This window comes from Thalia democratica, chromosome 1 (genome assembly GCF_965202585.1).
Source record: "Thalia democratica chromosome 1, ktThaDemo2.hap1.1, whole genome shotgun sequence".
NCBI classification, from domain to species: Eukaryota; Metazoa; Chordata; class Thaliacea; order Salpida; family Salpidae; genus Thalia; species Thalia democratica.
Genome location: NC_139165.1, coordinates 114,271,432 through 114,415,610, shown reverse-complemented (window position 1 = coordinate 114,415,610; position 144,179 = coordinate 114,271,432). Strand labels below are relative to the sequence as shown.

General features: G+C 25.9%; 2 protein-coding genes across 2 annotated transcripts in view; both read left to right on the top strand.

Moving 5' to 3' along the window:
* The first annotated feature begins 42,431 nt into the window (after nucleotides 1-42,431).
* LOC145842341 (laminin subunit alpha-1-like) lies at nucleotides 42,432-122,101 on the top strand. Its single transcript, XM_082949770.1, has 63 exons — nucleotides 42,432-42,528; nucleotides 66,314-66,447; nucleotides 67,906-68,046; nucleotides 70,784-70,908; nucleotides 71,610-71,730; nucleotides 72,419-72,589; nucleotides 79,185-79,274; nucleotides 80,632-80,743; nucleotides 81,514-81,655; nucleotides 82,069-82,293; nucleotides 83,422-83,524; nucleotides 84,259-84,392; nucleotides 84,680-84,846; nucleotides 85,101-85,294; nucleotides 85,869-86,062; nucleotides 86,564-86,713; nucleotides 86,981-87,056; nucleotides 87,179-87,270; nucleotides 87,483-87,605; nucleotides 87,660-87,695; nucleotides 88,445-88,602; nucleotides 89,175-89,320; nucleotides 90,008-90,200; nucleotides 90,581-90,717; nucleotides 91,002-91,105; nucleotides 91,300-91,471; nucleotides 91,797-91,940; nucleotides 93,415-93,552; nucleotides 93,834-94,025; nucleotides 94,285-94,406; nucleotides 94,761-94,890; nucleotides 95,124-95,237; nucleotides 95,487-95,686; nucleotides 96,503-96,690; nucleotides 97,312-97,454; nucleotides 97,632-97,733; nucleotides 98,800-99,066; nucleotides 99,345-99,473; nucleotides 99,838-99,989; nucleotides 100,482-100,717; nucleotides 101,108-101,224; nucleotides 101,329-101,508; nucleotides 102,021-102,175; nucleotides 102,549-102,692; nucleotides 103,005-103,147; nucleotides 103,393-103,543; nucleotides 104,153-104,283; nucleotides 104,681-104,840; nucleotides 105,273-105,429; nucleotides 110,749-110,884; nucleotides 111,956-112,097; nucleotides 112,365-112,610; nucleotides 112,947-113,092; nucleotides 113,345-113,527; nucleotides 113,848-114,040; nucleotides 114,239-114,357; nucleotides 114,459-114,648; nucleotides 115,014-115,163; nucleotides 115,465-115,621; nucleotides 115,968-116,098; nucleotides 116,327-116,549; nucleotides 116,803-116,980; nucleotides 121,843-122,101. The coding sequence occupies exons 1-62, from the start codon at nucleotides 42,432-42,434 to the stop codon at nucleotides 116,958-116,960; spliced, it is 9,306 nt and encodes a 3,101-aa protein (XP_082805896.1). The 3' UTR covers nucleotides 116,961-116,980; nucleotides 121,843-122,101.
* An 18,434-nt stretch (nucleotides 122,102-140,535) lies between these two features.
* The window catches only part of LOC145842331 (laminin subunit alpha-1-like), a 6,280-nt gene continuing 2,636 nt past the window's right edge, over nucleotides 140,536-144,179 (top strand). The window contains exons 1-5 of the mRNA XM_082949759.1: nucleotides 140,536-140,727; nucleotides 140,949-141,067; nucleotides 141,156-141,345; nucleotides 141,697-141,846; nucleotides 142,161-142,317. Coding sequence (XP_082805885.1) covers nucleotides 140,536-140,727; nucleotides 140,949-141,067; nucleotides 141,156-141,345; nucleotides 141,697-141,846; nucleotides 142,161-142,317 — 808 coding nt within the window. The remainder of the gene's footprint in view (nucleotides 140,728-140,948; nucleotides 141,068-141,155; nucleotides 141,346-141,696; nucleotides 141,847-142,160; nucleotides 142,318-144,179) is intronic.

Below are 144,179 nucleotides of genomic sequence, written 5' to 3'. Positions count from 1 at the left end.
GGCCTTCTTTATTCCTTTTCTCCCTATTCAGCACTCTTCTTTCAAACTCTTCTCTCGTTTAAGTTCCTTTCTGTCAACACCTACTAATGTCATGGCGTTGGCGGATCTCGTCTGAAAACTGACCACTAGAGAGCGATGTAGAGTCAGATCTATGGGTTGCAACTCTCAAAATAAAACTCTCAAAATCCTACATTGTTTACCTGGTAGAAATTTGATTGTTATATATAGTGTTAGTCTAGTTGTTTACCTAAACAAGATAATAAATGTAACTAAAATTTATGCGTTAAGAACAGATAGAATAAATGACTTTTACTAACAGTATTTATCTGAAAGCTATAAACAAAAGAAGTAAATATTTTGCTTTTTCTTAATGAGGATAAAATGATGTATTCGGCTCGGTATAAGTTTAGTTTTATTAATGAAATTTTGTATGCAAAGTATAGCTCTAAACGAATTATATTATGCTCTTACAACAAAAATTTAATGTAACTAGTTAATTTGCGTTTAAATTTCAAAATATTTAAAATCTCTAAAGTAGTAAATTCCTACTCTTTAAAATTTTTTTCATCTATTTAAATTATGTGAAATACATACTTTAATTAAGATTATCCCTTCCGAAATAAAACAGAAAGAAGTTCTTTGATGCGGAACGGAAGCTGATTGTGACACATGTGTTAATTATGACGTCATTATACAATTCACACATCATCGCATCAATGGTTTTTCAATAATTTCAATGAATTATACATATAAACGTTTTCATAAATTAAATTCGTAATAAACTCTGTAAGTAAAATTATTATAGTTACAAATCATTACAAAATTAAAAAGCAAGTATTTACAATCAATTCAACAAAGCTTAACAATGCATTAAGTTGGTGTAAAATAAGAATTTTTGTAGTAACATAACAAGCAAAAAAACCATTCTTTCTTTGTAAAACATTTATAAACTATACTACATTTTTTACCATATAGTTAACAAGATTCGAAATTCAAAAATGTTTTCTGCTTTAAAAACTATTGCAGCACAGTACAATTCAAAATCAAGCAATTTAAAAATTATTTGCTTATGAAGTACATAAAATGCATGAAAAAAAGCATTAGAATAACAATAATGAAAAAAAGGTTATAAAAGAATAAATTCTCTCATTTGTTTCACAAACTCTAAAAGACATTGTTGTAAGATTGTTTTCAAGATAAAAGTTTTAACTATTAAACAATTATAAATTACAAATTTACTTTTAGAAAAATGTGAAAATACAGAACTGTTTTACAAAAATTAAAACGAAGTTTAAAATACTGATATGTAAAAAAGTTATGGACTGTTTGTTAAGCAATCAGTTCAAAGTGTCGAATAAAAATGTTTATGAAGTACTTCTTCACTAAATCCCACTATACCTTAATCATCATAGAGAGCCTTATTTTTTAGTTGAACATTTTACAACCAGTTTTGTTACTATAGCATTTGGATTAATTGTTTTCTTTTTAGGTTCAAAGTGTTTTATCTAAAAGTTCATGAAACAAAAAACTTATTTTATACAACCATATGCAACGGACCAATATCTACCTCATACAACGAAGTTAATTTTCGAGATGTTTCATAGCTGTATTTCAACGGCAAAAAACTTTACGATTAGTTTTTGTTAAATTAAAGCCAGATATGTTATATGATTTTTATATCGAGTGACGTCACGGATACAGTTTATATCTTGATCAGGAAAACAATATGGCACTTCTTTTTAAAAGGCGTCAAAAGCGAATGTAAGAGTGAATGCTAAAGTGAATGGTTTTCCAATAACGGTGGATATAAGATTGTTCATTATCGAAAGTTATCATAAGTACTTTTTTTAAATACTTTTTTAATGTTTTTCACCCAACAGTGTAAGACGTGGCATCAGGTACTTATATAACTTTCGAAAAATAATATATTAACAATAGTTAAACCGATCTGGCATAAATTTCGATTTATTTTGACTTTTTTTCAATGTTTTATATTAATGTAAGACGTGTTAATTCTACTTTTTGAGGAAAGTAATTTAACCTACTAATGATTAATTAACCTGGCTTTAAATTTTTTTTTCATCAACTTGAAAAGAGTTCGTCAGCTGTTTACATTCAAAAGAACATGTAGAGTAGACATATTAAGTTTGGAGTTACAAAACAGCAACAGGTTGTTGAAATCGTCAAAGTTTTATAACCACAGCTGAAATTAGGTTTGTTGATTTTTTTAGTTTTATACATTTCTGTCCTTGAATGAATACACGCGATTTTTTAGGGCAAGTTTAAACTTTTCATTTATATTTGTATTATAAAATACGTTTAACATATGACCTTTGTAGTGTATTGTTGTGAAACAGCCCAAACAAGAGAAATCAAAAGAAAGCAATAAAACTAATTGAATAAGCTTCACACAAAATATTGCAAAGAAGCTCACTAAAACAACATACAAGTTTAGAATGAGGTTCACAAAAATTTTCAAACGACATGAGCTGTAAAAGCAAAACTTTTTTCAAACGGAAGGCGTTTACCTTCTTCAACCGTCTCAAGATCTAGATTAAATATTTCCACTGATGTTGTTTTTACAAGTTCTGCAGGTTCTTTTGAATAAGCGTGACCTCCCATAATATAAGACAAATGGCCGTATCTTGAAATTGCAAAACTACATCTCGCCACCCGAAGTTTCGCCTGAATGACTTTTATTTCACCTGTTCTTGTGTTGAACTTCTCAATACAGTTTGTCATCTCATTATGTTGTTCGCTACCGCCAAATATAAATATGAAATTTTTGTATGCAACAGCCTGAGGTCGAAATATTCCAAAAATCAACTTGGTAGTTAGTACTGTCCAAGTTTGTGATCTCTTGCCAAACTTTTCGATTGAATTTAAAACTTTAAATTGTTTGTCTATACCTCCTAACGCAAATATTCCGCCATCTTCACTTCTAATTAGAACATGACCACATCTTTTAGTACTTAAACTACCAACTTGTTTGAACGAGTTTGTAATCACATTGTACAGATAACAAGTGTTAACTAAATTATCAAACTTGCTCCATTCATTGCTATTACTACCACCTCCAAATATAAAATTATTTTCATCGTACTGACAACTTCCAAAGTCTTTACGGACTTCGTTTAATGAGTTAACAGTACTGAAAGTTCTTGTCTTGAGATCAAATCTGTCAATACTACTATTCTCTATGCCTCCAAAAATATACAAACTATCTTTCATTTTTACTGAACTGTGAAGACATCTATTACTGGGTAAATCTTCTAATCGTGTCCATTGCTCACTCAAAAATGAAAAAGAATAGAAATTAATTTCATTGTTAAATCCCCCAATTAGCAATAATTCTGTAATTTACAATGTAATCAAATTGTTATTTTGTCAACTACAAAACTTGTTGAATTTAGAATAAATCAAACTATTGTTTAAAAGTTAGTTTTTGACTTAAGAGTTTCTTATATTATTGTTAAGTTCAACAATAAGTAATATTTAATAACATTAATGCAAAATTTTATTGTTTGTAATTTTCATTAAGAACTATCAGTTTTTTCATTTTTTAAATATATTCAATAGCATCAAAAATATAAAAATCTAATATTTCGTGACGTACCTTTATGTCTTAATTTAACAAATAAAGATACGCCACTTGTACTAGTATAACTTTATCTAATGTTTTATTTTTAAACTCAATTCTAACGTTTTAAGTAAATCCACTTTTAATCAATTTTAAAGATTTAAGTACTTCCAGTTTACTGTTTATTCATAAAATTAAAAATGCTATAACTTAAAATAATGTTTTTTTGAGTTGTTTTAAATATTCTTTTAATATTGTTAGTTTTTATGTATCATTAAATTAGTTCAAACATTATATTTAACTTTTTTGTACAAATATTGCAAAAATTAATAAAAAATTTATTAATTAAACGTTAGTAGGTGTCTAGTTTTCGTAACAGTATGTACCAAAATGTTTGGTTGTTTAATTTATAAAAACTTCTAATGAATACTTTCTTTGAAAAATATTTTCTTAAGTTATTCGAATCTATGGTTCTCGAGATGTTTGGATTATTGTATATCAAATTATATTAAACTAAAGTTATATACTTTATGTATAAATGGTGTTTTTGTTTATAAAAAAAGCTAATTATGATAAAATTGGCACGTTATTTACAAAAAACTCATGAAATTAAAGAAAATATTAAAATATTTCCGCTTTAATAGTCTATTATCAGAAAATTCAGATGCATTTTACTATGCACATTTATTTTATAATTTAAGTATCACTGTTATATACTGATCTGCTTGTTCAGAATATTAAAATGTTGTTGAAGCGATCTAGACGAAACTATCTAAACAATTTGACATTAAATTAAAGTGAAACTTAGCAAACCTTTTTGTTGAAAAGGTTGTAAAAAGGTTCTAACTTAAAAAAATTATGATTTCAAAAGAATATTTTTATAACTTATAATGTCTTATTCTAAAAGAAAAGCAACTAACATATAAAGATTTATATGTAAATAAGAAACATTGTGAAACTTCTAGCATTTTAATGAACCTGAGTTACAACTTCAAACCGGTATAAGGTTGTTATCAATATTCAATTAGCTACCTAGATACTTTATGTTTTTACTTTAACAATAGATTTTCATCAGTTTTTTATTTTGAGAAAGATGAAAAATACCTTCAAACGTTTATTAGTTGGCAGAAGTTAGAAACTAACCTGTATTTTTAATTTCATCTCTGTTAAAATTACCAATTTGAGTTTCTTTTACTAAACTGAACTTCACACTCGAAATTTCTTCCAAAGTTTTTTTTGAAACAAATTCAGAGGCATTAGACAGATTCGCATCAGATTTTGCATCTAAGACGTTTGAATGTTTTCTTACAAACTTCTTTTCCTCTTCTATGAATATAATTAGTTTTTTTTATAAGTGACGCACTACAAGTCACTTACATTTTATTATAAACTCCAGTATCTATATATTTTTAGTTTTAAATCGGTGTCTAAAGCTTTTGAGGAAATGTAGTTGTTTTTATAACTTTTACAGCAGTAAAAAATAAATAAACAAAACTTGTGCATTTATCAAAGTTAAGTAGATTTTTAATAATAGTTTTTCTTTTAAAATAATAAATGTTTTTATATTTTCTACTACTCTAAAACTAAAAATTTTTTGAAAGTTGTTAAGTTATGAAATACTTCAAATAAAGACGGTTAAAAGCTGTTTGTAAAAATATTTAAAATAAATTTTGAAACCATGTTGTTTTGTTTAAATTGTTTATAAATATATGGAGTTCTTTATATAAAAGTATATTTCAAGTTTTAATTTAGTCTCTTTGTAAACATAAAACTAACATATGTATTATTTACTTAAATTGTTTGTTAGGATATATTTTTCACTACCTTTTTCTGCTAACTGTTGAAACATGTTTTTGATATTTTTGAAGTTAAAATTATTTTCTTCTTCTGAAGGTTTTTCTAAAGCTACAAATAAAAAAGCTAAATAAATATTTATAAATGATTATGAGTAAAAACACCAAGATAATTTAATATCATTGACAACTATTCAAAACTAATCATCTTAAAACTTTAAAAAAATTCAACTAACATGACTTTTCGTTTTTCTTTGTTACCGGAGCTATTTCATCGATGTTTTTTTGAAAAGTGTTTTTGTTTTGTGTATCCGACTTGCTATTTTTATTTTCTAATAAATCTTTGATTTGCTTAACAATGCTTAAAGGGTCTTCAAAGTTTTTACGCTTTGCTCGATTATTTGTAATTACTGCATCTTTGTTAAATTGACTTGAATTTTTTTCTTTTTTGGACTTTCTACTAGCTTTTGGTGACACCTTATTTCTTGTTAATGCTTCTAATTGAATTAGTAAATTTGCATTCTCCTTTTCAAGTTTGACTGAATATTTGTCTTTTATATCTAACTGTGTCTTTAAATTTTTGTTCTCTTTTTCTTTTATTGATAAATTTTCTTTCTGTTTTGCTAAATCTTTTTCTTTATTTGCAATCTCTTTTAACAGTTCTATTTTTTCTTTGGATATTTCTTCTCTAATTACTGCAACTTCTTGGACATATTTTTTGACATCATCATCTAATTGTTTCAATATTCTTAAAACTTCATCACTAAAATTGTTCATCTGTGTGATTCTAGCTTTGTTTTCGAAAATTTGTTCTTTCAGTCTGTCTTTCTTACTTTTAATAGACGAGATTTTATCTTGAAAATGCTTTTTCATAATTTCATCTTTCTGGTAAAATGATTCCGTTTCTTTCAATGACTGATCAGCCTCTTCGAGTTCTATTTTTAGTTTGCTTATTTTAATTTTGCATTCCTTTACAACGTCTTGAACCAATTTGCTAACTTCTGATTTAACTCTTTCATTCTGTTTAACAACTAGTTTTCCTAAAACAAGTTGAAAACAATGTAAGTATTTTAGACATTTTTCATGTAATTTTATTTTTGTCACTTTTTAGTATAAACCGTAGTTAAATACAATCGTAAACATAAACATGATACTACAAGTAAATACAATTTTTTATTTCTTATTAAATTTAAAATTAGTTTTAAAAGTTGATGTTAATATTTCTCCAAACTAGAATGTATTTTAGTTATAAAATTCGGCACTCATACTTTATAAATCATAACCTATCATGTGTTGTATTTTGCACAATATGTACAAAAGTTTTTATAATATAACCACAATTACTGCAGCTAATACGATCTCATTATAAGAATACTTATAGGTAATAGAAAGGGTATAAGAGAAGACATTTAGGATTTATATAGAAATCAAGTGAAAACTTATCTTTTATTTACGTGAACTGAAAAATAGAACGATAATAACACTAATAAATATCTTAGGGCTTAAATAAAGGAAGAACTTAATTCTTAAATCTAACAACATACTAGCACACTAATTGCTGCGAGATGCCCAAAAATCTTTGAAAAACGCGTGTTTTTTTAATTATTTTCTTAAGTATTTATTAGAAAGAAATTAACTTCTTCGAGAAAATTGTTTATTTTTGAAATTGAGAAAGTTGATTGAGAAAGTTTAGAAAATGTTTTTTTAGTTTTTACGTAAATTCCTTTATTTTTGCATAAAAGAAATGCTTTAAGATTATAAAATGAAATGTTGACCTTGACACAGTTTTCCAAACTTTATAGTATAAACTAAGCTAAATTAACGACACTGAAAAAGTAAAAACGAAAAAGAAACTTTGTAAATTACATTAAGAATATGAAAAAAAACATTTAAAAGACTTGTTTGATAGATCTTTAGTTTTTTCATTTTATGATTAGCAGCTTTTATAAAATGAAAAATAGAAAATTGTGTATGATCAGTTTTTAAAAAAACATTAAAATAAATAAAATAATGGACAATTTTGAAAAATGTTTTGAAAAATCTTTGAAAAATTGGAAAATTTAACAAAGTTTAGTAAACATTTATTTTATCCTAATTTTTGTGTTTTGAAAAAAGTTCATATATATATATCAGTACATTTAATCCTTTTACTTTAAACTTATATAGACTTAATAATTGTTCACTTAATTGGTTTCACATCTTTCGTAACGTTACTATTTGTGTGAGTATATATAACCAACAACTTCCTTTTTTCAAAACACAACTGTAAGCTATATGAAATGAACTCAAGGTGCTTTATGGACTCAAGAATGACTCTTTATCTAGGTTAGCGACAAAAGTATTTGCTTAACTTTGTTATTGACCGAAAGTTTTAAACTTTAAATATTACTTATTCATTGATTCAAAAATGACAAATTTGGTTTTTGTTGTTTTTGTTATTAGGTAAAATCAAACATTATAGCTTAAACTTTAGTAACTACAAATAGTATTTTAATAAAATTAATAAAACTAAAAATAAACAAACCGTTATCGTTGGAAAATGAAATTTCGTTCACGCCACTGCTCTCATTTAGAACTGACTGGTAATTTACTGTATCAGCATAAACAACTGTGTCGGGACCTCTGTTTTTTAATATAAGTGTTAATGTTAACATGTATAAAGATTGCTACCTCATAAACAGTTGTTGCATAAACATTTTAAACTTTTTGTAACTTATATCTAGGCTGCTACTATGAGTGAAAATATTTCACAAAAATAGTTTTGAGCTAAGATATTTTAGTTTAATAAAAATAAAATTAAAAAAAAAAAATTTGTAACATTTAGTTACCATTTTATTGCAAAATGCAAGAATCTTTAAAGGGAGTGAAACTGAATACTTAATAAAAAAAATAATTAAAAAGACAAGTAATTAACCAAAATAGAATTTTTTTAACAAAAAAACAATTAAAACAAAATATATGATATAAGTATATTAATAGTTACTCTTAATCCTTTATCGGGACCAAGATGATTACTAAAATTTGATTTAAGTTACTTAGTTAGTAAGGCTTCTGTAGGTAATAGATCATTATAAGAACTGCACTTTTTAATGATAACAGAGGAATTATAAATGTTGTTATAATTTGGACAATTTGCACATTTATCGATATGTTCAACTACTAGTTTAAAGTACAGTATATAATACATTTAATTGATATTAAAATAAATCATTTATCCAAAAAAGTTATTTAATAAAGTTCTACATAGATAAACTTTTTTCTTTCATCATTTTGAACTTAAACATAAATATTAAAAGCAGTAAACAAATGTAATGATATTTTTTATTTTGATTGATAATTATTTTAGGGTTTAAAAAATATAAAATTCAATAAGCATTTATCTAAAAACAGCAAATCATAAACTTACGATTATTGTAAAATAACATTTACTTTACAACCATTCAAAAATATTTAGCGTTTAGTAATATTATATATAATTTAGTTAGAACAGTATACATTTGAAAACTTTTTTAACCTAACAAAACTTGTTTATTGTTGAAGGCTATTGAAAATAATTTAATAAATAGCATATAATATTACAAAAAAATGTATATTACTTTTCAATCTTATTGGTATCTTATCAGGCTATACTTAATACTTTTAGAATTTGATGTTATGATTAGTTTCTTTATTGTCCATAACAAAGTTTAGTAAAACGTTTCTATTTAACAAGTAAATCTTATAGTCCATTACAACTAACAAAGTATAAGATTCAATAGTTTTTTATACCTTTACTTTTTAACAGTAAACTTTTCATCTAAAACTTAATAAAGAAAAGTATAATAAACACTGACTCTAAAAATATTTTTCAAAATAAAGTGTCTGTTACGTTAAAAAAAATTAAAACATTGCGATACATTATCAAAAACACTTTAACGTTAGGTAATAATCATTCGAATTAAAACGCAACACAATACAAAAGTAAACATTTTAAAGCACATAGCGCACTTTATTTGTTTAGTTATTAACTTAAGGTAAATTTTACTACCGATATATTTCAAAAACACCAACGGTGAATTTTCGATATCGATTGGTGTAGACAAATATGGGTTTTATAGCATTAAAATCTTTTTTAGAGTAGTTCATTAATGTTTCAAAAAGAAAATATAGTATAGTTAAATTTATTTAGCAAACTATGATCCACAGTATAGTTCTAAATATAGATTTCCATGGTTGTTTATTATTTGACTTTGATTATTAAGAAAAGTGCTTTATCACATACACGCTCAATGTACTTTATTTTAATAAATTGTCTAAAAGTAGACTTTTAAAGTTTTTAAAAATTCATTTATTGACTAATATTAATTTATTAATATATAAAGAACAGTTTTCAATATTAATTATTGTTTTAAAACGCAAAGATAACTTAGTTAAAATCTGCTAAAAAACTTTAGAAACATTTTTATTTTAAATAAATTAATTTATCAATTTTATGTAGCAATGCTTTATTTAAATAATTTTTAGTTTAACAAATTTAGTTTTAAATACTAGGGAATATATAAAGCTACAAGTCTGAGTATTATACTGTTACAGTTAATAAAAACTCATTAAAGTATATTAAATTAAACTTACAATTTTTTAGTTTTAAAACAGTTTTACCTTTTTCTTCCTTATTAAACAACTACAGTTTTCAGCTTAAAAATTTTCTAAATAAAAGCAGAAAAGTATAAATCATATTTTATCGAATCAATTATAATACAAAACTTTGGCTAATTTATATAAGTTTTTGTTGAAATAGAATCATTTAGATCAAATTTTGTTTAAATAAAATTTGTTTTGTTAATGACGAAAAAATTTTTGTTTTTAAAAATGTAAAAACTCTTCGTTCTTGATTTTATATTGTCTATTCAGTCTGTTTCTGAATCTGTTTTTACTCAATCAACAACTTAAAGCGACATTGTTATATTTAATCAATAACCCTATTATTTACACAAGCAATGCACTTACTCTTTATTAAAATGTTGAATAACTGTTCATTTTTATCTGAAAACATTTAAAGTATCTCATAATACTATAGTATGGTATTAATAATTTCAATTTTTTTTATAATTTTCTTATATGCTCTATAGTTCTTTAAAACAAGTTCAAAGAAAAATATTCAATCATTAAGTTTTCTCAAACAATTAAAAAATAAAAACTTCAATTTAAGCAATAATGTTTTTAATACCAATATTTTCTTAGGATTCAAAAAAAAAAAAAATCAATAACCTGTAAAACTAACGTTTTTACGACTGAAAAGCGTAATTTATATTCTAACTTTTTCTCGTAAGTATTTAAAAACACAAGAGTTTATTAAAAACGCAAACTTATTGAATAATAATTTCAATTTATCGTTTTAAAGTTTAGTTAACTTTCAAAAGTCGCAAAAAACTTCTTATTAAGTCTTAAATTTTCATTAATGTATAGGCTGTTTTTCTATAAATTGTTATTGTATTTTCAAAATAGGTACTTTTATAATTTATTTTATTTTATTGAGCTGTTTTTAAATAGATTATCAAAGTTTTGTTAAGTTGTGGAATATAAGTTACGTTTTACTATAAAAATAAAAGTTTTGATAAAAAATACTACCTAATTAGTTAGTAAGTAATCTAAAAATTTTTATATTTTAGTTATTATATCTGTTTAGTTATATATGTATTTCTTTTAATATTGACATTATAATAAACTAAAAGTTATGTAATCTAACTAAAAACTCACTAAAAGCGGCCACGAACCTACTTTAGTCTAAATAATTTTTGTTTAGGTTTGTTTTGTTATAGTTTTCAGTAAAAATTGCCAAAAATTACATACTTAGAAAATACTATATTCTAAAAACTTAACACAACTACAAAAAATAGTTTAAACACATTGTTAAAAATACTTTTTTAAGTGTTTACATCTCAAAAAATTATAAAGAAAACTAAAACAGTATTTATATAAAGTAAAACTATTAGATACAAGCATACAATTTAAGTTATTTTTAGCAATCTTTACAAAGAATGATAAGTTTGTTATTTTCTTATTTTGTTGAACAACAAAAATCACTTAAAATAAAGTTTAACAAAAACCTGGTGTATGAAAAATGTTTCGTTTATCGAGGCATAAGTTACTTGGGTACCGTTTTAATGCTTATAAATAACAATATTGAACATTAAAAATATTAAATTTTTCAAATTGTTTTGAAAAAATACATAATCTTTTTTTGTTAAATTGTTAAAAAATACCATAACTTCAAACATTTGTTTTAACTATAAAATTGACAAAGTTCAAACTTAGCAGTTTTTGATTAGTCTATTTAAAAAACTGTTTTAGTTTTTTAAACAGTTAAATAATCAACAATAGTAAAATATTCATCTAAACTACAATAAACTTATTTTATTGTTTTAAGCCTTATTACTTATATTATTTCATTATTATTCAGACTTACTTTTGATCCGCACTGGTAGCGTATGTTTCATCTGACATTTATTTTTTAAATACTTTTAAACGCTCTGAAAAACTGTTGTAATTAGAGATTAGTAAAAACTGATCTTTACTGTTTCAAATTTTTAATTATGATTTATTGTTTTGTTTTTATTTGTTTTGATGTCAAAAATTTTAGTTTTTTTTTAAGTTAAGTATATTTTACTAAAGTAAACTAAAAAGCAAAAAAAAAAAAGAACTAATTTATTTTAAATGAAGTTCCTTTTCTTGATAGTTGCTGGGCTTTGAAAACAGAACAAGTAACTTATAATTTTATGATAGAAAAAAACTACTTTATACAAATTAAAAATATTAAACTTAGAAAAAAACTGTAGGTTTAGTACAAAAAACTTATTTTAAACTTTTTTCACATTGTAAAACACTTTTTACTCAGTTTTTATCTTTAGTTAAAATAAAATCTATTTTATTACTATGATAAAAACAAAATGTTTTGCTTATCAAACAAAAAACTCTATAGAATATAACAAATATACAATTATTACAAAAGCGTTGTACAATGTAAGTTACGATTAATATAATTAACAAAAAAATCAAACATATTATAAATGATGATTAATCATAATAAATTAGTAAAAATTTGTTTGATTAAATTTCAACAACTTAAAAATAACTTAAGTAAATATAATTTAAATTTTTTGGTCAAAAGTATTTTTTGTAAACTTATGTTTTGTATTAAGTTGCCTTTTCGTATTGAAAATAGTTCACTAGTTTCAAAAACAAAGTCATGTTGATTAAGTGATTATAGTATAAGACTAATGAAAAATAAAACTATTTATTTGAACTTGAAAAAAAGTTATAGTTTTTTTTAAGAGATACTAAAAGTAATTATTTAATTTTTTTATCAATACATACGTTAAATAAGCTTAATAATGATTAATAATTTTGTAGATAAACGTACTTATCAATACAATAATAATAACAAGATTGTTTATATTTATTATTTTACATACACTTGTTATTGTTAACCTTTAATAAACTAAAGTATAGTATTAGTTTAAAAGGTTGATTAAAGTTTATTTTTTCCTTTGAAACCTTGAAAATTTATTATTATTTAACTAAAATTATTTCTTAAAAGATAAGGCACGTTTGCTATTTTTAAGAATGAGCTATCGTAACAAATATTTTGAACAGCAATTATGTATAGTGTTACAATGATTACTACAAAAAAACTTATATAAACCTTACTAGTGTTTTTTAAAAACTAAGTTTGATAAAAGTCAAAATAATAAAATAGAACTGCAAAATTTGAAAAAACGATACTCAATAAATATAATCGTTAAGATAATTTATAAAGAAGTGCCATCATTGTATTTAAAGAAGTTTTTTAAGTACAACTAAAAATACAATAAGCTCAACTTGAAGATTTGGTTAGTTAACAAATATTAAAGAAAAATTTGATTTACTTTTATTATCTACGCTCAAAGTATTCATTTAAAAAATGATTTTTCAAAATGATATGACACATCATATTAACAAACAATAAGAACATAATAGTACAAGACAGTGTTTTAACTATTTTTCTAAACTAAATAATTTTGAAACTTTTTTTTAATTGTTTGTTTAATATCCGCATAAAGTATTTAAATTGTTCTGATGAATAAGTTTTCAATGCGCAAAGAGCAAAATTATTTTGTTTTTTATTAACAAAACTAACAAGGTTTGAACACATTAGTTTATCTTAAACAACAGAAAATAAAAGCAAATAAAATAAACTTTAAACTTTAAAACCAACTTTTTTTCCAAACTAAAGTATTGAGATAAAAAAAAAACAAAAACGTTGGTTTAGTTAAAAATAACTAAATGAGGCTGGACTTCCAGAAAAAAAAAATCAGAAGTTTTAAGATTGAACTGTTTGAATTAACAATCTTAAAAATTAAAACAAAGACAAAACTCAATATTTAAAAAAATCTAAAAATACTTTGTAAAACTAAATGACTGTTTAATCACTAGTAATTTTTAATGTTTTATAAAACTTATGTCACAAAATACTTATATAAAGTAATTAAAAGTTTTAGTTTTGCTTAATTTTAAATATAACATTCTACTCAAATGTAAGTGAATTTGATAGACTAATACTTAACTTAGAGTTCTAAACCAATTAAAAACAAAGTAGAACAAATAACCAATTATAGTGTTATTGCCTTATTTTTTATTAAAAAATGAAAGTTAGAATAATATTTGTTTGCACAATTTATGCGCAAGAGCTTTAATATTTAAATGTTTGTTGAGATTAATTGTAAGCATCAGTTTAACTAAATAAAAATCAAAGTTTTAAACTACTTATAGAAACATAAAAACAAAACATTAGCTACATGCATTAGAGATTATTAATTAACAAAATGCTCAAATTTATTTATTTGATGATTGAACGTGACAACTATTGAAAATATTTCAAAACTACTTTCAGTTTAGTTTATGTTAAAGAATTTATTTAAACTTGTTTTCTAATAAATCTAAACAGTTATATATTAAATAAAAAAAACAAAGGCGTTTTCAAACATTCTAATGAAAACAATAAAATATATTTATTATAGCTATAAAATGTTTACCTTAGTAAATCGTAAGACTTAAAAATATAATTTCAACCAGTTTTCAAAGTTGTGATAAAATATTTAGCTCGAGTTACACTCAAAAGTATCCAAAAAAATAAATTGACAATAATAAAAAGTTACCGACAATTCAATTATTAAAACAACTATAGCATAAAATAAGTACAGAAAAACAAATTCTTATTTGGACTTAAGTATTCAGTTTACAAAAATAAATTCAACTAGCAATATATGTAAAACTTACTTGGTTTTTTCAGCTACAAATACTTTTAGAAAATAGCTCAGAAGTAACAAAAAGAGGATTTAGCTGGTTTGTTCAATAAGTAAATGTGTAAACACATTAAACAAAGAAATAAGTTGATGACATTACGCTCAAAACAAACACTTTGATTAAATCTTACGCTTAAAAAAATTTTAAAGTTCTTAAAACTGTAAATTATTATGTTTATAAATTAATTTTATACTGTTACTAAACAAATTTTTTATTAATCAAAATGTTTACTACCTTAGCAAACTAATTTTACAAAATTTATCAGAAATTTTATTTTTAATATTTAAGTATTTAATTTATATATAAAATATATGAGTTAAAAAGAATAAGCAAAAATAATTTATTTACGTTTAAAAATTCTTAAGTATTATGAATTTCAAATTAAATTTGTTCAAAATTAAGTGATCAAACACTTACTATAAATATTTTAGAAAATAAAACTATACAACACAAAATATTTTATTTACAAAACTTTTAAGACTAAATAGGTTAACAAACACTAAACAGTTACTATTTACCGTAATGGAAACTTAAAACTTTTACCTAATAATGTCCACAAACCGGATGGTTACGTCATATAGAGTACTTTGACACGTCATAAAGTAGTGTTTGATACGTCATGAACACCAAAATTAATGTGTAAAAATTTAAATTAACCTGGAATTTCAAAAGAAATCTAAAAACTTAAGATAATTAAAAAAATTAAACAAGTTATAAAATAACTTAAAAACTAGATAATATATATATATACTTAATTGCTTTTTAATATGAGCTAAATCAATAAAATATGTTTAATTGTTCTGTTAAGTTAATATCATTTAAATTTGTTACAGTCATTCATACTAACTTAATAAAATCAGTAAGAAAAAAATAGAGTGGAAGTTATTTAGTTTAAGTCAAAAATAGATTTAAAACTATTAACATTTTATCAAAACATCTTTAAAATAAAAAAAACATACAAAAATATAAGAATTCTATGATTAACTAAATTTGTTTATCTTTTTTAAATTAATTAATGTTTAGAACTCAATAAAAATATGGCTCTTTTAGAAGATTTATCTTATCAAGTAAAATAATTTTTATTGCTTAATGTTTATCATTAATCCATACCATAACTTCATTTATTTTGTAGTTTGATTTCTTAAAGATCATTGTTGCGTAATCAGATACTAAAAATTACATAAAAAATTTGTAAATAAAAAAATACAGGATGTATATAAAAGAGGAACAGGTTTGTTTTGAAATGTTTTCCGATAAGTTTTATTTGCTTAACAGTTTTAGACATATTTCTTAACAAGTTTAAACATAGTTTATGCAAAAACTTAATTTAAAACGGTTATTTAACGTAGATAAATAATAACTAAATATTAATTAAATTTTAAATAAACAATGTATTTCTTTCAAAGTAACTTTTGTTATTACAAAAAACTTGAATGTTTAAAATTAGTCTAAGAACAAAATGAAACCATTATCAACTTAAAATCTTTCTTAGCCAAACGCTTTGAAATAAAAAAGTTTGTTTTAGGATTAACAAAAATATTTACAGTATATATTGGGTTTAATTTCTAAAAAATAACTAGGTTTAAGTTATTTTTTACAGTTGAGCAGTCACTTTTCTGGTCGTTTCAACACTCTGATGATTTTCGAAATTGAAATTAAGCAAAAGTTTAAAAAGTTCAAAAGAGGTTTTACATCAAGTAACTGTTATTGTTTATATAACACCTATTTAAACTTTAAAATTGTTATAATCTTTATTAAGCAATAACAACTTGATGGACTAGAAAAAAACCTTTTAAGTTTTTCTTATAACAAGAAATGAAAACTTTATCTATAAAGTGAAAATGTAAAAATAAAATTTAACCACTAAATCTAAACTTATAAAAAAAGTATTAAAAAAACTATTTTAAATTATTTAAAAATGCTCTAACTACAGGTAAAAAAACTTTCTAATTAAAACGCATCATACTATACAAAAGTAAAGAAGCTATCGAAGAGCTCAACATACATTATTTGTTTAATTATTAACTTAATCGTACACGAATGTGTGTTTTTTAACATTTGAGTTTTATCGCAGTTTTTTTTATTATTTAAAACTTAATTTATTTAACATGTAAAAATTAAACTGTTATACGTTATACAACTATCTCAATTATTTTGATACTTAGTACAATTATTAATTTAATACTATCTAATAATATAACATTGTTTATGAAAATAACTTAATGTGAAAAACCTTTTACCAATAAAATAAAATATTTTTTTAACTATTTCATAACCCTTATTTTAATTGAAAGTATGATGAGAAAAAAATATTTTCTTCAAAAATGATCAGTTATTTATAATTTTATCAAATTTATTTAAGTCAAGATGTCGTCAGTTTAACAATAAAAATAAATACTTTTATCAATTAAGTTTTTGGAATTGAAATTTCGTTAAAGTAAATCAATTAAGTGTCAAAGTTTGTTTTTACATCAGTTCATAAATAACTATTTCTTAAAGTTGAGAACTTCTTTGTTAAATATGTTTATATCAGAAAAAGTTAAATAGTAGTTTTGAAAGTAAATATAAAACTAAGTTTTTCATATCATATGTTTGTTATTATGCCTCGTTTAATACGGTCTTGTATAAAAAAATAAATATAACTTCAGCTTTTTAAATCTAATAAAAAAACAAATACAATAATAAAGTTAGTTTCTTATGTTAAAGTTAGTTTTGTTTTGATAAATCTTAAACTAGCAACTAATATAAAATTAATAATAAATCTCAAAATTACAAAGTATTTCAAGTTGTAATCTTTAATTGTTTAAAATAAAATCTTTTTAAAGCAGTTGTTTTGAATGTGAATTAAAATTTTAGAAAATCTCAAATATATTTCTAAATCTAAACTAGTACTTAATGTTAATTTGGGTATCAAAGTGTTTTGTATTTTAATACTCAGTTCCAGTATGTAAAAGCTTTTTATTTATAACTACCTAAATTATTCAATTATAGAAAGTAGTTTATAAATAATGAATATTATGCTTCTATTCTAAATATTTTATTCCCTATAGTATAGATAATTAATTTTTCTAGTCTGTAGGAAAGTTATGTCAGAAAAAATCTAACACAGACATTGTTGCAATTGTTCTCAGCTTTTTTTTTATTGTAGTTCATATAAAATTAGCTAAAGACAGCAATCAGATATTATGATTAAAGAAGTGAGAACCTAAAAAGAAACTATATAAATTTTAACTTTTTTTTAATATAACAACAAAATAAAACTTCAGTACACTAACATGCAAAAGGGTTGGGAGACGTTCGCCATTTAAAGTGATTACGACCGACCAACAAAATTTAAGTGAAATCTGGCTTTTAAAATTTAAAAATACAGATATCAAGCATGTAAATCTGACCCGCTAAACTAGTTTTCAAAACTTTTACTAGATATTGTGAGGTTTTAATGAAATAGCAAAAAAATTAAAGGTCTTTGGTACAGTTTACGGGATATTCAAAGTACAATCTAGATATAGTTATTAAAAAGGTGACGTAGGATGAATAATTAATTAAAATAAAATTGATAATTGAGTAATTTTTGTGAAATAAATAAAGCTTTAATTTTTTTTTGCAGGGGCCTACTTTTTCACATTTTGTCGCCGACTAAAGTGTTAACAGTTACGATATATCTATACAGCGTAAAAAACCAATAAAAGGATTATCTGTATAAATTATTTATAATAAATTTATAAAAACAATTACGCGCAAAATAAGTATATATTTTTAATAACAATCTGATGTTATTTTATTTTGATATAATTTAACTTTATTAGCTATATTTGTATTTCTAAATATAAATTAGAGGAATGTAAAATCGTAATGTTTGATTTTTATTTATGAACTTTTTTATACTCATTACTCTTTAGTGTTAGCAAACAACTTATTTAAAAAAATTAGAGTTATAGCTTTAAGTGAATACAGCAAACCTAGTTAAACCACTGAAGAACATAAGGCATAAACATTTTCGTTCTAGTTGTTTTTACAAAATTAAAACAGAAATCTTAAAACATACATACTTTCAGACATTATTTTGTTTCATAAAAGAAACAAATTTGTAGTTATTTAATACAATTAATTAAAAAGACATTTTTTTTTTATAGTACAAAGTTTAATTAAAACAGTACGAACCATAAAATCTAATTGCTGAATGATGAAAATTAATAAATAAAACAAAATAAAAAAGCAAAAGCAACAAAATGGAATCAAAAAAACATACAAGTTGAAAAAGCACTTAACAAAACACGCTAAAAAATTCTAAACTCGATCAAATAAAATTTTGCTAAGTTAAAAATTGAAAAAAATCAAAAAAAAAGAAGAAAAGAAGAAAAAAAAAAGAAAAGCGTGTAAAACGAGTATACAATATTTATATGAAGTATGCTGAAAAAGTATTAAAAAGTAGTACAAAAAAAGGTTGGCTAAAGAAAATATCTATCTACAACAATATACTGTTGATTAACACAAAACTATTGTGTGTTATATCGACAGTCACAGAACTAAATAAATTACTTTTATTTTTAATTTTACAAATTATGTACAAATTTTTCGTCGAAACTTTCAAAGAGGTAGCGTCAATTTCGTTATGCTGAATTTCCCGCGAAAAAACGATTGAACCGTGAAAATTATTCCCGCCAAATTTGTTGGTGCATGAATCATTTCTCGCAATTTTCCTTGTTTTGTTTGTTTACCACATGTGATACATTTGAGAAGCTATCATCTATTAATAAGTATACAGTAAAGTCTATCTAAAATTTACATCGATATAATCATACAAAGTATAACTTACAAAAACAAATTAGTTGAATTAATTAAAATTTTAATAAGTTTATATTTTACACAAATAAGCCTTTATTTGTAAGTTACTAAACTAATCTAACAAAAACTTTTATACTTCATTATTTAGACATAAACTAAATAAACATAAATATATATATATATACAAACTGTTAGTTTACGGGTTGTAAGAGTTAATAATTAAGTACATTACCAAAGTTTTACAGTTCCAACAAATACCTTAGTGCATTTGTAACATTTTAAATTTAATATGTTATATAATAACCAACCTATTTTCAAACCACTTCACACACTGTTTGCATTAGAGGGACACGAGTTAGGTATGATTCCTTTAACTTTAACAGCATCTTCTATTTCTATTTTTTCACCTTTTACCACAATCATTCGCATGCACCCAATAAAATTGTTTGTTGTTTTCAAGTGGGGTGGTTTCCCTACAGACACTGAAAATTTACAATTTTTAATTTAGCACTTTTTGTACACAATAATAGAAAAACGAAAAACTAATGAACTGGTTTAAAATTTTTTTTGATAGAATAAATATAACATTACTCAACTCGGTTACACCAGTAAACTCATTTGTATCAAACAAAGAATATACCAAATAAAGAAACAGTAAATGCTAACGTTAAAATATAGAAACTTACAAGAACATAGAAACATGGTATTTAGACGGGATAATAATTAAGTCTACTGAAAAATAAGTCAGAAACCGAAAGTGAGACGAAACATTAATGCAAAAGAAAAATATGTATATTAAGAACTTAAACTAAAATAGTATACCAATATGCATAATTCAATATACTACTAATAAAATAAGTATTTATGTATTTGAACGAAAATTATATTCCCTCAATGCAAAGAGGCCCTATGTGTCAGCTATCTTGATAAACATAATGACAATTTAATATTAGTATATAAATTAAAACAAACATGGTATTCCCCCAATGTAAAGAGGTCTTCCCTCTGTGTCTGCTGAAGTTTGTGTGTATGGAGAATGTGCGGTTATGACGTCATAATCGTGAATTCGTATGCTCAATGATTTCAGGTGTTTTTGAACAACCGCTAGGTGCCACTTTCCGTCGCAATGAAGGTGATGATGTCACTGAAAAAATTACCCCGCGGTTGTTCGCTTGGAAAACAAGCTGTTGGTCAAAATATGTATAGGCTAATTTATCAAAATTAAATTATTTGTGTTTATAATAATAAAGTTTAACTTAGAAAATTCTCCTTCCGCCAAAATCTTGGAGTTTAAGATGTTTGAGAAAAAAGTTAATTTTTTTTTTAACTTATATATAGTAACAAAATTATTTAACTAAAAATTTTTTACTGCTGTTGTTCCCTTTAAACACTAACTGTTAAAGTTAATACAGTAAATAAACATTTGAAAATAATACTATTCAAGCTAATATTTTTGTTTATTATATTTAATTTAAAATGTTCCATCTCCATTGTTCGCTTGAAACAAAAGGCGTATGAGTGAACTATTGTAATCTTTAGTTTGATAATTCACTTTTTAAAAAAGTATGTAAATATAAACTGTCTATAGGATTATACTCAACACAAAAGTCTTTTAACTTACAAGTTTGTAAATACACTGTTAATCCTTATGAAAAACTAAATGTATTTTTATTTTTAGAATTTTTTAAACTCAAATAAGTTTAGAAGTATGCAAACTTAAAACAAATATAACCATTGTAAAACATCATTTTTAGTTTTGATCATAATACTACTTCAATACCGAATTTTTTTTTAAATACTTACTTTTCCTTTAATCATCTGTAAGATAAAATATCTTTTCTAGGATCACTGAAACTTAAAAGTATGGAATTACGATAAAAAATTTTAATTTTCTTTCTTATTTTGGTTTTTGTACCTACTCTAAATGAGTTTCCAGTATATTGAAGTAGTTGACTTTAATTTAGTACTATTTTTTTTTTGTATATTCTGCTTTGTTTACAAATATTTAAGCAATCTAGTTTTGATTAAATTAAATTCATTTTTTTTTTTTCGACTCTTTTCTTAAATATTGTAAAACAAAATAGATAGAGTACTGTTTATATCTGTTATTATCATATATAATACAAACTCACTATGTTTAATATAACTTCCAGATCCACTGAAGAAACTTCCGTATTCAACATACTTGTGACAAGGTACAACACCTCTGTTCTGAATGCGTTTCTGAAGTGTTTCTTTTGTTCATTTATCATCAAGTTGCCTACACATGCATCCATACGGTTCGATATCTGTTTGAATAAAATAACTTTAGCTTACATTGTTTTAAAAAGCTATATATGTAAATAAAACTATATAATTTTTATAAATTTAATTTAGTTTGTATTGCTATTTTGCATGAAATATAATAAGGTTTAATGTTTTAAATCTTCATTATAGTTGACTCTACTTAAATTAACTTACTTAACCTGTGTCAATTCTTTTAACTTATTACATGGAACTAATTTAAACTAACAGATCTAACTGTATGCTTGAATTCCGCAGCGACACCTCCAACATACAACAGTCTTTCAAGATGCATCTTTGTGTCTGCTTTTGCTTCAGATCTCACTCTTCTTCTATCAACTTGAAGCATCCCTCTTCGTTTTCTCTATCTTATTTTGATCTGTACAAAATAAAGTTAAGTTAAATTGGATAGAGTTATTTGTTCTTATAGTTTATTTGTTATTATAGATACTGAAGAAATGTAGTCAAACGATTACACTTTTAAAAGGTTCACGAAACATTTATACAATCTAAATCTGTTTTAATTTATTTAAGACAAGTTTTGAGTAGCAGCTGAATTAAGTGATAGTTTTATTGTAAGTTTAAATTTCAAACTCCGTAACTAAATCCTACCTAATATTCTTTAAACGTTTATATTTGTTTGCTTAGTATCTTGCAATCGTAACACTAAATATATTTAAATGAAGTAATTCATTTCTTTAATTTTCAAAAAAAAAAAAAATTTCAATCTTGAAATCTCTACAAAATAAAACCTTATGCCACATTCCATCATCTATAGATTTTTTAGAAAAGAGTTTCAGAACCCATTGAAGTTTGAAATTTGAAGATTAGTTTTCCTTCTTTGATCTTCAACGAGAAGAAATCGTTTCCCTGGAACGCTCCAGAGTACAAGATCAACATACAAGTGTTTTGGAGTATGTTCTTATACCAGTGAAATTGTGTATCTGTAGGAAAAGTAAGTTTTCTAGTTTTTTTGATATTTAAAGTTTTGTAAATATTTTTCTTCCGAATTCTAAAAATATTGTAAATTTATCATTACAAACATGTTTTGATGTATAACTTTATATTTTTGGTTAAATATATATAATTTAAAAAAGTATTTCAAGCTTTGTTAGAATGCTTCAATTGTTTTCTATCAGAAAGCACATATTTGAAAAATTTAAGCTAACGTACGTTTTAAAAACTATAACGTATGTAAAATGCTTGTTAAAGAAGTACTATTCCTAAATATTTACTAGCATTTTCGACTAACTTTCTTAAAAAAGGTTTATCGAAGTTATAAGCAAGATGACTATTATTATTTCTCCAAGATAAACGGCGAATAGTTCAGAACTCCAAATTGGTTGTTCATTTTCTGTTCATAAAGTTTTAGCCGAATAATATTTTTTCTATAAATTATCTTGACTTAGCTGTAATGCTAATCGTACATTACGGAATGAAGTGGTTCTAAAAAGTAAATTTAAAAAACAAATGTAAATGGTTACATGATTTATAGTTTTCAAGCTTAAATAAGTTTCATTACTTAACGATGTATTCTAATTTTTTGCTTGAGTTTAAAATTACTAAAATCAGTTTTCATCAAAGTTTAGCCTGGATAAAGATTAAAAAAAAAACTTCTTTTATGATTCATGAACAAAATCAAAGACAAAAAAAACTAACTTATTTATTATTTAGTAAAAAAATTATTTAAAAAACAAAAAAAAACAACTTATATGATAACAAAGATTTAACACCAATTTTTTTGAGGCCTTGGTTCGAATTCCCTGTCCCTTATCTCTGATGACGTCGTTTCTTGTCGTCGTGACAACCGGTGGTGACGTAGCTGGTCTATCGGTTGGTGGGGGTTCAGTTTGATCTCCATAGCAACCGCCCATATGAACGTTGCTGTGACGTAAAAATTCCTTGTCGTTCCATTGTGACGTCATTCTATAAAGAAAAATAAACTTAAGCTTTGTATGAAAACAAAGTTATATTTTTCTAAAAAAAATTGAATCATTTTATATTATAAATGTTTTACTGTTTATGTATTTTTAAACAGTAAAGTACATAGAATGTTTATTATCAGTTTTGTTTTATTGGACAACCTACAAAAATAGTACAAATCATTGAGATATCATTTTCAAAACATTTTTAAAATTACTCAGTTAAATAATACTTATGATGAGTTTAAATAAACCAACATCTTAGTTAAAAACCTGAAAAAAAAACTTATTGACTTCAAATTTATAAAATTCAATACATAACAATAACCAAAACTAACTTTCCAACCATAAAGTCAACAAGGTAACAATTCAAAGATGTTGAGTTTTTTTTCAGCTATGGATCCGATCACAAAACCCTTGGGAACCCCTCCTATGTAAACCCTCTGTGTTTTAAGGGTCACATTAGGGTTGAGGTAAGAAAGGCTTGTTTTGTCGTCTTTATCACTTATCTTTGTTGTTATACTGTCAGAAACTTAAATCTTTTAGTCAATTTAGAGTCAATACAACTATTTATTATTTATTTATAGTGTTATATATTTAATTGTAAAACAGAATCATCACTTACAACATGTTTCTGTTTCTTCTCAACGAGACAAGCCACATATTACCGTCATTCTTATGATTATCTTTTAATTCTAAATTTTACACGGAACCACCATCCTTATGGATACGGGTTGTCAGGTATCTATCGCAGAGGAATATTGAAGAGAAGTCCTGCAAGTTTGATTAGAAGTTCAAAAGTTGACATATTATCAAGTAAGTATGTACTACATATGTTTAGTACCATTAAGTATATATAATTAAAAAAAAAACCTACAAGTTTTTAAACTATTTTCTTCGTATTTTAATTACTTTTATTACCTACCTATACGAGGTATTAAAACTAACATAGAGTAAACCAACATACAAACAAATATACGGAAGATACACAAAAATAAGTATATCAATAAAAAGGTTTAATGTAAATACAATACACATATTTTGAAAGGTAGACTAAGGTACATCCTTATAAACTCATAAATTACCCAGAATCTCACCTTTCTTGTGTGTGGATGTCTTTTCTTAATGATTGGCCTTCTTCTATTCCTCCTCTTTCTTTTCTCCCTTTTCAGCTCTCTTCTTTTCAAGTTCTTCTCTCGTTTGAACTCCTTCCTGTCAACACCGACCAGTATGATGGCGTTGGCTGATCTCGTTTGAAAACTGACCACTAGGGAGCAGTGTGGAGTCAGATCTACGGGTTGAACTTCAATAAAACTCTCGATATACTACATTGTTTACTGGGTAGAAATTTGATTGTTATGTATAGTGTTAGTCTAGTTGTTTACCTGAAACAGATGATAAAATGTAACTTAAATGATTTTCTCGAGAATAAATATAAGTAAGTAAAAATCAATAATTTTTACTAACAGTATTTATCTGTTTATTGTTAACAAAAGAAGTAAATATGTTGCTTTTTCTTCAAGAGGATAAAACGACGTATTTGTCTTGGTTTAATTTAAGTTTTATTTATGAAATTTTGTAAGTAAAATATAGCTCTAAACTAATTATATTATCCTCTAACATCAAAAATTTTAATGTTACTAGTTAATTTGCGCTTAAATTTCAAACTATTTAAAATCTCTAAAGTAGTAAATCTCTACTCGTAAAAATTTATTCATCAATTAAAATTAAGTCAAATACAAATTAACATTATCCTTTCCAATATAAAACCGAAGGTTGTTCTTTGATGCGGAACGGAATCTGATTGTGACGCAAGTTTTAATTGTGACGTCATATGCAGTTCATATATGATTGCATCAACGGTCGTTCAATAATTTCAGTTAATAAATTATGCATATAAATGTTTTCATAACTTAAGTTCGTAATAAACTCTGTAAGTAAAATTATTGTAGTTACAAATCATTATAAAATTAGATAGAAAAAATTTACAATCAGTTCAACAAAGCATAACAATGCATTAAGTTAAAATAAGCATTTTTGTAGTAACATAACAAGCAGAAAAAACATTTTTTCTTCAAAAACATCAATAAACTATACTACTTTTTTACCATATAGTTGAAAAGGTTAGAAATTTCAAAATGTTTTCTGCTTTAAAAACTTACAATTGCAGCACCTTACAATCAATATTAGGCAATTTAAAATTTATCTGCTTGTGAAGTACATAAAACGTATGAAAAAAAGCATTAGAATAACAATAATGAAAAGAAGGTTATAGAAAAAAATTAATTCTATTATTTGTTTCACAAACTGAAAATACATTGTTGTAAGATTGTTTTCAAGACAAAAGTTTTAACTATAAAAATACTAACAAATCACAGATTTATTTTCAGAAAAATATGAAACTACAGAGTTATTTTCATAGAATGAATTGAAGTTTAAGATACTGATATGTAAAACAGTTATTCACTTTTTGTTAAGCAATAAGTTCAAAGTGTCGAACGAAAATGTTTGTTACTTAATCCAACAATACATTCATCATCATAGAGAGCCTTACTTTTTAGTTGAACATTTTACAACCAGTTTTGTTACAAATGGATTTAAATTAATTGTATTCTTTTTCAGGTTCAAAGTGCTTTATATAAAATTTTATAGCAAAGAACTTATTTTATAGAAGCATATGCAACAAACCCATATCTTTTTTACACAACGAAATTCATTTTACACAACGAAAGGTGTCTTTACGATTAGTTTTTGTTTTGTTAAAGCCAGATATTTGGAAATTTTATTGTTTTGTATATCGAGTCATACACCACGTCACGGATACTGTTTATATCAGGATAAAAATCTGGCTTCTATTTTTAAGAGACGTCAAAAGTAAAAGTAACAGTGATTGCCATAGTAAATGATTTTTCAAAAACTGTGGATATAGGATTGTTCGTTATCAAAACTTCTTACCAAAAAGTCAGTCAAAAGCTGTTAAGGAAGCGGTTGCAATATAAGGCATAAAATACAAATTGAAATGACGAAAGTCATTTAACCTTATTCAAAAGTTCTAAAAGGTCACATTCCAAACTCATAAAACAAACGGTATTCTAGCTAAAAGGGCTAGATATTCCAAAAATATTTCTTTTATTTTTTAAAAGTTATTAAGCCATGAGCTGAAGTGGCTATACACTGTTTCCAAGTAAAAAAGGTTAATTCGTTTAATATTAAAGTCAAGTAAGTATATTTATTTATTGCTTTTCACCAAACGTGGCATCAGGTACTTCTATTATTTTTGAAAAATCATACATTAAAAGAAGTTAAACCGATCTGGCATAAATTTCGATTGTTTTTGACTTTTTTTCAATGTTTCATACCAATGTAAGACGTGTTAATTCTACTCTTGAGGAAAGTCATTTAATCTACTAATGATTAATTAACCTGGCTTTAAATTTACTTTTTACAACTTGAAAAATGTTCGTCTGCTGATTACATTCAAAAGAACATGTAGAGTAGATATATCAAATTTAGAGTTATAAAACTGGAAGAGGTTGTTGAAATCGTCAAAGTTTTATAAACAACAGCTAGAATTAAGCTTGTTGAGTTTTTGAGTTTTATACATTTTTGTCTTCGAATGAATACACGTGACTTTTAATGCAAGTTTAAACTTTTCATTTATATTTGTACTACAAAACACGTTTAACATATGACCTTTGTAGTGTATTGTTATAGGATAGCCCAAACAAGAAATATCAACAGAAAGTAACAAAACTAATTGAATAAGTTTTACAAAAACTGTTGCAAATAAGCTCACTGAAACAGTATACAAGTTAAGAAAGAGGTTTACAAACATTTTCAAACAACATAAGCTGTAAAAGCATAAATATTATTAAACGGGAGACTTTTACCTTCTTCAACCGTCTCAAGATCAAGATTAAAAACTTCCACTGATGTTGTGTTTACAAGCTCTTTAGGTTCTTTTGAATAATCAAAAACCAAACCTCCCATAATATACGCAAACTGACCGTATTTTGCAATTGCAAATTCACATCTCGCCACCCGAAGTTTTGCCTGAATAACTTTTATTTCACCTGTTCTTGTGTTTAACTTCTCAATACAATTTACCATCTCACGATTTCCTTTTATGCCGCCGATAACAAATATGAAACTTTTGTATGCAACAGCCTGAGGGGAAAATCTTCCAAAAATCAACTTGGTAGTTAGTACTGTCGAAATTTGTAAACTATTATTAAACTTTTCGATTGTATCTAATACTTCGCCTCGTTCGTTGACACCACCTAACGCAAATATTCCGCCATCTTCACTTCTAATTAGAACATGACCACATTTTTTAATATTTAAATTACTAGCTTGTTTGAATGAGTCCGTAGTCACATTGTACAGATAACAAGTGTTAATTAAATTATCAAGCCTGTTCAATTCATTGATATTATTACCACCTCCAAATATTAGATTATTTTCATCATACTGACAACTTCCAAAGTCATCACGGGCTTCGTTTAGTGAGTTAACAGTACTGAAAGTTCTTGTCTTCAGATCAAATCTGTCAATACTACTATTCGCTATGCCTCCAAAAATATACAAACTATCTTTCATTTTTACTGAACTGTGAAGAATTCTCTCACTAGGTAAATCTTCTAATTGTGTCCATTGCTCAGTCAACAATGAAAAAAAATAGAAACTATTTTCATTGTTAAATCCCCCAATTAACAATAATTCTGTAATTTACAATGTAATCAAATTGTTATTTTGTCAACTACAAAACTTGTTGAATTTAGAATAAATCAAACTATTGTTTAAAAGTTTGTTTTTGACTTAAGAGTTTCTTATATTATTGTTAAGTTCAACAATGAGTAATATATAATAACATTAATGCAAAATTTTATTGTTTGTAATTTTCATTAAGAACTATCAGTTTTTTCATTTTTTAAATATGTTCAATAGCATCAAAAATATAAAAATCTAATATTTCGTAACGTACCTTTATGTCTTAATTTAACAAATAAAGATACGCCACTTGTACTAGTATAACCTTATCTAATGTTTTATTTTTAAACTCAATTCTAACGTTTTAAGTAAATCCACTTTTAATCAATTTTAAAGATTTAAGTACTTCCAGTTTACTGTTTATTCATAAAATTAAAAATGCTATAACTTAAAATAATGTTTTTTTGAGTAGTCTTAAATATTCTTCTAACATTAGTAGTTTTTATAAATCATTCAATTAGTTCAAACATTATATTTAACTTTGTTGTACAAATACTGCAAAAACTAATAAAAAATATATTAGTTAAACGTTAGTAGGTGTCTAGTTTTCGTAACAGTATGTACCAAAATGTTTGGTTGTTTAATTTACAAAAACTTCTAATCAATACTTTCTTTGAAAAAATATTTTACTAAGTTATTCGAATCTATAGTTCTCGAGATGTTTGGATTATTGTATATAAAAATTATATTAAACTAGAGTTATATACTTTACTTTATGTATAAATGGTGTTTTTGTATATTAAAAAAGCTAATTATGAGAAAATCGGCACGTTATTTACAAAAAATTCATGATATTAAAGAAAATATTAAAATATTTCCGCTTTAATAGTCTATTATCAGAAAATTATTTCAGAGCATTTTACTATGCACATTTATTTATAATTTGAGTATCACTGTTATATACTGATCTGCTTGTTCAGAATATTAAAATGTTTCAAAAGAATGTTTTTATAACTTATAATTTCTCGTTCTAAAAGAAAAGCAACTATCATATAAAGATTTATATATAAATAAGAATTGTGAAACTTCTAGCATTTTAATGAACCTGAGTTACTACTTCAAGCCGGTATAAGGTTGTTATCAATATTTAATTAACTACCTAGATACTTTATGCTTTTACTTTAACAATAGATTTTCATCAGTTTTTTTTTTTTTTGAGAAAAGTAAAAAATACTTTCAAACGTTAATTAATAGGCAGAAGTTAGAAACTAACCTGCGTTTTTAGTTCTATATTTGTTAGAATTGACAGTTTGAGTTTCTTTTACTAAACTGAACTTCTCACTCGAAATTTTTCCCAAAGTTTTGTTTGAAATATTTTCAGATGCATTAGACGGATTTGCATCAGATTTTGCATCTAAGATGTTTGAATGTTTTCCAACAAACTTCTTTTCCTCTTCTATGAGTATAATTAGTATTTTATATAAGTTGTGCACTACAAGTCAAATAGTTTGTTAGAACCTTTACTTATAAGCTCTAGTATCTATATAGTTTTAGTTTTAAATCGGTGTCAAAAAATTTTGAGGATAAATAGTTTTTTTTATAAGTTAACAGCATACATAAAAACATACATAAACAAAACTTGTGCATTTATCACAGTTAAATAAGTTTTCAATAATAGTAATTCTTTTAAAATAATAATTGTTGTTATATTTTCTACTACTCTAAAACTAAAAACTTTTTAAAAACGGTTAAGCTATGAAGTATAAAAAATACTAAGAGTAAAATAAATATAAAGACCTTTAAAAGTCGTTTATAAAAATTTTTAAAATAAATGAACTTTAAAATCTAATTGTTTTTGTTTAGATTATTATAAAACATATCGAGTTCTTTATATAAAAGTAGATTTCAGGTTTTAATTTAGTTTCTTTGTGAACATAAAACTAACATACGTATTATTTACTTAAATTATTTGTTAAAATCTATGCTTCACTACCTTTTTCTGCTAACTGATGAAACATGTTTTTGATATTATTGAAGTTAAAATTATTTTCTTCTTCCGAAAGTTTTTCTAAAGCTACAAATTAAAAATTAAGTAAAGACTTAAGTAAATTAACATGAGTACAAGCATTAAAATAGTTTAGTATCGTTGATAATTATTCAAAACTAAACATTTTAAAAGTAAAAAAAAAAGTTTTCCAACTAACATAACTTTTCATTTTTCTTTTTTACCGGAGCTATTTCATCGATAGTTGTTCGAAAAGTGATTTTTTTTTGTGTATCAGACTTTCTATTTTTATTTTCTAATGTATCTTTGATCTGCTTAACTATGCTTAAAGGGTCTTCAATGTTTTTAGGCTTAGCTCTATTATTTGTAATTACTGCATCTTTGTTAAATGGACTTGAACATTTTTCTTTTTTTAACGTACTACTAGCTTTTGGTGACACCTTACCTCTTTTTAATGCTTCTAATTGAATTAGTAAATTTGCATTCTCCTTTTCAAGATTAGCTGAATATGTCCTTAAACTTTCGTTCTCATTTTCTTTTATTGATAAATTTTCTTTCTGTTTCGCTAAATCTTTATCTTTATTTGCAATCTCTTTTAACAGTTCTATTTTTTCTTTGGCAATTTCTTCTCTGATAACTGCAACTTCTTGGACATATTTTTTGACATCATCATCTAATTGTTTCAATATTCTTAATACTTCATCACTAAAATTGTTCATCTGTGTGATTCTAGCTTTGTTTTCGAAAATTTGTTCTTTCAGTTTGTCTTTCTTACTTTTAATAGACGCGATTTTATCTTGAAAATATTTTTTCATAACTTCATCTTTCTCATAAAATGATTCCGTTTCTTTTAATGACTGATCAGCATTTTCGAGATCTATTTTTAGTGTGCTTATTTTAATTTTGCATTCCTTTACAACGTCTTGTACCAGTTTGCTTACTTCTGATTTTACCCTTTCATTCTGTTTAACAACCAGTCTTCCTAAAATAAAATAATTGCGTTTGAATCATATTTATTTAAACATTTACATCATTTTTAAAGATTTTAAAACTAATACTTATTTGTAATAATGTAAGTTTGATAGAGATTAGAATATATACAGTTAATGTATGTAGTTAAATTTATGTATTATTTACTTATTTAATTAGCTAAAGGTTAGTTGATTAAACTATTTGAAATAAACTTTACTCAAATTACTATTAGATTTTTATTTTTATACTGATACTAAACCAAAAGAGAAATAGTTAAACTTTAGTTGTATCTGTTATGACTTAAACTAACGAACATAACTTGAATTTAAAGCTACTCATCATTTTTAACTTTACTTTGTTTGTTGTAATATAAACTGACATTACGTTTAGCTTACTGACAAAAGAATAGCCAAACGTTTCTAACGAAAGTCAATTTCGAAGTAAAAACTATTAAAACTTTTTAAATATTTTGTATTTTATATTTCAAAACCGAAAACAAAATCATTTTTTAGTTTTAAAAAGAAATAATGAAGATTGTTTAGAAAAATTAAACTCATTCACGTGACATCTAAATACTTAAAGTTTTATTGATATTGAAGTTATGATTTTTCTAAATACAGACTATTTTAAACTTCATAACTAACATCTGCATGCTGTAAAATCTATTAAGTAATAAAAGGGTTAATTATAAGTTTTGATAAACTTTACTAAATTTCTTGACAGCTCTTTAGTTTTATTTTGTTTTTAGTTTGAAAGGCAATAAAACGCATAAAATAAAATGCCTTGAAAACTAGTAAAACATAAAGACAATATGTACTACAAAGTAACTAAAGTTTTTGTCAAGTTGTGCCCATTTAATTATTATTAATTGTTTTGTGATATCAAATACAACTATAATAAATTCATAAAACATAATATATTTTCAAGTATTCATATCTGTTTTATTCTTAAAATATTAAATTAATGCACAAAAAAGAATAATTAGTTTGTTAAATTCAACAAATATATTTTGGTTTTTATTTTACTTATATTAAACATGTTAAGTGTAAGTATGAATACTTTTCTATTGGACTAAAATAAATAAACAAATAAATACAAAAAGGCTCATTCATGTTCTGTTTGCTTGTTTTTGAAACAAAAAAAACAACTTTTTTAAACTTCATGAAAATTAAAATCTCAGTTTAATTACGTATAAAGAACAAAAAAAAAATTAAAATGTCCATAATTTTTTTAATTAAGGTGAGTATTTATATGGAGAGAAAAATCAAGATTGACAATATCTATAAATATAATTTGCGTTTAAAATATATTAGTTATTTATTTTTGTATAAAGCTAACAAAATCCGTTCATTTTTCAAATTAAAAACAAAACTCAAACTTAAAGTAATACAAATAAAATACTAAATAAAGATTTATTATAGTACTATAGTGTTTCACTTAGTTAATCATTCAGATTAATGAGATCTTTTGATTCAAATTGATAACCTGAATAAAGGTTATTAAGTATTCAGTTGAGCTAAAAGTACTCAATGCGTAAATGTTTAGATTTATTTTAATTAACTTTTTTAAGCTGATAAAACTAACCAGTGTTTCCATTTTCTATTGACAATTCCTTGATATTGCTACCTTCATTTTGGATTACAGATGAGTGTATGAACATATCTGTATACACTACTGGTCCCCTGTAGCTAGTGTTACATTTTTATTTAATGTTGGTGAAACAAAAGACTTGTAAAGGCAAGCCTTAGCCATTTTTATGTAAGTTATTGATCTAAATCACATTAAATAATTTGTAACATTAAATTTTTATGGACTTTTCTTTAAAAATAAGCTTTATTAAATTTCATACCGTTTTGCTTGTCTGTTATCTATACTGTCCTGGACATGACATTAAACTGTTCTGGTTTACGATTCGATAAACAAAAGTTATTTTCGTACACCAAGTCCATGGATCAAACTTATTTAGCTTATTTTTTGTCGTTTAATAAACCATACTTAATATTATCAGAAAACGATTTATTACTCCGGTTTTTAAAAGTTGCATTATGAGTATTAGTTTTGCACAATAAATGAGCTACTGAAAAAAAACTTTATTTTAAATTTTTAATTTCTATCTTTTACGAAGTTATTTAAATATTTTAAGATTCTAAAAGTATATTTAATTCTATAAAAATCTTATCGATGTGTTATATAAAAGTATAACAGCATGAAACAACATGAACATATTACTTATTTATAAGAAAAGGAATATAATATTACGTCATATAACAAAAATGTTCAGAGTGAATATTTAAAAATAAAAAATAAACCTAATTACTAAATATTGCCTATTTTGATGAAATGTAGTTGAATTATGGAAAACTTAAATTTTTAAACTGCTTATTAAATGAATAAAAAAAAAATGAATATGAATAAACTTGGCTGTTTAATCAGCTGTGTCACAAATATTTCTCTAACAAGGCTGAATAATAAAACTATATATTAAGTTTTGCATAATTAATTAAAACAAAATAAACCACAAAGCTAGAAAAAATTAACAATGCTAAATAAAAATTAAATAATAAGCAAAAGCTATGATTATAAAATTAAACATAAGAACAACAAATAGCTTAAACACATTATTAAAAATAGTTCTGAAATATCTACATCCTTAAAACTCATTAAAAAAACTAAAATAATATTGATAAAAGTTAAAGCTGTTAGGTATAACTTTACAGTTTAGGTTATTTCAAGCTAACCTTGTTAAGTTTATAAGTTTTCTATTTTTAAATAACGAAAAAAAAAATCTTGAATTAAAATTTTCACAAAGACCTAGTGTACGAAAAATTCTTTTGGTTATTGAAGCGTACTAACTTGATTAAATAATTTTAAGTAATGATGTTAACAATTAAAACTTATTTTTTTAAAGTTTTGTATTTCGTTTTAAAATATAAAACAATAGAGTTTTTGTTAAAGACTAAGCTTTTTTATTTTGTTCAATTATTCATTTTAAACATAAAATCAATAAGCTCTCACTCATTATATTTTTTACTAGTTTATTGAAATATATTCTAATTTTTGAAAACTGTTTGTAAATAAACAGTAGTAATATATATATAACTATGCTACAATTTATTGTTTTAAACCTCATACCTGTTAATATGTTTTTTTTATTTTTCAAGTTAAATAAATTCAGACTTACTTTTGATCCGTACTTGTAGAATTTGTTTCATTTGACATTTATTTTTTAAATACTTTTAAACTCTCTGAAAAACTGTTGTAAAATAGAGATTAGTAAAAACTGATCTCTACTGCATCAAATTTTAAAATATGACTAAATATTTGTACTTTAAATTATATTATTTGTTTCGATGTCAAATATTTTAGTTTAAAAATTAATTAGGTTTTACTAAAGTGAATTATAAAGTAAAACAAAATAAAAATTTTAACTAGTTGAATTTAAATGAATTTCTTTTCTTGACAGATGCTAAGCTTTGAAAACAGAACGAGTAAGTTTTAGTTCTATGACAAGAAAAAACTACTTTATAGGATTTTAAAAACTCAAACTTTAAAAAGAAAAAAATATATAAAATTTTATACAAAAACATGTTCTACACTTTTATGTTACAATACAAAACTTTTTATTACTATGATAAGAATAAAAAGCTTTGCTTATAAAACAAAAAAAAACAAAGAATATAAGAAATTTACAAGTAATACTAAAATGTTCTACAGTTATACCGTAAGCTACAAATGAAACATTTAACTTAATTACTATAAAATAATCTGACATTAATAATGATCATTATAAATGAATTTAAAAAAATTTGTTTAATTAAACTTAAAATCATAAAAAATGATTACACTAAACAATTTAAATTTTTTGCTAAAAAACATTTTTTTGTTAACTTATGTTTTGTATTAAGTTGTCTTTTTGTATTAAAAAGTAGTTAACAAGATTTCAAAAACAAAGTTATGTTGAATTATTGATTATATTATAAGACTAAAAAAACTGTTTATTTGAACTTGAAAATAAGTAATATTTTCTTTTTACTTTAAAAGATACTACAAATAGTTATTTTATTTTTCATTTCAATACTTACGTTAATTAAGCTTAATAAAGAGTAATAATTTTGTAGTAAAATGAAGTCATTGATACAAAACAACAGCAAGATTGTATTTACTTTTTATTAATTTACAAAAACGAGTTATTAGTAACCTTACATTAACTATAGTATAGTATTAGTTTAAAAGGTTGATTAAAAATTTATTCTCCCATTTAATGCCTTAAAGATTTATTATTATTTATACATAATTATTTCTTTAAAAATAAAGCACGTTTGCTATTTTTAAGAGTGACTTATTGTAACAAATACTTTGTACGTCAATTATGTGTAGTGTTTCAGCGATTACTACAGAAAAACTTATGTACAATTGACAAAAAAAAACCTTACTAGTGTTTTTTATAAAGTTATGTTTGATAAAAGTAAAAATAGTAAAATAAAACTGAAAAATTTATATAAACGGTACTTAATAAACATAATTGTTAATATGAAGTATAAAGCAATGCCTAAATACATTGTTTTTAAATAAAAGTTTATTTAGTACAACTAAAAATACAATAAGCTTAACTTGAAATTTTGCTTAGTTTACAAAAATTGAATAGAAAGTTGATTAACTTTTATTTTCTACGCTCAAAATACTTTTAAAATAAATGTTTTTAAAAATGATGTAAATCATCATTATAACAAACTGTTAGAACACAACAGTACAGGAAAGTTTTCTAATATTTTTTTACAGAACAAAATAACTTTGAATCTTTCTCTAAAAAAGTTTGTTTTACAAGTTATTAATTTTGTTGTGATAAATGAATTCACAAACTGTTAGTTTTTTATTAACAAATGTTTATACTAGTTAAGGTTATAGTAGTTTGGTTTATCTTAAAAGTATTGAATTTAGAAGATTTTGAAAAAAGAAAGCAGATAATAAGCAAAATAACTTGAATCTTTAAAATAATTTTTAAGACAAAAGTTGTTTTTCCAATCAAAAAAGTTTAAATTAAGATTTTAAAAAATGTTCTATAAAACTGTTGTCATAAAATACCTCAAAAACTTGAATATAAGAATTATTTTTACTATTATAAAATATAAAATTCTCCGTAAGTGAATTTGACGGTAAACACTTAATTTAGAATACTAAACCAAATTAAACATAGTAGAACAAATATATATTACCGTGGTATTTTCTTACTTTTTATAAAAAAATAAAAGTTAGAATAATAATTTTTTACATAATTTATACCAAAAAAACCTCAATTATTTAAACGTTTGTTGATACTGATTAAAAAACAAATTTAATTTAACAAAAATTAAAGTTTGGAACTACTTTTAGAAAACTAAAAACAAAAAATTAGTTAATATACATTAAAAATAATTAACTAACATAATGTTCAAAACTATTTAGTTGAAAATTGAACGTGAAAACAATTGAAAAACTTTCAAAACTACTTTTATGTTAGTTTATGTTACAGAATTTAAATCAACTTATTTTCTAATAATTATAAATGATAACATATTAAGTTTTTTAAATCAAAGATTTTTTTAACTCTCTAATGAAAATAGTCAGCATTTTTTAACTATAAACTGTAAATCATACTAGTTAAAAATAAAATTTTATTTAGTTTTTAAAGTTGTCATTAAAAATTTAGTCCGAGTTACACTCAAAAGTGTTTAAAAATAATAATTTTTCAGTAATAATAGTTACCAACAACTAAACTATTAAAATAACTGTTACTTTATATATCGATAAGAAAACCCTTAAACATGCCACCAACAGTAATTGAAATCTGCTTTGTTTAATTTTGGAGAGTATGCTTATAATTGTTTTAACACTTAGATAAATTAAAGAATTGATATAAATAAACTACAGGAAAACAAGTTATTATTTAGACTTAAGTGTTCAGTTAACAAAAAAAAAATCAATGAGCAATATATGTAAAACGAACTTAGTTTTTTAAACTAAAAATACTTAGTAAAGATAGATTAAATTCACGAAAAAAAGGATTCAGCTTTTTTTTCTATATTTGATTATTTAAACAAACAAATAAGTTGATGATATTACACTAAAAACAAACATTATGATTACTTCTTACATTTAAAAGTTCTTAAAATTGTTACTTGTTACGTTTAATAACTAATTTTTTATTCTTGCTAATGAACTTTAAAATAAATAAAATGCTTATTATCTCAATAGGTTGCAAACTTATTTTACAAACTTTATTATAAATTCATGTTTAAGCTTAAAGTACATACTTTATACATAAGTTATATGAGTTAAAAAAAATAACTAAAGAAACATTTAAAAACGATATGTTATTAACATTCATGAGAAATTAAAAGATTAAATGCTTTAGATAAATGTCTATAAAATAAAATTATTTAATACAATATATTTTATTTACAAAATTTTTAAGACTAATTTTTTTAATAAACACTAAACAGTTACTACTCACCGTAATAGAAACTTAAAATTTTAAACCTGATAATGTCCATAAATCATGGGGAATATTTTGCTACGTCATAAAGAAGTATTTGAAACGTCATGAACACCATAATTGATGCATAAAAATTTAATCTAATCTGTAAATTCAAATAAAATCTAAAAAATTATGATGATCAAAATTATACAAGTTTTTTTAATAAAATAAAGACGAAATAAACTCAAATACTTGGTCTTAGAATGAATTCAACGAATACAGAATTTTTTGTTTTTGTTTAAAACTATTATTACTAACATTTTGTTGCAGTTACACATATTAATTTTATAGATCAGTAGGAAATAATAAAGTGAAAGTTATTTAAATTTATTTAAAAACTGATTTTAAACTATTGACATTTTCTAAAATACACTTTACCGATTAAGAAAGGTTAAACTAAAAAACATACAAACAATATAAGAAATATATAATAGTTAATTAAATATGTTTATATTTTCTTAAATATTTAGTGATTAGAATTCTTTAATTTATTTATATAGATCACAATAAAAGTTCTCAACTTAATGATATGTAGAATGATCAATTCAAGTTTTTAATTTTTAAACAAAACAATGTTTCGTCGTTTGAACTAAATCAAACAAGATCTTCGGTTGTTCGATCTGTATTTTTTTTTTTACAATAACATGCAAGATGAAATTAGGCTAAACATGAAATAAAACTGACATTTATGTTTAAAGAAAAAACAAATAAAAACTTATAGTTTAAAACTACCAATTTAAGATTTCTTAATTATTTTTAGACTATCAGTAAATTGGGTAAACAGGACTCATTACTTTTAAAAACAAATTTTCTAACTGAACATAGCAAATTGTAAAAATATAAAGAACTGACTTTAAACGTATATTTCGTACATAAACTTAATAAATGAAATACTAAAACAGTAGTTTAAATTAGTCGAACTACTTTAACAAAAGATTAATAATTTATGCAATCGAAAGCATCACACTACACTAGAACAAACAAACTTTTGAAGCACTCAACATACATTGTTGTTTAATCATTAATTTGAAGGGTAATTTTTTTCGTTCGATGTTTTCAATTTGTAAACAAATATGGCTTTTTAAGCATTTAAAATATAACGCAATTTTATTTAATGTTTAAATGGGTCAGTTATTGAAGTACTTAAAATAATTTTAAATTTTATACAACTAGGTTTATTATTTTAACAATCACTTTAGCTATTTATTACTGCAAAACACTTTTATGACAAAACTCAATAATTTAAAGCTTTTTTTTTGTATATTAATAAAAGTTTATTTAAAAGTATGATGCAAAAAGGCTTTTATTTTAGAAAACGAGTACCTATTTTTATTTTTACCAAATCTTAATATATATCAACAATCTTAAAACCTATAAAACAGATAATTATAGTTATACAAACTATCAATTATAAATCAATAAATTCTTAGATTGCCGAAGTTTTTAAGCTTTTTTTTCTTACTGAATTTTGTCGTTAAACATGTTAGTTTAAAGTTATTAAAATTTAGTTTTGATAATTATTATAAAAGTAAGTTTTTCATAATGTTTTATTTTTATTTTGTTCCTAGACGTCTTGTATATAAAATAATTGAAAATTCATTCAACTCAAAAATTTATACTAAAAGCAGAATCATTAATGTAAAGTTTTTTTTTTGTTAGTTACTTTTAATTTGACACTTGTTAAGCATAAAAACTATTATAAAACTAATTTTATTCTCAAAATTACCGTAAATTTGCTTTTGTTTTGTTTTTAGTTATTTTATTAATTTATTTTATTATTAATATTTTATCAGTTATTTTTTTAAGCTATCACTGTCACTCCTAACACTTATCTTTGGTCTACAATATTTTTTTCTTTTTTGTATTTTAATAATTAGTAACTTTTCTTGTTATTTTGCCAGTAAACTTTTTTTTTGAATATTAGTGTAACCTCTAAACCTTACCCTAGGGCGGTAACTTATTTTTTGTTCTATTTTTTTTTTTTTACTTTTGTGCATAAGTGACCTACCGTAGAAAAATGTCATCGTGCATGAATGTCCTTATGTGCATATTTGACCCGTTACCACTAAATATACCTGAAAAACAACCAATTATAGTAACTATTAAAAAACTTAAGATCAACAATCTAGGCCAAATAGCCTTAAACGTGTTTAAATACTAATGAAGTGTTTAGCAAAAAAATTGTTCACGATTTCGGTTAAAAAGATTTTAATGTCTTTAGAAATGGTTTTCTCTTATTTTTTTTTTTGTTTGGAGAAAACAAACATACATACCAAATTAGGTCTAGTTGTTAGATAAGCTTTTAGTTCATCACTAAAACAGTTTGTAAAATTATAATACTACTTACACTAAAAAGAAACACTGCAAATATTATTTATTACTTGACCAAAAAGTTTGTTACTATTATAATCAAAGATAATCTCATTTTAAACCTTAAACTTATATTTCAATCGTCGTTATATCGTAGTCATTAGATTTTTCATTTGTTTTTGTACTAGTTTTTTAACTATTAAAGAAGTTTCTTTACGTATTTATATCATTGTTTAATGTTTTTATGTTTATTTGTCTTTTGCAGCTTTATTAAAGCAAATACCATTAAATATTTATAACATTTTTTATCTAAACATCTGTATCGGTTTAAAATATTTAGTCTGAGTTAAAATGTTATATTTATTATTTTATATTTATTTCGCTTTATTTTCAATTGAGCACATTTTAGCTATGAGTATTTTTATAAAAAACTTTCAGAAACAAATTATAAACTACTTATAATACTTTTTTGAGTGTATAAAGTGAGTTAAATTCAACATTTTTATGAAAGTCACTATTTCATTTTTTAACTGCAGTTTATCTCGTTTAGTGACGTCATAAACAAATTATCCAAAATTTGCTTTCAGTTTTGACTTATATATAGACCAAAAACAAATGAAACTCACATGTAGTCCCTTACAATCATCTCGTCTATGACTTTAACTTTGACAGTTGTTAAAAAACAACTAAAATGAACTTTTTGTGAGAAAATAGTTATACTTAAATTCAAATTGTTTTAATCCTGAGCTTGTCTCACGTCATGCACACGGAAGCCGAGTATTTTGCTGATGTTGTCATTGATAATTTTTGTTCTAAATGATAAAACATTTTTGAAACCTATTCCAGAGTAGTGATCTATTGGGTTTAGGTCCCGTAAATTGATTATCCTTGATAAAAAAAACAGATTTAGCCTAATCTAAACATAAAAAATATAATGAAGTCTAAATAATTTAAGAAGTCAGTTGATTTTTATAAAATATTTTAAACTATAAATATTTATGAAACTAGGCTTAGACAAGTAATTTTTGCTACACAAAAATTATACATACATAATAAAATGTCTTAAAAAAAAACCAAATTAAAAAAATATTTGTTTGTTAAAAGACATTTAGTGATTGCGGGCCTAATTTATAAAATAAAACTATCTGTAGTTTCATTTTCAACTCTTCCAAAACTAAAAAAAAAGAATAATATTCTACTTAAATTTTGTCTAATTATCAACTATGGTACGTTAACAAACAAAACCCATTTACTTTTATTTTGGTAACCCTACAACTAATATAAAATTAACTTAAAATCTCAAAAAGAAGAAAAGTTACAGTGTGTTTCAAGTTTTAAATTATCATATTTCGTCAATAAAAAGTTTTTCAAAGCTGTTGTTTTCACAGTAAATCAAAATTCAAGCGAGTCTCAAATTTATCTTTAGTTCGAAACTGTTATTTAACGTTTGTTTTGGTACCAAAATATTTAGTGTTTTAATATTTAGTTTTAGTATGAAAGTATTTTAGTTAGAGAAAGTAGTTGATAACTAATGTATATATTTGCTTGTATTTTAAGTATTTTATGTGTACAGATCGGTAAGTTTTATAGTCAGTAGGAAAATTAAATCAAAATAAAGTTTAATGTAACAATAGTTTTCAGCTCAATTCACACTTATTCTGTCCTATTGTACTTGATACAAAAAACAGCATCAGAAATTTCTGATAAAAGTAGCATCCAAAAAGAAAACGGCAAAAAGAGTTTTAAAAAATTTTTAACGAAAAATAAAACTTAAATAAAATAACACAAAAAAAGGGTAGGAAACCAACGGCATGTAGAGTGACCGGCTTTAACAAAACTTAGTGTTAATCTTGTCTTCAAAATTAAAAAAATTAGAATCCGGCCTGGAATTTGACCAGCAAGCATGTAAAGTTATTACGACCGCCGATAAAACTTAAGCGGATTCTAAAAAGTAAAAGTACGACCAAAGGAATGTAAGTCTCACCAGCTAAATATTTTGTTTTACTAATTACTATGGGATTTCAATTAAAAAGTAGAAAACAAATTAAGGTGCAGTTTACTGAATTTTCAAAGCTTAATCTAGATATCGTTGATGAAAAACGACCGTGTTTGGTATTCTGCTTGTGCCTTTATTAGCAGTGTATTTTTCTTGGGCGCTAACTACGCAGCAAAAGCTTTAACTAATTTCTGACTAAAATTTGACACAAAACGAAAAAATGAAAATAAGTTTCTAGCGATGGAAGAGGTAACTCAGCCAGCGTGGTTTTTCAAGGTTGTTTCAGGTCGACTGGATAATGATTGTAACGATTTGAACAAATGGAATCATATGACGTGTTTGCCGATAAATGGACACAAATACCTAACATGATAGAGAGTAAAAGTGAATTGGTTTAGTAACCGTGAGCATTAAATTGTTTGTTATCTCACGATATACCAATTGTAAAACATTTAGTAACCTTTCTTAAAGATTTGTTGCTTTCAGGGAACTAGATTTACGTTTCTCTTATTTTGATTCAGTTTTTCAGATCCAGGGAAGTAGGCTCATACTTTTTGAATTAAGAAGAGCCTAAGTTGTTATTTACGACTACTAGAAAATGAATGGTCTAAAAAAAATACTTTTTTAAAGAAGGGTTTTTAAATATTTTTATGTACAAGTATCGTGGTTTTAAACTTTAAAGAAGTTTGTGTAAATATTAATGAGTAACAAAATTATTTTCAGAAATACTATAATTACCTTTATTGGATTATTTAGTTTCGAATGTACTTTAAAATTTAAATAGTTAAAAAGAAAAATTGCAACTACTTTACCTCCGCACTCATTTGAATGTTTTATATGTTTAAATAAGGGTTTCCCAATGTGGGCACTGACAGATATTTAGGGGGCCATGGAAATTAAAGGAGCCACAAGAGTTCATAACTTGAAACTTACTTTAGATAAATTGGATTTGATGATGAAGAGCAAAAAATAAGATCTAATATACTATTGTATTAGTTCTTAGTTATATTCTCTCTTTTTTTTCTATTTTAAGACAAAAAAGTTGCACTTAAATAGTTTATGTTAAGAACCTGTGAACAAAAAATTCTTTAGGCCATACTTCAAGAGCTGGTAGGTGTCAGAAAACCATAGTATCATTTTCCACAGGGTGACACTTTAAACATAGTTACACTTAAGCACAGAATGAGAGTTTGGCACAGAGTAAAACTTTAACACAGAGTGACACTTTAGCACGAAGTGACACATTAGCGTACAATGTCATTTTAACACGGCGTAACTTTTTCACGGAGTAAAACTTTAGCACAGAGTAACACTTTAGTACGTCGTCACTTTGCACTGAGTGAAACTTTAGCACGTAGTTTAAATTTTATGACACATCGAAGCATGACCAATACTTATAAGCTAAAAAGTTTATTCATAATCAGAAAAATATCAACAGTATGTTTAAAAATGATTTGAACGCAATCAGCATTTATTTCAGGCATTTTAAACTGTGATTTAATGAGAAAAACATATCAAAGTTATTTTTGTTTTAAATCATAGTCACATACCGAGTAAATCGTTAGACGGATCGGGGCAGTCAACTTAGTAAATTATTACTTTTACTAGAAGAAATCTTTCGCAGGTAATAACATTAAATCAGAGAGCATCCTTTTAGAGAAATATACTTATAGCAAAACTATGTACTTGAAAGCAATAAGTTTGATAGTTATATGGTGATTAAACTAATAAATAGTTAATTAATTGATCATAAAGTTTTTTTTAAATGCTTTAAGAAACCTAGAGTTCGTTTATATGCTTGGTTTATAAATATAGTTTTGTGTTAAAATACATAAGTAAAATTATTAAAATACCTTCGTTGAAATTTTATAGTAAAGTAAATTAAAAGATTTTGTAGACATACATTTATTATATAAGTAAAAAGTTAAGGTCTGATCTGAAATATCTTGTACTACAATTAAAACACGAAGTTTAAGTTGAAACACAAAATTGCAACACATCTGAAATTTGTTAATTTTTTAAATGTTGCAGAGTTGAACTTTAGATCTCAAACAAAATAGTACAATTGCTGCTGTTTAACCATATAAAAAAGAATAGTGTAAAAAGACTCCCGTGCTTAAGTTGCTTCTTATGCTAAAGTTCTTATGCTAACTTGTTGTGCTAAAGTTCCACTCTGTGCTAAAGTGTCACTCCGTGCTTAAGTGCTACTTTATTCTAAAGTGTCACTCTATGCTAAAGTGCTACTATGTGCTATAGTGTCACTTTAAGCTAAATTGACGCTTTCATTTTGACCAAACAACGGTACACTTTTAACTCTTATGAATTGTTGATAAATAAATATAGTTTTCATATAATTTGTCACATGATGCTAAGGTCCGTGATAAAGCTTTACTCATTTCAAAAGTGTCGCTCTAGTTAAAGCTTCACTCTGTGCTAAATTGTTACTTCGTGCTAAAGTGACGATCTGTGACAAAGCGTCACTCTATGCTCAAATGTCACTTTGTGCTAAAAAAAAAACCTCTGCGCCAAAGTTTCACTCCTTGATAAAATAATGATCCGTGATAAAAAGTCACTTCAAGTTAAGGTGAAGCTTTGCGCTAAAATGTCACTTAGTGCTAAAATTTCACTTTGTGCCAAAGTTTCACTCTGTGTTAAAGTTGCACTTTGTGCTAAATTTTCACTCTGTAATTAATTAAACTTTTTTATTTAGACCTAACAAAGGTACAGTTTAAATTGTTTTACAACGTTAATAAAAATTTAGATATAATAATCTAATACCATTGAGATTACATTTAAATCAGTATCGCGTTGCTGAATTTAAGAAAATTTTGTTTTTAAGGTTAAAACTTATACTTTTTAAACTGCCTTTTATTATATTACAATATATGTCAAACAAAATAGTGTTTTACAACTTAAAAATAGTTTCTTAAAATATATACGTTGTTACACATTATGCTTAATACACTAAGTGTGTCACTAATAAAGTGTGGCCTTATTAGCTATAAGTTCTAATTTATTTAGAACAGGTATTGTAAAAAATGTTTACACATCTGAAATACTTAAAAATAAACTTTAGCATTATAGTTTAGCATTTCAGTAAATGAAACAAGACTTTTTAAAAGCATATATGTTTTAAAACTAATCATAAACAAGAAAGATTGTGATTGATGTTACTAACTAACATTTTGGTTTAAATTAGCTTTTTTTTCTAATTTTTTGCTAACAGACTCTAAAATAACTTATTAAGTAAATGTAAAATTTATTTTCAATAAAAAACACAAACTTGTTAAGTACTATTACTAACTTTATTAAATAAACATACTAAAGTTGCAAGGTAATTTTTACAACTAATTTAAGAAGTTCAATTTTTTTTCTGTATAGTTATTTACTTTTCTAAACTTTTTATCAGACTTTTGAAGTTATGGCAACCTTAAAAACAGACTTTTATGTCTTTAGATTTAATTAGAAATTCTAAAATTAAACCTTGATGTTTTGTATACAAAAACAGTGTTAGCGGATATTTAAATTCTTTTTTTTGTTGTTTTACTGTTCTTGCTTGTTTCGATATTTCGATCGACTACCTACGGTTTCTACCCGCACAATACCTTTGTTTTAATTTTAGTTATTAATTAATTTTTAATCTTTTTTTTGATTAACTTTTAGTTTAGTTTCACCTTTACTTTTAAACCATACCCTTGGTTGATAAACAGTGCCAGGGTTTGATTTGGGTGGGATATGACCGCTTGTTGGTACTGAGCGGCTTCCAACATTAACGATACAATGCTTTAGTTTTAATAACAACATAAAATTTTGTTAACTTATATGTGTGCACATCCACTTCTACTTTTAATAACTCCACAGTACACATAATATAAATAAAGACTTTTTTGTAAAAATTATTGATTTTTAATAAGTAAATAATTTTCAAATTAACAAACATTCACAAGTTTGTGTAAATTAAATACAGTATTGGGACAACATAAGCCCCATTAAACAGGTTATGTGTTTTAACTAAATTTCAAGTCTAAACTGTTACAATAACCAGCCTTACTTAGATACTATAACAAAAAAACAAAAATAGAACTAATGAGAATGTTTTGTAGCATAAAGTACTAAATTTTTATTAGTTTATTGCACAAAAAAATGCTCAAAATGTTTAGTAGTAGTTGCATAAAAACCTTTCGCTTATCGAGTCGTACAGCACGGGTAATTTTTACGTCTTGTGAAGCACAGATATACTACCTACAAAGAGTTTACTTTTTACTTGTATTTTTTTATTCAAAACAATCATTATTAGTCGTGTTTATATTATATATTTCGTTGTTTAACAAAACAAAAAACAATCCAAAGTATCTACTTATATAAAAAGTAAGCACTACTTAATTTTATCACGAAAATTATTGTTAATATACAATAATAAATCTAATAATTAAAACAAAAGTTTATCTAGCTTTAATTAATTAATAATAATCTTTTTAAATTAAGGTATTTCTAAGATGCAATTATTATCAAGCATACGTTTTTGAAGGGTTTTAGAACAACAATTGACAAATAAAATATATAAATATAAAGAGTGTACTTAATTTTTAATTATTTTTACTTTATCTAGCAACTTGTTTAGAAAAAATATTTAATCTTTCAGTTTTATGTTAAAAAAATATACTGAACTTATTTCTTAAGTTGTAAGTATTTTAGCGATAAAACTGTTTGGTATAAGTTCAAATTAGTCTCTTACTAGTAAAACGAATAACCATTCTTGAAACTAAACTTTTAACTATAAAATATTTTAAACTCTTTATACTAGTTTACCGCTTTAAAGCAAATACTGACTTCAAGCTATATTATATACTTTCAAAACCTTGATTAAGGAGTAATAAATATAATTATGAAAAAAAAACTGTTTTAAGTTACTGATATAGATTTTTTTTTAAATTTTTTTTTAACGAAATTGCTAAAATATATTTCACGTAACGGTGTTTAACTAAACGGTAGCAAAAAAAGTAAGAATAAATATAAAGTGTACCTGGTAAACGGACATAGCTTTAAAAATAATTAAACCAAGTTTGTAGAAATATTTTAAAACATTTCAATTAGAACTATTCATTACTTATAAGTGTTTTTATTAAATTTAAATTTTAGTCCAGGGACGTCGCGTATAATGTAGCAATGCAACAATAAGAAAAAAGATGTATGAAATGTTTTATAAACATACTTTTATTCACAACCGATCTGTTGTGAATGCAGTAATTTTAACTTGTTTAAAAAATGTTTTAAAATGAACGGTTTTTAAATACCTGCAAGTTATTCACGATTTTTTGTAAATGTAGTAGTTTTAACTTGTTTAAAAAATATTTCTAACTAAATCTTTCTTTTGAATACCTGCAAGTTTTCCTAAACAAAAATATCACTGTCATCGTCGTTCAAACAAATAAAAATACTTGTTGTTGAAAATAAGTTTTAATATTTAAATGACATCACAAAACTGTTAGCATGTGATAAATATAAGTTTACAATTTACACGTAAAACAGTTTAATATTAAACAATAACGATTGATTTCTGTAGAAACTAACTTATACAGGTACTTATGTTTTTATTTTTGTTCAACTTTCTTAGTTTAAGTATATTATATTTACCAAATTTCTTATAATAATATTTAAAGTTGAATATTTGAAATGTTTTTATACAACTACGAACTTTTAAAGTGCTTAATATTGATTAAGTGTTTTATAAAGATTAATTTTAGCATTAATGATGTAAATAAAAGAATTAAAAGAACTAAAACTATAACATAAAACAAATTTTAGTACTAAAATATAATTTCGAAACTGAAAATTTTGTAAAGCTTTATGCATGGTTAATTATTTATTTTTGCTTTGAATATTTTTTTTAATATGATGTTCAAAAAGTATAAACTTTCGATAAACAAATCAAAAGAAACTGGGTTCAGCCGATTCTTTTAGATTTCGTATTTAATGGTGTTTTGTATTAAATTATTACTTTCTACTATAGTTGATTATGTACTAAAAATACCTGTCTTATTGTTATAAGTGTAACATATTTATCTTTAAAATAAACAAAAAAAACTAATTAGTGATTCTAAATAAATTATTAAAGTTTTATTTAGGATAAACATTATAAGCTTTTTTAATTGCTGCAAAATCAACATATTTATGTTTAGTTAAATAGTAAAGCTAGTTTAATTTTAGTTTTACAAAAGTCCAAAACCTGTAATAATCTATAATTAAGTGTTTATAAATGCTTAATGAATGAAAACATAATATTAGTAGTAAAAAACAAAGCAGAGTTTTCTTCTTATTATTTTTTACGGTACACAATTTTAATACTTATATAGTTATTGAAGGACTTAATGTTTTGCAAATTAAGTATTAAAGCTTCTCAAACAAATAAAGTTTAAGATAGCTTAACTTTAACTAAATGTATTTTTAGTTCGTACATTCTAGCTTTAACAATTTAAAACTTTTCAGTTAAGTACGACGCGTTTTAAATTGTGAATTTTTATAATTAATAAAACTTGTACTGTTTATACTTCTAAACACATTCAACGTTTGAAGTGATTTGTTCTGATAATTTTTTTTTGTTAAATTAACTTTAATCAAAATAAATAGACGTAGAGTTTCAATAAACTCAGTTTAAATATAATTAAATAAAAAACTATTCAAAATGTATATCTAATATATATTAACTTATTAATAAAGTTTTTAAATAGTTTTAAGTTATTATAAAGAAAAAAAACTAAACATTAAAAATAAGAAATTTACCATTTTTGTTTATAACTAGTATCCAATTAAATTACTGCGCGCATTTTAACTAATCAATAACAAATGCTGACGCAGACCCGTTTGATTGTTATTATAAAATTTGTTAATATTTAACCGATGTGCTTTGTACAAACACTAACAACTTTTACTAAAATCATTTTGCACTTTACGTTGCTGCAGTTTAAGTAAGATTAAATTTCAACAAAATCTTTTCTTATTTAGGTTTTTTTTTATTATAAGATACTATTTAAAGATTGACTTTAAGGCTGTTTATTTTAATTTATATTTGTTTTAATATTTCATAGGTTAAACTAAATAATATTTAAGCAAAAAATTGTTTAAGATGTTACACGTAAACAATTTGTAATAGTGTTACTTGAGACTTCAATATAAAAAAATCAATTTTAGCCTGTGATTTTTCTTTTTAAACTTTGTTATTCTGAAAACACGTTGTACAAATTAAAAGTTCTGTTAAATTATGAAAATTATTAACTAAGTTACAATAATTTTAAGTAAAAGGTTAACTAGGGTTTAATTCAGGCGTGCATATTTACACTAATTTAAAAAAACTTAACAAAGAATGTTTCTGAAGTGTTTACTTTACCTTATAATGCTAACATTTACACAAAATGTGTTAAATATTGCGTATTAGTAGTTAACATCAGTGTTTAGTGAATTGAAGTGGATTAATAAGCAGCTTTTGTTTTGTTTTGATAAGTTTTATTACTTTTACAGCTGGGTTAATTATTTGTTATCTTAAATTAAAAAAATTGTTTGTTTAACTGATCAGTTTAGTTATGTTTTCAAAAAAAGTTTTTCAAACGCAACATTTATTTATCTTTGTTTCATTTTAAATATAAAACATGTAAAGTTTCCTTTTTACGTTTATAAAACAACACCAGTTTCTTATATGGTAAGTTATAAATTTTGATTAGTTTAAAAAATATTTTCAGGTCTTTAGGAATTTTTTTTTCACCTTAAGATAGTCTACATGCATTTAAGTTTAGTTGAAAGTTATAAACATTAAGAAAAAACAAACTTTATGTTTTTGAGAATGCTTCGATAATTAATTAAACTTTGATAAAGTTTAGTGGTTAACAATTTTTAAATTTAAAAAGTATATATAAATCGTAAATTAAATTTTGCACAATGTACCTAAGCCTTAAAACAAGTTTAGAAAATTAAAATTACCTCTACTTTTAAATTATAACAAGTGAAAATGCATATTTGAAACTAAATATCATGCTAAAAACTTAGTAAAACATGTTTTGTTTTTAAAAGCACTGTTCCCATAGATTACAATTTTAATTACCCTTAATTTGTACACGTACTGTTAATTACCTGCAAAAGTTTCAAATTTAAAACATATTCTTTTTTTAATTCGTATCTTCTTTCAAAAAAAAATTAATACCTAACAAAAATGAGCAGTAAAAAATTTCCAAATATGTTTTTAAGAGTTAATTATCTCTCGTGATGGAACTCTTATTAGGCAGTAAATTTTACATTAGTAATAAAATATGCATACAGCTGCTAAGATAAAAGTGTCATTTGGAATGAAGTAGATAAACAATTTGTAATGAAGTTGATAAACACACCAGACATCTTTGTTATCATAACATAAAGTGCACATACTGTATAGGTTGTTAATTTATTTGAAGTCACTTAGTTTAGTTTAAGTTCTTTTTGATCGACTCCTTATTATTTATTATTATCTATTTATTTAATGTATTATTTATTTAATGATAGTTTGCTTAAACTTTTTATACTAGTCTGTGTTGTAGACAAAAATTTCTAGTTTATTTCACGATTTAATTAGGTAGAAGTGCAGATTAGGAAAAAACAAAGTATTTTGTTTAATTTATCGAATGTTTTATTCAAATAAAAAGCTTAGCAAAAAATGCACATAAAGAGTCTGTTTGTGTATATAAATCTAGTAAAAACTTTACTTTTTTTTTAACTGATTTCATAGTTATACTAGTAAAAACTTGATAAATATTATACTCTAACCAAAAAATAACCAAAATATAGTTTAGATAAATTAGGTTTGTCTAAGTTTAGTTTATTACTTTTTAATTTTTTTTGTAAGTAGCAAACATACGAATGTAAGTTACAATAGACTATTGATTAGAAAAATAGCTAAGAGTTTTCAGAAATTATTGGTTTTATATTCAAGCACTAAACTTTAGATTAACTAATGATCTATATAGTTAATATCATTAATATTTATTTCTGTTTTGGTCATATTCTATGTTAAATTGTATTTTACTTAATTTATAACTCCAAATCAGCTAATATGTACCTAAAGAATTTTGGTAAATGCGCATGTTAAGTATAAAAATTGATGCCTTTTCTACACTTAGGAGTTAAGAGTAGCATAAAATAGTATGATGAATCATATCTCCAGAAAACTTGAATGACAACTAGCAAAACTAAATATGACGTCACTTAAACAAATAATTAGGAGATGCAGTGGTGTGCAAATGAACAAGAAGATAAGACTAAATGCTTTATTTATTTACTTTTTGGCTTTGACGTTTGGTGTTACCAATTCTCACAACAACAACAAACCTGTTTAATTTTCGGTTAGTCTTTAGTATTTTGTTATACTAAAGTAAATTTTTTTAATTCAAATAAATTTTTGAAAAGTATTTTTATTTTTTTTTAACACAACGCTAATGCTTAATTTTTTTTTTGTTGGGATTTTCAAAACGGACAATTAAGCTTTTTAATATCTTTACAGCCCCCTATCAAATACTATCATATAGCAGTTAAAGGTAATTAAAGGTGCATTTAACCACTATAAGTATAAATGTTTCTATAAAATTTTAAAACAACAAACAAGTAATACCTAGAATTGACAAATGAACAAAGTATTTGAAATTTAATGAACAAACAATAAACGAGTTAGTTGAAAAATGTTGTAAAACATAACTTTGCGTATAAACTTAATTCTAGTATAAGTTATGCACTACGGAAGATTAAGAACAAACAATACAAGTATTTCATTAAAACCCTAGCAAAGTGTTTTTCCTTTGGCTAATGCTGTAAAGAAAAGTACTTACTTCTTAAACAAAAGTAAGTTCTTAAACTCCAGTATTTCAGAGCAGTAATTGTTTAATAAATATAATAAGTGAATCATTCAAATTTTTTTATGTTATAATTTTGTTTTGTTTTGTCTATATCGCATATAAAGTAATAAACATAAACCTCTTGAATATTGAAGTTTTTTTTATTATCGAGGACAAACAAATACTTTTCTCTCCTCCATTTGAAGTATTTCATAAACAGACGAGCAGCTTTTTTATGCAGTTTTTTACAAAGATTCATCGAAAAATTCATTACGATATAAAAGACTTCCAAAGTATTTTTTTTTAGTAGTTAATTTAAACTACTTCCAGTTATGAAAATGAAAGTACCACATATTTTGTATTCTACAATGTTTGGTATTACAAACAAAGATTAGTGGCAACCTCCATTAAAACCTTTCAACTCACACCAGTAATTCCGTATGAAAACAATCAACTTTGATGAATGCCCGCATTTTAACACGCTCCGATGACTTTCGCACCGCAGCGTTTGTGACGCAACAATAATTAATCTTTGTTTTGATTACGTGCATTCTGTTTGGAATAACTTTCTCAATATGCATTGTCCTGCGAGATTTTCGTGTTTCTATATTTAGCTACCTCTATTTGTCTTTCGTAGAAGGATTTTTCTATTCTGTTCTTTGTTTGTTTGATATATTTATAAAGTTTACTATAAGTTTTTGTGATAAATAGTTTTTATTAGAATATTTAGAAAAACGTTTATTAGAGAGTGATTTTTTTCTTTAAATTAAGTTAAAACCTAAAGAAATGTTTTTTTTTTGTTTTGGGGAAATTTATAGAATAACTTTTAGCTTCTGTTTTAAACGGTTTTTCGTTAAAATATTTGAAAAAATCTCTATTAGAAATTTTTATTAATTAGTAAGGCGTTAAACAAACTGTTTTTTTTCTGAGAAGTAAGTATTTTTGAAAAGCAACTATTTATTTAGTTTTTTTTTTGTTATTGTTAATCATGAAAAAATAGTCTTATTGATAAAGTAAACTACTTCAGTTGTTTATTTTAGTTTTTTAAATATTTTATTACTAGTCTTAACTATGATTATTGTTTTTTTTTTGAGTTTTGATTATTTAGGAATAAAAAAATCATTATTATTTCATAAAATATCTTTAAAGCTTTTGTTGCTTTACTTTGAAAAGGGTTATTAGTTTTTCTTAATTTTAAAAATATTTTACGTAAGACTTTTTTAATACGTAAACTCACGGTGGTTTCATCAAAAGTTCACAACTTTTGTTACTATAAATATTTCAACCGCCGTAATACAATTTCTCCATTAGTTTTACTTAACATTTTACATTGAAAAGTAACAAAGGACCACAATAAACATTGGCATTTTAACACAAATAGAAACGGCCGAATTGTGTAAACAAAAATCGCTACAATTGTGAACATTGATCTCTTGTGTTTACTGTAATTAGTCAATTTCGTTGGTTAGAAGTTTTCATTGAGGTTTTTAGTCTATAAATTTAGAAGAATATTTAAAAATTAATCTGTTTACAGATTTTTTGGATAAACAAACTCTAAAACATTTTTAAGAATATTATAACTATCAGTTTTTAGTTTGACATTCAAAGTTTACGTTTGTACATTACACTTCTTAAACTTTAAATTAGTAAGCAATGATTTGTTTGCTTTCATACCATCCTTGTAATTGCTGCTAAATTTACAAAACCTGCAAAAACACAAGTTAATATTAATAGGTTAAATGAAAAATTGTACTTAACAAAAGTTAAAAATTTTGGTATTGAATTATTTTAATTTCAAAGAACTATTTTTTGCAACTTATTTTCATAGTAGTTTTTATATTTAAGTATAACATTCAATTTTCATGTTGAATAAAGTATTTAAAGTGACTGCAAAACTAATAAAGCTATAGTTAATTGGGAAAACAACAAATTAATTTTCGTAATCAAATACTTAAAACTATCATACCATCATACATAAATACTTAAAACCATAAAAAAATCAACGAAAATTACAGTAACTGTATGTATACGATACAATTAGTTTAAAAAAGATATATAACGAATTTATTTTTATGAAAAGGATAAAAAAAAGTTCTAAACATGTTAAAAATATTTTTTTTAAGAAATCTTAAGTACTTTTAAAACATATACAAATATTTTAATTTTATTTTTGATATTTTTTTATAATTAGCTTTATACAAAGTTATAGCAATTCTTGTTTAAAGCTAGTTCTAAACATTCTAATAATATTATTTTTCGAACAAGTTAGTTAAGCTTTGTTTAACTACAACTTTGAACAATTTTAAAACAGTTAAGTTTAGCATATAGAGCTGACAAAGCTTGATATTTGTCAACTATTTGTTTAAAATAACTTGTATGTTCTACTAAGTACGTAACAATATTTAATTACTAAATTGAAAACTAATGAAAGTTACATTTTTTTTCTCACAAATGAAGCATTTTCGTATAAGCATTGTTTAGATTTATATACATTTACTTTTTGAAATAATAAAGATGCAAAGTATATAGCAAGCATTCCTTACCAAAATAACTTTTAATAAAATAAAATAAAAACATTTGTATAATTCTCATACATCGATCATTTTATTATTAAAAACATTAAAGATCGTGCTGCTAAGTATAAAATATACTTTAATAAATCAATCTATAAACATGGATGCACAAGTATATAAACGCATGCACCATATTTTGCAGTTTTTTTATAAAAAGCCTCAGCTACCAAGTTGTACAATTTGGCGCTGAAACAGTTTTGCCGAACAAAACTTATTTTTGTGTATCTTAACTATATATACTAACTATATAAATATATAATCAAAATATCTTTTTGATCTAGATAAAAAAAAAACAATTTAATAAAAAAAATTGGTTCGTAAATAATATTATACCATAAATTTTAAAAAATAACTTATGTTTAATAAAGTTTAGAATACTTGTGTAAAATACTTTATTTTTTAAAATTCATTAATACATAAATATATAAATATGTCTATATGTTTATACATATATATCAATTACTTTTTTATGATGTAATGTTAATTTAAATTCAACTATATATATACAGATACGAAAAAAAAATTATATATATATAATATATCTGCATGTTTATACAATTGGTATTTCGCAATACACAAAGCATTTAAAACGTTTTTCGTTGCCGCAAAAGTAAAACTTCTTTCAAACAATAAAAGGGGCGTAAATAGGGAGACAATGGAGCAATTTGTAGAAAAACTTTGAACTTCTGTACTTTCAAGGGGCTTCTATGACGCAATAACGCATCCATTATGACGTAACAATGGCCGAACAGGAAGTGGGAAGGCACTGTGACATTGTTGCGAATATTTCAAACCTTTGTCGTGTTTTCAGTTAATTTAGTTTGGAAAGTTAATTTTGTGGCAAAGGTTTAAGTTTATATATTAAACAGTTGTTGCAGATTTAAAAAACAGACTATTGTTTTAATTTTAGAATTTTGTGATTTAATGTTTTTTAGTTTATTTTTTGTTTGAAAATCAGTTTTTATATTTGTTTTAGTTTGAGTTTTACATTAACAAAAATAGTCTAAACTAACTATTTAGTACTGATTGTTATTTTCTTTTATTTGCTTTTAAAGCCGTTAAAACAACTTTAGTTTTAAAATTAATTAGAAAATAAGTCAACATCTTAGTTTTCATTTAATGTTTATAGTTTTGTTTAAATCAAGTGAAACCCTTTTAAAACCATCTTCTGTTATATGTATTTTGTTATAAGCTGTTAAATATTTATTCAAACTATTAAGTTTTTTATTTAATCTTTTTTTAACTTGAAACCAAATTTTTGGTACAATATAGATTTTAAAAATGTAACTAGTTATAAAGTATAATATTTTTGTATTAAAATAATGAGGTAAAAATTAAGGACAATAAAGCTTTATGATAAGTTTTTGTTTGGGCGGTTTCGTAATTACTTCAGATTAAGATTGAACTAGTGAAATTTAACTTTATAAAAAAGATATACTTCTAATCTGGTTTAAAAAAATCACATTAATAAAAGATTTGGTTCATAAATGATTTCATACAATGTACTTGAAAAAAGTTATTAAAAAAGTTTAGAATACTTGAGTAAAATATTTTTTTCTCCAAAATTTATTAACATATACATGACAATAATTAACCAATAGACAAATACGTTGACAACTTTATGTATTTAGTTTAAAGGCCGCTGTCATTTGATGTGAAGTAAAAACTAATTTTTTATTACTTGGTGACATTTAGTTTGTGTATTATGCAAACAGACTATAAATAATTCGTTTCGTAATATAAAGCATTTTACCAATTTTACGACTTGTAAAAATATTCTGGTTTTTAATTTGTGTTTTTTTTTATTTCGAAATGCTTATTCAATTAAAATGTGTTGCTTCAAAATTTATTTGCAAATGGATTAAGTTTTAAGTCGTAAAAATATTTTAATTCAAAAATTTTATTGCTTAGCAAAGAAAATAAAAACTTAATAAAATATTATGACTAAATGTTAAGTTTTGAAAAGTATTTGTTTTAGTTACCAAATACATGGTTGAATTTTGACACAGCTTTTAGTCTAAATAAATCATTTCGATTTTTTTTTTTAAAGATTAATCGAAAATTCATTAACCATCAAACAATTTGATTTAATACTCAGCAACTTAGTTAATAAATTATAATTAAAACAAATGTTTAAAAAGGCTTGGAGTTTTCTAATGTTCCAAAAAATCACATACTTGGGATTAGCAAGTAATTATAACAACACAAGCCCTAAAACAAACAAAATTTCAATAAAACATTGTATCCATGTTTGAATAAATGATTTTATACATTTCGTAGGGCGTACTTTTCAACTTTTTAATAATGTAGTTTTTACGTATCTATTGTTCAATATTCAACACAAGTTTCACGCAGTCATGGGACGTGAAATTTAATTTCGTGATTTATCGAATGTTTAACATTTAATAAGCAAATAAGTTAATTCACAACATTTATTTAACTACTATACAGAAGCTAGGTTTAGTTAAACTTTAAAACATGTTATGAATTATTTAATGTCTTGAATTTTGTTATTTGTTGTAAAAATTAAAATGCTAGTACTTTATGAGAAAATTTGATTTTTTTTTCTTATGACAAATATTTTTTTATTTTTAAATTTAACTTGAACTTTAAACTTATTTCGGTTTTAAGTTTCTATAAAAATTTCATTGCAGTAAAAACATTCGTGCCTAACTAAAATAGGTTGATGCATATTTATTACCTTCTATTCTTTTATTACAACGGTTTTAAGCATTAATAAAAACGAAAACGTGTAGTTTGAGCTTGATCTACTTTTTAAATTAAAGTAGCTTTCAAAATTTGTTTACTTTGTAAAAATTGTACGTGTTTTATAAATTTTTTCACTTTAATTTTGATTTATAAGCACAATATAGGTCATTACATGTGGTAGCTTTTGAACACAAGTTGTGCTTATATTTTTCTAAAATGTTTTTTTTTTAAATACTTATAGGAAACTTTGTGTTTTTGCCAAAGTTACTTCTCTTAAATATATTCTCTTTCAAACTACGGCTTTAAACATTCACCTACTATAGCAGTTGTATAACATAAATCTAAATTTAATAATATTTCGAAATTTATCAGCAAATATTTTACTGTCTAAACAAAATAGTTGTAATTTTACAACAGGGCACATAGTTCAAACGTGTTTGCATAAAAGTTTATATTAGAAAGCAGTAAAATATTCAACTTACTCCCTGTCTACGTTTAAATATGTCTGTATTTTAACAGTCATACCTTTAAGAAATTGCTTTTAAAATATTTCTGTGTTGCAGTATTGCAACTAAAGTAAATTCGACTTTTCGAATTGATTTTGTAAAACGTTTTGTATGTTAATCAGACTAGTTAATGTTTTAAGGCTTGCAAAATTTTTAAGTAATTTAAATATTTTTCTTTATTACTAATTTATATTCTATTTATTATTTATCTACAAAAAAGTATATGTATTAGGAATGGAAAACCTACAAACGTATATACTTATTACTTACAAATATTCCAGAGTTTTACTCACCATAAAACTCAATGTACAAAACTTGCCGCTTTGAACTTATTCTCAACAAAAGTCTGTATTTTTATGATGTTCTTGATAAGTTTCAAAAATATTTTGTTGTAAAAACAAAACTTTTTGCATCAATAACCAAACATACGTCCCTTTTTTCACGAGTTATTTTCGTCTTATCGCGATATTAGTGTTATTACAACGCTAAATGATAAACCGAATACACGTCTGTTTAACAAGCTTTATTAGATCGTCATCTGTAACAGACGTTACTAGATAAAATAAAAATACTATTACAACACATTTTGTCTAATTTCCAGTAACAAAGCGATTTTTCGATGAATATTCAAATAGTTTGCGCCCAAAAATATCTTCGGGGTGAAATCTCGCTAAACAGAATGCCGCAAACAAAACAAGTACGAAAATAAAAGTCGGCAAATTTTTTTATTATTTGACGTGTAGCGATTTTTCGGGTCGTAATCTTCTTGTTGTGCTGACGAGTTTCCATTGTTGACGCTGACGTCACAAAACACCTTTCATCTTTTTTTTTTGTAGAAATTTTTACATATTGTTGTGATTAGTTATAATGGAAGCCCGCGTCCAATGGCCACTTCAGAATGTGAAAACTTCACTTTTATTTGAGATTTTGTTTAATATGTTTGCTTTTACTTCACTCGTGGTGAGTTTTATTACAGTATTAGCTGTTTGTAGTGGTCAGTGCTTATTTTTATTTGAGAAAAAAAGTTCAGTAGACTTAGAAATGAAGGTACTGTATATTTTACTTGGTTCATAAGGTTTTTTTAAGCTTATTAACTTTTACTTAAACACTTTAATTTTGCTGCAGCTTACTCACCAAAAAAATGTTTTATCGTTTTTAAATATAAGGTTTCAGCATTTAAATGTTATAATTTACTTTGATTCAAATATACTTTTGTTTTATTCACAGTTACAGCCAACCATTTTTAGTTTCCTAGCATCAGTTTTTATTTGAATTTTGAGATTTAGTTTGCACTTAGATACAGTTTTAATAGATTAAATAAAGATGTACCTTCGAAAAGATTTTGTATTATAACCATTTATGGCGACTGATTAATAATGAAGTATACTAAAAAGTTTTGAAATCCCTAATCTAAACAATCGCATAAATTTTTTACTAATACTTAAAAGTTTTAATGATTAAATACCAATATTTGAAATTTGAAAAATATAAACAATTGGACGGTTTTAAAGTGTATACTTACTGATTATTTTATTATTTAGTATTGATTTTCAAGTTAATTTAAACCTTTTAATTTTCAGAGTAATTAAAACTTTACCAAAAATTTAATATTTGGTAATTTTTAACCAAATAAGTGGTTTATTATGTTTAGTTTACTCTACACGTAACTGTTTAGTTTGTTTTTCTAAAAATATTCTAAACCAAACTATCAAGTAAAATCTGTACTTGACACTGTTAAAAATCAAGTATGTTTGTAATTTATCCTTCATAACTAACGTTACCTACTTGAAACTACCCATAAGTATTCTGAAAATTCTCAACCGTGTACATAACATTTTGAACTGACAAATACAAGCACTCTTGAGTTAATATAGGTGTTAGTTATCACACGTTTGAAGTGCTAATAGTATTAATAAAATGTTTCCAGTTTCATTTGAAGCTTGTTAACAGAACTTGGTCAAGTACCTACATGAGTATGCTTCAAAAAAATCTCTTTTATGATAGTTTGTATAGTTTTAGAAGCTGTTTATTTTTAGTCATTTCGTTACCAGTTTTTTTGCAGTTAAACAATAGCTATATATTTTAAAGTGAAAGATAATGATTATAAAAGCATTTAAAAGATACAAAACTATAAAAAAATAGCTAATTATAAAGTTTCGAGAAATTTAAAAGGTTTTATAAACAAGTAAACTCGTAACTTTTATTTTAGGAGTTTTTCTAGTTGTTTAATGTTCGCACTGTACCAGAGTTCGAACGAATCTTAAAAAAACACAAAAAATTGTGACTCAAAAATTCCGAGCAAAGTTCAATTAGCGTTGATTTTTCCACGCTCTCTGAATATTTGCCCTTTCCAACAAAAAAAAATAACAAAAAAACTACAAAAACTCGATGGGAAAATGCGCATCGAAGCGTAAACACCTTTGTTACGTCACAGTCATCGGCAGCAGCACTAAAATGACGTCACAGCACCGACTCTGCGTGAGTTCTGCGGAAAATCGAATTAACGCGAATTTCTCGCGGTAATTCGATATCTATGACGTCACAATCGAATTGTATTGTTGGGAGGTCTCGTTCGTTGCAAATCTGTTGCTTCGGGGCGGATTTAGAACTTGGACAGATTTTCAGTTGCGGCTTTGATTTGAAGCTTAAGTTGTAAGCGTGAGATTAAATATGCCGCTTAAATGTAATTCACATCTCTTTTTTTATATTTTTATCTGTTTAAAGTGTTTTTTTAACCGCAAACATCTTCGTTAATCTGTTCACTTGTATCCGGAATAAACAGGTTTGAAAAATAAAATCTGTAAATTTTCCCATGTTTTTTTAAGTGGTTTTATTTGATATACTGTTTTTTTTTCAATAAATCAGTTTGTTTGAAATTTTGTTTATCTATTATGGTAAAGCTAAAAAAATTTACTGCCATTGCATTTTCGTATTCTCCAAAAAAACTCGAAACGCAAAAAAAAATACTAAATTACATCAATTTGAGTAAAGCTGTCCAAAGTTATGCGCAAAATCGTTTGATTGATAGGTCTGTGGAAAATGGACAAAATTTTCAAGTATGTCGGAAATTGTTTAGTTAAGTTTCAAGTGTCCCTTTTCATCTTTGTAAATGATTGATGGGTTAAACTCGACCCCAAATGTGGACCCTTATGACATGGGCATCTGTATAAACAATTTGTACTTTTTGTATTATTAAGTTAAAATGTTAAGGTAGTTACAATGAAGTTAACTAAATATGTAGCTTCAATAACGCTACTGTTAAAACTAGGTAGGCTGAAAGCTTTTGATAAAATTAATTTGCTTAAACTGATTTGTGACGACTTTTAAACAGTGTTGTAGTTTTTTTAAAAGCTTTAACTTGCTCTATTCATTAAAAAAATATTAAGAGCAATTAAACTTATAGTTTATTGGTGTATACTTTTTTTTTTCAATACATTTGGGCAGTGTCCATATTTTACAAACTTTAAAAAGCAAGATGGACAAAGTAATGTGTAAAAAAATTAATTGATTTTAAATGTAACTTGTTAGCTTTATTGAATTTTTTGTTTAGTTCTTTTAAAGAAACTATAGAGATAACTAGTTTAACGCTAATCTGTAAAATTAAATGGTTAATGAGTTCAGTGTCAATTGGTTTAATAACTTTGTGTAGCATTTTATTCAGTTAGTCCATTTTAGATAAGATTCAAGTTTTTTCAATAAAAAGTATTAACTAGGATGCATATAATGTTTTATGTGTGTTTTTGTTTAAAATAAATAACGCAAACGAATTAAGGTAAAAAAAAACTAGCTTAAATAACTAGTGTAATTAAACATCATATACTTAAAAGTATGAGTAAGAAAGTTAATTAACTAAAATTTTTGACAGCTAATCAAAGTTTAATGTGTGGACAGCTAAGAAAAGATTAGTAGTCGCGATTTTTTTAATCTCTTGTTTCTTGTTTGTTCAAGTAAGAAAAATCATTAATAACCTGTCTAATCTTGTTTACACACGGAATACACATTAGTGTCTGTTGTTATCTGTTGACATTTTATTCAATATTTGGGTTTTGTTATTAGCAGTATGACACTTTTTCATTTAGCAAATTATTATAATCTTTTGTTAACTTTATTGGTACTTATTATATGTGTAAATGACAAATTGAAATTTTCATGTTTATCGTTCTGTAAAAAGTTACTTTTAGGTAGCATATTATCTTTTAACTTTTATAAATCTATACTTATATAAACTATTGTTATGAATTTTACTGTTGATGTTTTGTTTTTTCTATCTAAAAAACTTACTAATATTTTGTCTATTCTTGATTACACAAACAACATGTTTTGTTTAAAATGTTTAAAAAAATCAGTTAGTGTTTGACGTATTTACGGCTGTTTCATGTTGCACGCAAATCTTCAGAATTTTGTTAATTTCTGTGTTTGCATTGAGAACCTTGACATTTGACAAATTAAGAAACAATTCTAAATCTTATAATATAATTTTTCTGCTCTTCTATTAACTAACCCAATAATGTTTGAAAAAATATGTTTATTCATCTTATATTTATTTTCTAACTAACACATCAGTACTTATTGTGCTAATAAGTGACTAAACTGTCCAATGTTGATTGATAAGAATTTTAATCCGATAATTTTTATCATTCAACTGGTATTTCAAACACACTTCAAACCTGCTTAAACCCATTGAAATCGCGACAGTACTGTTAGATACTTCCGTATAATATTAACACCTGTACTGTACTATTGTACCGACTTCCTAACACCTATTGTCCCGTTTGTTATCTCGTCTACGCAGCTTGTTATTCTAACGGCTGGAATTTGTAACCGTATTTGGTACAAGGTTAGTAGCTAATGCCATCAGTGATAAATCATGTATGTTAGCCAAGTTGTACTTTTATGTAGCCATTTTTGTTATCAACACGTTCCAAATTAAGCCTTTATTCAGGTAGACCATTTTGGTAGCTTTGATAAGTTAATTTAGACGTGAAATAAGTGTATACTTTTGAGTTTTTACAGTTGTGCTATGTTGTTTATTTTGTTAATAAATGCTTTAAAAATAGTTTTTATTCACAAGTTTAATAGTATTAAGAACCTGAATAAAATGCCTATTTGTGTATTTTTCAGTTCTATACAGATACTACTAATAATTAAACATGTTTGTTGGCTAGATAGTAATTTTATTTAGTTTAAGCTGAACTAAAGCAAATTTTTCTCTTTAGTATTAATTAAAACAGTAACACTTATTATAATATTTAGCTGAGTCATACATTTTTGTCAGTTATTTTATTACTAGAACCTTTATTTGTTCAAAATTTCCAACTTTATTCAAGATCATAAAACTTTAATTCTTTACATGACAAATGGTTCGCATACACATGTTACTTTTATGTTATTAAGTAAGCTTTATTTACACTGTTACCTAAGTGATTTTGACTGAAAATAAGTTTAAACCTATTTAATATAAGTGCAATATTAAAGTTATTAACAATAAATAATGCGTATAACATCTTTCCGTACTTTTTTGTTTGTTGTTTTTACAATAAAAGTATCTAGTTTGAGTTTATATTTTCAAGTATTTAATTTGCTATAGTATGGTGTTTTTACAAATATGTAGATTAGAGTTTTTAGCTTTTTTTTTTGGTTCAGTATCTTAATGTAATACTTATTGTAGGAAAGTTTTTGTTGGAGTTTTAAACACGTAAATAATACTTCTCTGCATATAAAATCTTATTTTCAAGTTAAAGCTTAACAGTGTACTAGAATGTTAATGATAAACTTAGAATTTTTTTTTACTTACTGATGAAAATTATAATTATCCATATATTTTTCTGCTTTAAAAATGTACAGATAGATTTACTAGTGTTTTTTAGTGTAAACTTGAAGTACTTAAGCTTTATAAGAACTTTGATTAATCAAAAACTTTTTTATCAAACACAAAGTTTAATCAAAAAATATTTACAGCTTTAAAACATTAATATTTTTTTTATAGAATGTAAATAAATCAAAACGAAAACAAACACAAAAAAGGTTTTTGACAAAAAATGAGCTTTTTAACATTTGCTTTAAGTGGAGAAAAAAAATTCATTAAAATAATGAAATGAATTTTTACAAAAGTTTACTGTTTGTTTGTATATTTTGTTGCTTTCTGAAAAATGTGAAAAGTTTTTACAAGGACAGTTTTAAAAGACAGCACCACAAAAGACATGAAAATCACAGAAAAGAACCAAGAAGTTAGTTAAGTGTTTAACTAAACACAAATTTACTAGAAAAAGTTGCTGTTTACACAGGAAAAACATAAAATTAAATACCTTTATAAATTTAAATGCGATATATATTTTTAATAAAAACCTTTAACAGTAAATTTGTTTCTTGTAAATGTAATTATTATGTTTAATTTAATCTTAAGCGAGTTAACTTTTTAAATTTACAAGTTACAAATTTGCAAACGATTTTCTATTGAAATAGTTAAATCCTTAATAAAGTTTTAAAGTTTCTTAGTTATTAAGTAAAGTTATATATTAATATAATATTTCTAAAAACAAATATCTTTTGATAGCATTGAAGCAGTCTAGTTTATAGCAAGTATAGAACTACGGTTTTTCAACAACAGAATTTTAATCGTACTTTAAAATAAGTAAAAAGTAATATATTTTAGAACTGCGTATTTTAAAGTATTTAAACATTTATATAGATATATATAATAACGTAATAGTTACCGTACTTAATTTTTTAAATTATTTAGTCGTTTAAAATGGAAAATTAGATTTACTAAATATTAACTGTTAAATCGTTACACCTTGCAATACACAAAAGTTACTGATATTTGTGTAGACTTAGGGATGTATTGATACATCTTGTTTGTAATATACAGTGTATACTAGTATGTGTACTGTATACATGTTTGCTTAGCTTATGTTGCATTAACACAACTTTCGTAAGTTTTGTTTACTTTTAGTAACTTGAAGTTATTTACCCTGTAATACACAAACTGTTTGTTTATACTCAAGTATGGTAAATACAGACCCAACATACATATTTACTTGCTAGTAGACTATAAAATATAAAATAACTTTCTTGTTAGTTCCATGTAGTATTTTGGATTAGATCTGTTAAGCTAAATCTTAACTTTAAATACCCAGTACACAAAAATTCAGACTAATGTTTGCACATACTTATGTTGGAGTTTATTCACAATAAACAAGTTTGCTAAAGTGTTGTTGCAATTCAAGAGCTTTTGTTAGTAATATTGTCAAAATTATAGCTTTATAAAAGTATGTTAACAGTACAACACAAAAGATTATAATAAGCTATACAAGTTTACACAAACTTCAACGTAACTGTTTCTAGAAAAATGTATTTATTTAACTTCTATAGCATTTAAAATACTTTTGTTAACGATTTCCTAGAAATATTATTTAATCTAGGATTAACTTGGTAACATTGTGCTTAAAAGTTAAGTTAATTTCAATTGTGGAAAGTTTTGTACTGCTCTATGATAACAATAGGAATTGTTTACTTAAGTTTTATCTTTGCAAAATTATTAAGCCTCATTGCAGCGTCTCAAAATATTACTTTTGTTAATTTACGTAACGTTTTGATAATGTTAAGCAATAATTTCTTTTAAACATTGTAATAATTTATCGAAACAAAAATTTTCTATAAATTTCTTGCTAAGTGATTAATCATTTGGTATAACATTTTTTTAAAGTTTTATAAACATTTTTTTAATGAAATAATTTAAAAAGTTAAACTTTTTTGTCTATATTTTTTTTGGTTTTCTTTTATTTTTGAACGCTTTATTATCATTTTTGATTCAATATTAATAACACATTTTACCAACTAAACTGAGCAATTGATAAAATGTACTTATTAGTACAACTTACCCAATGTTGTTTGCTTTTTCAAAATTCAAACGCAGTTGGTAAACATATTAGTTCAACCTTTTTAAAAACTTTTAATATAAAAATAATTATTTATGTGTCCGTGATGTACGTTCATACTAAAAATATATGTTGAAAGTATTTACTTAAGACAAATTAAAACTTTTTTTTAAGTGATTTATGTATTTTTTTATTCGCAGAGTAATAATTTAATCTTTCAATAACAACTTATGAACATCATAACTAGCATGCTCATAAATTAAAGTTAATAAAAACTTCCATGTTATATATACTCGAAATCGCTGAGTATATTTTGTTAGTTGTAATTCGTTTAAAGTTAATCAATTAAGTAACAAAGTGCTTGTCATTTTTATTAAACTAGTTTTGTTTTTTACAATTATAGATTTTATAATAAAAGAAACTTAGCAGACACTTTGTTTTTCATTTACACTACTGTGGTTGTTAATTAGTCTGATAAAGTTATTAGTAATAACTTCTTATCAAAATTAAAAGCTTATTTATTTGTTTTTATTGCAAATTTATTAATTTGTTTTTATTACAAACTTATTTATTTGTTTTTTTTCACACTTTTCTTTATTTGTTTCACAGGTTTATACCCACACCTGGTTAATTTAGCGACTACGTCATACATAACATCAAATGCTACATGTGGAGAAATCAGACCTGAGAGGTTCTGTAAACTTACTGAACACGTTCCTACGGCATCTTCTCATCAGTGTATGGTGAGTTGTTTATTATTTTGTTACATATGTATATATATATATATATTATATATATATATATATATGTGTATGTGTCCATTGTGAGTAGCTTATTATTTATATTGTTTATATTTTTAATGAAAGATACTGTAAATTTACTGAACATTTTTATAATTAGTTAAAGATTTTGAATTAACTGAACATGTACCAACAGCATTTAGTCATCAATGTATGGCCTTTATTACTTTATTTGTTTTTTTTAGTTAATAAAATTTTCTATAAATTAATTAAAGATGTCCGATCGGCATCTAGTTATCAATGTGTGGTTTTTATTTATCAATTATTTTATTGTTGTAGTATATGAAACATTCTTTAAATTGACTCAACTTTTTTCATCTTCCGGGTCTCACTAATGTCTGTTTTTATTGTTCAGTCTATCGACTACTAGTCTATTTTTGTTTTTGTAAAATTTGCATCATAAGTATAATTTGGCTGCAAGTTACAAATAGTAAACTTATCTCAAGTTGCAAGTAGTAAATTTATTTTTAAGTCAGAGTTTTTATTAATTTATCTATTTAAAGTGTAGTAACTCTAAAACCTTAAACTTGTTTGTATTTAGTTTGCAAATATTAGAAGAATGTAAGTTTTAGCCAAATTTACAGTATACTAAAATTTTCTAAAATCAACCTTTTTTACAAATACCAAAAATTATCATATATATGAAACTGTTTACCATAAAGTTAGTTATTTAATAAAAAGTAAAACTTTACATAAATGGTAGGATTGAAATCTATGATTTGCTTTTGTGTAAGTTTTTTACTTTCAAATAATTTAAAAATATATATATATATAACATGTTATCATTTATTAACGTTAAAAAATTGGCATTTTTAATAACAATAAATTTTTTGCATTCTACAAATATTAGTTAAAGAAATTAATAATCTTTAATCACGTTTAACTGCTTTGAAAGTTAAAATATTAATAACTTATTAAGTTTAATGTGCTCATTAAACGTGAGTATATACATCAACTAGTAGTTTTGTTTACCGAAACACGTTATAAAAGTATGTCGCAATTTAAAATCTTTTAAAATATTTACTCTAGTAAAAAAAGCTGCAAAAAAAATTAAAAGTTTTATACTTAATAACTAACCATATCACTTTTTTAAACACGTTTTTTTTTTTTTTATCTCGGTCAACAGTTTGAAGATGTATGGTAAGAGGTTAAAGTAGTTATATATTATCTAAACATAATTTTTTAATTAACAAATAAATATTAAAAAAAAAAGAAAGTTTTGTTTCTTTTACAGATATGCAATTCAAATTTTTTAGATAAGGTCCACTCAATAACCTTAATTTATTGATATATGAAATTTTTATTTCGCAGATTTGCGATTCACATCAAATATGATGCACCCCATTGCAGACAAAAAATAAAACTTATAACAATAATATACAAATAAACAATAATTTACAGATATGCGATTCGAGGTACCCTAACATGATGCATCCAATTACAGACGCCATAGATGGTTACAACGACTACTGGTGGCAATCGCCCAGTATTAGCCAAGGTGATAAGTACCATTACGTCACTATTACAATTGATTTGAAACAAGTTAGTTTTTATAACGTCATTATTAATAAGCATAAATATTACTTCGTCAAAACAACATTAGGTCTTAAGTAATATTCTATTACTATGTAATATTGTTATCGATAATAAATAAATTAACTCACAAAAAAAACATCAGGACCAATTAAACAATAATCTATCAGTTATCAATTGTTCTTAGTAAAACATACTCGAAATTTTATTGTGTTAACGCGTATGAGTTTGACCTACAAATTTTGAAAGCATGAAAATTTTGCCTAATAAACTACTTTCTTACGTCGTAAAAGTCCTTTAAAACGTGCAAAAAGCTTTTAACATGAAACATGAAAAGAAAATTGACGTTGTGTCACTTTTCAATTATCGCCGAAAAGTGCAATCAAATTAAAGCAAACATTTTAGCATGATTTTAAAGTTTGACCTCAATTTACTTTTTATTTGTTAGCTTTCGTTGATAAGTGGTTATTTTGTTGATAACAAATTCGTTAATGCTTAGTAATTTGTTTGTTAATAACTTGGTTATCTTAATTAAAAAGTTTGTTAAATATTACTTTGCCGTTGATTTTATTTTATTTCTAAGGTTAAAGGGTTGATGACTGGACTAAACTAGATTAATTCTTTTTTTTTACAATACTATTTTTGTTTAAACTTATTAAAGAATTTAAATTTATTAAAATTATCTTTTATTAAAACTAATACGTACAAACTGTATTTATACCTTCAAATTTAAAAGTTTTTTAAAAACTTGACTAAATTAACAATCAAGTTATTTTAATGTTGAAATTAATAGTATATATTTAATATTTTAAACGTTGAAAAATTTAAATGATCTAATTCAAGAAAAGCAGAATTGATACTAAACAAACTTAGATTGAGATCAATGTATTAAGATAAGCTTAATCACTTTGATAAACAAACTCTTATGAAATAATTAGTGTTAGTTTAATCCATTGATCTTAATCACTCAAAAAAAAATTAATGAACTACTAAATACACACATATAAGTGTAATAAAGGCGTTTATTGAGAAATTTTTTTGCTGTGTTTCATATCAAAAGTTACTGCAAAAAACTATAAATAAAATTTACTTTTGTTTACACTATTAGTCATACTTAATCATATCACAATAACAGTTATGAAGATAAATAAAACACTAATACTATTTTAATTAAAATGATAAAACGCGTTTAAAACTAAATTGAAATATATCAAAAGTTTTATTATTTCTACTTGCAAATTATCATAAAGATATTGTTAAGTTGGTCAAACTAAACTCATTAAAACAAAAACTATCCAAAATTTTTGTATCTAAGCAATTAAAGCTTTAACCATACTTAATATCAAAATCAAGACTAAAATAAAATACTTACTTACTATTATTAAATTTTTAAACAAGGTTAAGATGTATGAAACATTAGAAAAGAAAGAAAGTTTAACCAAAATAAATAAGTTTTATTTTAGATACGTTGGTTTTCCTTAAAGAACTAATAACTATATAATAATTTCTCTTAAATATATACTAGTTTGAAAATACTGCAAACAAACATCATTTAGTGTAATTTTATTCAAAAACGTAACTTTCAATCCATCACACGCGACTTGGATTAAACAAACGCATCGCAACAATAAGCATCGACGAAATCACTCAAGCGTATCGTCGTTACAGCTTCGTTGCTATGCAACACTCACATCACCTAGCAACCAGAATCGTAGCAACAAATCACCTAGCAACTCGAATTAATTGCCGCCAACAACCACCGGATGCCCAATGTCGGCGTTTTTCTTTGAAGTCGGCAATTTTCCGAAACCGGATACGAAACCACGCCTCCGCGCAGCAACCATTATGACGTCATGGCAACTGATAATTGGTCGCGAGGCGATAATTGGTTACCAGGGGCAATTTGCTCGTTGCCGACCAATTACTTCAAACGTCGGCGCTTCAAACGAATGCATTCGATCGGATTTTCACACAGTTATAAATTTAAATTCGGGGTTTTAATTTCACTTTCTGATTTTCACGCTTCAGACCTGTGTAACGTGACCCCCTTGGCTACCTGAAATTGATTTGTACTTTTTATTGGCTTGTAAACGTCGCAACTGCGTCATAATAGCGGGACGATTTCGCCTTTGATGTTGAACTTTGTATGGGTGCACTTAGAAATATTAGTTTCAAGATGATAGTTTGGGAAAGTTATTATTTTAAGTGCGCCCTTAAAAGCATGGAAGCCTTTTAAAAACTGTTTTAAATTGATAAGCAATCATGTACCGTTTAATATGAATATACAACTTTTACAACATCAAATTAAAAAAACACTTTGTAACCAGAATTTATATGTAAACTTTTCAATTGCTTCTAAAATTAAAAATCTAACTTAAATAGAAGTTTGAGATTATTAGTTGTACCTAGTTCAAAAGTTGTGTTTAGATTATTTTACGGTTGTGTGTTATAAGTATTGCATTAAATCCTGTAGAATTAAAAAACATATGTTGAACGAAGATTATTTTAAAAAGTAAAAACGCTACCTTGTACTAGAAAGTTCTATTATTATAAATGAATTCAATAAAAATCCACAATACTTATAACAATAACTACCAATAATCAAAACAGCGTTTTTATATGGTTTTGATACAAAACTAAACACATTTTTTTGAAAGAGGTATAACTTTTAAGAGTTATTACCTCTTATAATTTAAGAGGTAATAAATAACTAAGTATAACTTTTATTTTATAGTAAATTTTACAGGCTTACCAAATAGCATACGTCATACTGAAAGCAAAAAATTCCCCTAGACCGGGAAATTGGGTTCTGGAAAAGTCCCTGGACGGAGAAAACTATTTACCGTGGCAGTATTTCGCTACCAGTGACAAGTTTGTGTATAAATATAAAATATATAAATATAAAAAGTTGTTAATAATAACCAAGCATTATATGTTTCTTATATGAGATATTTCTATCTCATATAATCCTCAGTAAGGCTTTAGCTTAGCTCCACTTTAACTTGTCGAGTACTATTGACCGAAACTTGCAAAAAAACTTTCAATACTTATAAAATATACCGATTAAAAGATGTTAATGAATACCAACCCTTAACAGCCACAAAAATAAAATTTCGCTACCAGTGACAAGTTTGTTTTTAAATATAAAATAAATAGATAAAAAGTTGTTAATAATTACCGAGCATTATATGTTTCTTGTACAAATATTAAATGTATAAATAAAAATTTGTTAAGAATTACCAAGCATTATATGTTTCTATCTCTTATAATCCTCAATAAAGCTTTAGCTTAGCTCCAACTTAACTTGTCGAGTACTATTGACCGAAACTTGCAAAAAAACTTTCAATACTTATAAAATATACCGATAAAAGTTCTTAATTATTGCCAACCCTTAACAACCACAAAAAAAAATTTCTAAAAGCAAATTAAGGGTTGGTTATCATTAACAACCACAAAAATAAAATATGTTAAATTATGCTGAATAGATTATTGATAAAATTTTACTGCTAACATTTGTTCAGTAGATGAACATTTAAACTTTTTAATAAAGTAATTGTTTGTATCTATGACAGAGAATGCAGGTCTAATTACGGATTATCAGGAGTCGATACAGGATCCCCTAACTTTTACAGGGACGACCAAGTCCTGTGTTCCACCTATTACTCACAAATACTACCTCTGGAAAACGGACAAGTAAGTAATTATATATATATATAAATTTGTCATACAAAGTTTTATATTCCACTTATCATTAACAAGTACTATATTTTGTGAGTGAACAACTAAGAAAAACACACAAAAAAAAAACATAGAAACTTAATTAATTTAATAAAGAACAGGTGTTTTATAAAATGGTTTATTTTACGGTCGTTAACTTTATGCATTTTATATTATATTATTTAAATATTGTAATAACTATTTATTATTACAAATAGTGTGAGAAAGTTTTTAATTTTATAAATTTAAACTTATTCAACGTTTTTTGAAGATTTTTTTTTATAAATTATGTTATAATTCATGTTATTTATTTTCATATTATAATTCACAAGGCTTCAATAAAACTACTCTTGTTGAGAGAATTTTTTAGTAGCATTATAATGTAATGATAAACTACTTTAGTACTAGTAACAATACAAGTTTATTTTATAAAGTCTATAAGCTTTATTTATTTTCTCATATTTATAAGTACAATGTTATTTTTCACTTGAATTGAATTCTCGTTATGCAATTAATACAAAAAACAAACATTCAAAAGCATCAATAAATAATTGATTTTTAAAACTAAACTTGCTAAATCTGTAACATGTACAAGTTTTATTTTATTACTTTAAATTTTTTCAGACATATTTACAAACTAATTAAGTACATTGTACTTCAACAGATTCACGTATCATTGATAAACGGTCGTCCGTCAGCTGAGAACCCCTCGGAAGCATTGCTACGTCACTGCACGGCCAGGTACGTCAGGATCCGGCTCCAGAAAATACAGACGTTGCATGGCAGCCTGATGACGTTGAACTCGTTCCTTGGCGACGACATCGTCACTAGGAGGGTTGGTTGCTATGCAGATTTATTTTAGTTTATTTGTTTTACTGTTATTTACTTAAACTAGATTGTTCCTTAGTGATGAAATCGTCACTAAAACGGTAGTTGCGGTTTTTTGAAAACGTTTCGTTTTATTCTGGAAGCTTTATTTGGTGAAGTAGGTTAACTAACTATCGATTGAACAAGTACAGCTTGTAAACAAATGTTAATATAGCTAGTAATTCACTAGTTGTACTACTTAATCACTTATTTTAATTTACAACAGTTTATAACATCAACTGTATACGTTTTGACTGTTGTGTTATTCTAAATTCTTAATCTGGGAAAGAAACACGTTTGAAGTAAATCTTAATAAATTTTGAAGTGTTGTGTAGTTTGTAACATTTGATTTAAAATAAATTTTTTTAGACGCTCTACGTAAGCAATCGTTGTTGAAACGTGACAAAAACAACTGTCAGCTTTAATTTAAGCTGCTTCAAAATATAATTCAAACATGTAAACAAAACTAAAATAAAAACAATTCTGATCTAGTTTTGTAAATAGCAAAATGTATACAAAAACCACTTTACAATATTTAGATTAAAACGATTAGCATACAAACAATGAAACTGGGTAGATTACTAACATAATAATAAAAAGGATATCTTAGAAGTAGGCCTCAAAAAATATCAAAGATTGTACAGAGAAATATTTACAATAAAAGTTTAAACATTGTATGATTCGCATTTAAGCAGAGGCGAGTAAAACTGTTTAATCCACGCTGAGAAAACGGCACGTTAAAAAAAATAGAGAATGAAAACAATAAGTTGAAACTTCTTGCAATTTAATTAGTTTTGCTACTAAATTACAAAACTAAGCTAAGAGCAACATAAATATTTTATGACCACACTACATTATAAGCAGCATTTAAATAATGTATGACTTAACAAAAACATTTAAAGTAGAAAATACCCGCTGAGATAAAGAAAAATAAACAAGAAAAGTTTAAAGTTCTCCAGATTTGAATAAAATTACTGCAGCTATTAAATTACAACGAAACATAAATATTTCATGACCACACACTGAAATATTGGATGCCCTCATCTTAAACTAGCAGCGTTTAAAATAACTCGAGTCCCGCAGAGATAAGTTTCGCTGTGACCCGTGAAAAAAACATCACTCGAATGTATCTTGACCCCCCAGCGGACCTCCCCCCCTAGAGAATCGGCATAGCAACCCTCCACTCCCCTTAGCAACTAGCATATGGCACGCACATCTATCCGGGTATGAAGTGTCGCCCCTTTATCGCTTGACAACGATGTTCGCTTGACAACAGAAGAGTCGTTGCCAGGGATTATCTCCATCATTAGCAACCGGCTTATACGATGGATAATCTCCTCGTTTTTCGTTTATCAGAGATTTGTTGGAAGATTAGATGCAGATTAGAGAGGCACACTTTGTCAGGAGTCAATTGAGTTTGTGTGAAAATTTGTTGAGTTGTTTAATGAGCTGAAGGTATATTTTTATTTATGATTGATGAGTCACTGGTTTCATTTTCGTTTTTAAAGTTACTGGTAGTCTTTTCAGCACAATTTAAATAAAAACATAAGTAGATAAACAATAAAAAAACGTTTAATTTGAATATTTTTATAGAATTTTTTAAGTTTTTATCAAAGTTTATTTATTTAGATATTTAAAAAAGTTTTGTTTTGATATTTGAGCTGTTGTTAAAATAAAATTAAACACAAATAAGTCATCAAAAAAAATGTATTTAGAGTGTTGTTAAACTTTTAACTCATTTAATACAAAGATATTTGTTTATTAACAATAATAAAAAAATTCACTTGTTAAGTTTACATTGCTCTACTGTTTCAATCCTAAAAAATATAAAAAACCATAAACAAATATCTAAACAAAACAACTTAATATTACTTTAAACACTCTAGTTGTATATAACTTTGAAAGTAATTAACTAAGTTTGTTGCAACTAGGCAGTAAAAATAATAAAGTCTCATAAACTAAATCTAAACTTCAATGGTAATTATTGCAAGAGCAGTATAGCTTAAAACTTCTCTAAAGACATAAAAACCAACAACAACGACAAATCTGTCTTTTTCTTACATTTAAAAAATCAATCTACACCATAAATAAAATAAAAGTTTCAACGCTGCTTTAAATAGCGAACATAACGAGCTTTTATTTACAGAATCGCTGTGAGTGAAGTACTAGTAACTATAATGAATTTAAGAATTTTAAATGCTTTTAAATTGCGCATTTAGATGTAGGATGCTGGCTTAAACAAAAACAAAACAGCAAAACTATTTATCAATACACTGGTAAGTAGGTATAAATAAGTCAATCTTATTTTTAAAATTTTTAAATTTTTCCCTACTAACTAACTTCACATAACAAACAAATATTCTTTTCATTATTTAATAGAAAATACTTTTCGTATATGCAAACGTTTTATGAAACCAAACAATAACAGTAATAAAAATAGTCGTAAAAAAACAATTCTTAACAAAAACTAATAGTTTTCTTAAGAAACCTTTCAAATTTAATAAACAGTTGTTTATCTTTTTATTTAAGTATATCAATACCAAAAACAAAAAATTACCAACTAAAACGACTAGCTTGTGTACAACATATTTAAAACGAAAACAAACTATTGCGTTAAATCTCAAACCCAAATGAACAATCATTTATTTATATTCAGTATTTGTCGCCAAAAACAAAAACTTTCCAATCAAAGCCCGGCGAACCGACATATAACGAGCGTCGGTTTTCAGAGTCGCGTTTCACCATTTAGTATGACGTCACAAACGCAAAATGCCAACAAATCTTCTCGTGATTTTTTTGTGTGTCGCGAGAAAAAGTTTCGCTTTAAAAAAAGTGTCAGTTGCGTTTTTACAATTGTGAATGAGCAATCGACGAGTGTGTATTATCGTTTCGGCTTAAAACAAACGTTTGTAAAAAAATATTGATTATTTTTTGTTTGTTTTTTTTTTACATGCAAAGTGTTTATTTTTCACAGACAGTTTAATATATTAATTTGAGCAATAAATAAAGTCATTTATTGTTTTTTAATATTTTTTTAGCTTTTGTTGTACAAAAACTTGAGTTTTTTAAGTGCAGCCATCAGTATTTTCAGTGACTAATTTGATCGATCAGCTTTTATTACGTCACGATATTCCAAACTGTGACGTATCGAAATTATCCAAGGTTATTTTTCAGCTTTTTACCTAATGTAGCATGATAGTTGCGGAATTTTTCGTCGTAAATTTCTTGCTTATGACGTCAGTTGTCGCCATGGAAACGTTGAGTAAAGATTATGACGTCACAGCGGATAATCCGTCATTACCGGCGCTTAGAAGGGGATTACTCGTCGAAACAATGGCGGAAAACGTAAATTCTTCTGAAAATCTTACCGGCCGCGTCGGAAGGCGAGTTTTCAGGCGAAACCTGAAGAAAAGGCCTGAGATGAAGGTTTTGGTTGATTTTTACCGGAAAGCTAAGAAATTTTGCAAATGCGGGATTGTTAAGTTTGCCGTTGCTCAAAGAAAGGTGAGAAAGTAATTTGGTCGAAAGTAATTTTTTAATACAGTATGAAATATAAAATTGTTTTTATGTAACGAGTTTGAAACCGTTTCTGTTATAAGTTAAATACTTTTTTTATTTAAAAGGTGTAGTAACAAGTGTGTATCATTATTTATTTGGGCTGTCAGTATTATTAACATAACTAAAAACGTTTTAGCATTAAAATTCTGCTGACACCAAAGTTTAATACATAATTATAATTTCCAAATACTTCAATACCTTCTGTTTTGTATTGTCTTTTTTGAGTAGAATGATTTTAAAGCACTCAATATCACTACGTTTATCATATCAAAATACAAAGTCCTAAACAAACGTTTACTAATTTTTAAACAAATTTGATTGCTATTTTAGTAAACTTTAAATAGCACGAAATTTTCACACAGTTTAAAAACTTTTTTGACTTCAAAAAACTTTCACACACTCGTAAAAATGGAAACCTTTGAAACGTCATAATTGAACTTTAATGTTTATTAGTTAAGTTTTGTGGAAAAAAATTTATTATTTTTTTAAAGCAAAATCTTCTACTTAATATAACAATAATACGGTAATATTAACACTAAGTAATTTACGTTTGTTAGCACGAAATAAATAGAATATTTATTAAACTGAACGAAAAATGGTGTTTTTTTGTCGCATAAAGTAGTTTATTCAGTTTTCTATATATAAAGCTGACAGAATATACTTTTGTTGAAAATTAAACAAAATATTTTGTTGAGAAAATCTGTATTAACTAATGTAAAAGGAAATGTTAATTAAATGTACGTAACTTATGGTAAAACATAATTTTAAAACAATTTTACTTCCTTTGAAAAGTCAATTAGAAGTTATCATTTATTTGTAACTGGTAAAACTTAACATAAAACTTTCAAAAGCGGACATTCTCAAAAATTAAAATGTTGTGAAATACTTATACAAAATTGTATTGAGAATTGGTTTTTAATTGTTTTAAAATTGAAAACGATTGACAATTTCATGACACAAATTGTATTGTTGTTTTTAGTGTGAAATTGTAACTGTAAAACGTAACACTTGAAACGCAAATAATTTGATTAAAGGAATAAACTTTAAAAAAGTTGTGTATTAATTCACACATAAATTAGCCAACCTATTTCTGAATTTCACAAAAACTCTGCACAAAAATGTGTCTGAAAAACTCGACGCATTTTTATTGCGTCTATTAAAAAAGCTGCCTAAACAAAAATTGAAATTGATATTTGGTAACCTCAGCAGTAAAAATTCGCGTGAATTTGTCGTAAAACTTTAAAAGATGAGTTTTTATCACCGCTTCTTTTTGAAGTGTTACAAGTTTTAATTATTGCTTGAAAGCTGCTTAAACATATTTAAAACGTAATTAGTCGGCAGGTGTCGAAATTGCGTTGAAGTTGCAACTTGATATCCGTTTTATTTTTGCAACTAAGTAATTACCTTTGATATTTTCCAATGTTCAAAGCGTTTCATGTGATTAAAGTTCTTGTATCTAAACAACAAAGTTGTGATAATTTATATACTTTGAAACAAAAATCTTTAACAGTGGAAATTCCAATACTAGTTTTTGATAAATTTTACTAGCTCATACTAAATTGATTTTTATATATTTTTTTTTATGATTTTACTATAAAAGAAGTTTTAAGTTCTAAACTCATTGCATAATAAGAGTTTCGTATAATTAAAGTTCTTGTGTCTAAACAACAAAGTTAAGATACTTTAACGAATTTATTAAAGCAGTGGAAATTTTAAAAATAGTTTTTGATAAGTTTAATTATCTCGTAACAAGTTACTTTTTATATTCTTTTAAAAGTTTTTTATGATTTCACTGTGAGAGAAATTTAAAGTTCTGAGCTTATTGCAATCATTTAAAAGTTTTATTTTTGTTGTTAGCAATAATAAAACAAAAAATTTGTTAAGCTTTGTATTTAGCAGTTGCAAAGTTTTTAAACAAACTTTTCTAAACTAGAATTTAGAATAAAATGTTTTTTCAAACTATTTATACCTCAGTATTCAAATATATTAAGCTCTATTTAATTAAAACTGGTATGTAAGCTAAAAACTTAAAATATCATTTTTACCTAAATAAACAACCTTGATGACTTAATAACATTATATTTTTAAAATTGTCGATTAAATCAATGTTTTTTTTTTTAGTTTTGATATTTGTGTTGCTTTATTTTACACTTTTATGTTCTTACAATAAAACTTATTATATTCATTATATGATATTTATTCAAAAACCAATATAATTTTTATTACATTTTGGTTTTCCTCGTTAAATATATGTTGTTATATTTTATTGTTTAAATGTTTATATATATTAACATATTAATAAATTAAAGCACGAATTATTCAATTAAGTAACAAAAATATTTATTTAAAAAACAATATTTTTTAGTGTTTGTGTTATTCGTTTATATTATTACAATTTCAGTTTAATAAAACTAATTACCTTTGATTAGAAATATCAAACTATAAATTTTACTTTCGTAAAAATTCAATAAACGCATCATACTAGATATAGACAAAGTTTAAAAACTTTTTAGAACTTTTAAACCAAAAAGTATACATCAATTTGATTAATTAGCAATTTTAGTTTTTAGGCATGTGAATACTTTTTTTCTTTAACTTAACATAATGTACAATTATTTCCTCAGTAAAATAAACAATATGTTGTACTAGTATAGAATAGAAAAAGAGTTTTTTTTAGTTAAAAACTATATAACTTTAACCTATCAGTCTATTACCTTTACTTTTTTACAAGATTTTCATTCATTAAAGGATGCTTTAATTGCAGGATAATAAACAAATACTACACACAATTTTCATTTAAATCTATCAAGTTTAATAGTATTTCTAATCTTTAAAATATATCTCAGTTGAATATGTACAATAGTAGTACATTAAACAAATACTACTTATACTTAACTTTAATAATTTTGAAATATTTTATTCCCTGAAATACATTTCAATCGGTTAAATTTGTATTTGTAATGATTCAAGTATTGCAATGATTCAACTTGTTGTACTTCTCACAGTATTTCTATTCCCTGAAAGACATATCTATTGGCGGAATGTGTATTTGTAACGGTCACGCTGAAGATTGTATCCCTAATCCTAATACTGGGGTAAGATCTTTATTTTGTTTATAATTTTAAATAAGTTGTACTCCTAGTCTAAGCGCTGAAATTAGTGTTTTTAATACTTTTATGTATTTATTTATTGCTAATTCGAACACTTGGATAAGATTTGTTTTTTTTTAAAGCTGTTATACAATTTGTTTCTTTTTTTACATTTGTTCTGTGTTACTTTTTTAATTAGATATCAAATTTAAATGTGCTTTATTTTGTTTGATTTGCACTGTACAATGTATAACTAACTTTATACGAATATCATATCGCTTAACACGAGTAGTATTTTCTTTAAAATTTATTTCTGACATAAATTAACTTTTTTACACAGAACTAAAAATTGTGTTAAAGTAGACATTATTTTGTTTCATTTAGCTATGCTTAGTTTATTTCAAACGAATTTAGAAATAGATAGTTTTGTTAAACGGTTACAGCTAATTAGAACGTATGAAGCATATATAATATACAGTTCATCGAATCCTTTTTTTTTTCATTTAAATTGAAGTTTAAACAAATTCAGCTTGAAAATATTTTGTTCTGTTTTATAACGGTACTAAATGCATAACTTTTAAACAGCATTTACTTAGACTACTCCCTTAAATACGATTTAATAGGTTTTTTATTAAATGTATCTTCTTGTTTTCACCTTTCAATGGTGTTGAATATCAAAAGAAATCACAAAATTGGTGCATGCAAAACCGTTTGAAAACTTGTTTAATGTATTTTACTTTTTTAATGTTTTTTCTAAACTTTATTTTCAAAAACTTGCTTTATATTTAACACCAATATTAGTAGTTCCTTACTAGATTTATAAAACATAATATCTACAGTTCTATTAGCAACAAAAATTGAAGTTCACAAAATATTCATAACTTTGTTTTGTATGTATTATTTGAAAGTATGCAATTTTATTTAATTGCTGGCACTTATAGCTTCTACGTGCGAGAAACTTGTTTATTATATACGCAAAAGACAAAACTTTAGCAACATTTTAAAAGAAAAAAAATACTTGTATTTAGTTTGAACAAAAGTATTTTAAAAAAAATTGTGTTTAGTATGAAAAATGACTTAATAAAAATGTTTGATTTTACTTTTTGATTTTGTTATGTGTTGGTTATAAACATTTAAAAAGTTTTTATGTTTTAAACTTTTGACTTTTTTAACTTACTTTATTTATATTTTAATTAATGTATAATTCATAAATTTTTAAAACTATAATTTCTTTGACTTTTATTTTCCTCCTTTTTTAAATAAATTTCAGTTACTAACTTGTACATACAAACACAATGCTATTGGTAGAATTGTTTTATTTCTATAATAACTTTCTATATCTGTTATATCAATGTTATTTCAGCTACCTACATGTACCTGCAAACACAACACTGTGGGTCGGAATTGCGAAAGATGCCTACCTGGTTACAATCAGTTGCCATGGCAACCAGGAATGAACGGGTTTCAGTGTCAACGTTGGTTTTGTTAATATTTGTTAAAGTTCGCAGTTCAAAATAAGCGTTAAACTGCGCATTAATGCATCTAATACTCTTATTCAAGCATTTTAATAATCGTAAATTTTTTGTAAGGAATAAGTTTTAAAATAACTGTTAAAACTTTTTTTTTTTGAACTATAGATGTATTGTTTTGCTTTATTTTAAAGTTTTAATTTATTGTTAGGTTAGAATTATTACTTTTATAAATCGATCGTTTCCAATCAACGTAAGCTGCTTGTAAAGAATGGAAAAATATTACTAAAACTTTTAAGTTTGCTTACATTTAAAAATTTTAATACAATTTTTTTACCTACAAAGCATCAGTTTTTAAGAATTTATTTTTCTATACTTTATAAAGTAACTTTACTTTTTATTTTAAACTTTAAACTTCTTTCAAACCGAATAAATAAAAACGTTTTAATGTTACTATCAAACTATTTTAGTGTTTGTGCTTAAGGGATTTGAGTATGAAACACTTTAATTTTAAAATAATTGTACAAGTTTCAAACAATTTACTTCTAGCATGTTTTAGTTTTTTTAAATTTTTTGAATAAGTGTTTAAAATTTAAAATTTACAAAAACTATTATACAGTGATATACAAAAAAGTTATATATCATTAATTTCTCATAATGAAAAACTTAAATAATTTAACAAATAGTTTACACGTGTATACTTATGTTTATTTAATGTAATAGTACTTCAACTTTTATATACAAATCTTACATTTACAATCGTTACATTTCTACAGAATGTAATTGCAACGGTCATTCTGACGAATGTTATTATGACGTAGAAGTAGAAGGTAAAAGTGTCAATATAGAAGGCGAAATATACGGAGGGGGTGTTTGTATCAACTGTAAAGACAATACTGAAGGAATTAATTGCGAAAAGTTTGTTTTATTAAATTGCTTATATTTATTAAGTGTCATTAAACATCAAAATCTGTTAAAATAATTCAAAACAATACTGTGAACCTTTTTTTCCTTATAGTTTAAAATTGTGTGTAAAACAAATATAATACTGTACCAGTTGAAGAGAAAACCGGGGTAATTAAACGAAGACTTTATATTCACTTGTCAAACTCAAAATTACTTACTTAAAACTAGACATAAATTAAAAACAAAGACGCTTATAAGTTTTTAGAATGAGGTCATAAGTTTACAAAATTGTCATTCTAATTAAAACTACAACTAACTAGATAGCATAGCAAAATTTATATTCCAATTAAAATTTATACGCATAAAACACGAATAAACAGTTATAAAAAGCTTTAAAAATTACAAAGTCAAATTGTTCCTTCCAGATGTATCGACGGGTACTACAGGCCACAGTTAACAACATCAAGAGAAAGATACCCAAACAGATATTCCAGTGACCAAACTTGCATGGAATGCGATTGCAATCATCAGGGAACGGTCAGGAACAACAGGGGAACATACAATTGCGTGAAGAACATAAAGGAACAAGCTGGAGTGTTACCAGGAACTTGTATTTGCAAGGAAGGATATTCTGGTGTTAAGTGTGATAGGTTTGTTATTAAAATATAAAAATACTTGTAAGTTTTTTTTGAGTTCTACCTGGAAATTGTATTTGTAAGGAAGGGATATTCTGGTGTTAAGTGTGACAGGTTTGTAATTAAAACACAAAAATACTTGTAATTTTTTTTTGAGTTCTACCAGGAAGTTGTATTTGTAAGGAGGATATTCTGGTGTTAAGTGTGACAGGTTTGTTGTTAAAATATAAAAATACTTGTAATATTTCTTTTGAGTTCTACCAGGAAATTGTATTTGCAAGGATGGGTATTCTGGTTTTAAGTGTGACAGGTTTGTTTATTAAATTATAAGGTTTGTTGTTTTTTGCTCATGTTGTATAAGGTAAGGCATTTATTTTAAACTTTTTGCTAATTTTAATATAAGGTTTAAATCTAATGAAGATAAATGATTTTATTGTTAATTGTTGTGGTAAGGTTATTTTGTTTGCATAATATAGAAACTTTCAAACAACGTCATAAGTATCAAGTGTGCTTAAAATATAGTCAACTAAATTTCAGTTGCAAATACTTAGAGTTGCCCTTGAACTACTTATAGGTAGTTTGAAATACTTGAGTCAACAGAATATACTTTAGGTTCTTAAAGTTTATAGCTTACCTTAGATAAACAAATAAAAAGTGTGTCTATTAGATAATGTTTATTTTTTGAACAAAAGTAAGTAATTTAAGTTTAATATTCAAAACTTTAGTTTCGAATAGATTTTTTTTAACTATAGTTATTTTTAACGCCTTTTACGCCAATGAAAATTAAATAAAAAGTCATTTTTGACGTTTAGAATTTACTATATGTATATACTGTTTTGTAAAATTACTTAATATAGAAACGTTTGTCTTATTTTTTTAAACCAAATCAGTCCTTTAAACTCATCAAAACATAAGACGTTTTGATTAATAAAAACTGTGCTTCCTTCAAGAAATATGTTCAATATGTTCTTTTAAATTTTAAACTTTTGTTTCAGGTGTGATCTTGGATACCAAGGGATTTGCTAATAAAATAAAACGTTTATTGTTTTTAATATCCTAGATGTGGTTATAAATAATAAGGATTTCAAAATTGTCATCTGTGCCCTTGTAATACTTATTCTTATTTTAAATATGTTCTTTCAGGTGTGCTTTCGGTTACCAGGGATTCCCCAACTGCTACCCGTGCCCTTGTAACACAGAGGGAAGTACAAACAGCGACCCCTGCGACGAAACCTGCGTTTGTAAAGTTAGTTGTTTGTTTTATACTGTGTAAATAATAATGTTGTCTAAAAACTAGATTACTAAAACAATAAATTAAACTAAAACAGATAACTTTAATTTACTTGTTTTATAAAATAACCTAAGAAAATTGTAAAAGAACTAGTGCCTTAAAAATGTAAAAAATTGCTTTCAGTTTTTTTGTTCATCTTAATTTTAATATCTCATACTTGTTCGTTGTTGAAATCAAAGTTATTTATTACATATTTTGATTAAATGTTTGTAATTTCTACAGGAAACGAGCATTAGACTTAAAAGTAAATTTAAAAGACAGTAATTTTACTTTACTTGATTAATAAAACTACGCAAAAATAAAACTTTAAAAGATTCATATACTTGAACCGATTCTTTATTAAAACTTAAAAAAATAGTTCAATTATTTTTCGTAGTTTAATTTTTATTACAGAGTTTGATTATGAAACTGAAATTTAAAATTTACATTCTTCACCTCTATGTATTTTAGCTTATCTGAATATTGCATACTAAAGCTTTATAAACTCACAGGAAAACAATAACAGAATAATAAATAATAATAAACAATAAAGCAAAAGTTAATTTTTACACTATTAATATAATAACACTTAAAGTTATTTGATTAAATATTTGTAATTTATACAGGAAAACGTACAAGGTGTTAAAACTCATTATTAAAATTACAATAATTTATTAAATATTTTAATTAAATTTTTGTAATTTATACAGGAAAACGTACAAGGTGTATATTGTGACCAATGCAAGCGAGGAATGTTTAATTTGAATAAAAATAATAATAAGGGTTGTGAGAGTTGTTATTGTAGCGGGGTGTCCACAAGTTGTCGCTCTTCTGATTATATATGGTTTGTTTTGATTGATAGTTTATTGGTGGTTTTTGGAGTACTAAAAGTAGCTAAAGTACTTTGATAAAAAATGCTCAGAAATATTAAGTTTATATTAGATGTCTTTACTTTTTTCAATTATTTGGTGTTTGAAAGTTAAACAAAAATGATTTTTAAACTTTAGTTTAAATTTTAATTACACTTAGTGTTTGGTTGTATCATTAATGTTTAGTTAAAACTTTGCGTTATGAACTATGTCAAAAGTAATTTTGAAACTTAAAACTATTTTATCATTATTAATTTTTCAGGTCAACAGTAGAAACGTTAGAAGGGTGGGAGTTATCCACTGAGAACAGGTACAGGTCCCTTAGACCCCAACAAAATCAAAATGGGGTCCCCACATTTAAACACAGTGACGTTGCTAGGAGACTGGGAACCACTCAATACTACTGGGTTGCACCCCATGTTTATCTTGGTTAGTCATTTGAAAACTTAACTGCTTTTAATTATTATAAATACAGTTGTTTAATAATGGTATTTAGGTTACTTAACAGCTTTTTACTTAAACAATAGTAGTTAAAGCTAATATTTAACTGAGTTTATCAACATTTAGTTTTACTTAAACAAATTTATTGTTGTGTTTAAAAAATTAAAGATAAAATAAAACGTTTTGAAATTTTGTAAAACCATCAGAATTATACCTTAAAGTAAAATAATTTATCTCAACAGGAAACAAGTTATCGTCTTACGGCGGCCTTCTTTCAATCGACATCACAGGAAAGCGAACTTCAACCGATGTGGGCTACTATGACGTCATTATGATTGTTAGTTACGTCACAACACCTGATGCGGCGCACGCGACAAATTACCAGTGGATCCAGTATAATTATGACGTCATAACTACCACATTACGTAACAAGCGCGCGAGTAAAATATTAAATTTTGATATAACTCAAAGAAAACAAGATTTGAATCTTTTATAAATTGATGCTATAAGACACACACGAAATTTAAACTTTATTTGACTTGTAATAAAGGAAGTAAGCCATCTAATAAGTTGATTCGGAGAAGAAATTATCGATAATTTTCAGTCGTCTTTTGTTGCGATTGCCACTCTTTCCTAAAAATCGTCGAATCTCTACAACTTTGACGCCAAAAGTGACGTAAATTGCTGCTTTGTTACAATATACGTCCGCTATGACATCATAATTACATTTTCCATGTGGTCTAGTTTTGTACGTCCGTAGTTGTTAATAACTGTTTTCTACGTCCGTAGTTGTTTTATATTTTCAAAATGTTGTTAATCAAAGTAAGTCCGCTGTTAATAAACTAAAGTTTTACGTTTTACTAAATATAAATCAATTTATTTGTAAAAGTTTTATATCAGATAGATTTGTTTTTAATTAATTAATTTCGTTGAACGTCAATAAAAAAGTACAGCTACGATATCGTTTAACCACTTTTGTCACAACTATGACATCATAATATATACTGAAGGGCGGAAGTGGTAAGAGACTTGGTTACAACCAATATGGCGGAGTTCTGACTGATGTCAGACTGGTCGCTTCCGGTTGGCGAAACTTGGATGAAGACGTTTCAGCGAGTAAGGATGATTTGATCGATGTACTGAACGATTTGGATCAACTTTTGATCAAAGCTGTGTACAGTGGTTACTACGACGCTAGATACACGTTAGTTGAGTTTTGTAAGATGAATAAGAAATACTTGTATAAAGATACTTTGAAAGCAATAACTAGTTGTTGTAAAACAGTCATGGTTCTTTGTAGATTTAAACTAACATGAACAGTTTTATCGCATAACAAATTTTTTTGTTTTAAGATCTTAAAACCAGCAAGATTATAAATATAATTACTATAATCAGTTTATTATTATAATATAAGTAATGTTTTATGCAATAGTAATTCATGAAGTTTAATAAGGCTTTCGAGATAACACTAAAAAAGATTGTTAAACCTTATGAACTAAACATTAAACACATTAAATTAATTTTTACACACTTACTTTTCAATACTAACATTTTGTTTAAATATTTAAGGTATTAGGTAATACCTTAAAATTTAAGGCATAAAGATCTAAGGTATACAAGTTGCTGCTGTTTAGACTTATCAAATAGTTATCACTGATGTTTAAACTAAATCTTACTCGATACACAACAAGTAAATATCTTAAAGGTTGAACCGAGTAACTATGCAAATAGCTGTGCCCCGATCAAACACCGACTCCATACTGCCATCTAGTGTTGCCAGTAGTGTTGAAATTTGCAGGTGCCCGCCAGGATACCATGGTGACTCGTGTCAGGAATGTCAAGATGGGTATTGGAGGTTAATTATTACATAGTTTTTTATTTTTTATACAAAACTCAATTTCGTTATAAAAGTTAATAAAGAATCCCTGTCAACAAAACTTTTGCTGATCATATACGTTTATTGCAGTACAATGAATATTATACAGTTGAGGGTTTCGACCACATTTTTTATGAAAAAAAAGTTAAACAGGATACTATTTAACTAATTTTGCTATTTTGAACTTTTAAACTATTATTTTTTACAAACTTTCGAAAATTAACTACTTTTGACAACAATTAACAGAAACGGCACACTCTGTGAAAAGTGTAATTGCAACGGTCATTCTCAGTATTGTGACGTAAGAAACGGTGCTTGTTTAGTGAGTTTTAGAATATTTTTTGAACCCTTTAACTTCTACTTGTATTAAACTGTCTTTATGCATCTTTACACATAACGTTTAACACTAATACTTTTAAACTTACAACTTATTTTTACTAACAGAGTTGCCAAGGTAACACGATGGGTATGAACTGCGAAAGATGCAAACCCGGGTATTTTGGTGACCCTTTGAATGATTATTATGGGTGCACTAGGTTTGCTTTATGTATAAATATATAAAACAAAAAGATTTGTTTGTTACAAGCTAATTTTTTTGGATAATTTTTAAACTGTTAGTTTTTATTGCTTTTAAATGGATTTTTATTGATAAAAATAATATTAAAAAAATTATCTTAATCAACAAACTGATACTACTTGTTAAGAGTAGCAAACTTTCAAAGTTGAACTATACACACTTACCTTTCAGATGCGCTTGCCCATTACAAACACCATCGAACAATTTCAGCCCAACTTGCCACAAAGACCTGATTTCACAGGAACTATTTTGTGATAGATGCCCGGCTGGTTACGAAGGCAATAGGTGTGAAAGGTGAGAACTTATAAAAAATATTTAATTAGTTTCACAGGAACTTATTTGCGACAGATGTCCACTTGGTTACGAGGGTAACAGGTGCGAAAGGTGAGAACTTATAAAAAAATAATTAATTAGTTTGACAGGAACTTATTTGTGATAGATGCCCACTTGGTTACGAGGGCAAAAGGTGCGAAAGGTAAGAACTTATAAAAAATATTTAATTAGTTTGACAGGAACTTATTTGCGATAGATGGGTAATAGGTGCGAAATGTACGTTATCAAATTCATCTGTTAATAAGAAAACACATAAGTTTTAAGTTACTAACCCACTTATAATGACTAGAGTTTTAGTATTAGCTTATTGATATGAACATGTTTATGAATTGAGCACTTATTTGTTTGACATAATTATTTTTTCTAACACTTAAAAATGTCAAATATTCTGTGCTAGCTTAAATACAACATAATTAGTCTTTTTTTTAATTTTTTAATTTATATTTTAATAAAAACTTATTTTGAGTTAGGTGTAAAAGATAAGGTAATTATTTTTTCTAACAGATAAAAGATCAAAGTTTCTGTGTTAGCATAGACATAACACAATAAGTCTTTTTTTAGTTTCAAATTTTAGTTAAATAAACACTTTTTAAATTTATAAAATTACCGATACCCACTTATTTGTAAAACCTATAAATAGCTACAATCTAAAAAGGTTAGATTTGATCTTTTAAAAAACGTTCGATTGTACGCGTTTTATTTATACGAGTTTTTTGATTAAGACAGCATAGTTAAGTATTATATTTAAACTTGAGATTTATTTAAAATTGTAAATACTTTACAGTTTTATTATGTAACAGGTGTTCAGATGGTTATTACGGCAATCCAACAGTTCAAGGTGGTAAATGTGAACGTTGTGATTGTAATGGCAACAGTAATGAATGTGATGAAACAACTGGGAAATGTTTGAACTGTAAATATCACACTACCGGTTTCAACTGTGAAAAGTGTATACCAGGTTTAAGTTTGTTTATATAAAAAAGTTTACTGTGTTTAAAAAATTGTTAAAGTGTATATTTTAAATAAATATTAAAAATGTTCAATTAAAAGAGCTTTTGTAAGTAATAACTTAGATATTGAAAATAAAACAACTTAGTGTAACAAAACAAAACGGTGTTAAAATTAAAATATGTTCATAGCTATTCTTATGCAATTATTCAATTATAAACATCTAAAAAGTAACTAGACAAGAAACTTAAGATTTTTTTACGTACGATAAATGTTTTGCTTCAAATATGTTTTAACTTTAAGCTTGCTACGACAATTATTTGAATAACACTTTTAGTAGTTCATACTAATCATAAAAGTTTATATAAAAACATCTTATGAAAAAAAAAATCTATTTCAAACAGCATAATACGGAAATGCGGTATCACTGGGTAACTATGGTCCTTGTAATTGTAATTTGACAAAATAATTAATATTAATATTTATTTACTATTCAAATAATTTAGACAGCATGCTATGGAGACGCAGTAAGATTTGTTAATTGTAGATATATAATAATTATTAATAAAATATTCTCAACAGCATACTACGGAGATGCGGTATCATTGGGTAATTGCGGGCCATGCAATTGCAATATGACCGGGTCTATTAGCAGACAGTGCGACCATAAAACTGGTCAATGTGACTGCAAACCCAACATATACGGAAGAAAGTGTGATACTTGTGCTGTTAGTTGTTTGTTTATTTATAAGTTCAAATATAACATAACCGGACAAAATATGATATTTTGCTGCTATTCAGATGAGTTATAAAGTCATTTCAGTTATGATAAATATAACCCTAACTTCTTAAGCTTTGTTCATAAATTCACACACGCCGCAAGCTACTGAAGTTCAACCTATTTTGCACTTGATTCTATTGAGTCGTATTTACTTTTTAAAAGCCTCATTATTTGATCAAGTACATTAAGTCAAATATATTTTTATCCAGATCACCTACTGCCAGAGCAGTTTAAGCACTTTAATTTAAAACTATAACCGGAACTTTAACTGTTCAAAGGGTTGTTTCAAAGATTGTGTTTTTTTTTGTATTAATATTTGAGCACTTATCTGTATTATAACGTAATTTCATGATTTTGTACGAGTTTTTTTATTATACTCGACAAAGAGCAGTAACTAAAAAAAAAGTTATCTAAAAAATGATTTTAATAAAACAAAGAAAACTAGTACTCTTCCTTGACCTAACCACTAAACAAACTACAAACAATAACATTTCAGAACAATTAATTATTAGTGTAGAAAGCAAATCTTTTTTCTTTACAGAGCATTAACTTATCTTGCACTTGTTTCTATTATGACGTGTTTTTGTTAAAATTTTGTACGAATTTTTACAAAGTTTAAACTTTTTTGCCACAGAGCACCTACTACTTGAGCAAGGAAACATCTGAATGCGTCAAATGCAACTGTAACAGACAGGGAAGCATCTCAATCAACAGAGGAGGTGAATCTTGCAACCAGCAGGGCAGGTGTAGGTGCAGAAACGGTGTGACCGGTGATAAATGTGACAGGTGTCAATATGGGTACTACGATTTCAGTGGCGGTTGCAAAAGTTAGTTCTGTAAAAGTGTAAGATAGCCTTTTTAAATTGTGTAAAAACTACAATTAATCTAGAGTTTACTTTAAATATTTAAAGTAATTTTATAAATGAAAAAATAGAGCTATAATGCTGTTGGCAAGTTTCATAATCGTTTAAAACAGAAGAGTATTTTTATCAACTATATTTTTTCAAAGCTGTTTAGTTATGATAAAGGTTTAGTTTGTTTTCTTAATTATGTTCTATTTTAGCTACTACATAAGTTGTTGAAAAAAGTTTTAATTGCAAATTTTGCATCAGACTATTGTGTTTATATTGTTATGCTGATTTGACCCAACAACAGCTGTTTTCAAACTAAACACTTTTTTTAATTACTAGTTTTTAATAATTTACAGGATGCAGATGCCCGCAAACGGGGGGTCATTGCGATGCCGTCACGGGTAGGTGCACTTGCCCCGAAAATACCGAGGGCCCAAGATGTTCGAAATGCACCCCTGGGTATTACGATTGGAATTATGAACATGGGTGCAAGGTAATAATTTTAGTTTAAGCATAACTTACTATTAAAAATTATATTGTAATGAAAAATGTGTTAAGCTACTAATCCAGATTACTTAATAGCTCAGCTAGTTTATAAACTTTTATACAAAGAAGTAAGTAAATTTTGATTTTGCGTCTTAAACATTAGCAAGTTTAAATTGGTTGGTTTAAGAAAAATGTTGAGTTTTTTATCCAAAGTCTCTAGAACTCTATCAACTGTTTGAAAAATAAAATCGCTACATACCAACAACAGTAATAAAACAACTTTATAAACAGAAATGCGATTGCTACAGCCAAGGGATATCTCAACCTTGTAATAGTGTAAGTGGAAAGTGTTCTTGTAAATCAAAATACAAAGGAGAAAAGTGTGATATGTGCAAGTAAGTGATTTTTTTTTTCAATTTTTTTTAATTTTTTTCATGGTATTTTTCCAATTTAGTTAGGCCATGGTTATTTAATTTAAAATACTGATATTAAAAATACTTGTTTTTCGTTAGTATTAAATTATATATGTGACTATAACAAACTATGTTTGACAGTGATGCTTAAATCTTACTGTATAACTTTTCTGCAGTGACGACTTCTATTCGTTTCCGAGATGTAGATCTTGCAACTGCAACACAGACGGTTCTATTGGTTGTTCGAAATCACGTGATATTTTAGATTCACGTGATAATAAAGAGTCACGTGAAGATACGGTTCAGTGCGCATCATGTGACTCAACAAGTGGAAGTTGTTATTGTAAGGTTTGTTTTTTGTTTGTGTTATAATAAGCAGAGAGTAAAAATTTTATGATAAAATAAGAAGCTATGGGTAAAGTTGGAAATAAAGTTTACGCATAAAGTGACTTAAATTCAACTGACTTTAGAGAAAATAAAAAAATTACCAAACCTAAACAGTAATTTTTTTATTAAATACTTCAGGGATTTTACTATCCATTTAAAGATTGCTTTGGTTAACAAAAATCGAAAGGCTCTAATTTGCAATTTATTACTGATTCTTTTAATTTTGCAAACATATTATTAGAAGTTTATCTTTTAAAATATGAAATAAATTACAACATTCTAACAGGAGAACGTCATAGGAAAACAGTGCAATGAATGCAAACCTGGCAGCTTCGGATTATCCTCATCAAATAAATTGGGGTGTACGAGATGTTACTGCTCTGGTGTGACCGATAACTGCAAACAGTCATCTCTTATTTGGGGAAACCCCGTTAGTTTGAATGAATTTTAACACAATAATTTAAGTTACTGCACTTGATAATATATAAAATAAATTTAGAAGGATTTATTATAATGAGTAAATTTTTAAATGGCCTATTTACAAAAAGTTTAAAATTTAAAATATATATACTTAGTAGCTTGTATTTATGATAAATGTTTTATTTAGTGTAATGGAAAATTACTCTTATAATAATGTTCAAAATTGTTTACTGTGTGACTTTTCAAGTGCTGACATACATTGCTACGTTTTTATCTAATAAAGTTAATCTTTAGATAAACAGTTTTGTAAACAAATACAGATTAGATTATGGGAGCCCGTAGAAATTCTGGTGAGATATGATTAATTGCGGTGTTTATTAGTTGTTTTTATTAATTTTTGTTAGTAATTATTTACGGTGTTTTAGTAATTCAAAGTGATGCAATTAACACATAAAACAATTCCTTAAAAAAAATTTTTTCGACAATTTTTATACTAATTCGACTTATATTTCTTTACTTCACGTACTTGTATACTTTATGACTTCAATTGAAATAGTTTTTGTTGTTTATCTAACAAATATTTAATTGCAAAATTTGAAATAACTTTTGGTGAGTTTTTTTTTGTAAAAAACCATTAAAACTAAAAATTAATTACTTTAAAGGAAAAAATTACAATGTTTTCTTCTCTCAAAAATATTTTTCTATGTAACAAAAAGTATTTTATGACAAAAATTTTTGACCAAATATCCAAATTTATTAACCGGCTTAAATGGAAAGCACATTTATTTAAACCATTAAAAACTGCAAATTTGTTGTATGAGTTTGTTTTTTAAGCTATACTAATTTAATTACATTTTCAACGTTGTTTGCTATATTTCTGCGTTTAGTCATCTACACCTTTACATATTAAAAACTTCCTTTTGTTCATGCTACTGTTGGTAACTTTAAATTTTTAAACCTTTTTTAGTCTGTACTAACCTAAAAAAATACCAGCTTTCTGAAACATGAAAAATGAAAGCAACATGTAAACTAAGTTTAAATATTTAGTTTACAACAAAAATATTGTTTTTTAGAATTAACAAACTAATATTTTAGTATAAAACATGCAATAATGTACTTGTCTTAACAAAATTAAACTTTATTAACTTGCAAACTAATTGTTTTTTACTGAACTTGGTCAGTTGTATTATTTATGGACTAGATTATGCACATCAATTATTCCTTAAATTTTAAACATTTGTTTTGTTAATTGCATTACAAGACATTTTTACAAGAATTTATCAAGCAATAATTTCAAAGTTAGAAAACTACAAAGTTATTTGCAAAAACCTTTAAACAAAGTTTTTCAGTTGTACACATTTTTATATCAATATGACGTTTTACATTTTTTTACAGTATCTGTTAATTAAACTGCTTCTATTTATGTCGTTTTACATCTTATGATCATATTTTTCCGAACTTTTATAAACTTTTTTCACAAACAGATGATATTCAACAACTTTCCGCTGAAGTCGTCATACAGAAACAGCCCAATAATAAAAAGAGCTTCACACGTCAGTAATGACGTCACTACTTTGTTACCGTATTATTGGAGATTACCACCCAAGTTCAATGGTGACAAGGTAATAACTTGTATAAGTTCAAATATTTTCATGGATAAAGAGTAATTGTACTAAATCAAAACATTTTTAGGCTGATTTCAAGTGACATTGTTTTTTTTATTGTATAAAGGTTACTCTAAGATAATTGTTTACTCTTTTTTCAATTGTAAAAAAGTTAAAGTTTCATAAACGTTCTTTTCCTCAACTTATTAATCAAAAAATTTAGAATAAACATTCAAGCATAAAAGAAACAAAACATTTAAATTGGCTATATTATACAAAATACAACCTTAAACCAACAGACGCTGTCGTATGGCGGAAATCTTTCGTACGTCATATACTACGAAGCCGAATACATTGATGACGTTATATCACGCCAGAGAGCTGACGTAGTTGTGCAGGGTGGTAAATATCAGAACCTGACACTTCAGTATAAGAGTGATGACGTCATCAAAAGTGGCAGAGATCACCTGTTGCACGTTGCCATGATTGAGGTTTGTAACTTATATTTAAAATAAAGCTAAAAAGGTTTACACTTCACATTATTCGTAAAAAATGTTATTAAAAGTTTGTACAGTTTTATCCATATTTTGTTTTAATAGTTTTATTAAGGTTTGGTATAAAAAGTTTAAAAATTATATAATATCTGATGTTTATCGTTATTTTTATTTATAAAGTTTAATAACCTTTTATAAAAATGCTGACGCTTTATATTTAAAGCTAATTAATAACAACATTTTAATTTCCTTGTAGAAAGGATGGAGCCACCTCAACAATGGCCAGCCCGCATCTAGACACGAATTCGCATCAGTTTTGCAAAATATCAAGTTTTTTATGATAAAAGCTTTCTATGGTAACTACATGATTCGGTCAAGGTTAATGTTCTTATTTGTTTTATTAGCATTATAAAAAATTTGTTTGTTTTATGACCGTTTGTTTTTGTAAGATTCTAATGTAAACAAAAAACTTCTTTTTAGCTTTTAACAGTTTAAACTGCAAGCTTTTACAAAAAAAATTACCAGGACTACAGTTATTATCTATAAATAAATCATATATCATTTTTACTATGAGTTTTACTACTTAGTATGTATTGTATGTACTATAAATCATATAAACTTGTGATTTTAACAAAGTTATCAATAAATGATGCTGATATTGAAGCAACTAAGTTTACTTGTAAGTGTTTATGCTGTTTTAAATTTTTAACTTAGAGATAAATAAAATAACAGATTAAGCAACGTGTCTTTGGACATCGCAACTTCAGACATACACAGAGGAGATTATTATATTGAATACAAGCCAGCTAGTAGTATTGAACAATGTGTTTGTCCAATCGGTTATGTCGGGTTGTCCTGTCAGGTAACAAATTACTCTTCAATAACTTTTAAACTCAAGTAGTACATTAGCAACATTTTAATTTATTTGGATAAAAAAGTTTAACTTATCAAAAGCTTTATTGAAAATATATTTATTAAAGTTTTTTATCTAATCTATTTCTAAAGAATGTTTTTGTATTGTTTTATTTTTATAACTTACTTTTAGTTAATTCTATAAGTTTTCTTTCATATTTAAACACAATGAATTATTTACAGGATTGCGCTGAAGGCTTTATGAGAGTATTCGACAAACAAGGAATTGCAATGTGTAAACCTTGTATGTGTAACAATAAAACTGAAGTTTGTGATGTAAATACTGGAAAGTGTCTCGTTAGTTTTGATATATATATTTTTTTAATATAAATAAAAGTTAAAAACTAAAAACATTGAACTCATTTAATTTTTCAAAAGTTCTAAAAACTAAAATTCAATAGAAACTAAAATACTGAAAGTATTAAAATAAACAAAACACTAGATTGTTAACTAATCTTTTTTTTTTTCTTATTATTTGTATAATGGTTTAAACAAAACTAGAGTATTTATTTTAGCTTTAATAAGAGTTTTACTTTTACCCCTCAGAACTGCAAAGACAACTTCACTGGTGACAACTGCAACAAGTGCAAAGAAGGGTTCTACTTGCAAGGTGACAAATGTGTGAGATGCGCTTGCCCTTCTACAGATGCTAGTGAATCACACTCGAACACTTGTAAGAGCGACTACAGTGGCGGATTTGTTTGCGATAATTGTGAGCTTGGGTACACTGGAAAGTACTGTGAACAGTTAGTTTTACTTTTTTGTCTATTTATGGTATAAACACTCATAAGCTTATAGCAAAAATAATGAATACTTTTACTTAAACTTTTCAACTTTAAACAGTTTAAATAGGTTAAGACTTTTTTTTTGATTAGTTAGTATAAGATAGAACAAATTAAAGCAATGAAACATATTAGAACAAATTAAAGTTGTGTTGTAAGGCCTTTCAGTTATGATATTTTCTGTCTTTATTAAATATTTTACCTATAAATACATTTAATTGTTTGGTAAATAAAATTGATACTTTTTTGTTAAGAACTTATAGCTGTTAAAAAAATACGAGATACGCGTAAAATGACAAAAACAAAAGTTGTAGTTGTGGTCTAAGTTTTGTGTTTAATTGATGATTTTTATACATATTCAGAAACTAATATTTACATAAAAGCAAAAAAAAATGCAATCTCCAAAAACTATTAACAAACCATATAGTACATGAAAAATTTAGTTCCAGCCTTTTACTTAATTTCTATGAGCAAATCAAATAGGTATAAAAAGTTTAGTGTAAAACCTTGATTATTTATCAAAAATAGTGTTTATAATATTTCCATCCCATTGATGTTTAAAAACTTTTTGATTTTGTTCATATACATCAATAAATCCGTTGGCATCAATATTATAATTATGTAAAAATTAGGTAATTAATTAATCTTTTTTCATTACTAAATATAAACTTTAAAACTTTTGCTTTATACATGCTATGAATGATTTTTATTATTAAATTATTATTATTTTTTATTACTTTTTATTTTCTATTATTTTATTTTCAATATATTTTTTAACAGATGCCAACCAGGCTACTTCAGAGACCAAACGTCAAACTACTGCGTCAGGTGCGGGTGCAACGTCAGAGGTTCCGTGGACGGCATCTGTGACGTCACAACGGGTCAGTGCAACTGTGACGTCACGATGACCGGAAGGGTTTGCGATGAGTGCATGCCGGGTCACGTTATTACGTCACAAGGGTGTGAAGGTAAATATATACATATTTTTTGTCTTTTTTTCTTTTTCTTTTTATTTTTATTTTTTTCACGATGGTGTGAAGGTTGTTTGTATAATTTATAATTTTACATGAAAAAATTGTGTATATTATAAACACTTGTTTATCACTGAAGTTTATTACTATATATTTTTATTTTTTTACTTGTGTTTTAATTATAGATCCTTGTTTATCATTGAATAAAGTATATGCTAAAAGTTATTCGTTAAAAAGTTTTAAAAACTATTAGCTTTTAAACAACTGCTGTAGATTCTTACACACATATAAGAGGTTTGTTTTCTAAAACTTTTATAAATAGATTTTAATCATAGCTGTATATATTTCAGTGGTTTACTTCATCCTGATTGTTTGAACTTGTTATATCGTCTAAAACTAAAAACTTTTTATGAGTTTAATGGTTTTGAAGTTGAAAGGTTTTGAACAAATTTACAATTGTAACAATTGTCAAAGATATTGTTTTTGTAAGACTTTTTTTTGTAATTGTTTGAACTTGTTATATCGTCTAAAACTAAAAACTTTTTATAAATTTAATAGTTTTGAACAAATTTGTTAAACGTCAAAAACTTGATTTGTAATTCGAAATTAATGATATAGAATGCAACGACGGTTGTTCCGGTAAACTGTTGCAAGAATTGAAAGATATGAATACAAATTACAAACCAATTAATTTGACCAATACTTCATTGAAAGCGCTTGAAAAATTACAAAACGTTACTTTGGAAGTTGAAAATACCAAGGTTAGTAAACGTTTTATTAAACAAAACTTTAAAAATCTTAAAAAAAAAAAACGAAAACTCTACATTTATACAATAAAAATTTAATAATAAGACTTTAACTACTTTGCATAAAAAAAACATGCTGTGTTTGAAACAAGTGTAATGAAGTTTCTAACTTTATTTTCGAAACAATTATAGGAATTGGTGGATTCTTTTGATGATAGTTACAAACGCAAAAAGGACATTTATAAGAAGAAAAGTCGTAAGCTTAAACACTCATTGAAAAAGTTAAACAAACAAGTAAGCTATTTTATAAGTTAAACTTTAAAAACTTAAACTTATTAGTTTTGTAAAGTATACACAAATTTGTATCGCCATAGTTTTTTATTTCCATAAAACATAAGCATACAAATTAAAAAATATTATAAAAGCAAAAATTTAATTAGTTTAAAACTTTACTAACTGTTTTAGGCTGAACGTTGTCATCTTAGATCAAACAAAATGACTAAAAAAGTGACAAAAACTTTAAAATATTCGGAAAAGCTAAATAAAAAAGCTCAAAAGATGCTTGCAGACGCAATAGGTAATGGTTATTCATAAAACTTTAAATTAGTAGTGAAAACGGCCAGCTTTTAAGTTTAAAATTCATTGTTTTTTTGTTACAAATGTTTTTAACTTATATGTCGTTTAGTCACAAGCAAATTGTTAAGAAAATTTTACAGTAACTTTAAGTCGAACCACTTTATACTTTATTTCATATTCGAGATCTTGAAGTTAAATTTTATCTAAAGTAGGAAAAGTATATTTCTACTTAAGTTTTAAGTTATTTAAAATCACAATATTTATTAAAGCATTGAAAGCATATTTAGTTTTTTTGTGCAGTTATTTCAAATAAAAAATTTTTAATAACTTTTTACTTTTTGTACGGCTGTTGAAAAAGTCTGTTTTACTACTATTTACGTCTTTTAGAAATAAGCGACAAAATGAAAAAGCTAAAGAAAGACCTGCAGAAGAACTTGAACACTTCTGAGAATAAACTAAAGAAGAAAGCTGAAAAAACTATCAAAAAAATAAAAAAGATGTCTCTTGAAAAGCAACTTAAGACTGCTAACAATGAATTAAAGTAAGATTAATATTGTACTTTGATCTTAAGGTTATCAAAATTAAAAAAAAATTATGAAGTTTTTTTTGACAAAAGCAAATACGAAGATTGGTCATTTTCTGTGTATCTAAAGCTTGTTTTTAAACTATCTTTATTGTTTTTATCTTTATACTTAAATTTGACTAAATTCTATTTATGGCACTGTTTGACAAAAAAAACATAAAAAACCTTACAACAGCCTAAAGATATTGTATATAATTTTAGCTTATTTTTTATACTTTTCAAGCAAATCTAACAACAAAATTGTGCAGAAAATCCAAAATCATTTATGACGACATTGACAATCTCAACGAAAAATTCAAAATTGAGAAAAATAAACTAGAAAAAGATTTTGACGATTTAGAAAATAGAATAGACGAACTTTTTGAAAAGTTTCAAAATGTTAAGAAAATAATGAAACAAACGGAAAGACAAAATAAAGTCAACAAAAAGTCTAATAGAATGGACAAACAGCTTTTGAAACAAACAAAAGTTTGTTCTCGTTTTATTTTACTAATAAAGTAGTCATATAAGCATCTTACTAGCATACTGGATCTAACTATATTTTTTAATTATTTTTTTTTTTTTTCAAACTTAAAAAATGTTTACCGTCCATAGAATTGTTAAGCGACTTAACGTCGTCTAACTTAAGTGAAATATCAGTATGTTCATAGGTAGAAAATAAACAAAACAACTGTAATTAGATTTTTAGTGATATTACTTTATTTAGAAGTATTATCATTTTAATCAAAACTTTTTATTATCAACAGAGCAGCATTGAAAAACTAAAGAATGAAGAAATAATTACAAAAAACCTGCTCAACGATGCCACCAAGCGGTTAAAAGAAGCGATGAATTTCACTCAACAGGCTTTCAATGAATTTTCTGTACAGAAAAATGTTGGTTAATTCAAGTGCTTGAGTTTTAAATAACTGTTCTGAAAATAAAACTCGAGCTTATTTTTCTATTTTTAGCTGAGTATTTTTAAAAAAGTAAACTTAGATCTCATAAAGGTGTTATTCGTCTATTGTCTTGAAAGATTAAACTGTTAAGTCCAATGTTTAACAAATTATAGATTTTGGTAGCCACTCTAGAAAGAAGTCTTATTTAAAGTAACAACATATTAAAGAAAAGCTAATTTTTGCTGATATTTGAATAAAAGTCATTATCATTTTTTTAAAACCAAGTATTATTTATATTTTGTTGTTTTTTATATTAAATAAATGTAAATAAAAGTCTATAACATTTATGTTCGTGTTTCAGCTTGAAGACGAGCTGAAGAACCTCACCAAAACACTAGAAACAGAAATGGTGGAGCAAATGCAGGGAAAAGCAGTGAACGAGCTCAGGAGCATTGTTGATGAGGCAGAGATAAAAGGAGAGTATCTTGAAGACCTCAACGATTATTTGCAAGAGTTAGTTTTTTTTTTATGATTTACAAAAAGTTTTATACCTGTTTTGAGAAATTAATAACAAGATATTTTTCTACTTAAAATAAATAACTAGAAAAAATACATTGTTATTTAAATAACACTTACTTTGTTTAAAGATGCTAACTTTATGTAGTCATTTACCCAGTTGAAAAGTTAATTTTGTTTACAAAAGTTAGTAACTAACCATGTAACTATCTACTAACCATGTAGCTATTTTATAAATAAATTAGACAATATAAATATTTCTTATATTTTATAATCAACTTATCTATTAAATAAAATGAACAACAGAATTTCATTCTTACAGAATATACAACAACAACTTAAATATTTGCTAAGAAATTTAATGTAGTTATTTTAACTTACTTTTCTAAGTCATATATTCCACAGAACATACAATTTAAATATTTGTTAAATATTTTTCTGCAGTTATTTTTTCTTCAAACTTATTTTTCAAAATTATATTTCTCACAGGACGTACAACAACATGACGAAGCTGAATAGAAATAAAACGTCGGTGCTGGACGACCCGGTGGACATATCGAACAAAATGTCCAATGCGGAGAAACTGGCCAACGAGGCGCTGAAACTCGCTAACATATCGTATGTTAAAGCTGGTAGAATACCGCATGTTAATGTGGTCAACAAGATCATCGACCACAGTGACGACATTATAAGGAGAGAGGAAATGATGAAAGATTACATGAAAGGTTTGTTTAAGTTAAAATTAGAATGTAGGTTTGATTTACTTTAGTAAATGGGTATAGCAACCTTTGTCAAAAAAGAAATTATAAAGTATTCTATAAAGTTAAAGTAATACAAACACTTGAAACGTTGCAAGTTAAAGTTAAAATATAGATCTTTAATCTTTTTTAGTAGAAGGATATAGCAGCCTTATTTAAAAAAAAAATACTCTTAACGTTGATTTATTTAAGAATTGAAAACTTAGTCTTTGCCACTTGTAGTTTTTATATTTTTTAATTTGAGTTAAAGTATACAAACACTTGAATTTTCTCATTGCTTATCTATCATATCATACACTATATGCTATTTGTTTTTGTAGCAACTATTTAATTAATGAATAATATTTGATAATTCAGAACAAAAGAAAACAATGTTGCAATTAAACGAAGAAGTTCGTATTGACAATTTCACAATAAAAAGTCTCAACAACAAACGACAAGATTTATTCGAACAAATCGTTGAACTTTTTGAAGGTTTAAAAAAACTATATTATAATTTTTTAATTATAATTTTATCTTTTTTTTATTATTGCTATATTTATTGAAATTTTTTAATAATTAGTTTTTGTTTTCTTTAGATCCTTACTCATTCGGCGAAACAGTGAAAAAAGTTAAAGAAACAAACAAACATACAACTGATATGTTGGAAGACTTAAATACAAAAGCAGATGAAGTTGATGAAATAAACCAACAATTGAAAGAATCTAAAAAGAAAATGAGGAACCAAGACAAAGTTTTAAAGAACACTGCACAGAAAAGTAATTGTATTTATTTTGTTATAAAATAAATCGAAACATTAGCTGCTGTGCTGCTATGAAAAAAGTAACAAACTAATGTTTTCAGATAATTTTCAAATTTCACAACATTGTTCATTTGTGTTTTTATGTAGTGTTAAAGCTTAAATTGCTAGTAATTTTTAAATTTCAAAAAATTAATACCTGTTTGAGACTGTTCTAAAACTGTTTCAGACATAAAACTTTTCAACACTTTTCAACACTAAAAACAAACTTTTTCAAAACTGTTTCAAACATGAAACTTTTCAACACTTTTCAACACTAAAAATAAACTTTTTCAACACTATTTCAAACAATAAGTTTTTTAAAACAGTCGAGTTTTATATAAAATATATTCAAAACATGAGAACTTTATTAAATAAGTTTTTAGATAAGTATATCACTAATAGAAAATTTTTATTATATTACATTAACTTCCTAAGTAAGTGGTTAGTTTTACAATTACTTTCAATAATACTAAATTAAAATAAAAACAGTCGCAGAGATCCCGTCTCAGATGAGCCGCGTGAGAAGATCAGTGTCGGAGATCGAATCAACTAAAAGGAAGATCGAAAAAACAAAGATGCAGCTGGAGGACAACCTCCAGCATTTGAAGAAGTTGATCGAAGCGAGCAAGAGCCACGCTAAAGCGGTGAGTGATGACATTTTAATAAATAATAAGCAAAACATAGCTAAAGTTTTGTTTATAAAATTATTGCAAATCATCTTAAATATTACATATGACATTTATATAATAAGTCAAGTAAGAACTATACGAAAACTGTGCGTGATGACATAAAGCTTAATGATAGTAAAAAACATAGCTATAAACAAAAACAACTTAAATTGTTTCTTAAAACTAAAACAACTTATAACGAAAGTTTTTTATAAAAACACTTTGTTTTCTTACTTAGTTTCAACAAATGCAAACTAACTAAATTCAAGAAGCTAGTAGCCAACTGTTTTAATTAATTGATTTAATTGTTTGAAGCTAGATTTAGTTAGTTTGTATATAATTCTTACAGATCGAGCGACCATCAGTGCGATCAAGCGGAAAATGCGCGATGACGTATGAACCACATAATGACGTCACAATTAACACTTACGTCACGATCAACTTCCGTTCGGCATCAAAGAACAATCTTCTGTTCTATATTGGAAGGGATAATGTTAGTATTTAAAAATTGAAGAAAAATAAATGCTATATGTATTTAAAACAATAAAAACTTGAAAAAATAAATTAAAACCTATCACAGTTTGATTATACACCAAACACATAAACTGTACATTTTGACTATGCAAGGAACAGCTTTTGAAATTATTTACAGTTTATTGAATCGCTAATTACATAGGATACTTTAAGTTATCTTACTTAACTAAGCTTGATTACACTTTTGAAACTATAGTAACATTTAAATTACCTAAACTAGGAAATATCATCATATCTAAAAATTTATGCTTCCAAATAAATAATATCTCAGGAAGACTTCATGTCGATAGAAGTAATCGACGGACACGTCGTAGCAAAATGGAACTTGGGCGGTGGAACTGCATTATTACGTCATACTAAAGATATGACGTCACTACTCAACGGTGACAAATGGCTTCAAGTTGAAGTTGTTAGGTTGGTTATGACGTAACGAAGCTACTACAAATGTTTCATCAATTTTGTTTTACATTTTTTTATGAATGTCTTAAAAAGCAAATTCGATTTTTGAAAAATATTTTTATAAATTGTTATTTTTAAGGTAGGTTACGCAAATTTTACAAACTAATTCAACAAAAGGAAGTAGGGAATCAGTTTTAAATTCAAATTTTGTTTTAAAACTATTTACTTGTTAATAATAACAAATTTAATACAAATAACAGAAAACAGCGCGTACTGGAACTGACAGTGGACAAATTGTACGATTCAAGTCAACGTGTGACGGTGACAGGAGAATCCGCAGAAAGATTCAAAGTTCTTGATGTTGATAAAAACGATGTTATGTTCGTAGGAGGGGCACCACAAAATTTTCAGGTTCGAAATAATAACCAAAACTTTCTTTTTAATAGTTTGTTTGTTTACTATTTGATAAAAATGATATTATGTTTGTAGGGGGGGCACCACAAAATTTCAGGTTCAAAATAACAAACAAAATTTTCAGGTTCAAAATAATAAACTTTTTTTTAAATTATTTATTTGTTTACTATTTGATAAAAATCCACAAAGTTTTAAGGTTTTGAGATAAACAAAATTTTATAAACTCCTTGTGATTAATCTTTAAATTACTGTTATTCATTTCCATTCAAATCAAGTTTAGCTTTTTTTTCATTTGTTTTTTCTATAATAGTTAAACTTAGTTTTTTTTTTCTATTTTTTCAATTTTTAATAAACTTGCACCTATGGATTATTTTCCAAATTAATTTGTTAAGTCGCGAATAAAGTCAATAAACTTTTCAGTCAGGTAAGTAATTTTTTTAGGTTAACTTGAATTATGGAATATCAAAATGGTTATAGACTTTTTAATAATAAAATGAGGTCTATTAATTCCAAATTAAATATTCAGACTTAACTTATTCACAAATAAACAACGTTGCTTTTAATGAAATACTTTACCAATTACATTAAAAACATTTTTTATAACAGTTGAACGAAGCAGTAACGCAAAGAAAATTCGTTGGTTGTATGGGCAAAGCTTTATTGAATAAAAAGAATATTGGTCTGTGGAATTTCAGAACTATTGAAAACCCCACTGATTGTAAAGTCTGCTCTGAAGTGTAAGTTTATTTATGTTTTTACTTTCAATTTGTTAACTTTTTAAGATCTTAAAATAATAATTATGTTATAACTTCAACAAAGTTAATAACAAAGAACTAAATAAGGTTGTCGTTCTATTGTAAAATGTTACTATTATGAATAACCCATTTTTCATCCAGTTTTATTTATACAGCTTTATCCAACGTCATAATGTTTTTGTTATTCTTACAAGATTTTCTTTTTAAAACGACATATAATAAGCGTGGAATATACCCAAGTTGTTACACAGCCTTAATTTTACAACTATTTATACAAAATAAATTACTTAAATTCAAAAAGCAAAAGTTTAACAACGGAAAAATTGTGTAAAAATTGATCACATTAAACAAATATTAAAAACATTAATTTTTATTACAGCCCAGTAAACTCATACACGCTAAAGTACGGTTTCACTGGAAGAAGTTATTCAGTTTTGCCTTTTTCAAACAAATTTAGAGGTGATAAATTCAAGTTGAAAATAACAGCCAGAAGTCTGATTTCAAACGCGACTATATTGTATATGGGGACTAATGAAAAGGTTGGTAAACTTTCAAATTTTGTGTTTTTTATCTTATTTACCTATTATTGTTTTTGATTTATACTTGTACTGAAAAATTTTTTAAAGTTATAAGAATACATTTTTCTCCAACCAGACTGAAATGAATTCTACTTTTGAATTATTTTCAACTGTCTTACTAAGTTTTGCACTTTTTATGGAAGTATAATACAGTATTAATCTATGTCATACGAAATACTTTTTTTTTTTAGTTTTCTAAAAGGTTTAGTTTAAATATATTGCAGTTATTCCTATTATTGTATTAACATTACGTCAACCTTATTTTACTTAATAAGAGCAATTTTTAGCTATTTAAACAGTTTTTTTTTATGGTAAACATCTGTATTAAACACGAAGTAATTTAAAATAATTTTTGTTGTTACTCGTTAATTAATCTAAAATAAATCCCAACAGAATTGTTTTGAACAGGACTATTTGTCACTCCAACTCAACAAAGGAAACGTGTTGATGAAAATAGACGTTGGTAAGGGCACTGAGGAATTGAGATCGGAATTTGTTTACAATGATGGGCAGTGGTTCACTGTTGATCTTCTATTTAATGGCACTCATGGTTAGTTGAATATTATATATGAGTTTAGTTAGTATTTTTATTAGTTTGTTTACAATGATGGGCAGTGGTTCACTGTTGACCTTCTGTTTAATGGCACTCATGGTCAGTGAAATATTATATATGAGTTTAGTTAGTATTTTTATTAGTTTGTTTACAATGATGTGCAATGGTTCACTGTTGATCTTCTATTTAATGGCACTCATGGTTAGTTGAATATTATTTATGAGTTTAGTTAGTATTTTTATTAGTTTGTTTACAATGATGGGCAGTGGTTCACTGTTGACCTTCTGTTTAATGGCACTCATGGTCAGTGAAATATTATATATGAGTTTAGTTAGTATTTTTATTAGTTTGTTTACAATGATGTGCAGTGGTTCACTGTTGATCTTCTGTTTAATGGCACTCATGGTTAGTTGACTATTATATATGAGTTTAGTTAGTATTTTTATTAGTTTGTTTACAATGATGTGCAGTGGTTCACTGTTGATCTTCTATTTAATGGCACTCATGGTTAGTTGAATATTATTTATGAGTTTAGTTAGTATTTTTATTAGTTTGTTTACAATGATGGGCAGTGGTTCACTGTTGATCTTCTATTTAATGGGACTCATGGTCAGTGAAATATTATATATGAGTTTAGTTAGTATTTTTATTAGTTTGTCTACAATGATGTGCAGTGGTTCACTGTTGATCTTCTATTTAATGGAACTCATGGTTAGTTGAATATTATTTATGAGTTTAGTTAGTATTTTTATTAGTTTGTTTACAATGATGTGCAGTGGTTCACTGTTGATCTTCTGTTTAATGGCACTCATGGTTAGTTGAATATTATTTATGAGTTTAGTTAGTATTTTTATTAGTTTGTTTACAATGACGGGTAGTGGTTCACTGTTGATCTTCTGTTTAATGGGACTCATGGTTAGTGAAATATTATATATGAGTTTAGTTAGTATTTCTATTAGTTCGTTTACAACGATGGTCAGTGGTTCACTGTTGATCTTCTGTTTAATGGCACTCATGGTTAGTTGACTATTATATATGAGTTTAGTTAGTATTTTTATTAGTTTGTTTACAATGATGTGCAGTGGTTCACTGTTGATCTTCTATTTAATGGCACTCATGGTTAGTTGAATATTATTTATGAGTTTAGTTAGTATTTTTATTAGTTTGTTTACAATGATGGGCAGTGGTTCACTGTTGATCTTCTATTTAATGGGACTCATGGTCAGTGAAATATTATATATGAGTTTAGTTAGTATTTTTATTAGTTTGTCTACAATGATGTGCAGTGGTTCACTGTTGATCTTCTATTTAATGGAACTCATGGTTAGTTGAATATTATTTATGAGTTTAGTTAGTATTTTTATTAGTTTGTCTACAATGATGTGCAGTGGTTCACTGTTGATCTTCTGTTTAATGGCACTCATGGTTAGTTGAATATTATTTATGAGTTTAGTTAGTATTTTTATTAGTTTGTTTACAATGATGTGCAGTGGTTCACTGTTGATCTTCTATTTAATGGAACTCATGGTTAGTTGAATATTATTTATGAGTTTAGTTAGTATTTTTATTAGTTTGTTTACAATGATGTGCAGTGGTTCACTGTTGATCTTCTGTTTAATGGCACTCATGGTTAGTTGAATATTATTTATGAGTTTAGTTAGTATTTTTATTAGTTTGTTTACAATGACGGGTAGTGGTTCACTGTTGATCTTCTGTTTAATGGGACTCATGGTTAGTGAAATATTATATATGAGTTTAGTTAGTATTTCTATTAGTTCGTTTACAACGATGGTCAGTGGTTCACTGTTGATCTTCTGTTTAATGGCACTCATGGTTAGTTGAATATTTTATTTGAGTTTAGTTGATATTTTTTATTAGTTTGTTTACAACGATGGGCTGTGGTTTACTGTTGATCTTCTATTTAATGGAACTCATGGTTAGTTGAATATTATTTATGAGTTTAGTTAGTATTTTTATTAGTTTGTTTACAATGATGGGCAGTGGTTCACTGTTGATCTTCTGTTTAATGGCACTCATGGTTAGTGAAATATTATATATGAGTTTAGTTAGTATTTTTATTAGTTCGTTTACAATGATGTGCAGTGTTTCACTGTTGATCTTCTGTTTAATGGCACTCATGGTCAGTGAAATATTATATATGAGTTTAGTTAGTATTTTTATTAGTTTGTTTACAATGATGTGCAGTGGTTCACTGTTGATCTTCTATTTAATGGAACTCATGGTTAGTGAAATATTATATATGAGTTTAGTTAGTATTTTTATTAGTTTGTCTACAATGATGTGCAGTGGTTCACTGTTGATCTTCTATTTAATGGAACTCATGGTTAGTTGAATATTATTTATGAGTTTAGTTAGTATTTTTATTAGTTTGTTTACAATGATGTGCAGTGGTTCACTGTTGATCTTCTATTTAATGGCACTCATGGTTAGTTGAATATTATTTATGAGTTTAGTTAGTATTTTTATTAGTTTGTTTACAATGATGGGCAGTGGTTCACTGTTGATCTTCTATTTAATGGGACTCATGGTCAGTGAAATATTATATATGAGTTTAGTTAGTATTTTTATTAGTTTGTCTACAATGATGTGCAGTGGTTCACTGTTGATCTTCTATTTAATGGAACTCATGGTTAGTTGAATATTATTTATGAGTTTAGTTAGTATTTTTATTAGTTTGTTTACAATGATGTGCAGTGGTTCACTGTTGATCTTCTGTTTAATGGCACTCATGGTTAGTTGAATATTATTTATGAGTTTAGTTAGTATTTTTATTAGTTTGTTTACAATGACGGGTAGTGGTTCACTGTTGATCTTCTGTTTAATGGGACTCATGGTTAGTGAAATATTATATATGAGTTTAGTTAGTATTTCTATTAGTTCGTTTACAACGATGGTCAGTGGTTCACTGTTGATCTTCTGTTTAATGGCACTCATGGTTAGTTGAATATTTTATTTGAGTTTAGTTGATATTTTTTATTAGTTTGTTTACAACGATGGGCTGTGGTTTACTGTTGATCTTCTATTTAATGGAACTCATGGTTAGTTGAATATTATTTATGAGTTTAGTTAGTATTTTTATTAGTTTGTTTACAATGATGGGCAGTGGTTCACTGTTGATCTTCTGTTTAATGGCACTCATGGTTAGTGAAATATTATATATGAGTTTAGTTAGTATTTTTATTAGTTCGTTTACAATGATGTGCAGTGTTTCACTGTTGATCTTCTGTTTAATGGCACTCATGGTTAGTTGAATATTATTTATGAGTTTAGTTAGTATTTTTATTAGTTCGTTTACAATGATGTGCAGTGTTTCACTGTTGATCTTCTGTTTAATGGCACTCATGGTTAGTTGAATATTATTTATGAGTTTAGTTAGTATTTTTATTAGTTTGTCTACAACGATGTGCAGTGGTTCACTGTTGATCTTCTATTTAATGGAATTCATGGTTAGTTGAATATTATTTATGAGTTTAGTTAGTATTTTTATTAGTTTGTTTACAATGATGTGCAGTGGTTCACTGTTGATCTTCTGTTTAATGGCACTCATGGTTAGTTAAATATTATTTATGAGTTTAGTTAGTATTTTTATTAGTTTGTCTACAATGATGTGCAGTGGTTCACTGTTGATCTTCTGTTTAATGGCACTCATGGTTAGTTGAATATTTTATATGAGTTTAGTTAGTATTTTTATTAGTTTGTTTACAATGATGGGCAGTGGTTCACTGTTGATCTTCTGTTTAATGGGACTCATGGTTAGTTGAAATATTATATATGAGTTTAGTTAGTATTTTTATTAGTTTGTTTACAATGATGGGCAGTGGTTCACTGTTGATCTTCTGTTTAATGGCACTCATGGTCAGTGAAATATTATATATGAGTTTAGTTAGTATTTTTATTAGTTGGTTTACAACGATGGGCTGTGGTTCACTGTTGATCTTCTATTTAATGGAATTCATGGTTAGTTGAATATTATTTATGAGTTTAGTTAGTATTTTTATTAGTTTGTTTACAATGATGTGCAGTGGTTCACTGTTGATCTTCTGTTTAATGGCACTCATGGTTAGTTGAATATTATATATGAGTTTAGTTAGTATTTTTATTAGTTTGTTTACAATGATGGGCAGTGGTTCACTGTTGATCTTCTGTTTAATGGCACTCATGGTTAGTTAAATATTTTATATGAGTTTAGTTAGTATTTTTATTAGTTTGTTTACAATGATGTGCAGTGGTTCACTGTTGACCTTCTGTTTAATGGCACTCATGGTCAGTGAAATATTATTTATGAGTTTAGTTAGTATTTTTATTAGTTGGTTTACAACGATGGGCTGTGGTTCACTGTTGATCTTCTATTTAATGGAATTCATGGTTAGTTGAATATTATTTATGAGTTTAGTTAGTATTTTTATTAGTTTGTTTACAATGATGTGCAGTGGTTCACTGTTGATCTTCTGTTTAATGGAACTCATGGTTAGTTGAATATTATTTATGAGTTTAGTTAGTATTTTTATTAGTTTGTTTACAATGATGGGCAGTGGTTCACTGTTGATCTTCTATTTAATGGGACTCATGGTCAGTGAAATATTATATATGAGTTTAGTTAGTATTTTTATTAGTTTGTCTACAATGATGTGCAGTGGTTCACTGTTGATCTTCTATTTAATGGCACTCATGGTTAGTTGAATATTATTTATGAGTTTAGTTAGTATTTTTATTAGTTTGTTTACAATGATGTGCAGTGGTTCACTGTTGATCTTCTATTTAATGGCACTCATGGTTAGTTGAATATTTTATTTGAGTTTAGTTGGTATTTTTATTAGTTTGTTTACAATGATGGGCAGTGGTTCACTGTTGATCTTCTATTTAATGGCACTCATGGTTAGTTGAATACTTTATTTGAGTTTAGTTAGTATTTTTATTAGTTCGTTTACAATGATGGGCAGTGGTTTACTGTTGACCTTCTCTTTAATGGCACTAATGGTAGTAATATTTAATTATTTTTGTTCATTAGTACTAAGTTTTTGTTGTTCAATACTACAAGCTAAACTTACATATAGACTTCTGTATTTACATAAAACTAATTTGCCGCTTTTAAATAAATGTGATAATTTTGTACATCTTTACACTAGTTTTTTTAATTCTTTGTTGTTAAAAGGTTGCTCGTAGATTTGATATTACAATATTCTAATTCCTGAAGATAAAATACTCTTTTTATTTTAACAAAAGAAAGAACTAGGCAACAAACTTATTTTTATAAATATCTGACTAAACTATTAAATTAAAACATATTTTAAACAGTCATATTCCAAGTAAGTGGCACAACTAGTAGAAAGCTTCAATTCCTCCATCTAAAGCCAAATGACGGATATTTGAATATTGACACGGATAAAGATAAGATATATATCGGTGGATTCCCCGACGAAAGTATTGCAAAGTTTGTTTGTCTTTTTTTGTATAGATTATTTTTTTATACATTTAAAAATAAAACAGATTTAATATTTAAAAGCTTTATATTTATCATTTATACTATTTTAGTTAAAAGTACTGTAAAGTTTGTACAGTTTACACACAGTAAACACAATTTTTAAGGTTTAAAAATTAACTTGCTTTTGGTGTTAAACTTTATATAGTTTACTTTTGTTTGTTTTTAAAACAAAATAATAAAAAATAATTACCTAGTGGTTTTGCTTTTCTAAACTAAAAAATATTTTGATATAAAAAAAGTTATCTTTTATTTAATTAAAACTTACTTATTTTTCATTTTACATTTATCTTTTTAGTCGCCATTACAAGCTTGGATTAAAGTAAGTTAAGATGTGAATAGCAATCATGATGCGTTTTAATTATCAATTAGTCACATAATTAGATACTTTTATAAAAAAGATAATTTTTATCCACAATTAATTATTTTGAAGTTATTTTTAGTCTAATTATGTAAAAATAATAATTCTAGACGTTTTATAATAAAAGTATTGTTTAATTCAAGAATAATAGTAATTAAAAAAAGTGCTGTCACTCAAATGCTTTGTCATAATTCATAAAAGCTTTGGTGAACTTTTTCAAGTGTGTTTCTAGATATATGTACACAAAGTTAGCTAATTAGTACATTACATTATTATACTTTCATGTAGTTTAGTAGAAATTTTTTTAGTTATTTTAAAACACAACACGTCCAACACTTTTAGTATTTGAAATAGCATAATCTTTCTTAAATTTGGTTATAGGTCACCAATTTGAATTTTCTCTATAATAATAATTTTCAGCTGCTACAAGTTGTAGGTCTAACACCTAATAAGTCAAGACATTTTTTTAATTCGGTAATGTTAAAATTTGTTTATTTTATGATTTATCATAAGCTTAAGATCATTTAATAATCCTTTATAACTTTTCTTTAAATTACATTAAAGTGTAAGCTTTAAAGTTTGAATGTTATTTAAACATTATTCGTATTTCAAATGAGTTTGTACTAAAAATAAAAACAAACATCACAACTTATTAATCACAGAATAAGAGAAGAGTTCAGAAATGTGTCTGGTTTGATCGGGTGCATTGCAAAAGTGAAACTAGACGGACGTTCTGTTACCTTGAAAAATAATCCGCAGAATGACGTCATCGATCAAGACGTGTCTATCTCCTGTCCTGAAACTGTTAGTATTTTCGTAACACTGTTTTTATTTATAATTATGTTAATGATCGATACTGTTTTAAATATTTTAAACAGCTTTTCTTAGAAAAAACTAGACATTTAGTAATAAGCAACGTTTAAAGTTTAATGATTGCATATTATATATCATAAAAGAAAACTTCGTTTTCTAAATATTGTGATGATTTTTTTATATAAAAGTATAACTAGCAAATGTATTTACTTGTAATTCTAGTAGACTAATCAGTATGTTATATAAAAACTTTTACAGGTAAACAACGTGGGATTTGGAGCTGAAGGTTTCATGGAAGTCCAACCAATAGATCTGACTCCACATCGCTCCCTAGTGGTCAGTTTTCAGACAAGATCCGCCAACGCCATCATACTAGTCGGTGTTGACAGGAAGGAGCTTAAACGAGAGAAGAACTTGAAAAGAAGAGAACTGAAAAGGGAGAAAAGGAAGAGGAGGAATAGGAGAAGGCCTATCATTAAGAAAAGACACCCATACACAAGAGAGGTGAGATTTTGGGTAATTTATGAGTTGCTAGGAAAGTACCTTAGTCTACTTTAGGAAATATGTGTATTTTATGCATACTATACCTTTTTATTAATATAGATCCGTTTTTGTGTATCCTCTTTCTATTTGTTTGTAGGTTTGTTAACTCCATGTTAATTTTAATACTTTGTAGAGATTGTGTGCTCTTTTTTTTTTGTTTGCATATACCCAAGTTAAGAAAATATCAAGAAATAATTTTAAAAACTTGAAAATTTTATAAAAACTATAAACACTTAATGGTACTAAAACATACGTAGTGCTAACATGTAACTTTTGAAATTATAATCAAATTTTCAGGACTTCTACTCAATATTTCTTCGCGATGGATACCTAACAACCCGGATCCATATGGATGGTGGTTCTGTGCAAAATTTAGAGTCAAGAGATAATCATTACAATGACGGTAATGTGTGGCTTGTGTCGTTGAGAAGAAACAGAAATAAGTTAGTTTAAACTACTACGTAAAAAAACATAATGTGTCTCTTTTTAACACTTCGTCACGGCTTTTGAAATGCAAACTTCAATTTGTTATACAGATAATCAGTTAGTTTTACATCGTATTTGGTAAAATAACAGTCAGAACAAAGTATCTTATAAAATAAAGATATGCTGTAGATTTAAGAAAACAAACCAACACGTTTTCAAAGAATAAAAAATAGTATAAAAACTGTGTTTAAGAAATGCACTTTTCGCAGTATAACAATGAAGATAAGTGATAAAGACGACGAAACGACACTTTCCTACCTCGACCCCAAGATGACCCTTAAAACACAGAGGGTTTACATCGGAGGGGTACCCAAGGGTTTCGAGATCGGATCCATAGCTGAGAAGAACTCGACTTCCTTGAAGGGATGCCTTGTTGACTTCATGGTTGGAAAGTTAGTTTTGTTTGTTGCCTTAACTTTATCTCGTCAAATAGTTATGATTTTTTCCAGGTTAAAATAATATGTTGACTTAATTTTATTTTTTATTTATGCAAGCAGACATTTAAAATATAACGCTATAAATGTTTATGACAGTACATGTTTGTATTAAACTTTTTTTTTATATTTTAGTAAGAGTAAAATATATTAAGCGCTCTACAGTCAAACAATCAACAAAGAGTTAACTATTTTTAATTTTATTGTTGTTTCAATACTTATAATTTAGATTACCTAAATTACACTAAAAACTTAAACTTATTCTACTTTTTTTCTAGTATGACGTCACAATGGAACGACAAGGAGTTGTTACGTCACAGCAACGTTCACATGGGTGGTTGCTATGGAGATCAAACTGAACCCCCACCAACCGATAGACCAGCTACTACACCACTGGTTGTCACGACGACAAGAAATGACGTCATCAGAGACAAGGGACAAGGTGCCACGAAACAGGACCTTGAGAAATTGGTAAGCTTTAGTTTATTTACTAACGAGTTGTACTGATATATGTGAGTTGGTTGGATTTAACTTTCGGCTAAATATATAAAAAATCTATCTCCTTTGACAGTAGGTGTACTGACTTAGTTTTTAAAACAACAGAATTAAATATTTTTTCAAACATTGTTATGTGTTGACTACTTGACTTTATACAAGTTTCTATCACAGGAAACAAACAACCAATGTGGTGTTCCGAATTATTCCAAGCAAAGAAGAAATGCGGCTCACTTTGGGAGGAACAATAACAGCTACCTTGCGTACAACTTTGACAAACCCATATCCAGAAAGTTAGTTTAAACTACAACTGTTTAGGAATGATAAGAAAACACTAAAATACGTAAAAATAAATTTTTCTTGTACTATCATGAATTTATTTACATCCTCACAGATTTACCATATCACTAAGAATACGAACATACGCCAAGACAGGGTTGATCTTGTACTCTGGAGCGTTCCAGGGAAACGATTTCTTCTCTTTGAAGATCAAAGACGGGAAACCAATCTTCAAATTTCAGACTTCAATGGGATCCGCTGAAATGGTTTCTGAAAAATCCATAGATGATGGAATGTGGCATAAGGTTTGATTTTTACATTTTCTCTAGTAATTATAGTATTTTTTTAGAATAATTCTTAATTAAAAAAAAAACCCTGTTTATCTATGTTTACGACCATTATTGCTAACAAAATCTAAAATATACACAACATAATTTAGAGTTTATGGAATAAGTATGAGACTTATAACTTAAATTTATTAAGAAAAAACTGATAACATAAAATTTAATTACTGTACTTAATTCTTATATTTTTACAAGATACTTTTTGCTATTTACTTTTTATGAGTTTTTTTTAAAGTATAAATGCTTGATAACAAGTGATGCCTTGAACATTGGCTATAATAATATAACAACGAGGTTACACCAAATTAATCTTTCTCTCTTTATAGATCAAAATAAGAAAAAGTAAACGGAGAGGGATGCTTCAAGTTGATAGAAGAAGAATCAGATCCGAAGCAAAAGCAGACACAAAGATGCATCTTGAAAGACTGTTGTATGTTGGAGGTGTCTCAGCAGAATTTAAACACAAAGTTGGATCTGTTAGTTGACGTTTTAATAAATAAGTGTAGTTAAGTTAGGAGTTGATCAATGCATAACTATATGGGTACCGCTGGAATAAACTGTAGATGTATAAAACAGATTCAATAGCCTGATGTACAATTATACAATTAGAAGTAATAAACAAATTTTCCAATACAATCAAATAATTATTCTTCTTGTGTTTTGCAAGATACTCCATAGTTACTAAATGAAAAATGTGTAATCTAACATTGAAGGCAATCAAAATTTCACAAAAACAAGCTAGCTATTCAAACCCACTTAATTACTTTTTCCAAACAGATATCGAACAGTATGGATGCGTGTGTAGGCAACTTGATGATAAATGAACAAAAGAAACACTTCAGAAACGCACTTCAGAACAGAGGTGTTGTACCCTGTCACAAGTATATTGAATACGGAAGTTTCTTCAGTGGATCTGGAAGCTATATTAAACATAGTGAGTTTATATTATATATAATGTTAACAAATATAAACAGTACTCTGTCTTTATTACACAAACACATGTTTCTGTTTGTTAACGGTTAAACACACTTCAACGTAGCTATAAAAGTTTGTTGAGTAGATAGAAAAGCTATATTAAGCTTTGTCATGTATTAAACATCATTTTATAAATTATGATAAGCGTAATGAGTCGTTCATAACTTCATTGTATTTATTTAAAGTATTTACTTAATGTTTTTTAAGATTCATACGAATATAAACTGAATTATGTAAGTATATATAAACCAAATTCAATATACAGAAAAATTTAACAAAATGTGCTAATTAATAACGATTTACAGGAAATTCATTTCGAGTAGGTACAACAACCGAAATAAGAATGCAAATCAAAACTTTTTATCCGAACTCAATTCTGTTGAGTGTCAGTGATCCTAGAAAAGATCTTTTGTCATTGGAGATGATTGAAGGAAAAGTTAGTTTTTGTTAAAATTATACTGTTCTTTTAAACTTATAATCGAAATGTAAATTCATATTTTATTTGAATTCAACATTTATTCACTTATTCTGAACTAACTTGTTGTTGAGCATAGTAAAACATATAGTGTTGTAAACAATGTAGAAGTTAATAACTAACTAATTTTAAACTCTCTAATATAATTAGTCTTCCAGAACGTTTAATTATTATTTTTATTTCAAACAGCTTGTTTTTCAAGCAAACAACGGCGGGGGAATATTTTCAGTGACGTCATCGCCTTCTATCACGTCACTGTGCGACGGAAAGTGGCACCTAGTGGTCGTTCAAAAACACCTGAAATCATTGAGCATGCGGATTGACGATTATGACGTCATAACCGCAAATTCTCCTCACACGCAAACTTCAGCAGACACACAGGGAAGACCTCTTTACATCGGGGGAATACCATGTTTGTTTAAACATATATATATATGTATATATACATTTTTATATGATTTTTATGTTGTATAATTTAACGTTAGCACTTACTGTTTCTTTCTTTGATGTATTTTTTGTTTGACAAAGAAAGAGTTTACTAGTATAACCGAGTTGAGTAATTTTGTATTTATTCTATCAGAAATAAAACTAACAACAGTTCATAAGTTTTTTCGTTTTTCTATTATTGTGTACAAAAAAGTTAAATTAAGAATGAAAATTTTCAGTGTCTGTAGCGAAACCACCCCACTTGAAAACAACAAACAATTTCATTGGATGCATGCGAATGATTGTGGTCAAAGGTGAAAAAATAGAAATAGAAGATGCTGTTGAAGTTAAAGGAATCATACCTAACTCGTGTCCCTCTAATGCAAACAACGTGTGAATTGATTAGGTAACAAATAGGTTGGTTAAAATTTTAGGTTAACATAAATACTTAAGTTAGAATGTTACAAATGCACTATTTGTTTGAACTTTATAAAGGTTTTGTAAACACTTTAGGAATGTACTTAATTATTAACTCTTAACAACCCGTAAAGTAATTAGGTAACAGTTTGTATATATATGGTATACTATCAAAATCCACCCGCGTTCAAAATCCACCCGATCAAAATCCACCCGCGTTCAAAATCCACCCGATCAAAATCCACCCGGTTCAAAATCCACCCGATCAAAATCCACCCGAGTCAAAATCCACCCGATCAAAATCGACCCGAGTCAAAATCTACCCGATCAAAATCAACCCGAGTCAAAATCCACCCGATCAAAACCAACCCGGTTCAAAATCCATCCGATCAAAATCCACCCGATTAAAATCCACCCGAGTTAAAATCCACCCGATTAAAATCCACCCGGTTCAAAATCCACCCGATCAAAATCTACCCGATCAAAATCCACCCGGTTCAAAATCCACCCGATCAAAATCAACCCGACTCTAAATCCACCCGTTTCAAAACCCACCCGATCAAAATCCACCCGATCAAAATCCACCCGATCAAAATCCACCCGATCAAAATCCACCCGGTTTAAAATCCACCCGATCAAAATCAACCCGAGTCAAAATCCACCCGATCAAAATCCACCCGAGTCAAAATCCAACCGATCAAAATTCATCCGAGTTAAAATCAACCCGAGTCAAAATCCTACCGACACAAAATCAACCAAAGTCAAAATCCAACTGAATCGAAACAAGCACCTTGTTTATTTATTTATTTTTAAATCAAGTATCATTTAAACAAATCTCACCACTCTAAAGTACCAATCTTAAACAAGTTTTATTTAAAAAAACTTATAAAATCTTGTATTTTTGTCCCTTATAAATTGACCTAAGAATATAAAAACTGTACTACAGATTGAACTTATTTTGTGAAGTTTTTTGAGTTGTTATTTGGTATTTTTGCTTATTATAAGGAATTTTTGACAAAAATATTTTTGTTTTTTCGATTACTGAATATAATTTTGAATAGCTACAGCCGGCAAGCAGCTTTTAAAGGAACTGTTGTTTTTGATATAAGTATAACTATAAGAGCTAATAAAAGTTAAACAACGTCAGGATAAATAAATTAAAGTTTTACTATACAAATATGACTATGTTAAAACTTTTAGAAAACTAAAGGATGTGCTAGAAAAAATAATCTAGTATTATCTCAATCACAATTACACGACAATCAATTATAATTTACTGTTTCTAGGTATAAAATTTAATAATTTAGAACTTTTAAGTAATTTTTAAACAAATACGTCACACGATATAATTTTTATAAAAACTGAGTATTCCAAGTGAAAGCTACCATTTATACTACAAATTAATCCATTTAATTTAGGGGTCAGCAAACTGCGGCCCTCGAAGTGTAAATATGTGGCCCTCGAGCATGTAAATTTGGTCCGCTAAACAAAACAAAAGTTAAATTGAAATTTTCAAAAAAAGAAAACGAAATTATAATAGTTTGTTTTTAAGTTCCTGAATATCATTTAAAAACCATTTATTATGCTTAAGCCTTAGATGTGAAAAAAGACAGATAGTAAATCTAGAAGTTTTTCTTTATAGTTTAGACTTTACTTTTCCTTTTAAACAACAAAAGTTTACATACTTGGATAAATTACTTATATAATATTGCAAAGTTTTTTTAATTGGCAATTTTACATGTTTTTAACTTTTAAAAACACGGTGACTGGGTTGAAGTAACTGTTGTACTTTTTTGTTTCAAAAAGTTGCAACCCGAAAAACTTTAGAAAGATTATTAAGGTATTTAAAGGTTTTAAAAGAAAAACTTACACTGTTTAAAAAAGTTATTAAATGTCTTTTTATACCATTTTTAGAAACTATAGTACAAAAATAAAGTTTTGTAAAATTTTTAGAACATACAAATACACACTGTTTTGTGTCATGTCGTATTTATCTATTACTGAAATATACAAGATCTTAACGTTTTACATATATTTTAACGTTTTTCAAGATCTTAACGTTTTATGTTTAGTTTAATTTGTCTACTAAACAATTTGTTATAACAATAGTTGTCTTTACCGTTTAAATTCGTTATAACCAATATAAAATTTTGTTTAATTTAATAATGTTTCATTTTTAATTAAATTACTTAAAATTTCTTAAGTTTTAACAAATGGACTTTTTTTATATGAAGATTATATTTAAAAAAAATAGTGGTAAATAATAACATTTCCATTTCTATGAATTAAAAAATATCAATTAACAATATAATATTGAACAGTAAATAATAATTTATCTTACTTAATTACAATTTCTATGCAACTTTATATTTATAAAAAAACATAAAACGTTTACAACTAATTAATTAAAAACATGCAGTTATAGCGTATTCAAGAACATTTATCGCATGTAATATAAAAATTTTAGATTAGAAAATTTTAAAGTTAAAATTTAAACGTTAACCAAAAGAGATTAAATTTTATAAAACCACTCAATTAATCAGTTTCAAAACTGGCCTTAACCTATTAATAAAATTAATAATACGATTGTTTAAGTTGATACAGTCTGGTACAAAAATGCATAAAAATAACTTATACTTGAATTTAAACTCTCTTGTCTGAAATACATACTTTTTTTAATGAACATATGTAAAAATAGAACATTTTAATAATAAATTAAAAATGTTATAAGTTTTTTTTTCGTAATATTTGTTATAAATATAGTGTCATTTCTGAAAAACTCAACTTATTTGTTTACTACTACAATTCTTAAGTATATAATTTCCCTAGCTCAAGTCTAACTACTAACTTTTTTAGTTGCAATTTACAAGCTATTTGAGCAAACTCAATGAATTGTTGAGTCGATATTTGTTTTATGTAAAGGACTTTAGAATTAATAGAAAAATGTTTAGCTTTTTAATTTGTACTATTAGTTAAAAACTAGCAAATTAAGTTGTTATCTAATTAAAAATAACTTATAACCTTAGTTACCTTAGACGAAACAATTTTTAGTTTTTTTCAAAAATAGATGGTTTATAAAAAAAACATTTAATAAAATAAAATTCAAATAACTTAAACACTTTGAAAAAAGATAATAGCAGCTAAAATTATTGTATAAATTAAAAAAAATAACTAAAAAATATTTGTAACAAAAATTAGATAGAAAACAATAAAATTGTTTTAAAACAGTTATTGATTTCTTACATATTCCTCATTTATATTTTTAGTAAATTAGTTTTCGTATTTTTATATTAAAATTTATGTTTTGTTTTTAAAAATTACTAATAAAAGAAACGTCAATAAATTGTTTACTAAACGACAAATAAAAGCGCTCAAAATATTTGGTTCTAAGTCCTCTTGCACGAACATACCTTAAAGTTATCGAGTCGCACACCAAAAATATCTTTTAACGTCTTTTCCACGTCGAAAACAATTATGTTTAAAATATAATTAATAGGTGATAGTTTTTCCAAATTTAACAAAGGATTTTTATTTTATTATCACGTAGCAATTTTATATAATTCTTTATCTATATTTTTTTTTTTATAAATACTGCTAGTTAAAATTTTTTATATAATAAAATATTGTACGTAATACTATTTTGAAATTTAAGTAAAGCACAAAACACAAAACTTTTTACATCAAAAAAAAAAGCTCAAAAATTTAAGATTAATATTTTAATTTTCTTTTTGTAACATTTTATTAACATTTTCATAAATTTACACTATTTGGTACTTGATTTTTGTAATTTTCTTTAATTTAATAAATGTTATTAAAGATTCTTCTAATTTATAAACTTCTATAGTTTTGATATTTTAATTTACTATGAGTTATCCTTAGTAAATATTTTTATTTAATTATGATTGACTTTGAGAAATTAAATTAAAAAGAAGTTTAAATGGATTAAAACTGAGCGTATTTCTTTTTTTTATTTTTTTTAACTTCTTTTTTTTAAAGTAACACCAACACTACTGAACTGGGTTGATTTTGATTGGGTGGATTTTGAACCGGGTTGATTTTGATTGGGTTGATTTTGATCTGGGTTAATTTTGAACTGGGTTGATTTTGATCGGGTGGATTTTGATCGGATGGATTTTGATCGGATGGATTTTGACCCGGGTGGATTTTGATCGGGTGGATTTTGAACCGGGTAGATTTTGATCGGGTGGATTTTGACCCGGGTTGATTTTGATCGGGTGGATTTTGACTCGGGTGGATTTTGACTCGGGTTGATTTTGATCGGGTTGATTTTAATCGGGTGGATTTTGAACCGGTTTGATTTTGATCGGGTGGATTTTGAACCGGGTTGATTTTGAACGGGTGGATTTTGACTCGGGTGGATTTTGACTCGGGTGGATTTTGATCGGATGGATTTTGACCCGGGTGGATTTTGATCGGGTGGATTTTGAACCGGGTAGATTTTGATCGGGTGGATTTTGACCCGGGTGGATTTTGATCGGGTGGATTTTGACTCGGGTGGATTTTGATCGGGTGGATTTTGATCGGGTGGATTTTGATCGAGTGGATTTTGATCGCGGGTGGATTTTGATTGCGGGTGGATTTTGAACGTGTCCCATATATATATATATAATGTTATTTAGTTTATGTCTAAATAACGAAGTATGAAGGTTTTTTTAGATTTTGTTTAGTAACTTACAAATAAAGGCTTATTTGTGTAATATATAAACTTATTAAAATTTTATTTAATTCAACTAATTTATTTTTGTAAGTTATACTTTGTATAATTATATCGATGTAACTGTAGATAGACTTGATTGTATACTTATAAATAGATGATAGCTTCTCAAATGTAAACGTTGTAGGCAAACAAACAAAACAAGGAAAATTGCGAGAAATAATTTGAAGCACCAGCAAATTTGGCGGGAATAATTTTCACGGTTCAATCGTTTTTTCGCGGGAAATTCAGCATAACGAAATTGACGCTACCTCTTTGAAAGTTTCGACGAAAAATTTGTACATAATTTGTAAAATTAAAAATAAAAGTAATTTGTTTAGATCTGTGACTGTCGATATAACACACAATAGTTTTGTGTTAATCAACTGTATATTATTGTAGATAGATACTTTCTTTAGCCAGCCTTTTTTGTACTATTTTTTATACTTTTTCAGCATATTTCATATAATTATTGTATACTCGTTTTATACGCTTTTTTTTTCTTTTTCTTCTTTTCTTCTTTTTTTTTTGTTTTTTTTTTTTTTTAACTTAGCTAAATTTTATTTCATCGAGTTTAGAACTTTCTAGCGTGTTTTTGTTCAGTGCTTTTCAACTTATATATTTTTTTGATTCCATTTTGTTGTTTTTGTTTTTTCTTTTGTTTTATTTATTAATTTTCATCATTCAGCAATTAGATTTTATGGTTAGTACTGTTTTAATTAAACTTTGTAATAAAAAAAAAGTTTGTCTTTTTAATTAGTGGTATTAAATAACTACAAATTTGTTTCTTTGAAGAGACAAAACAAATATATAAAAGTACGTTTTAAAATTTCTTATTTAACTTTGTACAACTAGAACGAAAATGTTTATGCCCTATGTTTACTAATAGCTAACACTGAAAATTTATAAGTTTAAAAATTTAAAATGAAAAAAACTAAATCAAACATTATGATATTCATTCCTCCAATTTTCATATTGAAAACAATAGTTTAGCTAACAAAGTTAAGTTGTACATATCAAAACATTGAGAAGTAGTTTATAACTTATACTTGACGCAAAGTACTTGTAATTTTACCTATTAGAAAAAAACTTTAAATCTATAAGATTTTTTGCTTCATTTAAATTTAATTATCGCAGGTTTTAGTTGATAATATCAACATTTTACAACTTATTGAAAAAGCTTTAAAAAATGTGTTTTTTTGCAATATAACATACTGAGTAAATATACTTGTGTTTAACAAAAAGAAGATTAACATAACACGACAAAAGAAGATGTATAAATTTATGCGTTAAATGCTATCATCATTAACCTGTTATATTTATTTTGTAATGTTAATCTCTAAAGATTGATCAAACGAGCTAAAACATTTTAATAATATATCTTAATTTAGATTGGTTGCAACAGCTGTTTTAAGAGAAGGTAAAACTAATAAAATTAGTAAAGGTAAAACTACGTAAAATTATAAAAATGTTTATGTTTTATAATTCAAATTTTACAGAAGTTAAAATTTGATAATTATAATTAAAACCTTTTGTTCCTACAAATGTTACACTTTTTTATAAAACATTGTCAACAAATAGTCACCTGGTAAAAACGATTTCTTAGCTAAGTTTCCCATTTTAGATTGTTTTTCAAAACAAACAACAATATAAATCTAGACTGTATTGAAAGACACAGTTGCTATACTTATATTACAATTCAGTAGGTACTCACTAAAAGTTTATGTTATCAATATCACTTAAGTTTAGAAATTAACAATTTTTAGTTCATGCAGTTTTTAGAGTAGTTCTAGGTTTGTTTTTAAAACAACTTAAAACGTGCTACAACAAATAATATTTAGTTAAGATTTAATTAAGAAATGCATTCACACTTAACTAATTTATAAATTATCTAATTGAAAATTTATATAAAAGTTCAAAGCCTAAAGTTTTTTTGAAAATAAAACAATATGAACATTTGTTATTTTGTTGATGAGCTTTTTACTCAAAAACTAATGTAAAGTTTAACTGAAATTTGACATAATAAGTTAATTTTAGAAATATATAATACCTTGTTTAGATTTTTTAAATTGTTAATATAAACATATAGATCAAAAAAGTTGGTATAATTTTTAATATTGTAATACTTTTGATTTTCCTTAATTTTCCTTAATTTAATGATAATAAAAAATTAATATCAAATGTCTTTCAAACTTTAAATTTTAACTATCTTGCTGATGGTTGTTTTTATAAAAGTGTTGTTGAGATTTTCAAACTAATATTGTTTTTACATTAGTAAGTTAATACATGTTGTACAGTAATTTGTTAAAGTCTTAGTTTGATTGAACTTTGAAAAGCGTTGAAATTGTGAAAACTTTTTAATCATATTATCTATTTGGTGTCCTGACTAGTTTTAAAGCTTAAGTCCAATTTTGCAAATAAGTTTTAATAAAACTGATAATAAAACTGATAATTTACGAAACTATTTCCACCATAGACTTTTTCTAGTACAATTGCCTTATTGACTAAAAGATTGCCTGACCACACTACAGGACACCAAATATATTATATACAAAATACAAGCAATGCCCATAAAAAAATCAAAATTATACAAAATTTATCAACTGCCTTCTAAAAGTTATTAATATATCTTTTAATAACTAAGTAAAGAGCTTCTAAGTACTAAATCGGCTACATGATAGTTCAAATTCGGACAGCTCAAATTCTCAAAAACAAAAATTTAAAGACTTTATCTCAAAAAGTAATATTAGTTTAAAAAATATGAAAAATGCACATTTAGATCTTATTGTAATCTACAAACCACTTTTTTTTTGCAAAATCCTAAACATTTTTCAAGATATTTTCAAATTACTAATAGTAATTATGTTTTTTACTTTATTTTAGCCATATCTCAAAAAAAAAATTAATGTTTTGCTAAAAGAAAAAAAAAGTTGTAGATATTAATATGATATACATATATATTTTTTATATTTGACAAATATACACTACTTTTTTATTTGTGGCCCTTTTAATTTTTTTTATAAATATTGGAGTTGTCGGAGTTTGAACTGTCCGAATTTGAATAGTCGTGTACTCTACTAAATCTAACAGTTAAAGTACAAATATATTTGTTGCCAAAAAAAGGCATTATTTTTGTTTTAGGATAAACTTAAGATTTATTTTGATATTAGTTTAATGAAAACAACACTGTTTAAAAACAACAAAAGTTGTGCAATGATATTGCACATACTCTAAAAAAAAAAACAGAAAATTAAAAATTAAATATTTTTAATTTTATTCAGAATCGACATAACAGGTTGTAAATCAAAACTTGCCAAAAAGAAACCAAATAACAGGGAACACAAAAATCAAAAAAAATTACATATTTGTTTTGTTTATTATTGTTTTATGAAACTAAAAAGAATGAAACATTAACATTGGACTTGATGTAAACTAGCAACAAACATTTTTTTTTTCAAATACTTATGTTTGCTGATTAATTTTTAATCAAAAGTTTCCTTTATTAATATAAAACTTCACAATCAAAAAAAAAAACATCTGTTCAACATAAACACTGACTGTTAAAGATATACAATGTTAATTTTTCAGCATTTGTTTGAAAGATTTTATGAGCACTAATTTAGAAAGGATTTGTGTTTGCAACAACTTTTGAAATAACTGCTATTTTCTTATTGGCGTTCAATAACTGTTACAAGAAATTAGTGTATATTTAAATCGGGTATTGAATAGATTTTAACGGAATAATGGCGTCACAATTCGTTTTACGCTGCACTTAAAAACCATGTTTTTCCGATTATTTTAACCTGTTCGTTCAACGCTGCAGTGTGACTCATAGTTCGTTAATGTAGGGAGAAAAGCCAATTTTATTTGAAATAAAATAATGATAAGAAATACCTCTTAAGTTTTATAATTTGCTTGAACTTAACTAGTTTATTATTAGAGCATGTTGTTTGTTTAGATTATTAATCGTATGCTACATTTATGATTAAATTGAGAGTTTATAAAATAGTATAAAAATACTTATATAAACTATACAAATTTTGTTTTAAACTCTTATTTTTGGTTCTAAACTTTATTTTAAACTCTTGTTTGTGTTTATCTCGTTTAATTTTAAAGTTTCATTGTAATTTTTAAACAGTTTGACAAGCCTTTGTGGCCTGAGTTTTTTTTTACATATTTAGTATTTATTTTTAGCAATAGTTTTTTTAGATTTATTAATTATACAAGTCTCACAAAAAATAGGTTTGATAAAAGTAAATAATTCAAAAGTTAATGCTGTGTTTTTTCTTTAGTTTTTATTTGTATAACTTTATATACTTTTAGCTTTTTTGTAATTTGTTTAATTCAGAATAAGTATGACAAATACATAATAAGAATATAATAACAGTGAAAATCATGTACAAAAACAACTTGTTGTTTTAAGAATTTATAAAGCAATATTTATTTAGATATAATTTGATATAGGAACACCTAACGGTTGTTAACGGTCTAAAACTAATCCTACAATTGTAAGTTGCTTTTTCTAAAAATTTAATTTTTTGACAGTAATTATTGAAATATATTAACGTGGATCAAAATAAAAATTGCCGCTTTTACTTAACTGTAAGTTTAATATAAGGTCGAGATTAAAAGAATTCCAAAATATAATAAAACAGATATACTAACTAAATATAAAAACTTTTAGGGCACTTGATAACTTTTTTTATCAAAATTTTTATTTTTATGGTCGAACTTTACATACATCCTACAACTTATCAAAACTTTCAATGATTTATTATTAAACAGGCTAATGAAATCAAATAAATCAGAAAAGTACCTATCTTTAAAATACTGAAATACTCGAAAGAAAAAGAAAACTTTATAACTATAAAAATTTTAGATTTAGTAAGAAGTATTTTTGCAATTTCTAATTTTCAAACTTATTTAAACTTTGAAACTAAAAGTTCGAAATACGATATAACAGGTTTGCATTTTACTTTTTTTTCAATGTCATACGAGACACAGTTAGAATAGAAAATCTTATAAACGCTTATTTTACAATTAAGTAAAATGTATTTTTAGTTAAAACTTAAATTTTAGTATTAATAAAGTTTTTGCTTAAAACGAAGACCAAACTTAAAGTTTAATTTTATAATCGATTTTTTAAACTTGTTGAAGGAAAACTCTTCTCTGAACTTTAACTTTTTTAAACTATCAAGCTAATAAGAAAAACCTAAAAATTTTCGAAACTCTTTTAAGTGTTTCACATCATTATTAGTACTTTATACATTTTCAAATTCTAAATGACCTGTTATTCAACTTTTTTAAATAAAGAAAAAAAACATGTGTAAATTAAAAAAAAAAATTTTTGATCAAAAGAATAGTGTTGCTAAAGCCAGGGGTTCCCAACCAGGGGTGCTCGCATCCCTTGGGGGTGCGAGATGGTTTTTCATATTTGTATGATAAATAAGGAAATTTTCACTCTCTGATAAAGTTAAAAAGTACGTGTTGTTATAAAAAGAAGTTGGCACTAATTTTCTGACTAAATTAATTTTATTAATACGTCATAGAGCAAGAGCGCTTTTCAAGAATTAAACTCGTTTTACTAATTTTATTTTAGACTGTTAGTTTAGAATTAACATTTCAGTAAAGCTTTCTTATAATTGTACACCTGTGAATTTTAATCATCTATTCTTTACACATTTTATTTTCTTAACAGGCTTAACAGTGCCATTAATTGTTTAAAACAATTTATGAGCTAGCATCTATTTTAATTGAAATAATTTGATAAAAATTAGTATCTTCAGCAGATTTTTTATTAGCTTTTAAGAACAGTTTCTGTTAAGAAAGTTTTCTTAAAGTTTAAGCTGTTATATGCATTTGAAAATTAATAATTGAGAAATTTAGCAATAGACTGAATAGACAATATAAAACCAAGAAAGAAGAGTATCTATATATATTTTTAATTAACAATGTTTCGTCATCTACACAATAACTTTTATTCAAACAGAATTTATTTATTCAAATAAATTGATCTAAATGATTCTAATTCAACAAAAACATACTTTAAAATGTCAAATTTTTGTATTTTAGTTGATTCAATAAAATAAAATTTATACTTTTGTGTTTTTATTAATAAGTTTTTTAAGTAATTCTTTGAATAGGATCAAAAAGACTAAACTGCTAAAAAACTAAAAAAAAACTAAACAAACCTTAAGAAAATTTGTAAGCTTTTTTCAATATACTTTTAATTAATTTTTTAATAATTATAAAATTATGATAAATATGTACTGAAACTAGAGTTAATATATTCCTTAACATTTGAAAATATTATTTTTGTAAATTAAAACTTTCATTTCACATAGTATAGCTGTATAAACGTAATAAAATCAATTTATTTAACATAATGATGTTTCCAAAAACTTTTTTTTCTACATTTTGCAAATTTTGACTAAGTCATCTTTGCGTTTTGAAAAAATAATAAGTATTGTAAACTGTTTTTTATAAGTCAGTAAATTGATATTAGTCAAATTATGAGTTTTTATAAACTTTGAAAATTAATTTTTACACGATTTGTTGAAATAAAATAAATGTAGTGTGAATGTAATATTTTTATATGATCAAAGTTGAATAATAAATAATCATTCAAATCTTTATTTTCCAGTTATATTGCGGAACATATTTTGCTAAAACAAATTAACTAAGTTATATTTTCTTCTTGGTACTTTTATCAACTTTTCTAAATTTTTCAGTACTATAAAAGCCATATTTATCTGCACAAGTAATAAAATGGAAATAAACTCATTGATGATGTGTTTAAAATCTTTCGGTAGTAAATTATACCCCAAGTAATAATCAAACAAATAAAATAAGCTATGTGCTTTAAAATATTTACTTTTGTATTGTGTTGCGTTTTTATTCGAAAGTTTATTACCCATTGTTAAAGTGTTTTGAACAATGTATTTCAGTGTTTTTTTTTTGAAAAGACAATGTTATGTTTAAAATGAGTTTTAGAGTCAGTTTTTATTTTACTTTTTATTATGTTTTAGATGAAAAGTTTTTTCTTTTAAAGTATAAACTTTACAGTTTTATTTAGACTTATCGTAATGGAGTATCAAAGTTACTTATTTGATAAATACTTTGAAATTTTTATAACTGAATAAAGTTATATAATCAATGATACAGTTTTTATTAAATTTTTGTTAGAACTATTGAAACTTTAGCTAAGTATTATTTTTAACAATAATCAAACTGATAAAAACTTTAATTGATGAAAGTATTAAGCGTAAACTAAAAAGAATCAAGTATTTTTTTAAATGTTCTATAAATGTTTCTCATTAGTCTATACAAAGTTTTTTAAACAAGTTGTGCTTGATTAATAGAATTTTGAAATGTATACTGCTATGATATTGTAGCTAGACTACTAGTCACGTTTATAATTATGTTGTAAAACAAATTTTAGATTTTAATTAATATAAGTTTATAATTGCAGGTCTCAAATGAATGGTTAAAAGGTTTAATACTATTAACATTTATGCTTGTTTATGTCTTACAAATAACAAAATCTCTTATTACTAGCTTTTATTATATATATCTAAGGTTATATAACGGCAATTATTTTTTCTTTATCTATAGTTATCTTATTAAATTAACTTTAAGTATATATTACTTAAATAAATAAACTTTAAATCAAGCATTGTGTTTTTATTTTTTTGTAAAAAAAACAAAACGTTTTTTTTTCAATTTTTGTTCGTAAACTTTAGATTTAACAGCTAAAATCTGAAAACTAGTTCATTACCAATTTCTCCTTTATGATGTATTAACACAAAACTTTATGACATAATCAGTAAAAATTTATGACGTAACAATCACGCTTATGTGATGTCACATAAATAAATCAAACAAGATTTTAGGTGTCTTATTATTTTCTCACTTGTTGTGGTAACTTTTTTTTTTAATTTCGTTTCTTTGTATAGTTGAAGTATATGTTCTTTTTAATTGTTTATTTTTTTGTAAAAAAATATACTCAGTTAGTGATAAATAGTTTTTTAGTTTAATCTGCTATGTTTACTTATAAAAAAAAAACGGTTTGTATTTATAGTAATACTTAAGTTTAATGCTATACAGTTAGTGTTTTGCTAAAAAGAGTTTTCCGGGATTTTAATAAAAACAATTGTATCCTAGAAAAGTTATAAAAGGTTTATTACGCTAGTTTTCTACTTTAAGATAAGTAAATGTTCTTATCTTAAGTATTTTCAGTGAGCTAATCGGTTAGTTATACGCTTAAAAGTTGTTTTAAACACCAACATTTTGTTATTTTCTGTTTTCTACGTTTTTCAAAATAAAAGTTGGTCTGTATTTTTTTTTAATTATGACGTTATCTTTTAACTAACTAGTTGTTTAAATTAATAGGAAAAAGTTGTTAGTTTTACATTACTTCGTTTTAGTTATCAGCTTAAATTGTTTTTACCCTTTACCTTTGTTTAAACCATAAAGTGAATATTAGAAAGTAAAATCTATTTTACTTGTTTATCTATAAGATATTAAACATACAACAATATTTTTTTTTAGTAATGTAACTTTGTTAATTTGTTTCATGACCGTTATTTTATTCATTCTAGTTCTTCTATTTTCTTTGATTTTTAGAACTATTTTTTAAAGATAACATTTGTATATCCATCAATTACTCGTTGCTTTTGTTATAATAGTAAGTTAAATTAACAACTTAAACTTCCAAGTACAAAAATCACCGAACAAAGTATGGTTAAGAAAAAAATTATAGTGTTTTAAGTATTTTTTTTAATTTTAAAAACTTTATTTAGAAAAAAAAATTAATATGATAACTATCAACAACTTTTTTGTACAGTTAAAAATTAAATAAAATAGACTGCAGAATAAAAAAGTTATGACTGATGACAAAAAGTAAGTTTTAAAATTAACATAAGATTATGATATTGTAAGTTACTTTAAATAGATCAACAAAATGTTCTAATCTTGTATACATATATGGGAAAAAGTTCGGTTTCATTTCTGCAAATTACTAAAACAATACAGTGATTTTTTCTTATAATATCCTATAAGGTATCATCAAATGTTACAAAAATTTTATTCAAAGAGAAATTTAGTATAACATATTGTTCTTACTTATAAAACTAGTTAGTATTCTGCTTTTGTAAACAAACTATTGTTATACAAAAGAGTGTATCGATGTTTAAAATTTTATAAGTATTTTATAAATAAGTCTAATAAAAAGTTTTAGCATCATTATGTAACAAAATTGAGTAAATTAGTATGCATTTTTAAGTAAATGAATCAGTTTTTGTTTTGTATCAATTAATCTAAATTATTAAAATTTATTCAAATTAACTTCAAAAAACTATAAAAAATTTAATTTTTAGCTTATATAACCTTATTTATTAGTATTTATTTTATTTGTATATTTTTTTGTACAGACTTTTCTGTTCTTAGTTTTAAAACGTTTATTTACTAATTTCTCAATACCTTTTTGCATAAGATGTTATTAAATTTTCACTTTACTTAGATTTACAAAAACAAAAATACTAGTGTTTCAACATTTATCTTAATAAAACCAAAAACTACTAGCTCAAAAACTTTTTTTTTTTTTAATTACTTCACTCTAAGTAGCAGCCTAAAAATATGTTACACAAAGTTGAAATGTGTTTACTCAATAGTGTTTATGAGTTAGTAATCGTAACAAACATTAGCATAATAAAAAACAGGGGTCCCTACACAGTTGTTTATGCTGATACAGTAAATTACCAGTCAGTTCTAAATGAGAGCAGTGACGTGAAAGAAATTTCATTTACCAACGATAACGGTTTGTTTATTTTTAGTTTAATTAATTTTATTAAAATGTTATTTCTACTAACTAAATTTTCAATGATAATATTAAGTAAGATTTAAAAACTAATTAGTAACTAAACGTTAAACTATGATAATGAATTTAGTGTAAAATCTAATACAAAAAACAACAAAATCTAAATTTTGCATGCATTTTATGGCTAACAAATTAGTATGAAAACTTTCGGTCAATAACAAGATTGAGTCGTTGTTGAGCTTCCCTTGAGTCCACACTTGTGTTTTGTAAAATATGGATTATCACTGTTATTTAGGATATCTTAAATATCCTGACACAAATATTCAGGTAACAAGAGATGTAAACCAAAATAACTACACCATAATTAAGTCTATAAAAGTTTAAATCAAAGGAATATTTGTGCTATTATATGTATGAGTTTTTTTTGATTTAACCAAGCAAAAATTTAAATTAATGGTGTTCACCAGACCTTGTTATATTAATTTCATAGACAAAATGTTAAAGAATTTATTTATCGCTTTCTATAAAAGGAGATTCATACACATTACTTAATATATTCATGTATTTAGCCCATTTTGTATTATTAGAAACAATAAGATTACCAAACAAAACTTATCAAAGCTTATTCACCTTTTATATCATATTTTTTTCTACGTAATTTACAATGTTTTATTTGTACTTTCTTATTAATTTCGTTATTTTGTTTATTATATACATAAAAATTTGGAGTTTGAGCTGCAATATCATCATGCTATAAGTATCTATTGAACCACAACAGAATACAAAATGTTATGAGTACAATGTATAAAAATTAGAATAGTTTTATTAATACTACTTTTTACCAAAAAAAAAATTTAAAGTTTTAATATAAAATACTTACTTGCGTTACAATTTTTTAGGAAAACTAGTTGTTAAACAGAATGAAAGGGTAAAATTAGAAGTTAGCAAACTGGTACAAGACGTTGTAAAGGAATGCAAAAATAAAATAAGTAAACTAAAAATAGATCTCGAAGAGGCTGATCAGTCATTAAAAGAAACGGAATCATTTTACCAGAAAGATGAATTTATGAAAAAGCATTTTAAAGATAAAATCTTGTCTATTAAAAGTAAGAAAGACAAACTGAAAGAACAGATTTTCGAAAACAAAGCTAGAATCACACAGATGAACAATTTTAGTGATGAAGTTTTAAGAATATTAAAACAACTAGATGATGATGTCAAAAAGTATGTCCAAGAAGTTGCAGTCATCAGAGAAGAAATAACCAAAGAAAAAATAGAACTGTTAAAAGATATTGCAAATAAAGATAAAGATTTAGCAAAACAGAAAGAAAAATTATCGAAAAAAGAAAAAGAGAACGAAAGCTTAAGGACTCAGTTAGATGTAAAAGACAAGCATTCAGCCCAGGTTGAAAAAGAGAAAGCGGAGTTACTTATCCTAGTAGAATCTTTAAAGAAAAATCAACAATCATCGAAAGATAGTAAAGAAAAACGTTTAATTAACTCGAATAAAGATGAGGTACTTTCAGATAGGCCTACTAAACTTGAGAACTCTAATGAATCTTCTAAATTATTCGTTGATCAACAAACTAAAAACACTTCAGAAAATGAATCAGAGGTTACAACTATACAACTAAGTACAAAAGAAAATAAGAACAACCTTTGCAATACAAGCGAATCAGGTTGGTTATTAAGCAACTTTAAATGATCAAGTTAAGTAAGAATTTCTATATCATTATTTTACTTAGAACTAGATTAATGAACACTGTATTGAACCCATAAAATTTGACTCTAGACTTTTTAGTTTGGTTTTTTTACATATAACCAATTATCACAATACACTTTGTGCGCAGATTAAGTAGATTTAAAATAACTTTTTTGAGAAACTTTTTGATTTTTTCAAAAAAAGTATAGAAAATTTTAAGATTGCCTCCATAAAACATTCTTCAAATTGTATTGAAACACGTAGAATATGTTTTTGTTATAATTGCTACATGTAAAAGGTTTTCAATCAAATGACGTAAAAGGTTGTTGAAAAGTTTCAAACAAAAAACTATTAAGATAATTGGTATAAATTTTAATTTACCTAAGAATACTTAGGGACGTTCAAAAATGATACAAAATTATTTATTCATATTAGCAAAATACGACATGTTTAGTATTTTAACTTATATTATCATATATATTTATTTAGAATAATTTATGCTCTTTAAATCGAAAAATTAAAAAAACTTTTAAACAAAAACACATTTTTATTTTTATTATGTTTTTTTGACTAACTAAAGAAAATAAAAGTCTACGGCCCTAAAAGTGAAGTTCTGATTCTCCGATTACTTAACGAATAAGTTTGCTATATTTATTTTTTACTTTATAAATATATCATTATTTATAAAATATGATTTAACTTTGATGAAACTCTATATACAACTGTTTATCGTGAGAACCACTGTTTAAGCAAATAAAAAATAATTTTAGAGAAAACAGCAACAGTTTAACCAACTAAGTGTTATTCCACGCTTTAACAACTGTAATGGTCAGACTTTTAATAATCTTTCGTTAAAAAACTTTTTTTTAATTTATTCACTAAACATTGAAAGCATACATAAAACTAAGATTAATTTACTAATTGAATGAAGACTAACAAAGCTAAATAATTCCAATATAGTATTAAAACGTTCCTTTGTAAATGAAGGTTACTATCAAAAAACAGTAGAAAGTTTTAGAAGTGTATAAAATTATTAAAAATGTAAAAATACTTAAATATAATTAATCACGGGTAACGTTGAAAACTTTTTAATAAAAGAATAAAATTATTATACTTAACATTTTTTTTAGTAAAAAATAAACAATAAAGCTACATTTAAGTTGCAGAAATACTTTTACTCGGAGGAGTTTTCTGGTCCTTTTCAATTTTAAGTGAGCAATGGACACTATTATTCTATTTAAGTGAAAGTAGACGTTATCACGGTTCAGTAAAGATGAAAGCTAGTTTGTATATTGTTGGAGGGGAATACAGTAGTAGTATTGACATATTTGATATCAAAACAAGAACTTTTAGTACTGTTAACTCGTTAAACTTAGTCCGTGGTGACTTCGGAATTTGTGAGTACGATGAAAATAGTTTCATATTTGCAGGAGGTCGTGATATGAATTTTGTGTTAAAAGACACGTGTTCTCTGTACAATGTGACTACGAACTCGTTAAAACAAGTCGGCAGTTTAAATATTAAAAGATATGGTCATGTTCTAATTAGAAGTGAAGATGGCGGAATATTCGCGTTAGGAGGTATCAACGAACGAGGCGAAGTATTAGATTCAATCGAAAAGTTTAATAAGAGTTTACAAACTTGGACAGTACTAAGTACTAGTTTGATTATTGAAAGATTATCCCCTCAAGCTGTCGCATATAAAAATTTTATATTTATTATCGGCGGTGCTCAACAAAATAATGAGATGGCAAATTGTATTGAGAAGTTCAACACAAGAACAGGTGAAATAAAAGTCATTCAGGAAAAACTTCGGGTGGCGAGATGTAATTTCGCAATTGCAAGATACGGCCATTTGGCTTACATAATAGGAGGTGAAGTTACTAAATATTTCAAAAATTGGCTTCGACCTGGGTACACAGCTTCGGTGGAAATCGTTAACCTTGATCTTGAGACGGTTAAAGAAGGTAAATACCTTCCGATTGAAGGATGTGGTTTTACAGCTCATGTCGTTTGAAAAATTTCTGATACTTATTCTGAACTTGTATGTTGTGTAAGAAAGCTTCCTTACAATAAGTTTTGTAAAAATTATTTTATTAAAATTATCTAATTTTAAAATATAACTAGTTCGAACTATCTTTCAACCATACATTTCAAGGTTGCTTCAGTAAACAAACGTATGTTGTAAAATAACTTTTGGACCATGAAGTGTAGATGAGGTCTGGTAATGTATAAACATTTATTCACGGATAAACACATTCACTTTTACACCCTGACTCACTTTTAAAGACTTATTTAAAGACATGTCAGTGTTAGCAATCATGTCATAACGCTTGAAATACTTCAAGACTAATGGTAGATTCTTAACATTCTATTTAATCTTCAGTTTTTATAATGTGGTGTGCTGTACTTTAGGCTTATCTATCTAGTTTAAAGATCCAAAAAACTTATACAAACTTAAACAGATTGAAAGAAAAACCAATGGATTTTCAGTTACAGATACTTTAGGCTGATTTAACTAGTTCTAAAAAAAGATTTAAAATACTTATAAAATTAAACAGATTAAAAGAAAAACCAATGGATTTTCAGTGCGGTCATCAATTTCTTAATGCAAAAGTTTTAGCTTTTTATTAGCTGGGTAGTTCATAAAAAGTTGATATTTTCAATAAATAAATTACAAGTTCTACAATTAAAAGCTGACAATTAATTACACGTCGTTTTTACTGCCAGTGAAATAATGTTAACATTGAAAGATATGTTACGTACCACAACAGTCGTACCGCTGAGCTCTGATTGGATTAAAAAATTATAAGAATCTCTGATTGGTTTAGAAAATAATAAGGATATAGTCAATTGAAGTGTAGTCTCAACTTTTAACTGTTTTTTCCCTAGATGGATGGATTTTGATTACGACCAGTAGTAAACAAACTAAGCTTAAACACTATGGCACGAGTCATAAAAACTTCAGCTGTTTGAAAGGAATACAATAAAAATATTAATTAACTGCACAAAAAATTTATTTTATTCCTTTTCTACTGACGTATGAAGTAAAATTGTATTTATACCTGAATTCACGTTTAAAATGATAAAAGTGACCCTGAAGTTTTCGCTTTTAAAGTACATCTATCCAACTGTTGAAAATTAAAAGAGATGTATATTTTGCTAGAAAAACTAATAAGTCAGGCAAGACTGAATTGTCAAAATGGCAAACAAGCAAAATACTAAATTACAGTTCAAAAATTTTAACAATGATTTATTTTTCTTTCAACGCATCAATTTTACTATTACTTTACAGTTTTTGAGTACGTGCCAAAACCTGTTTATACTTTAAGAAAACTGATTGTAAAGATTTCAAGTTTTAAAGTACAGCTATTTAACAAGTTGATGATGAATTTTGTTGTGTAAGAAAGATATGGATCCGTTGCATATGTTTCTATAAAATAAGTTCTTTGCTTCATGAACTTAAAAATTACAAACTTTAAACCTATCAGAATACAATTCATTATAAATCATAGTTATAGTGTAACAAAACCACTTGTAAAATGTTCAAGTTTAAAGTAAGGTCATCTAACAATTTTAAATTGAACGTATGGTACGAATCGTTGAATTCAGTAAAGAAGTTTTCATAAACATTTACGTAAAACACTTTGAACTTGTTGCTTTTCAAAGAGCCTAAAATTTTTCTACTTGTCTTTTATATTCTTTACAACTTTTATTTCAATTTATTTTATGAAAAAAGTTGTTGTTTCATAGTTTTCACACTTTAAAATCACTCAAGACCCGGTATATAGTATAACAAAAGTACTACGAATAGAATGATATAAGAAAAGTACTACGAATGAATCAACCAAGAAACGGACAAAACGAAACTACATAGATAAACTGTCAATTACTAATAATGTGCACATTAGAATTTACACCTAATAGGCAGATAAAAAATAAGTGATAATTTCCAGGCGAGAGTCAAATATCAGGACGCAAGGAAAAACTGTTGACATATTTTGAGCCTCCCCTCCTGTTGCATTAAGCTAACTTTACATCTTTGAAATCACTCAAGACCCGGTGTATAGTCCGATTGTAAAGTGTTCAACTAACAAGCACGGTCATCTTAAACGCAAGGTACGGTTTGTTGGAATGAGTGAAGAAGTACTTCACAAACATTTACGTTAAACGCTTTGAACTTATTGCTTTTCAATAACTCTAAGGTTTTTCTTACATATCTTTTTATACTCTTTAAAACTTTTATTTCAATTTATTTTATGAAAAAAGTTGTTGTTTCATAGTTTTCTGAAAACATTTCTCTAATTCGTTAAACTTTTATAGGTTAACTTTTTTTGATAACTATCCTTAAAAATATTTTTTTCAGTTTGTGAAACAAAGGATAGCACTTATTTGTTTCTATAACTTTTTTTGCGATTATTTTAACGCTTATTTATATAGATTAATGTCTACCAAAAGTCATCATTTTGAATTGTAACGTAGTACAAAACGTTTTAAACATTTATACTTTTTAAAACTTGTTAATTCTATGGTAAAACAAGTAAACAGTTAAGTAATGTTTTTTATAGAATCATTGTTGTTTTCGCTTTTTATGATACTACGATTTTTTTTAAACTTAATGCATTGTTGTGTTTTGTTGAATTAATTATAAATATTTTCTATTTAATTTACAATGAATTGTAACTAAATTAATTTTACCTATAGAGTCTATTACAAATTTAATGTATAAAACACTTATGTGCATTATTTATAAATTGAAATTATTGAAATACCATTGATGGGATCGTGTGGAAAATGCACGATAGTGTATAAACCGCATAAAGACGTCACAAATAACTTCCATTTCGCATCAAAAAACAACCTTTTGATCTACATTGGAAGGGTTAAAGTTAGTTAAAATTTGTCGTTCACTTAGCTTAAATAAATTAATAAGTTTTAACAAGTATAGCATTAATAGTTACAATCTTGAATTTTAAGCGCAAAAGTTTCACTTTTTGCTGTGAGAGCATAACTTAATCAGTTTACTAAACTAGTTCTTATATATGTTTACAACAATTAAATAAACAGACTTTTATCATAAAACTTTTACAAGTTTTACTTTTCATACAAAAATATTTTATCTCAGTTGAAATAATTTACGGCCAAATTGTAGCAAAATGGAATTTGGGCGGTGAAAATTTACTATTACGTCATACTAAAGAAATGACGTCATTAATCAACGGTGATAAATGGCTTCAAGTTAAAGTCGTCAGGTTTGTTTATAGCTTCCCTTGAAGTAAAAAAATATGTCTTTTAATGAGAGTAACAAAACAGCTATAACAGGGTTTCCTAAACTTTTTTTTTGCAAATTTCCCCCTTTTCAAAATTTATAAGGCATTTGCCCTCTCCAACAAGATTACCATTTAAAACACCTAAGACATTTTTTTTGATCTTCATCTGCAACTCAAGAATATCTAGTGTAAGTTTAAAAATTACTAATAAAAAACACCTAAGGCCTTTTTTTTTTGATCTTCATCTGCAACTCAAGAATATCTAGTGTAAGTTTAAAAATTACTAATAAAAAACACCTAAGGCCTTTTTTTTTTGCTCTTCATCTGCAACTCAAGAATATCTAGTGTAAGTTTAAAAATTTTTAAATCGTCCCCCCCCCCTTTGGCCCTTTACTAATCATTGCCCCCAACTTAGTTAAATCAAACCCAGGGGGCGGTATCCTGAGCTAAAAGAATAAAATAAACCACTTAGTTGAATTTCAGTATAAAGAGAGGTTTGAAATAAACTAAACTTAAAAATAAAGCAATAAAATGTACAAAACACTCAAAAGAAAGTTTAGAATTTAAGCATAAATACATTATGACGTAATTTTAAAAATCATGCAAAACGGCTTGTGCAAAAATTAACTTACTAATCGACAATAAACTGGCAAAAATTCATAAAACTTAAGCCTGATAAAAAATGCCTGCAAATCGGTACTCTGTGAACAAGGAGCTCTGTGGCGCAAAAAGGAATCAAAAACCACCAACTCACACTAACAACAACATAAGTACAAACCTCTAAGAATAAACTTAACCAACTTATTGTATTTTAGTAGAAAAGGATGTTTGAAATAAACTTAAAATATTCAAAAACTCTTTTTTTACATAATTCTTAAGAACTCATTTGAATTGGTTAACATATTTATACTATGCATAAGAAGTAAAGTAAACTTTTGTTAAAAAGAATTTGGTTAAGATTTCTTTCGTTCTTATTGATGTTTAGCAAGAAGGTTTTTGATAAACTAATTTTTAAGGTTGCTAAATTAACCAAAACTCATACTTATATTAATTTCTGTTCTGTTGTTCTCGGTTTTGAAAGTAAGTATACACAATAACTTTAGCAACATTAAAAAAAAATTTGACATTTAATAATTGTATGACACGATGCTATTGAAGGACATTTAAGTTTTAATTATCAAAAAAGTTATCAAAAACAATAGAAAATAAACAACTACTTTGGCGTTCCTCTACAGAGGTTAGCTCTACAGTCAAACAATGAACAAAAAGTTGAACTATGTTTAATGTTACGTTATTTCAATAGTTTCAATATAGTTCTTAACTTATACTCAGAAACTGAAACTTTTTCTACTTTTTTTTCTAGTATGACGTCACAATGGAACAACAAGAAGTTGTTACGTCACAGCAACGTTCACATGGGCGGTTGCTATGGGGATCAAACTGAACCCCCACCAACCGATAGACCAGCTACGTCACCACCGGTTGTCACGACGACAAGAAATGACGTCATCAGAGATAAGGGACAAGGTGCCACGAAACAGGACCTTGAGAAATTGGTAAATTTTTGTTTATTTATTAACAAGTTGTTCTGATAGATGTGAGCTTGTTGAACTTAATTTTCGGCTTAACATGAAACTCTTTCTTTTTCTAACGAGTGTGCATAAGTAGAACTAAATTACATTTCGAACACAATTTTTTCGGCTCAAAAGTTTGTACTCAAATGAAAAATTACTTTGTAAAATCGTGGGGGGAGATTATTTTTCAAGTTTCTGAAAAGGGGGCGATTTAGAAAATGAGTTTGGGAAACCCTGCTCTAACATGACTAATTGACTATATACAAGTTATCATCTGATTCCTATTAAACAGTTTATTTTTCACAGGAAACAAACAACCAATGTGGAGTTCCGAACTATTCGAAACAAAGGAGAAATGCCGCACACTTTGGGAGGAATAATAACAGCTACCTTGCGTACAACTTCAACAAACCTATATCAAGAAAGTTAGTTTTTATTGCGAGTATTAATTACACTTATAACAGCTACCTTTTCTAATATGACGTCACAGTGGAACGACAAAGAGTTGTTACGTCACAGCAACGTTCACATGGGCGGTTGCTATGGACATCAAACTGAACCCCCACCAACCGACAAACCAGCTACGTCATCACCGGTTGTCACGACGACAAGAAATGACGTCATTAGAGATAAGGGACAAGGTGCTACGAAACAGGACCTTGAGAAATTGGTGAGTTTTTATTTATTAACGAGTTGTACTGATACATGAGAGTGTGTTGGATTTAACTTTCGGATAAATATATAAAAAATCTATCTATTTTGACAGTAGGTGTACTGACTTAGTTTTAAAAACAACAGAATTAAATATTTTTTCAAACATTGTTATGTGTTGACTACTTGACTTTATAAAAGTTATCATCTGAATCTAACTGAATAAATTTTCTATCACAGGAAACAAATAACCAATGTGGAGTTCCGAACTATTCCAAACAAAGGAGAAACGCCGCTCACTTTGGGAGGAACAATAACAGCTACCTTGCGTACAACTTTGACAAACCCATATCAAGAAAGTTAGTTTACTACAACTAATAATAAGGGAACACGAAAATACGATTAGATTTTTCTTGTACTATCATGATTTTATTTACATCCTCACAGATTTACCATATCACTAAGAATACGAACGTACGCCAAGACAGGGTTGATCTTGTACTCTGGAGCGTTCAATGGAAACGATTTCTTCTCTTTGAAGATCAAAGACGGAAAACCAATTTTCAAATTTCAGACTTCAATGGGATCCGCTGAAATGGTTTCTGAAAAATCAATAGATGATGGAATGTGGCATAAGGTTTGATTTTTACATTTTCTCTATTTAAATTTAGTGTTTATTTTATTAAAAAAACCTTGTTTATCTATGTTTACGACCACTATTGCTAACAAAGTCTAAAATATACACAACATAAGGTAGAGTTTATGTGATAAGTATGAGAATTATAACTTTAAATTATTAAGAAAAAACTTATAACATATAATTTAATTACTATTCAGGGTTTTCTTATACTTTTTTAAGATACTTTTTTGCTATTTACTTTTTATGAGTCGTTTAAAAAAGTATAAATGCTTGAAAAAAAAATGCCTTGAACATTTGCTATAATAAAATAACAAAAAACTTATACAAAATTATTTTTTTTCTCTACAGATCAAAATAAGAAAAAGTAAACGGAGAGGGATGCTTCAAGTCGATAGAAGAAGAATCAGATCAGAAGCAAAAGCAGACACTAAGATGCATCTTAAAAGACTGTTGTATGTTGGAGGTGTCTCTGCGGAGTTCAAATACAAAGTTGGATCTGTTAGTTGACATTTTAAAAATTAAATTTAGTTTAGTTAGGAGTTGATTAATGCATAACTAGTAAAGAAAATATATGGGTACCGCTGTGATTAACTGTAGATGTTTAAAACTGATTTACTAGCCTGAATACAGTTATATACTTAAGTGTAATAAACAATTTTTCCAGAACAATCATACAACTGATCTTCTTGTTTTTTTTTTGCAAGATTCTCCATAGTTACTACGTGAAAAATGTGTAATCTTAAATTGAAACGCAAAAATTTCACAAACGCAAGCTAGCTTTTCAAACCTACTTAACTACTTTTTCCAAACAGATATCGAACAGTATGGATGCATGTGTAGGCAACTTGATGATTAATGAACAAAAGAAACATTTCAGGAACGCACTTCAGAACAGAGGTGTTGTACCTTGCCACAAGTATATTGAATACGGAAGTTTCTTTAGCGGCCAAGGAAGCTACATTAAACATAGTGAGTTTGTATCATACATTATGAAAAAAATAAACAATACTCTTTCTTTTTTACACTAATACATGTTTCTGTTTGTTAACGGTTAAACACACTTCAACGTAGCTGTAAAAATCAAGGAGCACTGATGTTATATATAAATATATATATATATATATATGTATTTATCGTAGATGTGTTATATAAATGTATAATACTTATATATCATATGGAGCGGGTCAGAATGACACAGCGACAAAATGACACGCTCGTCAAATAGACACGGTACGTCACTTTGGCACAGCGACAAAATGACACGGTGCGTCATCTTGGCACGGTGCGTCAGTTTGGCACGTAGGGTCACTTTGGCACGGCGACAAAATGACACGGTGCGTCACTTTGGCACAGAGGGTCACTTTGACGCGGCGACAAATTGAAACGGTGCGTCACTTTGACACAGCGACAAAATGACACGGAGCGTCACCTTGGCACGGTGCGTCACTTTGGCACGGAGGGTCACTTTGGCACGGCGACAAAATGACACGGTGCGTCACTTTGGTACGGAGGGTCATTTTGGCACAGCGACAAAACGACACGGTGCGTCACTTTGGCACGGAGGGTCACTTTAGCACAGCGACAAAATGACACGGTGCGTCACTTTGGCACGGAGGGTCACTTTAGTGCAGCGACAAAATGACACGGAGGGTCACTTTAGCACAGCGACAAAATGACACGGTGGTAAATAAGGGAGGGAACGATTTGTTGTGAAACTTCAATCTTCATTGGTATAAACAACGATCTTATTTTTCTAGGAAACTTTTCGGTTTCCTGTCTTCTAACCGGTTTTGTAGAATCAGCAACAATCACATTGATTAACTTTAAAAACAAAGACCGCAAGAATTTTTGATCGTGACTTCATAAAATAAAGTGAAACACGTAATGTTTATACCTTCTATTCTCATCGTCGTACTTATAAACAACATGCTCAATTTAAGCAGTAGCAAGGTGTTAGGTGTGCTTAAAAGCTGTGCTTAATAAACAACAACTAGTTGTTTGTATCAAACAACGTTCACAAAGATGCAAAAGCAGCAACTTTTTTAACAAAATACGACTGCCAAAATTAAAGGGAATTTATTTTTGATTTCTTTCGAATGGAAAAACTTAAACAAAGTTTAATACTAGAACTTAAAACGAGTAATAAAAATTAGAAAATGACTTGCCATTTTACGACTAGAAAGATAAAAAATCATATAAACATATTTTTTAAACTTCAGCAACAATCTGATTTAAAAAATACAATCTTCATTTTAGATCAATCATTCAGTACATCAAAACAATAAACTAGTAGATGTAAATACAGAAGAAAATTTGTTATATAAACTAAAACTCAGACGTTATCGAAAGCAACTTTTCTGCTGTTGTAATTCTAAATTCTAATGCGGTTCTTATTTTACGTTTTTATGCTTAAAAAATTAATACTTGCGCTCTTTTGGCGATTTAATAGGTTGCAATTTTGAACTAAATTACTGCATTCCCTGACGAAAGTATAATAATAAAATTCTTTTTTTTTACTTTTTCATCAGAAAGAAATTAACTCCTAATTAATAAACAATATTGTTTTAAAATTTTAGAAAAAAGTTTTTAGAAATCCCAGAAAATGTATTTATTTTTACAAAAAACTTCTTTTTTTATTCGCAAGATTAATAATAGAAAATTAAATATTAATTTCATAACAGAGTTAAGACAAATCGAGTTTTTTATAACTTTGTTATAAAACTCAAGAATATAAAGTAGAAGAAATGTTTTACAAGCAAATTAAAATCTGCTTTTACTGTATTATTATGAAATTTATTTACTGATTTTGTATTAAATATAAATGCAATTAA

Excerpts from the sequence above, each read along its gene's own strand:
- LOC145842341 (XM_082949770.1), top strand. The coding sequence starts at position 42,432 with ATGGAAGAGGTAACTCAGCCAGCGTGGTTTTTCAAGGTTGTTTCAGGT. Across the intron at positions 97,455-97,631 it reads TGGAAGTTGAAAATACCAAG|GAATTGGTGGATTCTTTTGA; the intron begins GTTAGTAAACGT and ends AAACAATTATAG. Across the intron at positions 113,528-113,847 it reads GTTGACTTCATGGTTGGAAA|TATGACGTCACAATGGAACG; the intron begins GTTAGTTTTGTT and ends CTTTTTTTCTAG.